The 125,482-nt window shown below is 37.2% G+C and overlaps 1 protein-coding gene across 1 annotated transcript; it reads left to right on the forward strand.

Moving 5' to 3' along the window:
* The first annotated feature begins 15,138 nt into the window (after window positions 1–15,138).
* On the forward strand, window positions 15,139–103,897 carry CPSF100 (cleavage and polyadenylation specificity factor 100). The gene is made up of 18 exons (XM_089991481.1): window positions 15,139–15,372; window positions 20,088–20,256; window positions 29,902–29,998; window positions 30,078–30,204; window positions 30,293–30,408; window positions 31,555–31,649; window positions 31,727–31,878; window positions 44,954–45,011; window positions 45,095–45,202; window positions 46,569–46,821; window positions 48,413–48,597; window positions 49,410–49,499; window positions 49,802–49,900; window positions 75,492–75,623; window positions 76,376–76,420; window positions 100,142–100,306; window positions 101,951–102,025; window positions 103,421–103,897. The coding sequence occupies exons 1-18, from the start codon at window positions 15,224–15,226 to the stop codon at window positions 103,511–103,513; spliced, it is 2,208 nt and encodes a 735-aa protein (XP_089847607.1). The 5' UTR covers window positions 15,139–15,223; the 3' UTR covers window positions 103,514–103,897.
* Window positions 103,898–125,482: the final 21,585 nt, after the last annotated feature.

The following is a 125,482-nucleotide window of genomic DNA, read 5'->3' on the forward strand; positions in this document are numbered from 1 at the left end:
TATCCTGATTCTGTATATCGATTTATAAGCTATCAACAGAAATTTTTATATCGATTTATGGCCGACAAAGATGTCATTGTGTAAACCACCTAAAACGTGAACCACTTAAAGGTATATGTTATTTTATTATAAAATCTTTGGCGGGTCCCATAAACATTAAACTCCTCTGCTATAAAAGGAGTCTCTCACAATATTACTCCATAAATGTTCCACAAAAAATCTAACGCTTCATCTTCTTTCGCCGGAGCACCCTTTGCCATCTCGGTGAGTTTTTTGTGTTGTGCAGGTTATTAATGGTTTACATTCGTAAGAGAAGAAACACTTCATCATTATAGGGAAAATCTCTTGACGAAATTGTCAAACAATATGCTTTGTATGAGCAATTAGAAGCGTACTACAAAATAATGATGATTGAGAATGATAAAGAAAGGGAGCAATTTCTGGTAAAGTATAGAGCAAAGCCTAATCCATCAGATATTGAAGATGATGATCCAACGAAGAATGATGAGAAAGAAGTACAGATGAAAAGGAAGAAGAATGATGACGAAGAGAAGCAAAAGGAAAGGAAGGAGAAGGATAATGAAAAAAATCAAAGGAAATCGAGGCAAAATAAGGAGGAGGTGGACGATAGGGAAAAGCAAAGGAAGAATAAGGAGAAGGAGGAAGAGAAGCGAAGGCAAAAGAAGGAGGAGGAGAAGTGGGAAAGACAAAGGAAGAATAAAGAGAAGGAGCAAGAGAAGCGAAGGCAAAAGAAGGAGGAGGAGGAGAGGGAAAAGCAAAGAAAGAATAAGGAGGAGGAAGAGAAACGAAGGTAAAAGAAGGAGGAGGAGGAGAAAAAGGAAAAGCAAAGGCAGAATAAGGAGAAGGAGGAAGAGAAGCGAAGGCAATTAAAAAAGAGGAAGGAGGAGGAAGAGAAGTAAAGACAGTTGAAAGAGGAGGAGGAAGAGAAGCGATGGCAATTGAAGAAGAGGAAGGAGGAGGAAGAGAAGCAAAGACAATTAAAGAAGAAGGAAGAGGAAAGGCAAAGGAAGCAGATTAAGGATGAGGAAGAGAAGGAAAGGCAAAAGAAGAAGAAGGAGGATGAGGAAGAGAAGGAAAGGCAAAAGAAGGAGAAGAAGGACGAGAAAGAGAAGGAAAGAGAAAGGAAGAAGAAAAGAAAAGACAAAGGAAGGAGAAGGAGGACGAGGAAGAGAAGAAAAGAGAAAGGAAGAAGCAGGAGGAGGAAGAAAAGGAAAAGGAAAGGAAAAAGCAGATAATAGACGTGAAAGAGCGAAGGAAGGAAGAAGTACAAAAGCAGAGGAAGGGAGGGGATGAAAAGAGAAAAGTGTGATCAAGGTACGTTAATCGCTACTGGATGTCGTGATGTACTGTTGTAGATATTATTATTTATAGCGATTACTCTGTATAGCGATTACTATGAATAACAATTACTTTGTATACTGATTATTGTTATAGTGATTACTATGTATAGTGAATACTATATATAGCGATTACTGCGATAGCGATTACTATGTATAGCGATTAATTATTATTTGATATTTTGTGTTACAGGCAGGTCAGAAAAGAAGCAGAGCAGTAGGTAAAAAACTGAAAGGGCGGTGTGAGTGTTCTGTAATTCTCTCATGGTACAGAAAACTGAGTGATTATCAGAAGGACCGATTATGAAAGATGCACTTTGGCGGCCTTTTGGATCAACATTATTTTGAAAATTGTTGGAACACCATGACCCACCTGGTCAATAAGTGGAACCATAAGATGAACACGTTTCAGTTTCGGGTTTTTTAGATGACCATGACCCTAGAATATGTGGCATAGATTATGGGTCTCAAGTGCCATGGAAGTGTTGTCCTAACAAGGGATTCAAACTACAACCCAAGGGACAATTGCATGACACTTCTAGGAATGTCGATAGAGGAATGGCGTGAGTGTATTTCTGGTGGAGGCAATTTCTCAACGATGAAAGTTCATTTTTTCCGTTATAAATGGGAAGGTCGGTTTGCTGCATATATATCTGAAGCAGCTAACTATGAGTTGTGTGGCTTACTTCTTTATTTTTTTGGACTTACTTTATTTTTCGATTGTTCTGGTTTGATAATAAGTTACTTGTGGTTGCAGTTTCTGGAAGACTTAGATGAAGTCGACAACTGGGCATGGGGTGCTTCTATGCTCGCACTTGTACAGTCAAATTTACCGTGCGAGTAATTGTACGAAAACCATCAAGGGATTTTGGTCATTTGTTCAGGTATTTGTTTATTAAATATTTAGTACTTGTAGACTAAGCTCGTTGAAGGTTGTAGTCTTACTAATATATTATTTTTGTAGGCCTAGACGTGGGAGCACATTGTCGCCTTGCGTCCTCAGTATAGCCTTGCGGTTTGTGGTTTTTTCAAGATCGGCCAGTGGGCTTCAATAAATGTCAAGGAGGAAAATGCTCAGTTCATTTTAGATGGACTGCAATTAAATGAGGCAAATTGTTTAAAATCGTTGTAATGTTTAGCATTCTTAAGTAATCATTGCTTTGAGATTTTTTCTTTCTTAGTACAAATTGTTATCTCCTTAGCATCTAACTTTCATTACCGTAAATCATTGTATTGTTTAGCATTCTTAAGTAATCATCGCTTTAGGATTTTGTCTTTCTTAGTACAAATCGTTATATCTTTAACATCTAACTTTCATTAGCATAAATCGTTATAATGTTTAGCATTCTTAAGTAATAATCGCTTTAGAATTTTGTCTTCTTTAGTACAAATCGTTATCTCCTTAGCATCTAACTTTTATTAGCGTAAATCGTTATAATGTTTAGCATTTTTAAGTAATTATCACTTTAGGATTTTGTCTTCCTTAGTACAAATCGTTATCGCATTCAACATTTTGCATGAATAATTATGTCTATATCTAAACAACAATCTCGATTGTACAGATTGTTTGGAGACCATATAAAGATGGGGAGGATGAGGACAAAGTGGTTGTTGTTGTGGCTACGAGACTGTCTGTCTGCGATATTTGGCTCTTTAGCAAATGTGAAGCCGAGTTGCAACATGGTAGTCGAGTACTCCTACAAGCTGGCTTGGGACAGTCGGTAGCAAAAGTGCTTGTGCTATTGAAAAGGAAGATGAATAGTGGGGGGGGGGGGAGGCAGAAATGTGAATTGACACGAACGCTTCAGGAAACAATTGGATAGCTGGAACAAATGAGGTGTTTGTGCCATACCATATGATTATAAAGAACGGCAATATGACCCCAACTATTTCAAACAATATTGGTAACCCATGCGTCCAAATCGACAGATTGAGGAGAAGCAACCTGAAAGTAAGGATACTCTTGTCCTTGATCTTGTCGTCTTCCAGCATAGACGTAACGTCCCTCGTGTCCCTTTGGCACTTCCTGCGATTCTCTCTATTGCAGTACACGATAAGGAGCAAACATTGCTCCTAAAGGATAATGTATTGTTCGACAAAAGGTTAGCGATGATGGAGAGGGAAAATAAGGAGTTATGGAAGGACGTGCAGAATTTGGGAAGACAAATTGGGTCACTGGTTGAGATGATTACTAGTGGGTTTAATAAGATCAAGGGAATGAAGAGGCCACCGAATAAAGAGACTCCACCAAGGCAAATAAAGAGACGATTTGTATGTCCATCTCAGTCGTCAAGTGCCACTGAATAAACATATGTGATTTGTGTATCTAGATAATTCTATTTTGTAATTCTATCATTCTTTATTATAATTATATAATTCTTTCCTTAATAAGTGTAACACAGAAGTGCCACTGAAAAATCGACAATAATACATAAACTTAGGTTTGTAATTATATAATTCTTTTATGATTTGTACTTACGTTTGTTTAATCGTATAGCAATCACTGACTTAGGGTTTATTATGTATCGTGATTACTGTGATAGCGATTACTCTATACAGCGATTACTATGTATAGCGATTATGAAATTACCATGATTTGTACTTACGTTTGCTAAATCGTATAGCGATTACTAGTTTTGAGTTTATTATTTATAGTGATTCTTGTAATAGCGCCTACTCAGTATAGCGATTATGAAGTTAGCATAATTTTTACTTACGTTTGCTAAATCGTATAGTGATTATTGGTTTTGGGTTTATTATTTATGGCAATTCTTGTAATAGCGATTACTTAATATAGCGATTATGAAGTAAGCATGATTTGTACTTACGTTTGCTAAATCGTATAGTGATGACTGGTTTACGGTTTATTATTTATAGTGTTTCCTGTGATATTGATTACTCAGTATAATGTGAAATGATTAATTAATATGAAATGTAATTTATTTAATTATTTATTATAAATTTTTAGCATGATTTCTTAAAATGGGCGGGATGTGAAACGATGTGAAATGATTAACTTCGGTAGTGTGTTCCACAAGGAACCCAAGACGTTTTCTTTAAGAGCAAATCGTATAGCAATTAGTGGTTTAGGGTTTATTATTTATAGTGTTTCCCGTGATAGCGATTACTTGGTATCACGATTACTCAGTATAGCGATTATGCAGTTACCATGATTTGTACTTATGTTTGTTAAATTGTATAGCGATTACTGGTTTACGATTTATTATTTATAGTGTTTCCTGTGATAGTGATTACTTAGTATAGCGATTAATAAGTATAGCGATTATGAAGTTACCATGAATTGTACTTACGTTTGCTAAATCATATAGCGATTACTAGTTTTGAGTTTATTATGTATAGCGATTCCAGTAATTACTAGGTATAGTGATTATGAAGTTACCATTATTTGTACAAAGGTTTGCTCAACCGTTAAGCGATTTTTGGTTTAGGGTTTATTATTTGTAGCATTTTCTTTAAGTGAAAGGAACGTCGCATAAGATTAGTTTAGGGTCTAGAGTTTAGGTGAACGTCATCTGACACACTACTGATGTTATGTGATGTGTCATTCATTTACACGTACTAACGTCGTTTCGATGATACTAGTAAATGAAATGATATCTTTTAATTAATATAATATGTAATTTATTTATTATAATATTTGGGCATGATTTTTGAAAACTGGCAGGATGTGAAACGACGTGAAATGAAACACCACTTAACTTCAGTAGTGTGTTCTGCAAGGAACATAAAACATTTCCCTTAAGAGCAAGGAACAGGCGACGTTTCATTTTCCTGCTTCGTTAGCAACAAACAGAAAAAATGATGTTTCAGTTAACCACCGTCGTCGCAAAAACTTTAGCAATATCGAAGAAGGACGATGTGATTCAGTCTACCGTCAACAAAAAAGGGTACCTTCAATTCCTTTAATCTGCTTCATCTTTTTTATGTCATTTGCAGTTCGCTTACTGAATAAAATGCAACAGTTCTTTTACTGAATATTCAGCTAATTTCAGTGCTTCAAAAAACAAGGTACCAGAAAACTCAGCAAAGTGCTCGAAGAGAACATTGACCGGATGCGAGATGATTTTGCAGAAGGACACACTATCAATAATTTTGTACGTATGAAACCACTATCAGTGATATATTTATGTATGTCGTGGTCATGTATATTAACAAGTGCATATTTGTTGTAAATAGACTATACAGGATTTCGTCATGTATATTTAAAGCAAGGGATTATCCATGTCGATCTGCGTTGTCACTCCTTACTTTATGGTATATCAGTTATCTTATATGTTTAGTTTTTTTTTTTTTTTTACTAATGTACGTGCGTGTTTTAAACTTACTATTATTACTGTTTCGTTCAACAGAGTATCGTCCGCCGAATGACATACGCGTCTGGATTTCTAGATGGACTACAATACTGGGGTGACGATGACCAAATGACAAACTTTTTGTTAAGTGAAAAGGTTTATGACCATATCGATTTGCAAGATATTAAATCAATTTAAGATATTTTTTTTATTCTTAATATCGATTTTTATGTTGATTCTTAATATCTTTTTTAACCTATCAATAGGAATTTACATATCGATTTAAGATATTGTTCTGATTCTTAATATCGATTTACATGTCGATTCCTAATATTGATTTAAGATATTATTTTGATTCTTAATATTGATTTCTATGTTGATTCTTAATATTGATTTTAAGCTATCAATAAGAATTTACATATCAATTTAAGATATTGTTTTGATTCTTAATATCGATTTATATGTTGATTCCTAATATCGATTAATGATATTATTTTGATTCTTAATATTGATTTATATGTTGATTCCTAATATCGATTTAAGATATTATTTTTATTCTTAATATCGATTTTTATGTTGATTCTTAATATCTATTTTAAGCTATCAATAGGAAATCACATATCGATTTAAGATATTTTTCTGATTCTTAATATCGATTTATATGTTGAATCCTAATATCGATTTAAGATATTATTTTGATTCTTAATATCAATTTATATGCTCATTCTTAGCATCGATTTTCTGATATTGATTCCTACATTGTGGCAATTGGAAAAGCATTGAGTCTTATACGTGTTGGATGTACGAAAATAAAAAAAAATATGGTTATACAACTCCTTGGACTATAACATTGGTGTTGATCGTGACATTATGCATTTGGTAATTTTCTATTTATAAGATTACTATATTTTCTACCATGGCCCGAAATTTACTTGCTTTTGCATAAACCACAAGTTTGATTTTTCAGAGACATGTTGGGTGTCGACATTGGCCCATGGAGACTTCACGTCATCGAGGGTACTCCTTTACAAAATAATGGCGTCGATTATGGCATCTTTGTAATAAAGTATATTGAAGCAATATGCTATGCACGAGTACCAGAATTCACCATTGTATGTTGTACACTTAAACATATTTTATTATCCTATATTATTGTTGACTACATTTCTATATTTGTCTGACTTTCGTTTTTTTTTTAGGATGATATTCCTCGATTTTGCACAGAACTATGCAAAAAAATTATGAATTTTCTAATTGTGAAAGATACAAAACCCCAGAGTGCAAGATTACCTAGAAAGCTACAAAGGACGCGAGGCCCCCAGGAGTAAGAGGAAGCCATTTTAAACGTCTACATATTCTCAAGGATAACGTGAAGAGGGTTACGTTCTACTGTTGAGAGAGAGAGCAATTTTTGGTTCAACATTCAATTTCCCGAATAAGACAATTTTTTGTGTACAGACATTTATAACCGATTTTGTAGACTATGTATACAAATTTTGTAAGACTGTGTACAAAATTGGCATTAATCCATAAACCAAAATTGCGCACTATCACACGTGTGTTGAATACGCAAATCGTCACCTCAAGCGCGCAAATCACAATAATGTCAATTCTGCAGACATGTTTCAAAATCATAATATAAATATCTTACAAGTTGAAACATCTTACAAAATTACGCATGTGGCACTTGTTAATATCGATTTGTAATATATTATGCTAAATTGTTGTATATCGATTTGTAAGATATTATGTGTTTTATAGTGTCGATTTGTAAGATATAGTTTAGTTTGTTAATAGGAATGGCAGTGGACCGGGGGAAAGCGGGGCCCCGCCTCGCTCCGTTTGGATCAAGGATGAAGGGTATGAAACGAGGATGGAGGCGGGGACGAAGGTTAAAATCCATCCCCGTCCGGGGGTGGAGGCGGGGATGGACGTGCACTTTTCCCCGCCCCACCCCGTCCCCGCCACGATCCCCGTCTCATCCTCGCCCCAACCCCACCCCAACCCCGTCCCGACCACTTTTCCCCGCAATATCCCCGCCCGGCCTCATCCTCGTTTAAACCGGGGATGGAGGACATGAAACGGGGATGAAGGCGGGGATGGAGGATAAAATCCATTCCCCGCCGGGGATGGAAGCGGGGGTGGAGGATAAAATCTTGAGGCGGGGCGGGGGTGGAGACCTTGTCCCCCACCCCGCCCCACTGCCATCCCTATTTGTTAATATTGATTTATAATATATTATGCTAAATTATCGTATATTGATTTGTAAGATAATGTGTGTTTTCTAGTGTCGATTTGTGAGATATGGTAAACGGTTGTTAATATTGATTTATAATATATTATGTTGAATTATCGTATATCAATTTGAAAGATATTATGTTGAATTGCCGTAAATCGATTTGTAAGTTATCACACCAAAGAGAAGTGAAAATTCTTACCAGCTTTTTTAGAAATGGAAATTTTTGGGTCATTAATTGATGAAATAGGGAAAGGTTCATCAGCGGCTTCTTAATGTCAGTCTGATTATTGTTTTTGTCAGCACACCCTCTTTTTCCTTAAGCAAATGAATAAGGTGAAACCTCTCCCGCAACCTGCCTTTTTGAGAATGAAGCTTCTCAATATAGTGTCGATTTGTGAGATATTGTTTTGTTTGTTAATATTGATTTGTAATATATTATGTTGAATTGTCGTATATCGATTTGTAAGATATTATGTGTTTTCTAGTGTCGATTTGTGAGATATTGTTCTGTTTGTTAATATCGATTTGTAAGATATTATGCTGAATTGTCGTAAATCGATCTGTAATATATTATATGTTTTTTAGTGTCGATTTGTGAGATATTATTTTGTTTGTTAATATCGATTTGTAATATATTATGTTGAATTGCTGTATATCGATTTGTAAGATATTATATGTTTTCTATTGTCGATTTGTGAGATATTATATTTTTTCTAGTGTCGATTTTGCAGACACACGTTTCAAAATCATAATACAAATATCTTACAAATCGACACAACTTACAAAATTATGCACATGACACTTGTTAATATCGATTTTTAATATATTATGCTGAATTGTCGTATATCGATTTGTAAGATATTATGTATTTTTGAGTATCGACTTGTGAGATATTATTTTGTTTGTTAATATTGATTTGTAATATATTATGCTGAATTACCGTATATCGATTTGTAAGATATTATGTGTTTTATAGTGTCGATTTGGTGATATTGTTTTGTTTGTTAATATCGATTTGTAATATATTATGTTGAATAGTCGTATATCAATTTGTAAGATATTATGCTGAATTGCCGTATATCGATTTGTAAGTTATCAAGCCAAAGAGAAGTGAAAATTCTTACTAGCTTTCTTAGAAATGGGAACTTCAGGGTCATTAATTGATGAAATAGGGAAAGGTTCATCAGCAGGTTCAATCTTTGGCTTCTTAATGTCAGTCTTATTATTGTTTTTGTCAACACACCTTCTCTTTTCTTGAGCAAATGAATGAGCCGAAATCGCCTCTGCAACCCGCCTTTTTTAGAATGAAGCTTCCTGATATAGTGTTGATTTAGTTATGTATTGTTTTGTTTGTTAATATCGATTTGTAATATATTATGCTGAATTGACGTATATCGATTTGTAAGATGTTATGTTGAATTGTCGTATATTAATTTGTAAGTTATCAAGCCGAAGAGATGTGAAAATTCTTACCAGCTTTCTTAGAAATGGGAACTTCAGGGTCATTAATTGATGAAATAGAGAATGATTCATCAATGGGTTCAATCTTTGGCTTCTTAATGTCAGTCTGATTACTATTTTTGTCAGCACACCCTCTCTTTTCTCGAGCAAATGAATGAGGCAAAATCGCCTCTGCAACCCACCTTTTTGAGAATGAAGCTTCCCGATATAGTGTCAATTTGGTGACATTGTTTTGTTTGTTAATATCGATTTGTAATATATTATGTTGAATTGTTATATGTCGATTTGTAAGATGTGATGTGTTTTCTAGTGTCGATTTGTGTGATATTGTTTTGTTTGTTAATATCAATTTGTAATATCTTATGCTAAATTGATGTATATCGATTTGTAAGATATTATGTGTTTTCTAATGTCGATTTGGTGATATTGTTTTATTTGTTAATATCGATTTATAATATATTATGCTGAATTGTCGTATATCGATTTATAAAATACTATGTGTTTCTTAGTATCAATTTGTGAGATATTGTAAATTCATAAATCATAAAAATACACGGTTACACAAAACTCACCCAGATGGCAAATCATATATTATGTGTTTTCTTGGAACAAGCAGGTTTGTGAGATATTGTTTTATGTTGAATTATTGTATATCAATTTGTAACATATTATATGTTTTCTAGTATCGATTTGCGAGATAATATTTTGTTTGTTAATATCGATTTATAATTTATTATGCTAAATTGTTGTATATAGATTTGTAAGATATTAAGTGTTTTCTAGTGTCGATTTTTGTGAAATATTGTTTTGTTTGTTAATATCAATTTGTAAGCTATTATATTGAATTGTCATATATCGATTTGAAATATATTATGCTCAATTGTTGTATAGCGATTTATAAGATATTATGTGTTTTATAGGGATGAGTTTTATGATATTTGTAGTATGATTTCTATTATAGAATTACAACAAAGAATTATAGAATTATAAGAAAGAATTATCGATTTACAATAAAGAATTATAGAATTACAACAAAGAATTACAGAATGCTAAACATTACAATGATTTACACTAATGAGAGTTAAATGCTACAACTATTTTATAGCTAAAGAATCCACACGTGATTCCTATGTTATGTTGCTCACTTTTGAATTGAACTGAGCCTGCCATTAAACAGAACAATATCATGCACTGCATTAAGTTCAACAAGAAATGCAAATATCCTCTCAAAATTGTTACATACCAAAAGACTTGTCAAACTCATGCCATCGTTTCACTCAAACTGGTCGAGGGGATTGCAGGTTCCAACATTGTAATGCACATCTATAGGGTATTGTTGCATGTTGAAAATTACACAAGTTAGATATTGATAAGTTGCACATAATAAATTTTAATGGGAAGCAATATACTGTATTATATACCTGTTCATGCGAAGGACTTGGTTGCTTAGGGGTTGGTTGTTTCTTACATATTTTCTTGCAAAGCAATTCCAGTGCACCCTTTGTCCTCCAACGACTCGATTAGAGGCAGGTTTCTTTTTTATACCCTTCGCTAGGTGAATATTTCCATCATAATCTACGAAGTTTACTCCTGGCTTATCGAAGATGATGTTGACGCTTCGGCGCAACTTATCATAAGGGTCAGGGGAAATATGAATTTTACCTACATTGTTCGATTCCGTTTTCTTATATTGGTCTTCGTGAGCTGCAACAGATTCATGGTGAATTAACTGCACTTTTTCAAGTAATTTCTTTGACACTTTTCTCATACATATATATGCTTCTTCGTTTTTCGATGCCAAATCTGCAACATGTATAAGTGATTTACATAGTTGTTGGTAACGGGAGGCTATGCGACACTTCTCATCAACACCAGATGGACTGACATTATTTCTATCCAGCAGTTCAATCTTTGCTTGTCTCGTCCATCTTCGCATTACATATGACTCAAGTATTTCTTGTATCTTCTCCTGATTAAGTGTCTTTAATGCATGATGACATAAAATATCTTTAAATTCAAATATTTTGCAGGTACATTCAATTGTTTCGTTGTCAACATTGTATGTAATATGTGCTTCTTTCCTTTTTTGTTGCTCTTCGCCCTCGCATACAACATGATATTTGTGCATATTCTCATATTGCATATGTCCTTCTATGTTGCAATTCATGACCTATATAACCTTCTTATTAGTTTATTTAAATGCAGTTAGTGTATACAGATCTACAGGTTGCATCAATATTTTCATGCACAAAGTTATAGAGCGGGTGTTGAAGCATTTCACATCTTGTTCAAACTCATTCTGTCTAAGACCGTCTACAAATAATTCATATTGTTCCTTGAAGCGAAACATTGTTAAACATGAATAAAAGTTTTTTTTCAGTGTGGCATGCATAGATTAAGCTCTTTGTGTGCTTATCATACCTGCATAAAAGTATTGTCTTCCATATGCCAATGCCAACTTCTCTTTGTCTGTATATAAATTTTGTAACCACACACAGTCTTTAAGGTCGTACATCTGAATCATTTGCTCTCAATCAGACAGAAAAGTGACCTCGTCCATGCTCTCAAGTACACACTTTCTAAACTTTTTATCAAACCATGTCTTCTGATTAAAAATGTGTCCTATGTTTTTTGTTGCATTTTGAAAAATATGTCATAAACATAGGCGATGATGAGCATATGGTCATACATGAGACACTGCTGCCGCAATTGCATGATCACCATCTGTAAGTACAACTCCAAGGTACTTCCCATTTATTGCCTGTGTAAATACTATAAACAACCACTCAAAGGTTTTCTTGGTCTGATCATAAAAAAAAGCACCGCCTAATATGCAACTCCGTGAGTGATGGTTTACTCCGAAAAACTGCGCAAATGACCACTATTCTGTATTAATTTTCACTGTCGTATAAAAAATAATCACATCATTGAAACATTCATAATATACTCTTGACTTTGAATCTGCCCAAAATATATTCACAGCATACCCATCTTCATCCAGTTGCATTGCACTAAATAAACTAGGGTTATTGCTTGAATTCTTTTGTAAGTAATCAACCAAAGAACATATTCCTCCATTCTTCATGTTGTCTGACATCTTTCTTCTCAAATGGTTTCTTAGATCCATAGGTGTGAATGGTATATTCTCACGACCATCATCTATGTGTGCACACAAATTATATATCTTTCTTGGTGTAATGCGGGAACTATCAGCTATTTTAGCATGCACTTCAGTTACTTTACGATGTGACATTAAAATAGGAGTCGTAAATGAAGGGGCTAATTCATGGTTATGATCACTGATTAATGTACGAACTATATATTTCTCATTCGGAAGTCTTCTTAACACCGTTCTCGCTGGACAACCACATCTTGAATTTGACTTGCTCCTTGTTGGATTTTCATTTCACTTATTCCAACCTTGCTTAGAACAACCATATGCCTTTCTCACCACGACACCCTATGGATTGTTTGCCCAAGAATACCTTCTAACACTGAAGTCAAGTTTTAAGGCATAATCATTACAAAATTTGTATGCGGCTTCCTCATTATTAAACTGCATTCTCTTTACGAAAACAATATCAAGTGTACTATCATGTAGACTTGAGGTGCCTGCACCTTTGTCAAGTGCACTGTCATGATCGTCTACCTTATTATCGAATTGCATTTCGTCTGTTGGAATATTCAAGTCTAGAGTGAATCCAATGCCTACACCCTTCTTTTCATGTGCATCATTAATGCACATATTCACTTCTTCGGGTGCGTCGATAATACGAATGTCCGTTGTTCCATGACTTTCCAGTGAGTGAGACACATCATCTTCACTGCAACTAGTTGATATGCTCAACACTATCATGAGCAAAATATCAATTTGCGTTAGCCAGCGCATATGTTTGCTACGATTTATTCAAGATGCATATAACAATGACTACCGATTAGTTAAGCAAGTCAAAGAAACAATTGAATGAATCACAATATCAAAACAATAACATAATAGCTTATAATTAGACAATAACAAACAAAACGATATCTCACAAATCGATACTATAAAACACATAATATCTTACAAATCGATATACGGCAATTCAACATAATATATTATAAATCAGTATACGACAATTCAACATAATATCTTGCAAATCGATATACGACAATTTAACATAATATATTACAAATCAATATTAACAACCATTTACCATATCTCACAAATCGATACTAGAAAACACATAATATCTTACAAATTGATATACTGCAATTCAACATAATATATTACAAATCGATATTAACAAACAAAACAATATCTCATAAATCGACACTAGAAAAAACATAATATCTTACAAATCGATATACGAGAATTCAATATAATATATTACAAATCAAGATTAACAACCAAAATAATATCTCATAAATCACACTAAAAAATACATAATATCTTACAAATCGATATACGATAATTCAACATAATATATTACAAATCGATATTAATAAATAAAATAATATCTCACAAATCGACACTAGAAAACACATAATATCTTACAAATCGATATACGACAATTCAGCATAATATATTACAAATCAATATTAACAAACAAAATAATATCTTATAAATTGACATTAGAAAACACATAATATCTTACAATCGATATACGACAATTCAGTATAATATATTACAAATCAATATTAATAAACAAAACAATATCTCACAAATCGACACTAGAAAACACACAATATCTTACAAATCAATATATAATAATTCAACATAATATATTACAAATCAATATTAACAAACAAAACAATATCTCACAAATGGACACTAGAAAACAAATAATATCTTACAGATCAATATATGACAATTCAGTACAATATATTACAAATTGATATTAACAAACAAAATAATATCTCAAAAATCAATATACGTGTTACTACAACTGCGATTTGCGTTACATTGCATATACTGAGTGAATGGACTATACCGAATGGGGTAGAGGTTCTTGCTCGTATTTGTAACTAAGTATTCTTGTCAATAGGTTCCAGCGTCTTACAAATATCTTCAAGTTTCAACCATCGAAACGATAAAATCTACCTGTAATAACAAAACAACACCTTAATGACACTCACAATGACATACGTACTTCAACAATGGCATGATGACATGGAAAGGTACTCACCATGTTTTAATAGTACTTGTTGGAATGTTTGTGCGTCATTGTTTTTTTACATAGTGCCTAACAAAAATGAAGAAGAAGAGATGATTGTAAAAAGAGATGGCCGACAAATATCTCTATGCCGCCCACCAGTGATAGAACCAGTCGTTCGATTTAAAATTATCTCAATGATGTATTAACGAACCCAGGAATGTTTTCTATCTAACACAAGGCAGGAATGAGAAGGCGGCCCCGTGTTGTAACACAAGCTAAAAACAAAGATGAAACGTTCAAATCTATATACGGGGAGCGGGAGCGGGAGAACATTTTTGTCCAACATATATCTATCTTAAGGAAGGATATTTCTGTCAAAAACATATCTACCTTTTTAATATATTATTTTATTATAAAATCATCGTGGGCAACATTGACATGTGAATAATCGGTTGTTCCAAGATATTCTTACGTATACACATGAACACGCGAATTTGTGTCCCGGTGAGAACACACAACACCCTCTCCTGCTTCTCAAGTTTACCGAAAACCTAGTTTTTAGGCAAGAATTTATTTTTAAGCTGAAAAAAATGTTCACTAATATTTCACGCTGCAAGAAGCCCGCGTCTTGCTGAACTTTTTTTCGTTTTTCGCTTCCCAAGTTCCCTTTTCAGTTTTAACGAAGAGAGAGAGAGAGAGAGAGAGAGAGAGAGAATGGGGACGTCGGTGCAGGTGACGCCTCTGAGTGGGGTTCACTCGGAGAGCCCGCTCTCTTACCTCATCTCCATCGACGGCTTCAACTTCCTCGTCGACTGCGGCTGGAACGATTTCTTCGACGCCGACCTCCTCCAACCCCTCTCCAGGCAACCGCTACCTTCCTCTCTCTTTTTCTATGCCTACACGTGTTTCTGTCGATTTGAGCGGGAAGTCATAACCCGAAACTTTGAAATCTTAGCGTAGGGATCGAAATTTATGCAGAGCAAACGAGTTCCTTTTACCCGTAGTCTTTTACTTTACCTAGCGATATATGCTTTTGTGTGGTATATATCACACAAAATTCTGTGCACTGTGATGTAAATGAACCTGGTTCGCGGGTGTTTGGTTGCATTGTTTTCCCTTAGTAAGGTTACTTGTCGAATCAGTGAAGTTGTCTGCAGTTTTATGATATCCTTAGTCGCCAACGTTGATGCTTTCTGTATCGATTGCCCTGAGGGAAAATTTTAGGGGAAATGCTGTCGGATTATAATGCTTCATGAAGTGCAGCGCTTGCCACCACCAACATTGTTCCTCCTATACTTTGGCTTCAAACAGGTTAATCCAAACATATGCGTGGCGTTGAATCCTAAAGGCTAGGTTAATCTAATGTTGGTTGTTAAAGGGGTGACTGGGTATTAGAGAAACCTTGACGGCATCACTTTGTTAAAGGTGTGTTAAATGAATTTTTGCTCCTCCTTTTACCCGTGGACGTAGTCCTGAGTGTCGAGCGGCCCAAATCATGTAAATCTCGTGTCTTCTCTCTATATTGTAGTTTGCATAACACATACAAACTTACACTTGTACTCACATTTTTATGATTTTTTCATTAGGGCAAGGGTACCCTATAACTGTTGCATTTCAATTGTTTTATTCTCTTGCCTCCAGGCCTTGAGTTTCTGTACTAGTTGGTACTTTCGTTCAACAATTTGCTTGTTGAAGAAATCTCCATGCATCCTTCATTGGAAGTTTGATTGCAATACCTTGCTCATCTGTATCAAGCAACCATGATTTGACATCCGTATTGTTCATCCTCCATTATTTGTTTTGATTCATAGTCTGCCGCCCGACTTATTTTTTGTCCAGCCAAGTAGTCTCCAAGATCCTTAGCCTTAAATTACTGCACACACTAGAATTTGTGCATGACACCAACATTACACAAATACTAGTAAGTCTAGTATATATATTTCAGTTGCAGGTTCTAAGAGCAAACAAATAGGCTGTTGTCAGTTAATATCTCACACAAATAACATTAAACCTTTGCCAAGACTACTTAGAAAGGTATGGCACTTGATTTTCTAGGTTTCTCATACAAGAATCACCCTAAAGGAATCGATATATGACAAACAAATCCCATAACATAGAAATCCTCACATTTCAAATTAGGCCAGAAACTTCCAATTAAAAGCAAAAGATCTTAGGAAAAATCATATCTCACTCAATACACCTCCAAGAACCACTTTAATTGTATGAAAAGTCATCTTAAATCACTTATTGGTGGAAGAAAATTACTTCCAGTGAGAATTGGATTGATTACCAAACTTTAGCTAGTTCCATTAAGGGGTGACATCACCTCTTCTTACTGCTTGGACTAAGCTTGGGTTGATTGAGGTGCAAGTTTGACCCTATTCTCTTCCTTTTTCCAGCCTCTAAGGTTGACTCCAATCCCTCCCTAGCCCTCCTCCTAGCTTTAAGAGCTAATACCACATTTGTTGCTTCAAAAGTCAATGGAGGATCTCAAACAATATTCATTAGTTAGGTCTTTTAACAATACATCCTTCTTAAGGGTCTGCTCTTAGTTGAAACATAGTGAAAAGCTTGATGGACAAAAATACCCTGTATAAGACTTTATTTTTTGACAAAAAACAAGAATCCTAAGAAAAGAATAATTGAAAAAGATGAAAGTGCCTCTCCTAGTGTATAAAGAAATGCAATACATAAAAGTCGCTTCCGCAACCATAACTAGACTTGACAATGAAAATACTTTCTACATCCCACTGTAATGTGTTGCCAATTTATATTCCCCCTGGGTTACTTTGGTCAAGGGAAGCTGCATGCACCAAATGTGCTCAAACTTCTAATTTCCCTCCACACCTTCCCAAGTTGCTAGATGTCAAGCAAGTAGGATTTCCTATCATTGGGTGATGTTCAAGCTCAGCATCTAACAAGTGCTTCATTATATTTCCAAGTCATGCCTTATCTACCATCACATTATCAACAACATGATTCCTATTGAAAGTGGCTCCAAAGATTTTCATCAGTGAACACTTTATGGTTCTGAAAGATTATGGACAATGTGCCATTGTAAAGGCAGATGAGAGTTGGTTCACTGCTTGTTCAGGATTGGCATCTACATACTGATCTTTCGAAGATATTGTCTTTGCACCATGGGTGTGGAAAAGAGGTAACAAACAACCGACTTTTGTTACTTGCATCAAACTAACTTGGTGCACAGTTGGATAATGAAAAATTGGATAATATTCTTGCCAATCCCTCCACAACCTTCACATGCATTTTGTTTTGAAGCAAGGCCTTGTGCATTGATCAGTTGTCTTGTGAGTGGCCTTGAGGTGTGTTTGCTATCCCCTTTAGATTTGTGGAAGGATTCTCTCCATTTGTTCACTTTTGTATTCCTAGCTTATCTTTATCATAGTCCCAGATATCAGCGATATTTTCAAAATATCATGATATTATCGTTGTACTTTCAGCAAATGATATTATAGATAAGATATCGCAATATTTTGAAAATATCAACAATTTGATAATATCATGATATTATCAATTATTGTTGTTGTTTTTATTTAGTTTCTACATCTTAAATGGGTTTCTTATTTATTTTGCATTTCTACTTATTTCTTTTATTATATATGTATTTTATTATCTAAACATGATATTTATTTTACTTATTTTCATTATTTATATATACATTTTTATTTTTTTAAGCCCTGAGATTTTTCTGAGATTTATCACCAAACCTATATTATCACAAGAAATAGCCTCACCGAGATATAGCTGATACCGATATTTGTAACTCTGATCTTTATTTGGTTGTAGCACTGTTTTGCTCAAGGTTTTAAAACCCGTGACTCAGAACTCAACTCGTTCTTTATTGACTCGTGACTCGGCGGGTCAACTTGGTGACTCGGACCGGGTTTTGTTAACTTTTGATTTTAAAATAAAAACAATATATAATTTGTCTCAAACCATGTTTTTCAGTAAACATATAGTCTAAAGAGTTGACAATAAAAAATTGCAAGTTCAGAGTAGAAAAAGTACAAACTTCTTCATAACAAGGTCACATGGAAAGATCAAGTTACATGAAGAAACTTCTTCATAACAAACATGTCTTTGGTATTCAATGAAGGCCCCATGTAACTGAGTCTAGAAACATACTTAAACTCAAGTTTCTAAATAGAATGGTTTAGGAATTTCAGCTAAACTTCTCCAGAAGACACCCTAGCTTTTGTTAGCTTTCCTTTCTAGTGATCTCACCTCATTGAGAACAGCAACACATCATCTTGCGTAAAAAGCCAGATTGAATTAGTTGCAACAAGGTAAAACAACAATAAGAGAATGAATCACCAGAAGAAATTCCAATTATGACCAAGGGAAATGCTGTCACATGGATACATGTACAAGCATACTGTACAAGATCAGCACAACTGGTATGATATGGGTGTTTCTGTCAAAAAATAAGGATGACAAGGTACAAATTGTTATGCACAGGTGTGATACAGACTTTGTACAAAAATGTATTTTTATATACAATGAAGGATATGATATGTGTTCATAAAACAACACTCAAAGGCACCCAACACCAGAACATGAAGTACAAGCACCGATACATGTATGCCTCACTTTTTTGTTAGATCTTTGAATCATTTTTTTTGCCAATATGTTTAATCAACACATAAAGATTGATAGATTATTGTATCTTTGAACTGGTTTGTCTTGTAATTTATTATTTATTATTAAACTGTTATTTTGAAATACCCAAAAAATCAAATTTCAAATATCCCAGAACTCAGCCGAGTCAGACCGAGTCAGGCCGAGTCAAGGCAAGCCGAGTTTACCCTGTTGGGTTGACTCGCTGGAGGGCCGAGCCGAGTCAACCGAGTCACCGAGTTGACTCGGCGAGTTTTAAAACCATGGTTTTGCTTGTCCTTCGTTCTGCCCTCTTTCTTTAATGAATATTTAATTTCCAGTAAAAAATAAAAATCTCATATCTATATGGCAGTCCAATTATTTTGTCTAGATCAGCACATGAATCCAGGATAGATGCTATGACCATTCATTTCCTTGTGTTTTTTCCCTGTACAATCATGTCATGTAGATGGAAGTTTTAGAGAAACAGGCTATGTTTTTTTTTTTAAATTTTAATAATTGAAGGTTTCCAGTAAGGTGTGCATGGAAACTCTTGACTAGGAGTTCCATAGAAGTTGGAACATCTAGGCTATTGAATTCCTGAACTTGGATTAAGTGGGAGATATGGTAGGATTCTCTGAATCTCTAACAAAGACCAGGACTTTGAATTCCAATATAGTTAGACCAGGGATTAAAACCTGGGAATTGGTCAATTTTGAAATCTTATGGCAAGAAAATTTCAGTTGTTGAGTTAATCCAAGAACTTGAATTTACAAGGACTTCCAATCCCAGAATCCAAAGTGTAGTTGATTCTCATTAAGAACAGGATATGAGGATGATTCACAGTTGCAGACTGGAGTTTCTATGTTAAATATATAATTTTTTATTCATTTATATTCTCGTCTTGTTCTCCCATGTGATGAAAACATGTCTATTTTTTTATGAGATCATAACCATGCAGGATATCTTCAACAATTGATGCTGTTTTGTTGTCACATCCTGATACACTTCACCTTGGTGCCTTGCCTTATGCCATGAAACATCTTGGGCTTGCTGCTCCAGTTTATGCAACAGAGCCTGTGTACAGATTGGGACTCTTAACTATGTATGACCATTACCTTTCTCGTAAAGTAAGTTCTCTAATTTTTCGTATTAATCTTTACTACTCATGAATACCATTCGCTAAATTATTATCCATCTTTCTGGACACATACGCATATGGTATTGGTTTTTATTCTTACGCACTTCAAAAATCTCAAGTTCTTGTTAGATTATACACACCATGCATGCACAAAAATATGTCAGCTGATTAAAAAGGTTGAGAGTAACAAATGAATTTTGAGGATTCCTGTCATCTACTTTTCTTGGTTGGTGAGAATGGATTAATTCTAGGATCTCGATTGCAAAATATTTGACAAAATTTTGTTCTTAGTTTAAGTTTGGAAATTCTATATTGATTGGTTTGTGCTCCATGCCAAATTGCCAAAATGTCTTCTGCTTTGGAGATATCGGGGTCAAGCATCATAACATCTCCATAATGTTTACTTGGATAAGGCCATGGGGCATGGAATATGGGTTTTTTTGCAGGTCTTTCAGGTTAGACTTATGAATCTGGAGATATGGTTCTGGAGTTAAGTCGGAGTTTTTGTGTGACATGGTTTCCTTGTGGTAATGTTAATTTAGCTAAAGGCTTGGTGTCTGTCAACATGGGCAAAAATTTGACATTGTCTGATACTTATTGGTTGTAGCACCATAGAGCAACACATAAACTTTATTTCTAATGCCAAGTGCATTGCATTGGACAATTTTGATATGCATTTCTTCCTAAAATACATGTCATGCATTATTTTAGTGTATAAAGTAAGCTTTGGTATAAAGTTTGGTTTAATAAGGAAGGAGAAGACTTCACATGACCTCTAAAGTTCTTTTGAGCTGGAAGGGTCAACTCCATTATATTTTACTGATATAAAACCCTAGTACAAGACAATACCACACTGCAATATATTACAACAATACCAAACAAAACAATAAATTACAACTGAACCACCTAGGTGATGCCAGAGAGTAAAATGACCAAACTGCTCTTGATCTTAGGCATTTAAAAGGATAACCCTAATACTGCTTTTCATCATGCCCTCTCAAGATGTACATCATTCTTAAGCATCAACATCTTGCCCTACAAAGTCCTTGATAAATATATCGGCCACTTGATACTTAGAAGTAATCTATGTCACATAGGTGCGGGTGCGGGTGCAGCACTTTAAAAAAACTTGGGTGCAGGGGTGCTGGAGGGTATACATATATATTTTTTAACAGTTAACAATAACACTAATGAAATAAAAAACAATTATCATAATATCATCAAATCAATTCATCATCATGCATCCACAGAAATTGCATGACAAAGATGAAGAAAGTTTACAAAATTGTCATCAATTAATGGGCTTCTGAATTGCACATATATGGACCAAGTACTGGTCAAGAAAATACCCAGCACTGGGTGGTTGGGAGGTAGAATACACACACACAAATTATATGGATACACATTATTTATAAATCATACAAAATGGATGAGTTCAACATCATCACCCCACGAAATAGAGGCCTTTGTAGCTTTTTATACAATGAAAAAAATTTATTATCCAAATTAGATCAACATGTAGTGGCCAAATTTAATAAAATGAGGGGGTAATTGTGGTATATAACATCATAAATTCGTAACACTTGAGAAATAACCATATGATAAAAAAAAGTGTGTGAGGGGAGTGAGATTGAGAGAGAGAGAGAGAGGTACACATACAGCGGGGGTTGTGGGTTTAGTCGAGAAGAGCGAGAGAGATGAGGTGAAAGAAATTGAGAGAGAGGTACACAGAGAGAAGGGGGTGGGGGTTTAGCCGAGAAGAGCGAGAGAGACAAGGGTAGAGAGATTGAGAGAGAGAGAGAATGGAGACATACCTCCTCGTCGTGCCGGAATCGCCACGCTGGACCGATCGCCTTGTCGTTGCTGGGTTGGAGATGGAGAAGAGGAGGCGTCGGGAGGAGGGGGCAAAATGTTTTTGCCCTAATCCACCTCCCAACCCATTCTATCGGGCATTTTTTTTTGTTTTTTTAAGTTAAAAAATTGGACACTTAAGACCCTAGGTGCGTTGACTGCACCTAGGGTCGATTTGATAGCATCGGGTGCCGCACCTGCACCTGCCTCACGTCGTGTTGCGTCGCGTTGACGCAGGTGCATCACCTGGCTGGCTGAATTCCTGTAACATAGGAAGTAATGAATTTCACCTATTTTTTCAACTTTAATCTTGTCTCTTAGAAAATCGTTGTCAAACTAAAAATGCTTAAGTTAATTATGAAATGCGAAATTCTGGGCCAGTGTCATTGTAATGAAATGGCGGTCTTCCACAAAGCACACAAATCTCTCAAAAAAAGTCTATTAGAGACACTTCAAACAAAACCCATAAAAAGGTATAAATGGAAGAATACAAATAAAATAAATGAATCTTTATTTATCACAAAAATGCTTAAGAAGCATTGGTATATTTGTTGAAGGGGATCACCCTTATTTATAATGAATGGAAGAGAAGAGGGAGAGCTCATTTTGAGCTCTCCCATAGAGGCGTTGGACCCTAGTCCACCGACTCTAATTATAGCTGTGGTCCAACTTCTATATCATAGTTAAGTTCCAACTAGGAACTTGACTACTTTATGAATCTAGTTCAAAATTAACTAGATACTGAAAAAATAAAAATAAAGAAAAAATATAATAATAATAATATATTATTATTATTATTATATATATGTTACACTTTATATTTTAACACTCTCCCTCAAACTTACGGTACAATGAGCGAAAATTTGTCTAAAAGGAAGTGAAATCTGGGAGCAATGAGAGGCTTGGTGAAGAAGTCTGCTAATTGATACTCTGATGTAACATATGACAAATCAATGATTCCATGTAAATATTCTTCTCTGACATAGTGACAATCCATCTTAATATGTTTGGTGTATTCATGAAATGTTCGGTTGCTTGCAATATAGATCACACTCTTGTTATCACAGCACATTCTTGAAGCTTGTGATGCTTCAGTTCCCATGTCAGCGAGTAGTCGCTTGAGCCAAACAACTTTCATTATAGTGGTTGCCATGGCTTTATATTCAGCTTCGGTGGAGGAAAGAGAGACCTTCTGCTGCTTTTTGCACCTCTACAAAATTAAGGATTCACCTAAGAAAAACACAAAAACCAGTGGTTGAGTGCTTATTATTGGGATCACCTTCCCAGTCAGAATCAGTATAAGCAATTAAATCTAATGACGATGAGCAGACAAGAAGAGTCCTTGTGAAAAAGAGGACTTTAATTATCTAATAATACGCAAAACCTCTCTCATATGTACAGAAGTGGGAGCATGCTGAAACTGACTAGCTGTGTGAACAACATGTGCTATATTTGGCCTAAAAATGAAAAGATGGGAAAGTGCTTCGATAAGCTGTCTGTATGGAGTATGATCATCAAGAAGTTCTCTATCATCAATTCTCATTTTAATGTTGACGACTTTTGGAGTGTTCACTTTTTTATCATCTGTAATTCCAGACCGGAAAACAATATCAAAAACAAATTTAGATTGAGATATCAAATACCCACAAGGGGAATAAACAACTTCAATTCGTAAAAAACATCTTAATAAACCTAAGTCAGTCATTTTAAAATGAGTTTTGATATTTGCAACTCCCTGTTTGTCGCCTCTGGTGATGATCATGTCATCCACGTAGAGAAGGAGGACAATGATGCTTGTATCAGATTTCTTAATAAACAAAGCAATGTCTATCAAACAAGATTTAAAAAACCAATATCAAGTATAACATGACTAAATCTGTCATACCAGGCTTTTGGTGCCTGCTTAAGACTATAAAGAGTTTTTTCTAGACGAAGAGCTTTACTCTTAGGGATACTAATACCAGGCGGAGGCTTCCATGTATATTTCTTCAATTAGATTCTCATTTAAAAAAATATTTTTGACATCCATTTGAAATATAAACCATTTTCTAATGGAGGCCAAAGCTATTAAAGTTCTGTCAGTGGTCATACGAGCCACAGGAGCAAGGGTCTCTTCATAATCAATGCCATACTCTTGGGCATACATTTTTGCCACTAGACGAGCCTTATGCCTTTACAAGAGTTCCATTACTTTTGGTTTTGACTTTGTAAGCCCGTCGACAACTTATAGGCTTCTTACTTGGAGGAATATCTTGGATAATCCAAGTGTTAGCCTTTTCCAATGCGTCCAGCTCTGTTTTCATGGTTGCTATCCATTCTACATGATTTTTGGCTTCAGAATAAGATGATGGTTCAATATATGATTGTATTAATGCAATGACTGCCCTATATGTGGGTGAAAAAGATTTGTAAGACACAAAATTTTCAGGTCGAGAAATTCTGGACGTCCTTCTGGGTGGAACTTCGAAATATTTTTCTAATGCACATGGGAGATTTTTCTCTCTACGTCTTGAATATTATAGACTAACATCCCTATGAGTTTGCTTTCCATTATCAACATCATGTTCAATATCAATTGGACTTTGATCATTGTCAAAGTCACATTCAAGATCCCATTCATTGGATTTTGAAGCTAGATCAATTAGAAAGGAATATTCGGTGACTTCCTTGGGTTTTTCAAATTCAAATAATCTTTCTTTTTCTAGAAAAGATACATTTCTTGACATACAATTTTCTATTTTGAAAATTAGAACACCTATAGTGTTTTTGATTATCGGTATATCCTAAAAAGGCACCTGAAATTGCACGAGGAGTGAGTTTGTCATTTTTGTTGGTGAAAACAAAACATTTGCATCCATAGATTCTTAGTCTAAAATAGTTAGGAAATAAGTTGACAAGTTTTTCAATTGGAGTTATATTTGTTAATAAAGAAGACGACATTCGATTAATGAGATAGGTAGCAGTTAGAGTAGCTTCAACCCAAAATCCTTTTGAAACTTGATTTGCAATTGGCAAAGTCCTTGTAGTTTCCATAATGTATTGATCTTTACGTACGACTTGACTATTTTGTTGTGGAGTGTGTGGACACGATCTTTGATGTGTAATGCCATGTAAATTGAGATAGTGTTTGAATTCTTTGGATATAAACTCTTCTCCTTAATCAGTGCGAAAAATGAAAATATCATTTTGAAATTTATTTTTAACCATTTTATGAAATATTTGAAAGTGAGTAAAGACTTCAGATTTATGTTTAAGAAAATAAATCCAAGTATGTCTAGAAAAGTTATTAACAAAAATAACATAATATGCATAACCACCTTTAGAAATGACTGGTGCAGGACCCCAAACATCCGAATGTATTAACTCAAGTGGTCTAGAAGAAACAAAAGTTTTACTATGAAACGGTAATATTTTCATTTTGCCAAGAGTGCAGTCTTTACAAGTAAAACTTTCAGAATTACAAAATTTTTCTAAACTTGGAAAATGTTGAATTTTAGACATGTGAGGATGTCCAAGTTTTTTGTGTCATAAATTTAATTCTAATTTCTGAACATTATAGCAAAATGCATTTTTGGGCAATTCTAAAAGGTCCATGTAATAGAGTTCTCATTTTTTATAGCCTTCCCCAATCATCTTCTTTGACTGACGATCCTGTATCCAACATCCATGAGAAGATAATGAGATATTATACCCATAGTCAGATATTTGAGAAACATATAAAAGATTCAGATTTAGTTTAGGGATACATCTAACTTCTGGGATAATTTTTTTTTGGATTTATGAAAATTTTCAAAACATCCTACTCATTTTATTTCAAGAGATCTACCATCAGCTGTAAAAACCTTTGATACACTTGATTTATTTTTAAGACATTCAGATAGGCTATTGACATTCAGGGTCATATGAAAAGAAGCACCAGAGTCTAGAAGCCAATGAAAGTTACCTGGATCGAAAAAAGATGCAACAACCGCTCCAGTTGAGGCGGATGCCCTTTTGTGAAGAGGTTGAAGAATCTCCATCAATTGAGCTATAGATACAAGTGCATCTTGTTATTTTGATTCTGTTTCAACAGATGCAACTCTCTTTTCTTTAACCCTGGACATTGAGGCCTATAGTGCCCCGGTTCATGACAATGGTGATAAATGACTTTTCTTTTGTCAAAGTCACCATTCTGTCTACCAAAATGAGGAGACTTGTAAGTGCAAACATAATTTCCTGGTCTAAACACTGTTAGAACGGAGTCATCATAAGTTTTTGGAGTATTTTTTCTTAGTCTATTTTCCTCCGTAGTCCGTTCTTCTATAATATCAACAATAAAAAGAAGCTTTCTACGATGTAAAAGGGCCGATTCGGTGGACTCAAATTCCGGCCTTAAACCATTTATAAATTAATAGAAATGTTTCATATCGAGTTGCTTTTGGCGAAGCTCGATATCTTTGGCACAATGTCATTTGGGCTCAAGAAAAGCCAATTCTTCCCAAAGTTAGGATAACTCATTGTAATAATCTCTAATAGTTTTTTCTTTTTGAGTCATTGTCCGAACTTTGTTTTGCAAATTACACACATGTGCAATATCTTTAAGGGAATACATATTTTAAAGGTATTTCCAAGCCTTATCGGCATGCTCAAACTTTGCAAGACTAGAGCATTTCTTAATGTCCATGCTATTAATTAGCCACAACATAATTTTTGCATGCCCTATCGTTCAATCTTTCCACTTTTTCTCATAAGTGGCCAAAGTCTTGCTTTTCTCTCCTTTCGTTAGAAAAACTTCTTTATCACTCTCAATTTTTGTGAGAGCTAGTTTAGGTTCCGAATCGAAACCATCCACTATACCCCATGACCCCTTTTCTCAAATGTGGTGCTTCATAATAGAAGCTTACATTACATAATTAGTATCATTTAATTTCATAGGCATGATGGTGATCTTATCATTGTCATCCATCTTTTATAAGGGTGAGAAAAGAAAAAATAGATGAGAGAAGAGAAGAGAGAGATAGAGAAAGAAGAGAGAGGGAATGAATGAAAAACACCATGAAAAATCCTTCAATTGCCTCTTTTCTTCAAAAGAATCTTCTCGAGTCACGAACAAGGTGATAAAACACCTTTTGCAAAAGAGGCACAAAAAACGAGGCAAAATTTCTTCAAAATCTAAGATCTCGATGGCTCTGATACCATGTAATGAAATGATGGTCTTCCACAAAGCACACAAATCTCTCAAAAGAATGTCTGTTAGAGACACTTCAAACAAAACCCATAAAAGGGTATAAATGGAAGAACACAAATAAAATAAGTGAATCTTTATTTATCACAAAAATGCTTAAGAATCATTGACACATTCTTGAAGGGGATCACCCCTATTTATAATGAATGGAAGAGAAAAGGGAGAGCTCATTTTGAGCTCTCCCATAGAGTCGTTGGACTAGGGTCCAACGACTATATCATAGTCAAGTTCCAACTTGACTACTTTATGAATCTAGTTCAAAATGAACTAGATACTGAAAAAATAAAAATAAAGAAAAAAATATAATATATATATGTTACACTTTACATTTTAACAGTCATTGCACTTCTATTATCACAAAATGTGGCAGACCTACAAATTTTCATTGCAAGAATTGTTATTAAGCTTCTAATCCTAATTATCTCAGAAATCATACCTGCTCAATCTTTAGACCTCAATATTAGAGTGCACTTCTTGCTTTTCCATAAGAGAAGATTTATTCTTAGGAATATACACCATCGTGATATTGAGCATGTAGTGTTTGAATCATCAGCCTAATCTGCATTCTAGTAACCACTGATGGATTGGTTCCTAAGGTATTCTTGTAGATGACGAAACCAAACGGAAACCTCTCTGTCATGTGCTATATTAACTAACCAGTTGTACAAAATTGCATTTTATGATAAATGTTGCACTTAAATTGTATATCTTATGTTCATACAAGCTTACACGAGCTGAACCAAGTTGAGCACCCTTTGTTCGTACTTGACTCTTTTTTTATTAATGAGCTGCTTTGTGAAGGCAAGATATTTGCTGCTTAACCTCATTGTCCCTTAGGTAATGTTGAAAAGCACCTGAAGAGTATTCTTCTCCACCACTGCTTTGAAAAAACTGAATGATTTTTATGAAGTGTTTTTCAATGAAGTTCTTAAAACTTTTGAAGGTCTCAAATAACTCAAATTTATTTTTAAGAAAATATATCCATGTGGATCTTGAGCAATCATCTACAAACAACAAATAATATCTAGTACGGGACCAAGAGAAAATTGGAGAAGGTCCCACTCATCAGTATGGATAATCTTCCTAATCTGTTCTATCTTTGGAAGTCTCTTTTACCTTATTGCTTACGAGTCTTGTTAATTGTTCAAGATTATTTTATCTTTATGCACTAAGGGACAATATAATCCATATTATGGCTTGAGACTCAATCCAAGAACTAGGGGTGGCAATTTCTGGCACGACCCGCCAACCCGCCTCTTAGGCGGGTTCGGGTTGGGCTTAAGCCAACCCGTTTAATAAACGGGTCGACCCGTGTAACCCGTTTATTAAACAGGTCGGGTTCGGGGTATGCCAACCCGCCAACCCGGCTGACCCGTTTAATAAACGGGTTAGGCGGGTGGGTCAACCCGCCAACCCGTCTGCCCGACCCGGCAACCCGTCTGCCCGACCCGCCAACCTGCCAACCCAACCGCCAACCCGACCCGTCAACCCGACCCGCCAACCTGCCTACCTGCCAACCCGATCCGTCAACCCGCCAAACCGACCCGCGAACCTGAAAACCCGTTTACCCGACCCAACCCATTTATTAAATGGGTTGGCGGGTCGTGTCGGGTTACCCGTTTATTAAACGGGTCGGGTTCGTGTTTGCCACAGCCGACCCGTTTAATAAACGGTTCGGGTTCGGGTTGAGGTATGCTGACACGCCAACCCGACCCGATTGCCACCCCTACCAAGAACCGTGGGTTCATTTTATTTCTTGAGAAAAGAGGATTCACTGGCCTTGCTTCAGTTTTATGCACATGGTTAGCGGGTTCTCCATTTTAGGTGACAGTTGGATGCATGACCTGATGTTCCAAACACACTATGACTATGCATGTCTTTGAATGGGAGAATGTTCTAAAAAAAGACAGAAAGATGATGTGCTCAGTACTTAATCCAAGTGAACTATGCTTTAAAAGATTTCCTTGACTTGGAAAATCTTTTTAAGACAGACCTCCTATTGATTTGACAAACTGCCAGAGTCCTGAGTAAAGTTTGCTTATTTGAAAGCTGCCTGTTTCTTTGTGTAGTTTAAAATCAAAAGGCATCCATTCATATCTTCTTGAGTTTTAGAGCGTTGTGTCTTCTCATGCTGGAATCTTTCTCTGTCCATGACAACATGCAGTTGCAAAGTTGGACTGATTGCATTCATTTTGGATATTATTCAATGACTGTTCATTTTATTAAAACTTGTAAAAAGAAATAATGTGAAAAAAATATAAAAAGAGAAAAATGATGAATTTCCCATTAGGTATGGACTAAATATCTGGATCCTCTGGGAACTCACACAGTTGTTGGTGCTATGGGTGTATGCCTTGTTGGCCCCCATACCTAGTCATGTGAATGATAGTTTTGTGAAGGACTTTAACTTTCAGTTCTGTAGTCACTATTCTTTTATCAGAATGCTCCCATAAATTGATTTCTTTACTAGTTTTTTTGACATTTTCTCTGCCAATGTTTATAGATGCATGCTATCTTTTTGTTCTTTACCATTTATGTAAGTCATTTTTTTCCCTACAGCAACTTTCAGATTTTGAACTGTTTACCCTGGATGATATTGATGCTGCATTTCAAAATGTGACCCGGTTAACATATTCCCAGAATTACCATCTTTCAGGTTGGTTTTACGATGTTGCATCTTCTTTCAAATGGTCCTGCTTGGTCAAACTAAATCTTACGTATCTATTCTTAAGTAGGTAAAGGAGAGGGGGTAGTTATTGCCCCTCATGTGGCAGGGCATCTCCTGGGAGGCACAATATGGAAGATCACTAAAGATGGGGAGGATGTTGTGTATGCCGTAGACTACAACCATCGAAAAGAGAGGTCATTATTTCTAGTGATTTCCATCCACGTTTACTTGCATGTTTTTGCTTTGTAATTGGTATCTGACTACAATGCTGATGATGATTAGGCATTTAAATGCAACCATTTTAGGATCTTTTGTGCGTCCAGCTGTATTGATTACAGATGCTTATAATGCATTAAATAATCAGCCATACAGACGTCAAAGGGATCAAGACTTGTTAGGTAGTTCTCTTTCTCTGGGTATTGCTTGTGTAGTAATTGTTTTATACCTGGCATGATGAAGATGCTTTAGATTGGGTTCATTTGTTGGACAACCTCTTTTTCTCAAAAGAAATCATGTGGAGCTTATTTTTTGCTTGTTTAGGCCAATCTTTTATTTATTTATTTATTTATTTTTAATTTTTTCTTCTTCATATCTGATTCTTTGGTTTCAGTGAATAAATTTAATAAAGTTTGATTTCTAACTAGCATTTAGATGGTCTGTGTTTTCATCTTGCTTTTAAGTATGTGAATGTTGCTGTTTGCTATCTTAACTGATCTTTTAGAATCTTTAGAACACAAAAGTAAACTGTAAGGCTGAAGCTATGGGACTTGAGAGTTTAAGTGAGTGGACCTCAAGTTGCATTTGCTGAAAGCAGTCATTCAGAATAAGTGTGCTTCCCTTCATCTTTGAGGGTCTTATGCAGTTCCACCCAATGCGAGATTAAGGTGTAGGCAAACATCAAATGGATTGCATCTAACAGCAATTGGATGTGCTCTTGTTTTGTGGGAAAGGGTTTCTGACTGCATTTATAGGAATTTGAAATTTTCCTTTCCTTTGTTCTGTTGGGAAAGGCTTTCTCTCCCACCTTGTTTCTTAATTCAATGACAAATTCTCTTCTGCTGCTTACAAGAGAAAAACCTCTAGCTCCACCAGGATATCTTCTTTGAATATCTCATCAGAGTATGCAAATATTCCTTAATTCTGAGGTATGAAGAGGCATGATGTGTCTACTGTTGCATACATTAAATTCATTAATGTTGTTTGTGTTCTCTTTTAGCCCATGTTTATAATGTTGGCTCGAATGTTTTAATCTCTGTACAGCACTATCATTCAGAACTGTAGCTATTATTGATCATGAACCTGCCCTCTATCTTGTTTTCAGTCCTTCCATTTCACTTGAGAAAGATATCAGTCAGTGAACTAGTTTTGTTTCTTGCTTTGGAAATTCTTTTCTGGAAAGTTTGTGCCAAGTCAAATATTCATCCTCTGCAATTTGTTCTGATTGGGAACATGACCAATGTGTGAGCTGATCAATTCAGTTGAGAAAAGTAGCATATAGGAATAGGAATGATGCTTCTGGCTTCGTATTTTCCTTGTTTTGCCAGAAACTATATTGAAGGCTCTGCGAGCAGGTGGAAATGTGCTGCTTCCAATTGATACTGCTGGACGAGTGTTGGAACTTATCTTAATATTGGAACAAGTTAGTGGGATTAATGTTGTCCATAGTTATACATAAGCTGTCTTTTGTAAACTCTTAAAGTCATTTTGGTTTTGCAGCACTGGGCACAGGATCATCTCAATTATCCTATTGTATTTCTTACCAATGTTGCTGCAAGTACAATTGATTACGTCAAAAGTTTTCTTGAATGGATGAGCGATTCTATTGCAAAGTCCTTTGAGCAATCACGTGACAATGCTTTTGTCTTGAAGTAAGGCCTCTAAACTGCTATAATACATCATGCACCTTGAAGCTCTTATTCAGTTGTATTTGTTAAAATGTATTGTGATTATCTTTTATATATATATATATATATAGGGTATTTGACCAGGGGTATTTTGGTCATTTTGTACATGTAATAGGTGCTGTCCATCAGGGACAGTTTTGTGTTTTCATTTTTATTTTTCTTTTTTGTATTTTAACTTTTAGATTAGGGGCTCTATGGTCGATATGACCATAGAGCTGTTGGGGCTCCCCAACGGTCATAAATATGACCATCGGGGAGCTCCCAATGTCTAATATTGGGAGCTCCCCAATGTTACCTCTTGTATATAAAGGGCTATTGGCCCCTTCTCATATGAATACTTGCTCTAAGCATTTATGAAATAAGACGTATATTTTTATGTTTGTGTTCTCTCTCTTTTGAGAGGTTTATGTGTTAGCCCTTAGTTGCTTTTGTGTATTTGGCCCATAAGTGACACTTGTATTTGTGTATGTGCACATTTGTAGCCCCTTTGTGGCCTTGTTGTAGTGCACTTGTTGTTTCATTACATGGTATCAGAGCTAGAAACTCTTGAGGGCATGAGGATTCATAAAAAGAAAGTGTTGAAAGGAGGTGTTGGGAGCTCGGATCGTGTAAAGAAGCCTATGGTGCATTTACATCAACTTTGGACAACTATTCTTCTTCTCTCTCTCTCTCTCTCTTTATTTTTCCATTCATTCTCCTCTTCTTTTCCACTATCGCTGATAAAGAGATTGTAATGGTTGTTCACATCAAATTTGATGTGAAAAACTACAATATGTGGGCCGCGGTGGTAAAAAGAATTCCTTTGGGAAATGATATGGCAATTTGTTAATGATTCCGCATTGGAACCACCACTAGTTCTCACAAAAATAGTTGTTAGAGATGATGGTGGGTCTAAGGAAGAGAGCCTTAAAGAAATTGATAGAGAAAAAACTATGTTTGAATATAAAAAAACATAGGGTGAGAAGTAGGGCATGCCAAAGTTCTTTCTATCTTCATGGGTAGTATATATAAGGAGCCTTGCTCCAACATACTTGAATTTGAAAGATCCGATGAAGCTTGGGTATATGTTAGACAAGCATATACTAGAAAAGATGTGGCTCACAAGTGGGATATGAAGGATAGAATAATAGTTGCAAGCAAGGCGATAAAACTATATGGGAATACTATAGTACCTTCAAAAGGCTTCGGGACCAATTGGCTAAACTTGAGCCTATATGGGAAACTTCGAATGATGCTCAATAATGAAAAAAATTGCATGAAGAACAATTGTTCCAATTCTTTATAGGTCTTAGAACCAAATTTGAGCAAGTTCGGGTCAATATTATTCATATGGAAAAACCTCTTCCCCTACATGAAGTCTTGGCTCAAGTATGTATGGAAGAGACAAGATTGAAATCTACGTTCGATTCTAAGGAGATTAAGGATAATGTTTTGGCTGTCTGAAGTTTGGGTGCCAATACAAATGTGAAGTCTAAATATGATGACAAGAAGAGAAGGAGCATAATAACGTGTCATAATTGTGGAGAACCAGGCCTTATCAAGCCCTATTGTCTTGAATTCAAAGAGAGAGAAGACAAAAATGTGGCATCCGTGAGAACGTCTCATGAAGAAAGAAGTGGGACCAATGAAGATTCAAGATTCATTGGAACCATGTTCTCTCAAATTATAGAGGCCCTTCATCCAGTAATCAAGAACTCCTCTTCCTCTCTATCTGGAGTCGCGGTCTCTATATCTTCACCTTCTAGAAACGTTTCTTGGCTTTTAGATTCTGGAGCCTCATTTCATATGACTCCACATATATCTTATTTTTTGAGAGTAACAGTAAGTCAACTTTAAATAATGTTTTTGCCGCTGATGTGTCTTCTTTTAACATAAAAAACATTGAAAATTTTAAAAGTTCTTCAAAAATTTCTATTACAAAAGTTACACTTTTCCAAAACTAAATTTAAATCTTCTTTCTGTTTCACAAATTACCGACCATGGTTATAGTGTCTCCTTCTCATCTAAACAATGTTTTGTACAAGATCTGCAGTCTGGGAAGCAGACTGGGGAAGGACATAGAGAAGGAGACCTCTACTACATGGATCATCTTCTTATTCTAAAAAGCAATTTTTGTTGTATTGTTCAAAATGTAGACTTAGTTTTGTGGCATCAAAGACTATTAATCCTAGTTTATCAAAATTATCTCATGTACCCCATTTGAACAAATTTTGTAATGAAAAATTCCATTGTGAAGATTGTGTTTTTGGCAAAATGAGAGTTCTTTCCTTTTCCAAAGGACCTTCTTTTCATTTAAACCGTTTGAATTAGTGCACTCGGATGTATGAGGACCTTCCCTTATCTTATCTAAAGGTGGTTTCTCTTATTATGTGTTATTTGTTCATGATTATACTGAATTTTCTTTGATATATTTTCTTAGGCACAAGTATGACGTTTTTGAAAACTTTAAAAATATCATGACCTTATTAAAATCAATTTAAAGTTGAAATTTCCAAGTTCTGCTCCAACTTTGGGGAGAGTTTATGTCAAATGATTTCAAAACATATTTTAAAAATAATGGAAGTGTTAATCAAAGATCATGTGCTTATACACCACAAAAAAATAGACTAGCTGAGAGAAAACCTAGGTACATAGTTGAGACTACTAGAACTCTTTTGATTTCAAAAAATGTTTCAAAACATTTTTGGATTGAAGCTTGATTGACGGTTGTATATCTTATCAACAAACTTCCATCATCTAAACTTCAAAACATTTCTCCTTATGAAAAACTCTTTAAATCTTTCATGATTATCTTAGATTATGACCTTTTGGATGTGTCTTGTTCTCACCAATAAAAATGATAAACTTTCTCCTAAAGCTATACCACTAAAGCTATACCATTTGCTTTATTTGGATGCGGGGAAACTTAAAGAGGGTTCAGATGTTTTGATTTTGAAAGTGACAAACTATATATATCAAGGAATGTTTATTTTCTAGAAAATGAAAGTTTCTTTCAAAATATGCCTATGAAGAATTCTAAGTATCATTTTTACTTCAATTATTACCTTAAAGTAGTGATACTTCATTTGAAAATGTTAGTAATGAAGAACCTCAATTAAATATTCAAGATGGTGAAAATATTGAATCTAAAAGACCTAGCATAATTAAATATAGCAGACGGGAAAATAATAGACAACCAAATGCTCTAGAAAGTTACTCCACATTAGAAACTCAACAATTAGAAGGTGTCAAGATCAGATCCGACCTCTAGACCCCCGAATAGGTTTGTCTTATATAAATCTTTTTTCCCACAATATAGAGCCTGTTTAGCTTAAATTTTGTCATATTTTGAACCTGTCACATATAAACAAGCAAAAGAATATCTCGAATGAATAAAAGCTATGAATAAAGAATTAGAAGCACTCAAAATTCTAAGACTTGGGAAATATTTGACCTGCCTAAAGTTTAGAAAACTATAGGTTGCAAATGAATTTATAAAGTTAAAACTAAGAGTGATGGGACTTCAGAGAGGAACAAGTCCAGGTTAGTTGCCAAGGGGTATGCACAAAAATACTGGATAGACTATGATTAGACATTTGCACCCGTAGCCAGGATGACTTCAGTTGGGACCCTTATAGCTGTTGCTGCTGTTAAATGTTGGCTTATCTACCAAATGGATCTCAAAAATGTATTTTTAAATGGAGATTTAAAAGAAGTTATATGGATTCACTTCTTGGATATGAAGTTCCTTTTGGTAAGCTGCTTCGATTAAGAAAGACTCTTTATGGTTTAAAACATGCACCCTGCTTAAACTTGGTTTTAAATTATGTTATACTGATACTGACATGTTTACTAAGAAATCTAATACAAGGATTGTAATTCTTTTTTATGTTGATGACATTATCATCACAGGTGAAGACAAACAGGGAATAAAGCATATTAATTGTGTTCTTAACAAATATTTTGAAATGGCTGATCTTGGATTTCTTAGATTTTTCTTAGGAATTATGGTTGCTTATTCTCGTAGGGGATATTTACTTTCTCAAAACAAGTTTGCTAATGATATCATTGATAGGTTAGACATTACTGATGAAAATATGGTGGATACCCCTAAAGTTATTAATACCATGATAAAGATTGATGATGAGACACCTATGGAGGATCCTACTCCGTATTGCCAAATGATTGACACTTTGACTTATTTAACTATTACTAGGTCTGATATTGCGCATACAGTCCATACTGCTAGCCAATTGCAACATTCTTCCACCGCAGTTCGCATGAGTGCTCTGATGAGAATTGTTAGATACTTACAGACCTCTACCTCTAGAGGTCTTTTGTTATCCTCCTAATCCTCTCTTGAGTTGATTGCTTATTCTGACTCAGATTGTGGACGAGATCCAAATGATTAACACTTAACTATTGGTTTTTGTGTATTTTTTGGTGATTCTATGGTGTAGTGGAAGTGCAAAAAGCAACAAAAGTATCATTATCATTTATTAAAGCAGAGTACTGTGCAATGACTACTACAACATCAGAAATCGTGTGGTTGCGAAGATTACTTGAAGATATGAGCGTTCATCTTCAGACACCTTCGAGACTATATTGTGATAATAAGAGTGCGATATACATAGCTGACAACCATACATTTCGTGGAAGGACCAAATGTATAGAAATGGATTGCCACTATGTGCGTGGAGAATTCCTGAGGCAGACCATTATCCTACCGTATGTCATTTTCGATTATCAATTAGTGGACTTCTTCACCAAGGTGCTTCCATCACCTCGTTTTCATTTTCTTCTTGACAAACTTTTGGTGATCACACCATAAGTTTGAGGGGGTGTTAACATGTATTGTGTTATCTTATATATATATAATTTAGGTATTTGACCAGAGGTATTTTGGTCATTTTGTACATGTAATAGGTGCTGTCCATTAGGGACAGTTTTGGGTTTTCATTTTTATTTTTATTTTTTGTATTTTAACTTTTAGATTAGGGGCTCTATGGTCAACATGACCATAGAGCTGTTGGGGCTCCCCAAAGGTCATAAGTATGTTGGGAGCTCCCCAATGTTACTACTTGTATATAAAGCAATCATACCTTCTATGAATGCACCAAGCATATTGAAATTGACTGTCTCTATGTTCGAGATGAATACCTAAGAGGGACAATTTCATTGCCTTATGTCACATTTGAATATCAGTTGGCCGACTTCTTCATCAAAGCACTTCCAAGTCTTCGCTTTCTGTTTCTCCTTAACAAACTTTCAGTTTTCTCCCCGTAAAGTTTGATGAGGGGTGTTAAAATATATATATATATATATATATTTATATACCAAAATACTCGATAGGGGTATTTTGGTCTTTTCATTGTACTCTTTATCTTTATGTAATTTTTAGTCTTTTTCTTTTTTAGTCTTTTTTACCTTTTTATTTTATTTGTCATTATTGGGACCATTGGCGGCCCCACCTAAATAGGCGTTGGGGTCCCCAACGTCTATTAGGGGGAGCCCCAATGACCTCCCTTTTCAACCCACTCTTTTTGTATATAAAGGGGACTTCCCCCTCTTGTATTGTAGTGAGTTCTCTCACATTTCCTCTTCAATAATATTCCTTTTCCCTTTTGGCATTCACCCCATAGTGGGTTTGTGTAACGCTCCGAAATTTAACCCAAATTTTTGAGGATTTTTTTTATAACAACAAAAATATTCAAATTAACCGGGTTAAGCGTTTCAGGCATATCACAAGAATCATCAAAGCAACTAACATTTATTTCATTTATTAAAGTTTAAAACATAATATTAGAGTTCAGAATAACCGAATGACAACAATAACTAAATTAAATTTTTAACATCCTGAGAACACAATAGATCATATATCCTGATCCGCATACCATCCCGCAACCTCTCTTTATCGCTTACTCTTTTCCTGAAAAATAATAAAATAATTTGTGTTAGACTACAACCAGTCTGCGTAGGAAAATACTATGATTGTGCAAATATACTATGTAACAAATATACAATGTAATTGAATAGTCATGAACAATAAAGTATGATACTAAGCATGACATAATTGAACAAGTAACGTGGAAATTAATCCATTACATATCATAAAGCTAACTCACTAAAAGCATATCATGAATCATCACCTACTCAAACAAATAATTATAGGTTTAAATAATTAATCACATTCTTGATTAACTATTTACAAGTTAACAAGTTCAAGTACAAAGCTCATAATCTTTTGTCTGAGTGATAAGAAGTTAAATTTAATGTTTCTATTGAATTATCACGCGGGTACTCGCAGGCCAAGGCAACCGTAACAGAAGAGAATATTCAGGGGTTTATTATGCATTTTTATTTTATTAACCCGAATGTCTAACTGAAATTGAAATCCTAAGGGAGCGGTTGAATGACAGAGAGAACCTCCCAAAGGCCCAAAACAATAGGATGCATCTCTAACTTTTGCATAACATGGAGCTACCGCCTAGGACAAGATTTGGTAGTCCGAGTCCCCTAACTCCGAGGACGGGGGACCAACGAGCCATTGTTGCTCGAAGCAAGAAGCACATGTCTTTGGAGTTGTGTACCACCTATCCTCTCCAAGGTAAGCCCGAATCTGAGTGGGTTGTTGGATTATTAATTTGTATTTCTCGATTTGTCAGGGTTTTCCCTGATTTGAAACCAGTACTCAAAGACACTGGAGTTCCCCAAAATTTTGAACCATACCTCAGGAGTAGTAGATCCCCAACCGTTCATACCTTAAATAGGTAGGTTAACCAACCTTTATCTATTTAATTGTGCAGACCCACTCAGAGTGCTTCCATACCTTTAAACCAGATAAGCACGAATGCCCTGGTACCTTTAAACCAGTCAAGCAAAAATTATTATATTTCAATTTGCTTGTGTATTCAATTTATAAACTCGAGTCATTGCAGAACCCTCAAAACCTTGGCTTGACAATTCATGTGCCAACAATAAACCAATCTCTATTTCATCGAGTATAATTCTATGATAACAAAATCTTGAACCCAACAATATATATGAGTAGGGCACATGCAATTATTCCATAGTATAAAAATGTTTCTGAGCACTTGAATAATTTCAGAAACATGCAGTGCATAGTTCAAGTATGCAGATCCAGAGATTTTCATATTGCCCCTATATTCAAAATATTTTTTTTCCAAAGCAAATTACACTATATAAGGAAACCATACATAAATCTACAATAGCATTTGTTTACATACGGACTTAATAGCCCAGAAATATGGCCAAGATAAACATGTTCACCTCAAATATCATAAATGAAATAGGCACAATTACATAACAAGGATGCTTGTAAAACCCACAAAAAAATTTATTTATTTTTATTTGGACCGGGCTGGATTCGAACCCGGACCCGACCCGGATCCGCCAGGTGTTAGTCGGCTGCGTGCTTATAAAAGCACGCAGCGACAAAGGGGGGAGGTTTCTCGAAACCTCCTTCCTCTCTGTTCTCCCATTCTCTCTCTCTCTCTCTCTCTCGTATCCCTCTTGGTACCCGACCCCCTCTCCCTCTCTCCTTGCGTTTGCCGAGCAGCGGCCTCCGGCGACGCTCGCATGCCTGCGACCTTCCCTCCGGCAACCCTCCAAGTACGCGTTGCCTCCTCTTCTCCTTCGTTCGTTTTTCTCTCCCTCACCTCTTTGTTGCGTAGGGAAGGGGGGCTGAGCCGCCTTCCTGCTGTCCTAAATCGCAGGGGAGGGGCAGAGCCCCCTCCCTGCGACACCTTTTAGCGAGGGAGGGGCCGAGCCCCCTCACGATGACCTCTGTTTGCAGGGGAGGGGTCGAGCCCCTCCCTGCACCCTTGTAGGCAAGGGAGGGGTCGAGCCCTCTCTGTGCTCCCTGCCCCCAAAGGAGGAGTCGAACCCCCTCCCTGCACCACCTTTAGCAAGGGAGGAGTCGAACCCCCTCCCTGCACCACCTTTAGTAGGGGAGGGGCCCAACCTCCTCCCTCCTCCCTGTACCCCCTGTATGCAAGGGAGGGGCTAAGCCCCTTCCCTGCGTACCTTTTGGCAGGGATGGGGCCAAGTCCCTCTCTGTGCACTCATTTTGCAGGGGAGGGGTCGATCCCCCCTTCCTGCACCCTTAGTTTGGCGGGGGAGGGGCCGAGCCCCCTCCCTGCGCCTTCTTCTTCTAGTAGGCAGGGGCGTTGCCTCTGCCTCTACTAACTTCGGCAGGCAGGGGGAAGCCCCCTGCCTCCCCCTTTGTGATCGACGGGCAGGGGCCTCGCCCCTACCTCCTTGCTCCTTCGGCAGGCAGGGGTGAAGCCCTCTGCCTCCCTTATTTTTGTTAGGGAGGGGCGTTACCCCTGCCGCTCTTCCACCTTGTCAGGAAGGGGCACAACCCTTGCCTACTCTCGCTTTCGGAAGGCAGGGGCGCAACTCCTGCCTCTGTTCTATTTTTTGGAAGGCAGGGGCTTAACCCCTGCCTCTGTATGAACCATCGTTAGGCAGGGGTGCATCCCCCATGCCTCCCTGTTTTTCACGTTCAATAGGTTTGCAGGGGCACGATGCTCCTGCCTCTGCTTCTTTCACGTCAGGACAGCGGCAACGCCCCTGTTCTCTCTACCTTTCTGTTTGAGATAGCATGTTGACGTCTCGCTTTTGCAGCTTGTACGACGGGTCCCGCTCGCGCCCGCGACCCAAGCTGTCCATCGCTTGCACCTGCAGACGCTAGTAATCTCGCAACTCCCCAAGGTAGGGGAAGATTGCACGGAGGACTTGGACAATTGAATTAAGTTCAATTAACTAAAAAGGACAATTAAATAAATATATATGCACATATATATTTATACGAGTACACATTTAACTCAAGGATGCCGTTTCACGATCCGTGTCTTTTACTTTCTGTCATGTGTTTCCTTTGCCGTCGCGCTTTGCGCCCCGGCTCTTGCTTTTGCAAATGTTTCGTTACTGCCTTGCCATTAGAGATGACGCTCGGGTTTTCGCTCATTACATGTGCTATAAAGGCATCCTCGTGGAGGATGGAAGAGGCATTTACCATTATCCTTCTTGCGATTAGAGTTGAGTCAGGGGCTTAACGATACATCATCGTCTAAGGAGAGGAATCCCTAGCAGGGATCCTAGCTTTTCGAGTGAGCAGTCCTGCAAAGTAGACTTGAGAATTTAGGGAGCTGCGCAAAAGCATCAAAGACGGCCCAAATCGAAGTATTTGGAAGGATGTGATTGACTGGTTCTGTTCGTCTATCCGACATATCTTGGGTAACCCCAAATTTGGGTTGAGCGAACTTCTTAGCGGGGGTTTTGTTGAGAAACCCGTATCTCGTTCATCGGGGCCGGTATCGAGTCATGCGAGGCATGTAGATACCACGATAGTGGATGGGATTCTAGAAAATCGCATGCCAAATGTTGGCACAAGCTGTTGCATGTTTCAAAAGATAAATAATGTCAAAAGTAAAGTTTGAGAAACATTACATCTTTGCGAAACACTTCTGTTGAGGCTCCTATTGAGGAGCTTTATCCCTTTCATTTTAGAGTACTTATAGTCGTGCACTGCACGTTAGTACTGCGATGATCGGATGAGACGGTCGTACGACCTCGAACAATGCTAAATGCACAATGCTGTAAACACATAAAAATGGGATCGCCTTTACAGGCAAGATGCTCGAGTGGTTAAAAGGTCACAACATGTAGAATAAGTCGTTAGTTATGCAACACCTAACACACCCATTCGTTCTTTGGTTTCTGTCAAGGGAGAGGATGGATCAGTATAAAAACTCCAATGGACAGGTTGTTAACAACCACCCCACGGGCAAAGATCCGGCCTCCCCAGTCATTCGGGTTAGGAAAATGGACTACTAGACATTATCCTAGGTGGTAGATCCTATGGACTTCTGCAGAAGTTGGATGCATTCGTTGCCAAGTAACTGCCTTTGGGGAATCCTCTCTCGGCTGAAAGCCGTCCCCTTAAGAGCAGACTCAATTAACTATTCAGGTTATTGAAAATACATAGAATAACAGACACCCGAACTAGTCTCAATGGTTTCTACGATTTGTCTGCGCGTACTCGCAGACCAGTATTTTCGAAACATAAGTCTGTTCACACCAGTTGATGGGTCATAAGACTTGTTAGTTGCGTAGTAGTTCACAACTTACGATCAAATGAATCATCATGTTGCCTTTGACAGTTGCACTGCTTACTTGCTTTGAACTGCTTACCTTCTTATCGGTTTAACTGCTGATCTGCCATAAACTGCTTAACATGTTGAATTAAATGCTCTTAATTCAGTTTCCTGTAGTCTCTCTTGTGCACCTACTAGTTTTTCGCGAAACTAATCCATTTTATGGGTACATGTGATTATTAGGTACACCATGGACGATGACAAGATGACTTCAAGATTTTCTTTTTTTGCTCTTAGCTCGCGTCCTGGACCTTTTTGGGTTTTGTCACGGATTTTCCTTTGGATATCCGAATTTTGTACTATTTGGAAACTTCTTTAAATGAAAGTGGCTTTTTCAAGTGTTTTGCAAGTAACATGTGTAGTGAGTTTTGGTTCCCAAAGTTGTCAGCTTGCCTTTCTAAATTCAACAAAAGAATTATCTTCCGCTGATTATATAAACAAACTCTGAAAGGAAAGAAATTTTCTTCTAGTCTCTTGCGTGTTTTCTGAAAGGTTCGCAAGTTTGAAATTTTGAGGCGTTATAATGCTTCTGCAAACCATATGATACAATCTATATTCGATCATAATTTCTGTTATAAAACTTGAAACAAAATTTAATTTCAGTTATGTACCAAACCGAAACATTTTTGTGTCTTTGGGTATATAGCACATAAATTGATTTTTGTTCAAAACATTTAAAACAAAAACTATAACGTAAATAATGAACTTAACTATATGACATCCTATCACAACCCATACCGCAGAGTGGCAGTTTTCACAATATTTATATATATATATATATTAGTTTTGATCAGTTTAATTTATGTGTATCAGTATTTGAAGTCCCATCACGGTTCCTGTTAACGTAATTTAGAAACATACAGGTACTTCGTATACAGGTTGTACAGAAATACAACAGGACAGCAAATCCATTTTTCTAAAATCCACACTTTTCAGAAATAGAAACTTACATACATACATGTGGTTCTCTATTCTATCCATATTAATCAACATCTTTATGTAACATGCTGCTCAAAACTCAGAATAAGTAATTTAGTGTCTGGATCATTCTAACTTGTGCATATTGGTCATTGAGTGTAATGTAGCGTATCAAATGACATCACTTTTCACCTCAAAATTTTCAGTTAGCAATTTCAAGAAATATAGTATGCACTACAGATTTTCCCCATGGCGAAGCTATGTAAAACAGATTATAATCTGCCAAAATTAAGCAGTCATATTCAGACATACAAACACGCAGACTCATTGATGCCAAAACACATGCAGTTGCAGTTTTAGGTTAAAGCACAAATATACAAATTCATCGGTGTAAACCTGCATACATTCATAACAGACACATTTTTTTTTCACAAATGATACAATGATAATTACATGTTCAAAACTACAAGCTAGGCTTTGATCCACAACCCTCATTCACAAGGGCACGCCACTCTAATCATTTAGGGAAAAACCCCTCTATATATATATTTGAATCATCAGAATGTCATGGATTTTTTTTTTACATTATATCACATATTTGAAACAAATACACTGCAAAAACATGGTTACCCTACCTTTGAACTGAAAATCCCCAAATTTGTTTGATTGCTTCCTTCCGGCTGCCGTGAAACCGAGCCCTCTTCACGCCGATTCCGCGAACACGAGCAAGAGAGAGATGGAAATCCGAGGTAACGAGAGAGAGGATTAAATGAGGGATCTTAAAGAGAGAGAGAGAGAGAAACGGAAGGGGTGGAGATCGTGGGAGAGGTGGGTCGGTTACCCCCTCTTCCACCTCCAGCTGCGTGAACACGATATTCACGCAGCCTTCTTTTTCATCTTTATGAGTAAACCCTTTTTAGGGTTTACATTTTTTTTTAAATTTGCATTTCGCCCCCTTCCTCACGCATGATAGCGTGAACCCAAAATGGGTTTGGGTCTTGTGACTCGCGACCCATTACGGTTTGGGTCCAAACGTCGACTATCCGGATCCAAGGGTTCGAAGTTTTCTTTATACCATGAGTTGGAACCATGGATCCAAATTAATATTCATGGATCCAAGCAAATTATTATGGATCCCCATAAAGTGTTATAGGTCTAATATAGAAATTTTCTCATTAACATCTGGTTTAAACTTCGCGGATCCGCTCAATTCATCCTGGATCCAATATCAAATCTGACAATGATATTGAGGATCCAATATCAGAGATCTGATCCGTTTGACCGAAATCTATTATTAGGTATTCAACTAAATGTTCGTTATCCGATATCTAGGATCCGAATGGAATATCGAAGATCCGAACATAATATTAGGGATCCGTTATTAAAGATCCAAACATGATATCTGAGATCCAAATACGAATAAACAAATAAAAAGTAGAATTATCCTGTTACTAGCTTAAGCACATGAATTTCAAGTTTATTTATCTGATAAAATTCACGGGTATTACAGTTTGTGTGATTTGCACATTAAGTGCTTGTATTGTTTGGTTCATTTTTGAACCTTTTGTATTTGCTTATATCTCATTACAGAAAATGTTCTACACCCCTTTTGAAAGAAGCATTGCTTGCAAAAATTGAAATACTCTGGTACTCAAACTTATTGCTTGTTGAACATGCCAATGAGCTTTCAATTTTTATGTTTTTATCAATTACTACCTGCCAGTGAACTGAAAAAAATGTGAAATGGTAATCTATAGGTTGTTGTTTTTTAAACTCTCAGTCTCTCAGTTTTTGCCTGAAAACTTAGATAAAATTTATGTATTTTCATTGGTTTTATGATGTAGAATCTGGAATTTTCAAATTACAAGGAAGTGGCTCTCATGACTTTTACCCAGAGCCAGAATAGATAAACACAAAGCAGATTTTAAGTTGTTGATAATGTTCTGGATTTTTAATTGTAGGCATGTGAATGTTATACTCAACAAGAATGAGTTGGAAAAATTACCAGAAGGCCCAAAGGCGAGCCCCACCCTGCACCCTCCCCCCTTCCTCTTTCTCTCTCACGCTCTTACTGTGATGAAATGTTCTGATATCTTATCTAGGTTGTTCTAGCATCTATGGCCAGTTTGGAAGAGGGATTTTCTCATGATGTATTTGTGGAATGGGCAAGTGAATCAAGGAACTTGGTGATTTTTACTGAAAGAGGCCAGGTAAGGCTGGGCGACTATGTAATTATTTTCATTTATTTTTGCTTTTCTTCCTAACGATTATTCTTTTATATTGATTTGCAAGCATCTTCATCTTGGAGTAGTCTTATTTTTCTTGTGCCTGTTTGAAGGGTTAGCATTGTTTGGGTCCTTTGTTACCAATTTCCAAAATATGTATACTGTGATAAGTGTATATACTTGTTAAATAACTGCATATACGGTAGTGAACACATGTACTTTTTGTATATTATATGCAGATTTCCTAGGCCTTTAATAATCCATGCTTGTTTTATATATTATGAATCATTTTCCCCTTACCAGTGCCTTTCTTTCCTTTATTCCTATGTTGCCTGGATACTGATACGAGTGTCGGTGTTAGATGCAGGTTCTAGATGTCAGACACATCGAATTTTGAAAGATTAGATATGTGGATATCACTATCTATCTATCTACATAGACCATCATTTTATAGTCAAGAGAAAAGGGAGTGGGAAAACTGTGGCGAGAGAAAAGGGAAAGAGGTGAGACGAGAAAAAAAGAGAAGGTCGTTAATTCTCAACTAGAGGAATGAGCAACCCCCTTGCAATGACTTGAGGGAGGGAGGGAAGAAGAAGAGAGAGAGAGAGTATTGGTCTATTGAAGTTTGAGAAAATGAAACTCAAAAGGATATTGGTGCTAGAGGTCATTAACTGTTAACTATATCAATTTAAACCAAAGGTAGCTTATAAAATATCATTCACTTTTGTATTTTGAAGTGTCTATACACTACATATGAGTGTCCAACACTTTGCACACCATGTCTAGCATGTCCAATAGTGTTGGACTCTTTGAAGTTAGAATATAGCTATATCCAGGCCATGTGAAAAAGTGTTTGTGCCAGTATTGGTGTTGGACATGGACACTTTGGACCTTTGGAGTGTCTTTCTAACATAGCTACGTTCATATTTCTTACAAACCTTCATTGTATAACTATCCAACAGGTAACCAGAGTGAAAACTTGGTATTCTCTCTGATAACTTGAGAGATTGAAAATATTGATGACTGTGACTGCTATGAACTTGGTGGAGCCTCACGTATGTGGCTTAATGCAAAAGCCTCGTTTTCATCCAGGAATGTGTTGCAATGCTTAACTATGTCCCATGGTTGTATGATGAGATTGCTAGGACATGGGATCTGTTCTAATGTGTTTGTTGTAGTTCATGCTGCCTTGTTTGCATGCTCAGCTCCTGTTGGAGTCTCTCTCTTCACTTTTACTTTCCTGTTCTATTTTGCTTCTTTCCATATGCTGTATAGGGTTCATCTTTAAGTTTAATGTCATTATGCTGCAAGCATGCCATGTGACTAGAATGTTCTATTTGTGCCATTTTAGTTTGGAACACTTGCTCGGATGCTTCAAGTTGATCCGCCTCCTAAAGCTGTGAAGGTTACCATGAGCAAAAGAGTTCCTTTAGTTGGGGAGGAACTGCGAGCATATGAAGAAGAGCAGAGACAAATTAAAAAAGAAGAGGTACTCAAGGCGAGTCTTTTAAAAGAAGAGGATTTAAAAGTCTCCCTTGGCTCTGATGTTGTTACATCTGATCCTATGGTTATTGATGCAGCCAAGGGTAGTGTCTTGTCAGAAGGTATGCATGTTTATGCTGCAGTATCTTTCAGCGTGAACACTTGTGTTGCTTCCGTGTTTTAAATTTGAGAATTATTTCTAGGTGCACTAAAAAAGGACGGGGATGCCAAATGTCTATTGATTTTTTGGTTGGTTCTTTCAGACTTTTCGTTTTTGTTTTGTTTCGTTTTGAAGCTGAATGGCTTGGCTACATGGTTGTGGAATGAAGACTCCATCTTCTTTTTCTGATTTAGGAGTACAGTGGTGGAATTAGAAAATAACCATACAGATTAGTTATGTGGTTTGTGGCTTTAGAATTTATAACCCAAGCTCTAGAAGCAAGATGAATGGAGGCTATAATACTTTTTTGAGCATAAAAAGATGATGATGACTTGGTGTAGGTACCGTGCCCACCAATCACATCCGCATAGCTCCAATTCTTCAGTCTCCTTCTTTAAGAAAGCAATAACATCTTTCTATAACCCATGTTCTTTTGCTTGGTTATCACTCTCTTAGTTGCATTGTAGGCCTTACCCAGTTATAATTTGTCTTGCCTGTAGGTTCCAATTGTTTCCCTATATGCCTATTCTTCTCACAAAGTGCATAAAAGTTTGTCTTTGTCTTTATAATTGCTTATAGCTCTTCTTCTACCTTGTATATTAGCTCCTTGTCGTTTTTTACTTTTGTCAAAATGGGTTTTTTCATAACTATTTTCACCAACAAATACCATCTTTCCATCATCCATTTTGCTTGGGTACATTATTAAAGTGGATATGTCGACTGATGGAGAAGGATATGATTAGGCATAGTTGTACTAGAGGACATTTAATAGTTCAAGTAAAAAAAAAAATTAAGGAGTCTCATCTCATATTTTGGCATGTTGCATGAAGTTCTATCACAAGATCAATATGCAGACAGATTGACAGAACGGGTAAGGATTAAGAGAAGAGGGAGACACGGGATTACTTGGATGGGGATGTGAAATATTGTTAGTTGTCACAGGTTTAGCTCTACATGGCAAGGAGCTGAGAATTTGTGTCGCAAAGCCTGCCCCATGTATGATTACTACTGGGTCGTAGAATTTAATGTTAGCAACATTGAATCAATATTTCTTTTATTTATAATTTTTTTTGTTGGGAAATATAATGCAGATCTGGTATTTGATTTTCCAGGTCTAACACTGGAAAACATGGAAATCATTTTTGCATTTCTTGTTAACCACTTATGTTGTTTTGGTTCATCTCGTTTTCTTGTTTCAAGCTGCAGATCCTAAATTATTCATTGTTGATGCACTGTCACATGCAGAAAAATATATTCTTTACTATTTTAGCAATTTTTTAGCCTCATTCTTTTATTGTTTTCTTTTTCAAATATTGAACTTCATCGTTTAATTAACACATTCATACTAGGGTCTAATCCAAATCATGATGTTGCCTAATAGAAATTTGGCATTTATTGTGCTTTAGCCTTTGGCTGTTTTTTGTGCATGTTTAAATTTTCTGTTGTTGGAATGTGGATGCAATTTAAAATTATTGGTGTTTTGCAAAGAATTATGTTGGGAGATCTATTGCAATCATTTCTATTGATAATGAATGCTCTTTTTTCCCTCTTAGTGACCAGCCATAATGCCAGTGGACTGCGTGACATACTAATTGATGGATTTACTCCTCCATCCTCCAGTGTTGCTCCCATGTTTCCTTTTTTTGAGAACTCGAGTGAATGGGATGATTTTGGTGAAGTTATCAATCCTGATGATTATATGATAAAGGAAGAAGATGTTGATCAGAATCTTCTTGCTGTAAGTTATTGTATTCTTGAATTTTCTTTTGCTTGCTGTTACTGCTATATAAATGCTGTGTTTTGTGCAAATTCAGTTTATTTTAGTTATTGCTTCTGCTCTCTATTCTTTTTCAGTGTTTTGGTGTACCCATTCTGGGTTGCTTTCCGTCAATTTACCTCTACCATTGAGAAATTAAAGATGGTGGATTGGATGATTTTTCATCTTGCAAACTCACTCTGTTCTTACTTAAAACTGAACACCCGAAATCAGATCGGTTTTTTCATCTTTACAAAATGAAAAGAAAAGGGAGTAATCACTTTCAGGGCATTGCAAAACTTCTAATCCTAGCACACACAAAGGAACTGTTGACAGTCAAGTGAAATCCAAGCTCATTTCATTCATGACTGGTCATCACAAATGATCAGGTTGTTAATTAACGTCTTGTTTGTTTGTCCTTATAAATTATGTAATAAATGTATTCCATTCATATGCTAGAATCTGGAGTTAAACTGGATACATGTTATAGATATATTCCAATTAAGAAGATCTATCAACTTGACACGAATTACAGAAAGTCTATTCCTAGCATATGCAAAGGAGCCATAGACAGTCTAGTGAGACCCAATGCATGAACAAATTTGATCTATGGGCAGCATTGTTGTGAATCAAAACTGCATCTTCTCCTTGGCAAAGAGAAGAAGGAATTTTTTGCTCTTTCCTGCATTCATGATTCTTGCTATTGATTTGTCTTCACCAGTAAACAGTTGAACATGCAATATTATTTTATTCTCAAAAGTGAATATTGTTCCTGGTAATTTTTGTTCTTTTAGGGGGTTGGAATTAGCAATAAGATTGATGAGATCTCTGCCGAGATGCTTCTTGATTCAAAGCCTTCAAAAGTGGTTTCAAATGAAATAACTGTAAGTTTTTGTTCAGATATTTTATATGTCAGACATATATGCTATAGGATACACGATGAGCCTCATTTTTGTGTTCTCCATTAAGCATAATCTTTATAGGAATCTGATACAGTAGTAAAATGGAGTATTGGTATAACTGAGGATATTTTGGTTGTCAGAAATGGTTCATTACCAAAATTATTTTTCTTCAAGTTGGTTCTTTGCAGTACTAAAAAGGTTCATATTAATTTTACTATATGGTGTATAGCTTTGGTTACAGTCTCCTTCCGTAATTGGCATTTTTGTGGAGTTTTTTTTGTTAGGTTCAAGTGAAGTGTTCGTTGATCTACATGGACTTTGAAGGTCGTTCTGATGGTCACTCAATGAAATCAATCATAAAAAATGCGGCACCACTAAAGCTTGTAAGTCTTCTACTTTGTGCTTCATGTTTTTTAAACTTTTGGCAGTTTTCTTTATTGATGAGTAGTTGCAAGTCAAAGCAAGAGGCTTTTCGTGATCTGCTACTTGTTTAAGCATGCAAGCTTTCCACCTTAACCACATCTGATGATATCATAAACACCATACGGTCTGTTTACACGTTCAATAAACATTGAAATTGAACATGTTAGGAGTAGCAGTTTGCTATAATTGTTGATGGCTAGGTTGTTGCTCGTTCTAACTGAACTACAGCAAACCAAAGTTTTCAAAAGTTGACGACCCTATGGCATGGATTCTGATAAGGAGGCATGTGAGTAGGACTGGGAAACAAGATGAGCCACTCATGGCGTGGTTTATGTTCGGCTCTTAAAGAGCTCGTTCAAACTCGTAAAATAGGCTCGACAAGCTCAATCATGAACAACCAATGTTTGTCTCGTCTCGGCTCGTACAGGGTCATCTATATTAATATTAAATACATTTTACATATATTTTATATTATAGAATGAAGATGGTTGAACTATGTCACAGGGACTCGGCCAACTGGGTGCCGCACCCGCGTCAACGCGATGCAACACGGGTGCGTGTGTGGGTGCGGCACCCGGTGCGGTCAACTGGAGGTCATTTATGTCCAACATTTGGACTTTATATATATATATATATATATATATATATATATATATATATATATATATATATTTTGCCGCACCCCCACACCCAAGTTTTTTGAAAGTGCCGCACCCCCACACCCACACCCGCACCAGCACCCACACCCATGTGACATAGTGGTTGAAGTGTTTGGCCTGCAAACAATAAGTTTGGAGTTCAAATCCTATTGCTTACAAGTTTAAAACAATTATTTGTTTTGTAAATGTGCTAGTTTTAGCTTGGCTTAGTAGGTTTAGGGTCTAAATTCTATTGTTTTCAACTTTTAAAAAAATATATTTTTGTAAATGAGCTTGCTTTCCTCGGCTGGTTTAGCTTGGGCTTTTCATGAGCTCAAGCTCGGCTCGGCTCGACACAAGTAACGAGCCAAGCTTGAACACCCTTTGTGCGGTTCGTTAAGCTTGTTTACGAGCTCCACATGTGAGTGGTTCATGAACTTTTTGTTTGCATTGTTCCACGATTCTTATAAACGAGAAGTACCAGGGCTGCTTTTCATATGTGAGAACAAGCAAGGGAGAGAAGGAACACACCTTGTCAGCCCAAAGAGAGGGAACTACCAACAAGGTGTGCCATGATCTTGTTTATAGAGTAACATTACATCGCTTGTAAGTTACTTCTTTACTTTGCTAGCAAGAAACGTTAACCCATCCTTACCAACTTTTACATGTTTCTAAGTTACATTGACTTACCCTCACCTACTCATTGCAAAACAATTGTCAGATGATGCATGAATTACAATCATGCCACCATAGAGACGTCCAAGGTTAAAACTGCTGAAATTTCCATCAAATCCTGGTTTTAGATCCATGATCCACAGCCCATTCTGGATCTGATCCTGATTCTGTTTTCCATTAGCCCCTCTCAAGTTAGACATATGTGATAAGCTATGTCACATAGGTGCAGGTGCGGTGATGCGGAACTTTAAAAAAACTTGGGTGCGGGGGTGTGGGAGGGTATATATATATATAAAGAGAGTTTGGGCCTACATCAAATATGGATCTAGATTCATACCCAAACCCCTCTTTTCTCTCTCTCTCTCTTATTAACTCCACCTAGGGGTGTCAACGGGTCGGGTTTGGTTTGGACCTATGTCGCATGGGTGCGGGCGCGGGTGCGAGGATTCGGCACTTCCAAAAAAACCGTGTGCGGGGGTGCGGCAGGGGCAAAAATGTAAATAAATATATATATATATATATCATGTATAGTATATATGTATGAATGTATGGTACCTGTTAAGGTCCATGACATTTATGCCCAACTTACTTTTTACCATTTTTTTATCTTATATGGTTGTCCCCAAAGATGAAAGTGATGAGTTGTGGAGCTTGATTCATTGTTTTTGCCCTTGCAGGAAGGGGGGTCAGGGGGCTCCCCCCTGGCGGGGGGTTATAGGGGGGCAGCGCCCCCCCCCGCCAAAGATTTTTTTTAAAATTCCACAACCCATTTCATAGGGCAATTTTTTTTTCAAAAAAAAAATCCAAAAAAAAGGACAAAAATGACCCTGGGTGCTGTCAACGCACCCAGGGTCGGGTTGATCGCACCCGCGTCGACGCGGGTGCGGCACCCTGCTAGCCGAATCCCTGTGACATAGGTTTGGGCCCAAGTAGAACTAGAATTGGACTAGATTTTTGGACATGGTATCATATCTGGATCCATGTCTAATCAGGTCTACTATAAGAGGAACAATACTTAAACCCGATAAGAACTACATGAACCAAACCCGGTAAAATAATATTTTTTTTATCATTTTTACATTGAAAATTTGTGGGTCTTAATTGGATCTAGGGTCGGCTCCGGGTTTGATATAAAATTTCAAAAACTATACCTGGGTCCATGTATTAATCGGACCTTCGGGTCCAGACCCGGGTCTTCTTATTTGTCACCATACCCGTATGAGATATTGTGAGAGATCTTCACCACGGTTCAACCTACATAGAAAATAGAGAAAAAGAGAGAGATGCACAATGGTTGGGGCGGCAAAAAACAGATTCCACCTCCAAACCCTAAGCTGTTATATTAAAAACACTTTTACAATGGGGACTAAAATATCATATCACAAAAGCCATATTATAAAAATGCCATTAATAAAAAAGGACGTCAACAACATAGTTAAAAGGATTGATGTGTATGGATCTGGATCCAGATCCATACACATGCTCTATTTTAACACCCTCCCTCCAGTTGTACATGGTTTTGGAGCATGTACAACTTGCTCTTCAATAGCCAAAATTGACGTCCTGTTAACCCTTTGGTAAACAAGTTTGCCACTTGATCTTCTGTTCGAACATGATGTGTTTCTATCTCTTTCATCTCGACTTTCTGCCATATAAAATGTTGATCAATCTCAATATGCTTCGTCCTGCTATGCTGAATAGGGTTAAATGCAATACTGATTGCGCTTTGATTATCGCATAGAAGTAATGATCGAATAATTGTCTCCCCAAGATCACTTAACAAGTGTCTAATCCATGCAATTTCTGCCGTGCTTGCAACCATCAACCTGTATTCTGCCTCTGTACTCGATCGCGCCACTGCCTTTTGTTTTCTACTGCTCCAAGACACTAAATTGTGTCCAATGTATATACAATATCCAGAGACAGATCGTCTCTCATTTGGATCCCCTACCCAATCTGTGTCTGCATAAGTGATGAGTTCATGTCCTTTATGTAGGTTATTGTTCTTGCGATAAACAAGTCCATCTCCTATAGTTCCTTTTAAATAGCGTAGAATATGCTTCACAACTTCTATATGACCTTCTTTTGGAGCATGCATAAACTGGGATACCTGATTGACAACATAAACTATATCAGGTCTGGTAAAAGTCAAATACTGCAACATCTCTACAAGACTTCTATATATTGTAGGATTGACACAAAGATGGCCATCTTCAGAACTCAGCCTTTGATGTAATACACTCAGAATGTTGACTGGTTTGCAATTTGTCATCCCGGCTCTTTCCAGAAGATCAAGAGTGTACTTCTGTTGCATGAGTTTTTCTGTCTGTCAACCTCCACACCAAGGAAGTATCTCAACTCCCCTAAATCTTTCATCTTGAAAGTTTTCATCAAAAAATGATTCACTTCGTGCAATGATTATCTGAACTCCCAGTGATCACAATATCATCAACATATATAAGAAGTGTAACAATGTCCGTCTTCTGGTAAATAAAGAGCGAGTGGTCCAGTGAACATCTTCTAAAACCATAGCCTTGAATTTGCATGGAGAAACTTTCAAACCAAGAGCGAGATGCTAGTTTCAATCCATATAGAGATTTCCTTAGCTTGTACACCCAGACAGTAGGATCCTTCTCGGCATACCCAGGAGGTTGCTCCATATATACTTCCTCCTTTAAACCCCCATGAAAGAATGCATTTTTAACATCCATCTGACTAAGCTTCCATCCTCGGTCGACTGCTAAGGATATGATAACACGAATTGTGCCCATTTTGACTATCAGACTAAATGTTTCATCATAATCTTCACCATATTGCTGCGTGAATCCCCGAGTCACGCCTTATATCTATCAATACTTTCTTCGGGCTTATATTTTATTTTATAAACCCATTTTGAGCCAACTATATTCTTTCTTTATGGCCGAGGCACTATTTCCCAAGTCTGGCACTCGTGAAGAGCCTCCATTTCTTTATTCATAGCCTCAATCCAATGACGGGATTGAATAACTTGATTAAAACAAGTGGGTTCATTATGCTTTGTGAACCGAGATCTAATCAATTGAAAATCAAGAGAAAAGGTCTCATAACTCACCCATCGCTGAATAAGATGCCTGATGTGTGACAACCTTCGAGCCGGATCACTAGAGACGATTTTCACATCCCTCGGCCCTGTATTTTTGTCCCTTCTAGTGTATATCTGTCCAGAAAAGCATTCAACTGGAAGTGGCTCAACATGTATCTGTGAGTCACCCAACTCCCTACTCGAATTGAAGGAAGGACAAGTGGTCTGACATGTCTCTTCTGTATTGGCAAAAAGATTTGCGCTCATCCATGAATCATATACCTCTACTTTTCGAGATGACAACTGTTTAGAGTCATCGATCTGAAAATTCTGCTCATCAAAAACAACATTCCTGGAGGTCCTAATACGTTTTGTAGTAGAGTCATAACATCGATAGCCTTTGTATTCATCTGCATACCCAACAAATCTGCACTTAGCGACCTTGTCCTGAAACTTATTTCGCAAAGATGAATCAATATGCACATAACATATACAACAAAAAACACGCAGCTCATCATAAGAAGGATGGTGCCCAAACAAAGTATAATAAGGGGATTTCTGATCTAGAAGTGCCATAGGAAGACAATTTATAACATGAACAAATGTGTGAAAAGCTTCTGCCCAAAGACTAATGGGCACATTGCTGTGATAAAACATGCTCATCACACTTTCAATAATATGCCTGTGTTTCCTCTCCTCAACCCCATTTTGTTGAGAGGTATATGGGCAAGAAACTTGTCGACTTATTCTTTTATCCTGAAGAAAGGCAATAAACTCGTTCGACAAATACTCTCCTCCACCATCACATTATAAATGCACAATATCACAAGAAAACTTTGTTTTGACCATTGAATGAAATTCTCGAAATATTTGAAAAACTTCATGCTTATGCTTTAAGAAATATATCCAAGCATAGCGGGAATAAAAATCAATAAATATAACATAGTAACGACTGCCAGAGAGAGAAGGAATAGGGGAATGTCCTTAAACATCGGAACAAACAATCTCAAATGGCTTTGAAACTCTTTTATTAATAATATGAAAAGGAAGAACATGACTTTCGCAGAGTTCACAAGATGAACATTTTTTATTCTCTAAAAGGGAACATAAACTAGACTCTGGAAGGAGACCATCAGATACAAGATTTTAAATAAAACCTCGACTACAATGTCCCAAGCAACTGTGCCAGATATCTGACTTATTATAATGAGATGAATCAAAAACCTCCATTGGACTGAAAGACAAAGACTCTGAAGACGAAGACGCTGAAGAATGCTTGGACGACTCCAGCTGAAGAACTGGAACTAAGGGAATCTCCTTGAAGACATACATGTTTCCTCGTCGCTCCCCCTCAACGAACGTTTCCTTCGTTTGTAGATCCTTAACATAAACATAGGAGGGAGTAAATTCGACTGAAGAATTCATATCTTCAACAAGTTTTAACACAAAGACAATGTTCTTTTTAATATTAAGAACAAGAACATTGGATAAGTGAAGTGAAAACTTTGACATAGTAATATGTGGTCTACCAATATGACTAATGGAGTGATAAGTTCCATCTCTCGTAACTATACTACCTTTTTCAAGATAAGGCAATAAGTGAGATAACTTACCCGCATTACCCGTGACATGTGTGGCAACATCGAAATCAACATACCATTACCCTTGTTCATTTTGCTTGATCGTCATCTATGACAAGGTTGATAACAAAAGTTGTTGCACATATGCAGATGACGCTTTCGTGTCTATAGTAGTAGCTGACTTATTCTCAGTTTTGTTTATTTTTCCTTTGTTCTGCGGGTTAAACCAACAATCAGCTTTCACATGTCCTCTTTTATTACATAAGAAACAAGTGGGCACTCTCCTATGATTCCCTGCATTAAAGGCACCCGAAATATTAGATATAGGCAAGATACCACGTCTTTCCTGCCCAAAACGTTCTCGGTCTCTGCTTCCTTAATTCTATCAATTCCCTCGTCCCAAACCTACAAAAGTGTCCATGGCCAAAACTGAATGAGAACAAGCTGATTCATTTATGTTCGCCCTTTGTTTCATATTCATCTCATGCTAGAGAAGTTTTGCCTGAAGATCGTCAAAATTGGGCAAGTGGGGAAGGCATGACAAAGTTGTGGTAAACATGTCAAAATCAGGGCCCAATCCATTAAGAAGTTGTTGTACTTTATCTTTATCTGAAATAACACTTACAATAACAACCAGTTGGTTAGTAATACTCTTCATGCGGCCTATGTATTCCATAACTGTCATTGAGCCTTTCTTCAAACTTTGAAACACATTTTTGAAGTACATAACTCAAGCTTCTGATTAGAGTTGCCAGTCGAGGAAGCGAGAGCGGGAAGCTAGGCACTTCTAAAATTTTAGGAAGTGGGAAGCGCGGGGCGACTTAGGAGCCAATCGGGAAGCGTCTCAGAAGCGACCCAGGAAGCGTCTCAGAAGCAACCTAAGAAGCGAAGAAGGAAGCGACATAGGATTCGAATGAGAAGCGAAAGGAAAGCGAATAAGAATTGAAAGCAGTGTTTTAAAACTCGCCGAGTCAACTCGGTGACTCGGCTCGGCTCGACCTCCAGCGAGTCAACTCGGCAAGCTTAACTCGGGCTGCGAAAACTCGGCTGCTGACTCGGCCAGACTCAGCTTGACTCGGCCAAACTCGGCTTGACTCGGCCTGACTCGGGCGAGTTCTGGGATGTTTGAAATTTGATTTTTTGGATATTTCACACACATATTCACTTTTGTACTGAATAATACATCTTTCCCATGGACTGTCAAGAAAGATCTTTTTGAACAAATAACTGTTATAGTATATAAATCAAACAACAAAGCATTCTAGTGTATAAACCCAATTAACAAAGAATTCTATGCATCTAAAAGCAGGGATTTCTTTCAAGACACATGAAGATTGGAGAGTTAGGATCTAAGGATTCCTTATCTGAATATCACATATTAGTTTACATACATGATGATACAACTTCATAAAAAAACTCTGCTTCTATAACTAACATTGCCCCATCACCACCCTTTCGTGGACCACTAGAGGTCCAAGGCAACTTCTAGTTTTCCACTTTATGTTCTTGTAAATGATAGTTTATCTTATACAGTGATACTTTTCCCCAGTCTGTAGCATTTGGTGCAGCTTCTGAGCCATTTTACCAACATCATCTGTCTCTGTTTCTGCCCTTTGTCTAATTGAAATCTTTTTTATTTAAGAGCTGGGCATCATGAATCTAAGGTCTGCAACAATTTCACTTTTCCTAACCTCTAATCTTAGGCATTGAAAATTTTATTCTATCTTCTTTCGAGTTGCTAATAGCTGTTTGAATTCTTTCAAGGTGATGCATGGTGTAGAAAATCTGTCCAACTCCATTATGTGTTCTTTGTTTGTCCAAAATAATGAATCTCTTAACTCGACCTGCCATTCTCTGTATATTGCATGATCCAAGTGACTGCAATCCATAATCACACAGGATACCAGTGCCATTGGGATCATGTAGTTCCCAAGGGCTATGAAGGTGTTGGCGTGATGAATCACTCTTGTAATGAATAATACATCTTTTCCATGGACTGACAATTTATATATTGTTTTTCTTTTAAAATCAAAAGTTAACAAAACTCGGTCCGAGTCATCGAGTTGACCCGCCGAGTCATGAGTCAATAAAGAACGAGTCGAGTTCCGAGTCACGAGTTTTAAAATCTTGATTGAAAGGGAAGCAAAAATATAATTATATATATTTTTTATCAAAAAATTAGATTTATGTCATCATTGATAAAATAAAACATGTATCTAAAACAATAAATAATATAAGTTGCAATTATGTAATAAATGCATCATTTGCAATTTTTAAGCATTTAAAAAATAATACATCAAGAGAAGATCATAATTCCCATTCTTGTTGCAACCATTTAATAAATGCATGCAAGCATTAAATAATGCATTAAGAAAACTAATAAATTTGATTAAAAAACATGTTTTTTTCAATGAAAGAATCAAATGACTTGATTGTTGTAAATCTTGTGATCTCTGCAACATAAAAAATGAGAAATCAATAAACTCAAAGATTACATAGAGATATGGTTAAACTTTTAAGCTAGTAAATTATAAGTTATAAAGTTCTAAACTATAAACTTAAAATTAACATAATCCACTACTTCACTTTATCACTCAAGGTTCAAAATAAAAGTACATATCAAACCAACAAAATATTACAAGACCATGACAAAAAAAGTAACATAAAAGTTTCTAAGTTAGACTACTCCAACTACATCATCAAAAGAATAATTAAGAATTCAAGAGTTCATTAATCTGTCATCTTTTTTTTCTACTTCAAGTCAGCAATAGATCAAAAACTTTCTGTATCATCACGTGCTTCTTGTCTTCCACGACCATGCCTTCTGCTTCTTCCTTCATTTCCTATAATGAATATGTTAAAAAATGAAAATGTTCAAAAACCTTAATTTAAAATATAAAAAATACATATATAGAAAAAATAAAAATAAAAAATACAAGATCAACATACCTTGCCTAGGTCTCTTGCTAAAAAAACGATCAATCCGGCCTTGAGGAACTGATGGTTGTTCTTGTATATCTGCAGTTCTACTAGCTCTGTTGGATTGATTTGTATCCTCTTCAAGTTCATTTGTACGTATGATTATTGAAGGTAATGAAGCTCTTGGTTGTGCATCTTTGGGTTTAGATTTGAAAAAAGTGCTTGACTGTTGTGCACTATCATCCAAATCTCTCCAACGCATGTCCTCTAATCTCAACATATTTTCTTCTACAATAGAAAGTTCTGGATTGATATCCTATTTTCGACTAGGTCCTTTTTTGTAGCGATTGTTGCAACTTTTTATAACAAGAATATAAAATATGAATGCTAATAAACAATCAATGATAGAAAAAGAGAAAAAAAATACCAAAACAAAAGTACAACACAGTTTAATTATACGAGTCAATCAATCGAAGATTGAAATGAATATACACCAAGGTATCAACATGATCTTCATTGAGCCTATTTCTTTTAACATTGTGAATATAACTATAAGTGCTCCACACTCTTTTCTGCAGAAGATGTGCTAATAGGTTGAGATAAAACCTTAATGGTTAATGCTCTCAACTCAGGTGTATCACCACCATAAAAACACCACCAATTAAGCACCGACATTGTAGGATTCAATGCATCTATTCTTGCTACATTTCGGCTAAATCTTTCACTTCTTGATGCAAAGCCATAAGTTATGACCTATAAAGTATAGAGCTCTTTATTTCCAGCAGATATGACTTCAAGCGAGAGCATTGCACCGTCTAAAATATCATTATCCTTTTCTGCAAAAAAAAATTTAATAACTATAACAAGAAAATGCAAATGAAATAATAAAATAATAAAATAATTAAACTTTAAACTTTATTAAATAGATAGAATAAAATTTTTACCAGGAGAAACTTGTTTGACCCCTCCTACTGCTGGGATCTTTAGATACTCTAACTCGTAATATTTTGGAGTAAGCATGTGTGCTAAACTATGGAGAGACACATTCATTCTATCCCATCTATTTGAGACAATCTTATGAATCTTTTCATACAAATCTAGTTGTCCTTTTAGATTGTCTTTGATTTTCTCCAACATGTTGTCGATGCCTTCATACACTTCACCAATTATAGGGCCTTTCTGATCACAAAATTTAATCATCTTATATATGAGTTTTGTAATCAATAATGCTAAACGTACAAAATCTCAATATTCTTCATCAAGAACAGTTGTTTCTGTTGTAACAACACTTTTTTTTATCGTTTCATCCCTGCATGATTGCTTCTACTCGCTCCATCTATTTGAAATTACTGTGAGCCTCAAGCTCTCCCTCATATCAAACAAGCACTTCAAAGTAGTATAATGTGAAACAAACCTTGTTTTTGCAATCTTTGTTAGCTCTAATTTTTCATTGCTTCTAAAGATTGCTAGTGCTTTTGAATGATTTGTGATATACTTCACAATTTCTTTACTCTGCAATTATGTTTCTCCCAACCAATGAAACTCATGTGCCAAATCCTTAAAGATCAAATTAAGTGTATGCACAACACAAAGTGACCAAAAAATATACTTATACGTTTGTTTTAATTCTTCACCTGCTAGCTTGCAATTTGCTGCATTGTCTGTAATCACTTGCACTACATTAGAAGGCCCCACAAATTTAAATCCCTTCTTAAAAAACTCAACAATGTTGCAGCTGATTGTTGCACATTAGAAAAATCGCTTGCATATAAGAACATCGAGTCAAAACAGTTTGATGCAAGTATATTTATCAAGTATTTATTCTTGATATTTGTCCAACCGTCTGAGACAATGGAAACTCCAAACTCCTCAAACTTTTCTCAAAATTCATTTAACTCCATGTGAACACACTCTTTCTCACTGTCAAGCAACGTTGTTCGCGCTTTTTCATATGATGATCGAAGAACATTGAAAGGTATGTCATTTGCACACAAAAATCTGATAATTTTATGATCTGCATCATCTTTCTACCTTTTAAAGGTATCACGAATATCAATTGTGTTTCGGCTTTCACTAAATGATGAAGTCATACTAATAGGCTTTTTCGGTTTATCAATTCTTGATTTCCTCAACTCAAATGCACTTGATGAAACCTCGACTTGTCGAACTTGCCTTTTAATTTTTCTTGCAAATTCTGCATTTTTTGCAACTACAGGACAAAAGGCAATCCCAACACTTTGTCCCTTTAGAGATCCCATGAGATGTGCAAAAACTCAAGTATATGACCCATGATAAACATTTTTGCAGTGCCTGCACATAAAAATCTGGGTTCCACCTTGCTTTCTTTGCTCACTCTTCTTTTGTTTCAATACATGGTGCCATAAGACAATTGTTTTATGCATGCTAGGTGGTTCATCATTTTGGTCATCTTTAAAATAGTAGTAATCCAAGTCATATTCTTCTCCATCTTTCTCATCAAAACAATTTTCTTTTCTGTCCTCAAACTGATATGGACAATTAGAAGACCCTTGCCCTTTATCATTCATGATTCATGCTCCAAATTATACAAAGAATCATCATCGTCATCATAATTATCGTGATCATAGCTTGTGATGGTCATTAATGAAGCAAATAAGAGGCAAATATACTTGCATCATAAAAGTATAGGAATCAACCTAAAAAAAACTATTATTAACAGCAAAGGATGGAGAGTGAAGAACACAAATCAATGAAATCATTACTCTCATAATTTACCAATTACTAAAACAATAAACATCATTTAAGGAGGTGAAGGTCTATGATTCTATAATATATTATGATAAAGCAGACAAAATTAAAAAAAGAAAGAAAAAAATCCATTGAAGAATACTGGAGTATCAAGCCACAATATAAAGTGTCAACCTATCAAAATGCCTTCTAATATTATGTAATTGAACGTGTATTTGTTTAGGTAAATTTCAGTCTTGAGTAATCAGATTACATTGGGTATTTACATGCAACATCTGATTTTATGATAGAACTAAATGATCTTTTTATGGATTCTTTATATCACAGAGTTGAACGAGATATTCTAATATTCTAAAACTTGTTGGTGGTGATAACTGTTCAAAAAGATACTGGGGATGCAGATGGGTAAGTTCTGGATCAGGTTGAAACAACAAAAATCATAAAATGTCCATACTAGATCCAGACTGTTTGCATCCCTATCCCTAGGAGACACTAACCAAAATCCCCAACATTCGCTAGCGGCCCTTAGCAATGTTTTGGAAATCAGTTTCTTGAAAAAACAAGAAGACAAAAAAATCGAATCGATTCGATCAACTTTTTATAAGAAAAAAGAACTCAAATCGTGTTTCGAATCAGACCATATCTGTGTCACTAGCCGTTCAATAAATTGTGTTTTTGCCGTTTCTCAAATTCCAAAGAATCCAAATCGACGCTTTCTTAGTTGTTAGGAATAAAAAGCAGGTGCTGAAGAGGCCGCGTCACATCACTTGAAAACCCAGGAAAGTTTTTGTTTTCCAGTCACTTCTCCAAACACGGAATCGCGAGGCTAAGAAGAAAAGAAGGGTCGGAATAGCGAAGGATTTTCAAAATTCTTCCAAAATTCGAGATAGAGAGAGTGAGACAACGTGAGAGAGAGAGAGGGTGAGAGAAGAGATATAGAGCTAGCGTACCTGAACATATTCATCGCCAAAAGTCGGTGGAGGAGGTCACCGGAATTTTTTGAGGTCATCGAAACTCGGAAGTCGCCGAAAACTCGAGAGAGAGAGAGAGAGAGAGAGAGAGAGAGAGAGAGAGAGAGAGAGAGAGAGAGAGAGAGAGAGAGAGAGAGGAATCAGATGATACGTGAAAAAAAACCTAAGCCCCTTTCGGTTTTGTTTTTCCACGGGTTTTATAAAATACCCATTTTACCCTTAGTAAAAAAAGATTCATGTGTAAAATTTTTTTAAAGGGCAAAATCGTCCTTTCCACATTAGCGTCCCCCTTTAAAGGGGTACGCGTACCCCTTTAATAGGAAGCACGTCTCCCTTTAAAGGGAAGTGCGTCCCCGTTTAAAGGGGTACACGCTTCCCTTTAAAGGGGGACGTGCTTCCTCAATTGAACATGCGCCTCCCCTCGCGTCCCGGGGAAGCGTAATTCTCCTATTCTATAGGCGTTTCCGGTAACTCTGCTTTTGATATCTGAGAGTATGTCTGAGAGAGCTTACTCCATAGATCTGCCGCAGTGCAATCATCTGAAAGAGTACCCAACACTTCTTGAGCGAGAAAGACTGGTCTTGCTTTCTCCAAGCCTACTCTGGATTTTTAACAGATTTGGTAATTGTATCACCCTTCTCATTCTTGGTTTCCTGCAAAATAAACCATGGTGGTACGAGAACAGAACCATCCAGATGTTCATCGAGATCCTGACTCTGTATAAACAGAAGTATTTGTCTCTTCCATGTCAAGAAATTAGAATGAGTAAGTTTTTCTATTAAGAGTTGATTTAAGAAATTTGCAGAGGGATCGGAAGACGAGAAGGAATCCATAACAATGAAACAAGAAATAAGCAAACAAGGCAGAAACAAACTGATTTGAGATCACTTAATCAATCAGCAGAGCTTCAAGAAAACATATACTTGCTCAACCAATACCTTGTAAAAATGAAACACGTTTTTTTTTTGAGTTTCATAATTGAGAATGTAAATTGTTTACAGTCTGCCTATAGACGTTGCGCAGAGGAGTACAAAACTGATTTTACTGCTGATTGGAAAAGATAAAAGGGTTGCAAGAAATCGGTATTGCCCAGAGAATGCTACTGTTCAGGTCTTTGTAGATGGGGTTCAAATCGGTATTGCCCAAACCCCCCCAAAAAATGGCACAGAAATTAGCTGCAAGAAATGCACTTGTTATTCTGAAAGGGAAAGAGAGTGAATGCATGGAAAAGAGTGACGATGGGAATAAGAAAAATGGTGTCGAGACATTCACAAGACATACTCTCAATGACATATGCCTAAGGAGACACTGGCCTATGCCTCAATACAGGTGTATAAATGAAGGTGGTCCGGCCCATGCATAGATGAGAGATGTATAACAATAAAACTTTAGAAACACACGAAGCTAACAAGGTCAGAATAGAAACTTTAGAAATGTATGACAGAAAGAAAAATAATCAAAGGGGATTCAACAATAAAACTTTTTCAACACATATTTAAGAAAAGGCATAGCAAAAATTTTACCTACAGAGATTTAAGGGAAAGAATGGCAGAAATCGAAGGTTTTGATTTCTTAAATAGAAGGACCTTCTTCTTCAGATCTCGTTGAACATTCCTTTGGTAGAGTCCCGCAACCAAGCTCTGATACCATATGAGATATTGTAAGAGATCTTCACCACGGTTCAACCTGCACAGAAAATAGAGAAAAAGAGAGAGATGCACTTTGGTTGGGGCAGCAAAAAACAGATTCCACCTCCAAACCCTAAGCTTTTATATTAAAAACACTTTTACAATGGGGACTAAAATATCATATCACAACAACCATATTACAAAAAATGCCATTAATAAAAAAGGACGTCAACAACATAGTTAAAAGGATTGATGCATATGGATCTGGATCCAGATCCATACACATGCTCTATTTTAACAATCCGGACCGTATAGGATTTGGTTCGGGTCATGTTTGGGTAAACCCGACCCATTGACACCCCTAGCTCTCTCTCTCCCTCTCTTTGTAACCCCCACCCCCACATCTCTCTCTCTCTCTCTCTCTCTTGCGGTAACCCACCCCACCGTCTCTCTCTCCCACTTGGTAAACCCACCCCACTGCCTCTCGCTCCCTCTCTTCGTAACCCCCACACCTCTCTCTCTCTCTCTAGGTAACCTTACCCCACCGCCTCTCTCTCCTCTCCCTCTCTTCGTAACCTGCTAGGAAAAACCACGAGCAAAAGACAGTCAAAAGGAAACAAAGAGCAAGAACGATCAAACAAAACACAAGAAGAACACATATTTACGTGGAAAAACCTCTCCTCAAATCCGAGAGACAGTAAAAAACCACGGCCGCCCAGAGAGAAATATTATTGCTCTTAACAGACAGTTACAAGCTGGGGAAAGAAAAGCGAGAATATAAACAAGGCAAGGGCGACAACCCTAACCCTAACCAAATCGGGTCGGATCCACTGAAAACTGGGTCCCAAACATAAGTCCCAAAAAAAATTCTTCTGGGGGGGAGCCCCCGAACCACCCTTCCTGCAAGGGCAAAAACAGTGAATCAGGCTCCACAACTCATCATAACCCTCATCCACCACCCCTCTTTCCCTCTCTTCTTCTCTCTCTCTTCGTAACCCTCACCCATTGCCCTCTTTCCCTCTCTTCGTAAACCTCACCCCACCTCTCTCTCTCTCTCTGCGAGTAAGTGAAGAAGAAGAAGAAGGTACCTCTCTCTTTTTCTTCTCTTTCTCTCTGTCTCTCTCTTCTTCTTCTCCCCCTCCTCGCCTTTCACTGACATAAAAAAAGAAAAATTTTTTGAACAAAAATGACCCTCACCCAGGGGTTTTTTACTGCACCCGCTCCGGCACCCGCACCTGCATCAAGTTGCATTGATGCGGGTGTGGTGGCCTATTAGCAGAGTCCCTGTGACATAGGTGATAAGCATGGACAACTTGTTATTCAACTTCCAATGTCTTGATCTTGCCAATACCTTTGTGAGTAAATCTGTAAGATTTATTTTTTATGTGACATGGTGAAACCATTGTTTTGGTTTGGACATCCTGTACGGGCTGAGAGGTGTCACGTTGCCCATGGAGTAGATACGGTGTTTGCAGTGTGCAACTCCACGATCACTCCCACCTTGACCATTGGGGATAGTTTCCCATTTGGATTAAGCCTTGCAGCAAAGGATGGACACTCCGAGTATTGAACTCTTAATCTCCAACTTGAAAGCTTTAAGTTGACCCACCTAGCCAGGAATTCAGAACCCTTGTCGGCATCTTTTTCTTGATGTTGCCAATACCTTTGCGAATAAACTCACCACTTGATCATTGGTACTCACTGTTGGAATGTACTCTTCTTTTTTGTGTGTGTACATTGCTATGTCACGAGCTATGTACACTATAGGTTGGTGTAATATTTCTATTTCATGATCTATGTACACTCTAGGCTGGTGTACATTGCTATGTCATGACTCATGAGCTATGTACACTCTAGGCTATAGGTTGGTGTGTACATTGCTGTGTCATAGGCTATGTACAGTTTAGGATAAAGGTTGGTATGTAAATTACTATGTCTGTATGTCATAGCCAGTCTATTGCTGTAGGTTGGTGTGTACATTGCTGTCATAAGCATTGTATACTCTAGGTTGGTAGATTGTACACAGGTACTCAATGTAGTTTTTCTTTCTTTTTTGTATTTTCTATTTTTATAAGGCATTAAAGTAATCTGGCTAGCCTCCACTCTAGGTTGGTAGCTATGTAGTCAAAAGCACCGATTAGTTGGGTACCTTAAAAGGTTTCAATTTTGTTGACTAGTCAGCGTCTAAGCTGCCCTCACCTAGGCACAAGGGCAGTTTAGTCATTTATTATTATTATATATATTTAAAAACTATACAAAGGGAGGAGGGTTAATTCTAAATGATTATGGTTTTTTATGTGTGTTCGTTTGTTTTTTATGATGTTAAGGGCTGAAAGTGATATATATATATATATATATATATATATGTGTGTGTGTGTGTGTGTGTGTGTGTGTGTGTGTGTGTGTGTGTGTGTGATTTCTTTTTGTATATATGTGTGATTTTTTGTAAATTTTTCTATAAAAGCTTGAAAGCATGTTTTTAGTATTACTAATTACGTAATATGTTATTTATACATGTGTTACTGTGATTTTTTTCTGTAAAAGGCAGAAAGTATGTTTTTTGTGTGTGTATATATATATATATATTTTGATTATGCTATGAATAAAATATGTTTGTGTGTGTTACAATCATTTTTTTTTGAAAGGTTGAAAGCATATTTTGTTGATTATACTGAATATTTTATGAATAATTGAAAATATATATATTTATATTCTGGTTATATATTTTGTAAAAGCATGTGTAATTGTGTACTTTTTTTTATGAAAACATCTTATTACCAAAAGAATTAAACATATTTTTATGTATATATATATATATATATAATTTTTTAATTAGGGTACTAACTAGTCTCGCCTAGTCCTCATCTAATCTTTTTAGGCAACTACTGTAACACCCCAAAATTTCAAAGTTGCGAACCTTTCAGAAAACAGACTAGAAAAAATCTCTTTCCTTTCAGAGCTTGTTTATGAAATCAACGGAAGACTATTCTTTTATTGAATTTAGAAAGGCAAGCTGATAACTTTGGGCACATTAGTTAAAAGAACCAAAAAGTACAAAATTCGGATATCCAAAGGAAAACTCGTGACAAAACCCAAAAATGTCTAGGACGTGAGCTAAGAGCAGGAAAAAGGAAATCTTGAAGCCATCGCGCCATCGCCCGTAGTGTACCTAATCATCACCTGTACTCATAGAATGTGTTAGTTTCACGAAAAACTAGTAGGTGCACAAGAGAGACTACAGAAAACTGAATTAAGTACATTTAATTCAGCATGCTACGCAGTTTAAAGCAGATCTACAATTAAACATGTAAGCCATATCAAAGCAAGAAAGCCGTTCAAAACAGGTAAGCAGTTCAAAGCAAGTAAGCAGTGCAACTGTCAAACGCAGCATGACGATTCATTTGATCGTAAGTTGTGAACTACCACGCAACAAGGTTGTTTTCGTTCATTGAACGGGGTCTCTACATTTAATCATTATGAGGTCATCGTTTGTCACTCTCACTATTTCTAACAAGCTCTTTGTCCTGAACAACCTTAATTTATTCCCATCTCCGAAGGCCTTATGCGGCCAACTGTCACCTGTTATGACTCACTTAAGGCGTCATACTTTCTCAGAAAAGCCTATCCTTCCATAGAAGGTCCAAAATATGATCATGATCTAAAATCAATAAAGATCTGATTCTCACATCTGAGTCCTGCATAAAATCATGCTAAAACAGAAAACCAAATTTATAGATTCATAATTGGCTATCAATATCAATCTCAGAAGATTATCACAGCTCACCATAACTTTTTATGGTAATCAAAGTCACAAGTTTCACGTCGGATCGCTTGGTCTGAGAAATGTACGACCTCATAAGGAATTACCGCCCTAGATAGTATACCTGGTCTTGGACAATACACTTCCTCATAGGAGTTCACCGTCTTTGTGGCTACCCGCTCTTGGATAGTGTACATCCTTACAGAGAATCTACCACTCTAGTCGATTACCAGATCTTCATCATACGTAACCTTGCAGAGAATCCTTTGGGAAACCCGATCCTCAACAAATGCCATATCTAATAAAAATTATTGTGATACACACATCAACACAAATGACCGCTCTGAGGGTCGATAGCCACTATTATAATTAACAAGATCAACGTTGGATTACCTGGTCTGGGAAATGTACAACCTCACAAGGAATTACCGCCCTAGATGGTATACCTGGTCTTGGACCATACACCTCCTCATAGGAGTTCACCGCCTTTGCGGCTACCAGCTCGTGGATAATGTACATCATCACAGAGAATCTACCACTCTAGCCGGTTATCAGATCTTGATCATACATACACTCGCAGATAATCCTTTGGAGATCAGGTCCTCAACAGATATCATAGACAATGATACATGCATCAGTACAATCGATTGCTCCGAACAATTGACAACTCTTGGGGTCAGTAGCCACCAATATGGGTACAAACATGTATATTAGCAATATGCATCGTATCACTTCACATGGTAAAACAAATCACAAGATCACATATTTCGCCAATAAGGTTCCATGAACATTTATCGCATGCTTTCAACATTTCTTATCACGTGGCATTTCAATCACATCATACCGAAGCATATAATACTATACATCATATCATTGCCACAAGGAATATTGCATTCCTCAAATAAGACCTCAAAGCATGCATAAACAAAGCATGAGTTTTATACACATCAGAACACACAAATTACATAATATGAATCAACTAAACATCAACATATATAACTCCTACGTAGTTCAATAAATTTACGTAGGATTCAAGTTATATGTGCAAATATTCAGATAATTGCATCATTCATATGCATTCACGATTCTTATCTCAAGGCACATCGCATTCGACCTTTCTAGCGTGAAGCTCACGCACATATCTTCAAGACATTTTAGTCCAATATTCATTATACTTATCAATCATGTTATACAGGTGTGATATATTCACACAAACAATCATAATGCAATCTTCTGTAATACAACTATGTAGGCGTGACGTGTCATTTACCTGCATAAGCATCATAATCATACAAATCTCGGAGGCACCAAAGTCATACGTAATTTCATCGATAAGCTTTTACTTGACAAAAAATACGTATTCAAAACACATGAAAGTCTTATGAGCAATCAACCAGTGTGAACAAACTTTATGTTTTGATATTACTGGCCTGCGGTTACGTGAAGACAAAACGTAAAAACAACTGAGACTAGTTTGAGCGTCTGTTATTTTATGTATTTTCAATAACCCAAATAGCTAGTTGAGTCTGCTCCTAAGGGGACGACTTTAGCTGAGAGATGATTCCCCAAAGGCAGGTACTTGGCAACGGATGCATCCAACTTCTGCAGAAGTCCATGGGATCTACCTCCTAGGATAATGTCTGGTAGTCCCTTCCCCTAACTCCAATGACTGGGGAGGCCGGATCTTTGCCCGTGGGGTGGTTATTAATAACCTGTCCATTGGAGTGTGTACCAATCCATCATCTCCCTTGACAGAAACAAGAAGCGAATGAGTGCGTTAGGTGTTGCTTAACTAACAACCCATTCTATGCTGTGGTCTTTCAACTACTCGAGCATCTAGCCTGCGAAGGCGATCAATCACCATTTTATGTGATTACAGCATTTTGCATTTAGCACTATTCGAGGTCGCACGACCGTCTCATCCGATCATCGCAGTACTAACGTGTAGTGCACGACTACAAGTACTCTAGGATGAAAGGGGTATAGTTCCTTAATAGGAACCTCAACAAAAGTGTTTCACAAAGATGTAATGTTTCTCAAACTTTACTTTTGACATTCTTTATCTTTAGAAACAGCCAACAGCTTGTGCCAACATTTGGCATGCGATTTCTAGAATCTCATCCGCTATCGTGGTATCTATATGTCTCGCATGACTCAATACGGATCTCGATAGACGAGATACGGGTTTCTCAACAGAATCCCCGCTAAGAAGTTCGCTCAAGTTAACTTTACAGGATTGCTTGCTCGAAAAGCCAGGATCCCTGCTAAGGATCCCTCTCCTTAGATGAGGATTTATCATTAAGCTCTCGACTCAACTCTTGTCGCAAGAGGGAGAGCGGTAAATGCCTCTTGCATCCTCTACGAGGATGCCTTTATAGCACATGCAATGAGCGAAAAGCCTGAGTGTCATCTGCAATGGCAAGACAGTAACGAAACATTTGCAAAAGCAAGAGCCTGGGCGCAAAGCGCGACGACAAAGTAAAAACATGACAGAAATTAAAGGACAAGGATCGCGAAACCACGTCCTTGAGTTAAATGCGTACTCGTATAAATATATATATATATATGTTGATTTAATTGCCCTTTTTAGTTAATTGAACTCAATTCAATTGTCCAAGTCCTCCGTGCAATCTTCCCCTACCTTGGGGAATTACAAGCTTGTTGTCGCCTGCGAGTGTAAACGATTTACGGCTTGGGTCGCGGAGCGCGAGAGTGATCCGTCGTACAAGCTGCAAAAGCGGCAGTCTTAGTAAGCTAACACTAAAAACAAAAGGTCGGGGGCACTGCCGCTGACCTAACGTGAAGGAAACAGAGGCAAGGGCATCGTGCCCTTGCGCACCTGCTATAAGCGCAAGAAGCAGGGGCAACGTGCCTCCGATGAACCTACTTTACAAGCAAGAAACAGGGACAGGGGCTGCGAGCCCCTGCTGACCTGCTGTCAGCGAGAAACAGGGAGGCAGGGGGCTACACCCCTGCCTAAAGAAGACAACGAGGGAGTCTTCGCCCTGCCTGCCGAAAGAGCAAAGAGGCAGGAGCGAGGCCCTTGCCCGCAAGCCACTAAGGTGGAGGTAGGGGGCTTCGTCCCTGCCTGTCGAATATGCAAAGAGGCAGGGGCTCGGCCTCTGCCTGACGAACACGTAAACAGGCAGGGGCGAAGCCTCTGCCTGACGCCATAAAAGATGGAGCAGGGAGGGGGCTCGACCCCTCCCTTGACCAAAAGAGGGAGGAAGGGGGGTCTCGGCCCCTTCCCAATGAAACACGAAAGCAGGTTGGGGGTCGACTCCTTCCCTGCGCAATAGACAAGCAGGGAGACGACAGGGGTTGGCCCCTGCCGACCCATCCAAACATAGGGAGGTGGCAGGGGCTCCACCCCCTACCCACCCAACGAGAAAAAGAGAGGGAGACGACGATAGGGCTCGGCCCCTGCCGTCGTTTTCGAACTCAGGGAGGTGACAGGGGCTCAACCCTTGCCAACCTATCGAGAACCAAAAGAAAGGAGGTGGCAGGGGTTCGGCCCCTGCCAACCTGCCTGAACAAGAGGCAGGCAGGGGGCCTTGCCACCCTGCCGACCAAGGCACAAGGGCCACCCGGGAGCCTTCTGCCAGAAAGGAGGCGACGCAGGTGGCAACCCTGCCGCCTGCTGGAGCTAGCTGACGACATGTCATCACCCTTGTCGTCCCTCCGAAGAGAAGACACATGTGACTGGGGTTTGGCCCCTGCCGGCATGCCGACCCGACGTAGGCGGCAACCCTGCCGCCTGTCGGAAAAAGAAGGGCGAAGAAGATGAAGACAGACGAGGAGGGGGAAAAGGGAGGCAGGAGGTCGGCGACCTCCTGCCGGCTTCTCCAACAAGAAAACAGCGAGAGAGGGAGTTACCTCGGAAGGCGACAACAATGGGAGAGTCTAGGGATGGCTCAGGAGATGGCGACGGCAGCAGGACCTCATTCAATGGGAGAAAGGGGGCGGGGACCCCTGCCTTGCTGTCTTTAGAAGGCATGAGGGAGGAGGTGGTGCCTTCATTGGGTCTTGGTCGGGTCCGGATCCGACCCGAATCCAAGTTTTTTTTACCAGGTTTTACAACTACCGACTAGGCACCACCTAGTGCTTTTGACTACATAGGTTGGTAGATAGTACATGGTACTCAATGTAATTTTTCTTTCTTTTTTGTATTTTCATTTTTGTTTTCTATTTTTCATGAGGACATTAAGGTCATTTGGCTAGCCTCTAGTTAGCTGTTAGAGAGCATCTAACAGCTAGTTCAACTAGCTGTTACAACTGGCCATTAGATGCTCCCTGACAGCTTGTTCTCAGATGTATATATAGGAGGCTAAATGCCTCATTGTAATATGCTTTCTAATCATTTTGCGAAATAACAAATAAAATTTTTTTATTTCTATTTGTGTTTGTCAGTGCTCTTTGTGGACTTTTGGGGTTTCTTGATTACTTGATATTCATTCTTACATGGTATTAGAGTCAAGGTTCACTTGGCGTTGCTTTGGTGATCCTTATTTGTAATTCTCTTGCTTGTGGTTCATTGTTTGGCATGAAATTTTGTTAGTGGCACCCTCTTTGTTGCAGACTTAGATATTGAGCTGATTTTAAGAGTTGGAGACTCATATTGGTGGTTTTTTTTCATGGCTATCTCTTTGGCGTGGAACTTGAAAGATTTGATCTCTTCAAGTATTCATCAAAGCTCTCCATCATGGGTGATAGGTGTTAAAAATATAAAACTGTAATATATATATAATATAATAATATATTATTTATTTTTCTTTTTCTTCATTTGTTTTATTTTTATTTTTGTCTAGTTCATTTTGAACTAGACTATTTATCTAGTCAAGATCACATTAGATCTTGACTAGAGAAATAAATAATGTCGACTCTTTTGAGAAGAGCTCCTTAAGAGCTCTTCTCCCCTCTCTCTATTCTTGTATAAATAGGGGTGATTCCCTCTCCTTTGTAATTCAATGCTTCTTAAGCATTTTTCATGAGAACTAAAAGTTTATTATTTTATCTTGTGTTCTTCCATTTATACCCTTTTTTGGGTTGTGCTTGTAGTGTCTCCAATAGACGCTTATTGTGAACTTTTGTGCTTTTGTGGAAGACCACCATTTCATTACAATAAGGTCGTGGCCTTTCAAGCTAAACTCCTCTAGCTTTGTGGTGTGGGCTTCCACTATGGAACATCACATAAATGGAAGAGGCCTTTGGGAGTAAATTGATGGGACTAAACGTCAACCACAACTCAAGCTTACCAAAGTTGAAGGTGGTGAGACTAAAGATTTGGAAGGAAAATATAGATCCAAGGCCATTCTTGAATATGAGAAAAATCTGAAATGAAACATGGGGCATTCTAAAATTGTGACTTAGATCATGAATAGTGTGGAGGTGGCTATTTTTTCAAAGTTTGGTAAATTTAGAAATGCAAATAAAGCTTGGGACTTCTTCAAGGGTATATTTACCCATAAAACCTTGCCGATATATTCCATCTCCAAACCACCAAGCAGGGATAAATGAATGAGTATTCAGGAGTATTATGGTGTTTTGTCTTAAATATAGGATGAATTGGCTCTATTATAGCCAAAGTGGGAGACTCTTAGAAATGTTGAACCCCATTAGGTAGTGGCCTTAAATAAAGGGAACCGTATTGTTTTTTCCATATGAAGATATTAGTTGAATCCAATTTGCTGGGAACAAGTTCAGTCAAGAACAATGAATTAAAAGAAGTGGAGAAGTGTTATTGTTGGAAGCAATGGATAACTCGACAATGGTGAAATGGCCTGGCAATAAAATGTATTGAGAGAGGAAAAGAACTGAAATAGGACTAGCAATAGGTTACATGGCCTGACGCTAGTGATGGCGTCACCTATATGGCCAGTGGTGTCATTATCCCCTTTTCTGAAATGAGAATAGAAAGAGAATGTAGAAGAAGAAGGGATTAGTGGGATGATTGGAAAATGATTTAGATAAAGAGATGAAAGAGAGACTAAAAGATTAAAAAAAGGATAAACTGAAAAGAGGAAAGAAGAGGCTTTCTTTAAGAACCAATAATTTAATTGTCACAATCTCGCAAGAGTTTAATCCTCTGATACCATATTAGTTTTGAGAACAAGGGAGGGTGAGAAGGAACACACTATGCGACCCAAAAAGAAGAAGCTACCGACAAGGTGCTCCATGATCTTATTTGTAGAGTAACATTACTTAGCTAGTAAGTTACCGTTTTACTTGGCTAGCAAGAAACATCAATTCATCCTTAACTACTTGTACAAGTTCCTAAGCTGTATTAACTTAAGAGGAGATGTCTCCCATATATTGTTGTAACTCTCTCATTTTAGAATGAAGTTTCTCTTGGAGTGCCTTCTCTCTTCTCTCTTGTTCTTCTTCTGTTTTCTTTGATACATACAAATTTATAGGTAGATATCGGCGTGAAGTATGCATGTAATTGCATCCTTTTCCTTTCACATGTTTCCTAAAATCCTAAAAATATGGATTTTGTACTGTGAAATATGCTGATATATGTGATGAATACATATACATTTGGAGGCCTCAAAATCAAAAGGGCGTGGAAAAACATTCCACCTGCCCCATGCTACTGGGGTCAGAGCATAAGCCAGTTGATGAATTGCTTTAATAGATCAAATATTGTTATTCATGATACTTTAATCTGATTCAATATCATCGGTATTCAATTAATCCAATCCCGTCATCCCTTGCCATTCTTCTTGCATATCTTTCTGAGATATTGTGTTTCATGTAGCCATCTTTTATACCTTGTTCATGCCTCCTTATGATGGCTGTCCTAGCAGGGCTTGACCTTTCCTTTTTTCACTAATTTTGGATATTGACATGGTCATGTGGTTGGAATAATAGTTGGTCTTAAGGGCTACCCTTGAGGCAAAATCCCGTAGGGCTTTTATACCAGTGCCATGAGATGCATCTTCTCAGATGCCTAGCCTGTTGAGTTCATGTGATTTTCTGTGTTACTTCACCTGTTTAAGGCTAATCCTTAATGGTCCTCCATGTCTGGATTTGGGTTCTCAAGTATTCTGCAAGCCTCTGTAAAATGAGGAAAATTTGATCAAACATAACCTAGATTCCAAACTCTAGTCAAATGTAAATTTATTAATCCTCTCTTGATCCATGGTCTCAGGTTAAAGATGAGTCAGTAGTCAAATTTTCCCCTTTTGAAGGTTATCACAAACAGGAAGCATTTCTAATTTTTTTGTTTTTACTAATTTCTAATTTAAATTTCTTTTATGTCTGATCCTACTTCACTACACCACCAAAGATATTACGATAACCTTAGTACACATCTTTCAACCTGGATCATGCAATTTGCATGTTTTCTATTGACGCTTGATATTTTATTCAAAATTGACCACTAACTTGCATCTAAACGCGCATGGATTACTCTGAATATGAAGCATACTTAATCTTAGACTATAAATGTTTTCTTTTTTTTTCTCCTGATGACACTGATCATCTGCTGTAATGCCAAGTTGGACTTTTATTCATTATCATGCTTTCATTGTTCCTGCAGTTTTTAGTGCTTAAGTTTTGCTATTAATTCAGATTGTGATTTTTATTTGAAGGTCTTAGTGCATGGTTCTGCAGAAGCTACAGAGCATTTGAAACAGCATTGCTTGAAAAATGTGTGCTCTCATGTGTATGCTCCACAGATTGATGAAACCATTGATGTCACCTCTGACTTGTCCGCTTACAAGGTAATCCTCAGGAGTTTCCATGAACATGCATCTAAGCTTTTATACAGTTGCTGTGTTTTCTTTATGTCCACAGAAAGAAAGAGTATGGTGTGGATATACAAAAAAAAGTGGGCAAGAGAAACTCAATTGAGAAAATGGAATTTCTTCATTGAATTTATAAAAAGAAAGACCAACTCAAAAAGATTCTTGATGTTTGGGCATGTCAAAATCCTCATTAATTTGATTATCTTATTGTACCTTGTTATCTCATCACTCACATCAAAGTTACACTTCAAAATTTCTTTATTCTTTATGGATTCTTAGTTTCCAGTTAATTTAGTATTGGAGTTATTTGTAGACTATGTCACCTGGGTACGGGTGTGGGTAAGGATGGTACGACATGGCAATTCCAAAAAATGTGGGTACGGGGACATGGTTATATATATATATCACATAAATACAAAATAAATTCAAAATAAACTGAATATAATCTAAATATGTATGCTATATCTAAAATATATATTATATACTGAAAATATAAAGTTATAATCTGAAAATATAATTATAAATTAGAAATTAAATACAAACTTGTATCTACGGAGGGTAAAATGGCGTGTCCGGTCGTCGACACAGTACAGAGGGCAAAATGGAGTGTCCAGGTACCATAGTTTGTGGAGTGTTTTGTCTGTAGAAATTCATAGCTTTTGTCTTCTATCTCAATAATTTTATATTCTGTTCAGCTTTTAATGTTTGTCTTTGCTATATTGCTGCAGATCCAGCTTTCTGAAAGGGTCATGAGTAATGTTCTGTTCAAGAAGGTATATATATATATATATATTTGTCGCGCTTGAATACCTCATTTGAAAGCAATAGTTCAGCTCACTACGTTTAGAAGCAACTCTCTCATATCCGATTGTTTGTCTTTGAATTTATGCTACTTGTCTTTGGGAATTGAATTGCCATGTAGAATGATTTATTAAATCGATTTGTTCAAAAACTTCTACTTGCTCTTCAATGTGGATTTGGCCCGACATGGAGAACCTTGCTGACTGTGCTATAACATTTCCTGGACCTTTCTTCAGTTCATATGCCATGATTGTTTTCTTGAGTGATTGATGCACAATCTTATGGGAATGATAAGCAGCACTAAGGTTTGTGGTGTATTATTGGGAAACTAACTATTGTTAATCTGGCTAGGCCCTAGAGTCAAAGCTCCTCTTGTGAGTACTAACTGCTGCTGAAATTGCATGAAATCAGCACTACCTTCCTAGATTTGGGGATAGAGAATTTAATGAAACAAACTTTTAAACACCTAACTTTTTTTTTTACTACATCTGCAAATTACTTAAAGAGTTTTTGATGTTTTTTTCTCTTTCCTTTTTTTGAGTTGGTGATAAGAAATTGGTCTACAGGATCTTATATTTCTTTAAGTTAGACCTCACCATGGTATTTGTCAATGTTGTTGATATAGTATCAGGCCTTGAATCAATTTGAAAACGATTCAGGTGAATCGGCCGATTCGGATTTGAAGCTGAATCAAACTGAATCGGCCAACTTTCAACCAGAAAATGTCACGTGTTACAAAAATAATATTTAAAAATATTAAAATAATATTTTAAAACATTTTTAACCATTTTTAAAATTTTTTAGAGAAGAAGCTGAATCAGCCTTGTACCATATCGATTTCTGGCCAATATGATACAAATCGGCCAATTCAGGCTAATTTGCACCGATATTGACAACATTGGTATTTGTGACCATAGTTCAGGTACAATTGTGGGTGTCCATAGGTTGGTTTGCCAAACTTGGCTGTATTTGTTGGGTTGGGTCCAATAGTGCACCTGGTTCTCAATGAATACATGCTGGCATACACTATAATCAGATGATAACTCATTTGGGTCTGCATTGCCTGGTTCTAACTGTGCTTTGTTACTCCTTCGATGTGGTCTAAACTCTAAAGTTTAAACCTTGACCTGATCGGTGCAAATTCATCATTTTCCTTTGGAACCTTTTCTTAATAATGGATTCCCATATATTTAGCTTCATTTATTTCCTCATGTTACTGCATTATATATATTTACATATATACACATAGTATTTAGTTATATGTATATAGGTGTGTATATCTAGCTTCATTTGTTTCCATATAATCGTACTAGACATCAGCATGTGTGTGTGTATTTCTTTCTATCATTAGTTTAGTTCCATTTGTTTCTTATTATTGTATTATATGTCTGCATGTGTGTGTTGACTTGTGTGTTTCCTTCTATAATTAGTTTGAGTGATGTCTTTCTCACTCTTTCATGATGGCTCATTAATCCTTGGCCTTCTCTTCATTGAAAGTGACTACATCCTTTTATTTTGGTGATGTCCAAGTCTTCCATTCATGCTCCAGCATCTCAATAATGTGATTTATTGTAACGACCCTAACTCATACCCATGAGAAAGTGACAACATTTTTTTTGTTTCTCAAGTGCGGAAACATTCCCAGAAACCCGGGGCCTTTACAGTTTAAACACAACCACCACGCAGGGATCTTATACTCATCTTCCAAACTAAACCAACTTTATTAATTAAAGTGCATAGAGTCTAAGACATAAGCAAATAAAATATAAATAAAACAAAAAGAAGAGCCATGCTGTCCCCAAAAAAGTCTCTCAAGAAGTTGCATAACCCTCGTAGCTCCTCGCAAAGCAAATCCTTTCACTGAGTCTCAGAAACTATAAAAACACAAAAGTAAGGGTGTCAGAATACAAAGAATTCTGTGTACAAATCCATCTAGTAAAACAAATAAGTAAAAAGAACACAAATGATATATTTATAATTCAAATAATCACTTAAGCAATAAGGAACATCAATTAAGCATTAAAGACAATTATCATGCAATAGAAAACACATATCATGCAATCACCTATATATCACAAGAGAACAAGTAAATATGCATGATCTAATGTATAATAGGAATATGCATGATTTCAATGTACAAGCATGAATAAATTATTATTTTTTTGCAGATTTTTTTTATATGCATGCCTTTATTAAATACACACCAACTTTAGTTTCTCTTTTTATTACTGCTGCCCACAGATACTCAAAATATGTGAAATTTCTTGAGGTCAAGTGAGTCCCCAATGAAAAGATGTCATTCACGACTGGGTCTGGATCTCAGGATCCAGACCCAATTCGTTTTATTTATTTAAACACATGCTCATTAATGGCATGTTGTAATTTTAGTATATTATGTAATGGTTATTTTCGTACCCCAATTATTGTACGTGTATACTTAATGTAAAGCAAAAACCGCAGACCTTATTGGGGTTTTCTTCTGCAGCCATCAGAGCCTCTCTCTCCTCTCTCGTCGTTTTCTAACATGGTATCAGAGCAGTGATCCTCTCCAACGTCTTCTTCCAAGGTATTTCTCTTTTTCTTACTCTTTCTGAATCTCTTGAATCTCTAAGCCAACGTATTCTGCAGAATATCCCTTTCCAGTCAACATATTCTCTTTCTTTTCTGCATATTTTTCCTATTTCTAAAATCTGCATCTCTACTAAAATCTGCATCTAATCTATTTCTATTTCTAAAATCTGAATCTGCATCTATTTCTTACTCGTTATCCTCCTTATTCTTTTCATATCTAATCTCATATTGTTTGACGTGATTTCATTTTCTTTTCACATCACATCCATATTGTTCCTCATTTTCTTCAGAAAAATAAGGTCAGATTTAGATCTGAGTAAAATATCAGATCCCTTTTCTTTTCGGGTTTCCTTTCTTTTTATTCCTCTTTGCATTTTTCAAAAAGAAAAACACGTTACATTCAAATAACGTGTTTTTGTTTTGCATTTCATTGACTTATCTTTATTTAGATCAGTTTACTGCATAACCTCGGTTTCTGTCTCGGGTTGGTCTGCTAAAAAAAAGTAGCTGAATTCTCTGGTTCTGACTTTTATTTCTGAATTTTATTTGTTGCTCTTTTACTTCCTTTGTTCTACTCTTTTATTTCTGAATTTTATTTGTTGCTCTTTTACTTCCTTTGCTCTACTCCGGTCTTGTTTCTCATTCTGTCTTGCTTTCGCCTTCAATCGCCTATGGATTCTTTTTCTGCTTCTCAATCATGCCTTTCTTAGCCAACTTGTATCTGAAAAACTGAACAACTCCAATTTTCTCACCTGGAAGAGAGAAATCATTCCATTTATAAGAAGTTAGGACTTTTTTGGACATCTAGATTGCTCAGTTTTTGTTCCTCCAGAGTTCATATCACGAGATGCCAATACTGGGGAGGGTGACACTTCCATTACTTTTGTCAGAAATCCAGAATATATATCCTGGATGAAGCGAGATCAGGCTTTGGTTACCTGTGACAATTCCAGATGACTGCACAACTATGCAGTTATGGCATCGCCTTGTTCAGACGTATTCTCAAGTTTCTCAGGTTAGATTTTTATTTTTAAAGAAAGTTTCAAATGTTGAGAAATGACTCCATGACTGTCATGGAGTATTTAAACAAAATGAAAACTATCATAGATCAGTTGGCTATTGTGGGTTGCGCGGTCAGTGACAAAGATATGGTGCAACAAACTTTGAGGGGGTTAGGACCCGATTATCATATGATGGTTACTTCCTTGTTGTGTTTACTAGACTTGCCTACATTTGAAGATCTTCGTGTTAAGTTCTTACAGTATGAGATGACTTTGAAAGGATTCTCTGAAGGTAATCACAACCCCATTGGAGCACACGATGTTCTTGCCACAAGAGTTAACTATGGTCGAGGATGTGGCAGGTATGAATCTCGAGAAAGGGGAGGTCAAGAGCGGAATGGACAAGGAGCTCGTGGAATATTACCTACTCCCAATATGCCTCCTAATCTGCAAAGGCAAAGAACAATACCTACCTGCTTTCTCTACAACAAAAGGGGGCACATAAAGGCAAATTGCTGGTTTAACCCGCAAAATAGAAGAAAGCAATTGAAGACAAGAAATGAAACAGATACATTGAAGAATAGTGGAGAAGTCGAAGAACTGTTATTATCTGCCTTTGTTGAATTGAATATCAAACAGAATGATTAAGGCACTTGGTATGTTGATTCTGGTGCAGCCACTCATGTCACTAGTGATGCTGGTAAGCTCCTAAATCTTGTTCTTTATATTGGTAGAAATAGTACAGTCACTGGAATGGGTCTTACCATCATATTTCGCAAATTGAAAATTCTGTAATTCCTATGTCCACCTCTTCTCTTGCTCTTTCAAATGTCATTCATGCTCCTAATATCAAGAAAAATATTGTTTCTGTCTCTAAGCTTGTAGATAACATTAATGCTTCAATTGAGTTTATTCCTTTTTCTGTTTGTGTTAAGGACCTTCACACGAGGGAAATGTTCGCTGAAAGAAAACGTCAAGGGAATATGTATGTGTTCCAAGAGAATCCTTCCTCTCGTGTTCAGCCTGTTGACTCCATCTTGAAGCTCACATCATCATCTTCAGTTCCTCCTGACAGTGTTTTTAATCTTTCTGAATGTATTCAGCCAAATCTTTGTCATGGTCATCTGGGTCATTGTAGTAGTCGCTTTATTGATAAGCTTGTTTCAAGTAGTCTTATTCCCAAGTCAAGTATGAATTTAAGTGTCGATAATAAAAATTGTTTTAGTTGTCTTCAGTGTAAGAGTCATGTTCTTCCATTTCATTCCATTAATAAAAGAGCTTCAAGACCATTTGAAATTATATGTTTTGATGTTTGGGGTTTGACTCCAGTTCCTTCCATGTCTGGCACTAGATATTATCTCATCTTTGTTGACTGCTATTCTCGATATACATGGATCTTCTTTACAACAACAACAACAACAACAACTACGCCTTCATCCCAAAACAATTGGAGTCGGCGATATGAACCAAAAAAGAAAATCATTCTGGGTCTTCCACATGAATCCTTCTCCTCCAATCATTTCTATCCAATGCCATGTCCTCGGTGAGGTTCAAAGCATTCATATCCTTTCCTGTCATCTCCATCCATATCTTCCTAGGCCTACCTCGACCTCTTTTAACTAATATATTTTCCCATTTCTCCATCCTTCTAACTGGAGCATCATTAGGCCTTCGCCAAATATGTCCATACCACCGTAAACGATTCTCTCTCATCTTATTTTCAATGGGTGCAATGCCTACCTTCTTACGTATCTCCTTGTTTCGAATCTTATCTTTTATTGTATTTCCACACATCCATCTAAGCATACACATCTCAACTACACTCATTTTTTTAATATGATGTCTCTTGGCAGCCCAACATTCCGTACCATATAGTAAAGTGGGCCTAATAGTCGTCCTATAAAACTTTCCCTTCAACCACAATGACATTCTACGATCGCACAACACTCCAGTTGTACTTTTCCATTTCATCCACCCAACCTTTATCCTTTGATTTACATCTCCATCAATTTCTCCATACTTTTGAATGATAGATCCCAAATATTTGAAACAATCGTCCACCGGTATTTCTTGCTCACCAAGCTTCACTACACTCCCATCACTATTTCGTTGCTTACTAAACGGACATTCCATATATTCTGTTTTACTCTTACTCAACTTAAAACTTCTTGCTTCTAATGTCTGTCTCCATAATTCTAACTTAGCATTAACCCCAACTCTAGATTCATCAATCAAAACAATATCATCAGCAAACAACATACACCACGACCTAAGTCACACGGACTCGGCTAAGGAGGCGCTGCACCCGAGTCGACACGCCCCGACACGGTTGCAGACACGGTTGCGGCTTCGGACTCTGCCTGGACTCGGTCAATGAGTCGAGGCCGAGTCCGTCAACATTTTGGACTCGGTCAACTTTGACCGAGTCCAAAAATGTCCGTTTTGATTTTTAAAATACGTTTTGGATCCGGGTCGGGTCGGGTCTGGACCCGATCCAGATCCAAATTTCATCTGCAGCCAAACCCTAAAAGGGGTTTATCGACAGGGGGAGGGGCTTACCCTCTCGATTTTGCCTCTCCCCCTCAGCCCCTGCAACTTTCTCCTACACCCACGTCGGTGATCCAGACTCCGACGACGGTATGCACAGGTGCCAGCCACTGTCTCCCCCTCCGTCAACACTCAACATGTATGTCGACCCTCCTGCACCCTCTGCTCGCAGCCTCCCTCTTGCACCCTCTGCTCGCAAAAGAGGGGCTTGGCCCCTCCTCGTTTCGCCTATGTCTGCTAGGCCCCTCCCCCCCCCCCCCCCTCGCAGAAGAGGGGCTCACCCCCCTCCCTATTAGAATTCCTGTAGAAATCAAAGACGAGAGAGAGAGAGAGCTCTAATATTGTTGAGAATCGGCAACCTGTTTCCTTCACTCAGTCTGCGCTAATACATCATTAGCCTTAATAGGGTTACAATAATTCACACGTGGACAAAAATGTCCCTGTATTAGTAACTCATTACATTAAAATACAAAGCCTGGGAATGGATATGGATCCTTTATTGAATGGATCCATATCCAGCCCATATTCTAATACCCTCCCTCAAGTTGTGCATGAGAGTGAACCATGTGCAACTTGTTCTTCAGATACCAGAAACGTTGACTTGTAAGACCTTTTGTAAACATATCAGCAATTTGGTCTTCTTAAGGCACATAAACTGGTCCAATCTCTTTGTCTGCTATCTTTTGTCTGATGAAATGTTGATCGATCTCAATATGCTTAGTTCGACTGTGATGAATGGGATTGAATGCAATTTGTATAGAACTTTTATTATCACACATAAGTGTCGAATTTGAGATATCCTCCCCCATTTCTGTAAGTAGATGCCTAATCCAGGTCACATCTGCAGTGGTGGCTGCCATAGATCTATATTCTGCCTCTGTGCTAGACCTTGCCACAACCTTCTGTTTTCTGCTACTCCATGAGACAAGATTTCTTCCAATAAAAACACAGTATCCTGAAACAGACCTCCTCTCATCTGGATCCCCTGCCCAGTCTGCATCTGTATAGGACAATATGTTATGTTTTGGTGACTTCCATGAAGATTGAATATATATAAGTCCATCGCCTACTGTTCCTTTTAGATAGCGAAGGATGCGTTTGAGACCAGTCTTTGGTTCATGCATAAACTGAGATACTTGATTAACAGAATATATAATGTCTGGTCTAGTAAAAGTAAGATATTGCAGCATACCCACTAAACTGCGATACTTGACTGCATCAGGATATAACTCACCATCACAAATACTGAGCTTTTGGTTGACAACACTGGGTGTAGGTAGAGGTTTACAATCTGTCATTCCTGCTTTAGCCAGAAGATCAAAAGTGTATTTGTGTTGAGTCAATGACATTTTGTTATCTTGTCTGTCCACCTCTACACCAAGAAAATATCTTAGTTCCCCAAGGTCTTTCATTTTGAACTGCATACTCAGTAAAACTTTAATTCATTGAATGTGGTCTGGAGCATTACCAGTGATCACAATGTCATCAACATATATGAGTAAGAACACAAGGGTGGTATCATTCCTGTATATAAACAGAGAATGATCTAGTTGGGAACGAAAGAAACCATGTTTCTGAATCTCTAAGGAGAAGCTTTCGAACCATGACCTGGAAGCTTGCTTCAAACCAAAGAAGGCTCTGGTTAACTTGCATACATACTCTTTTGGGTCTCCCTTTGTATAACCTTGAGGCTGCTCCATGTAGACCTCTTCCTTTAAATTTCCATGAAGAAATGCATTTTTAACATCAAGTTGACTAAGGGTCCAGCCATGTTCAATTGCTAAGCCAAGTATAATGCGAATAGTTCCCATTTTCACCACTGGGCTGAATGTCTCATCGTAATCCTGACCATATTCTTGAGTGAAACCCTTGGCAACGAGACGTGCCTTGTACCGTTCAATGCTACCATCCGGTTTATATTTAATTTTATATACCCATTTGAAACCAACAACATTCTTATCTGGAGGACGACCAACTATCTCCCATGTTTGACACTCATGAAGTGCCTCGATCTCCTGATTCATCGCTTCAATCCATTTGTTGCATTGGACAGCTTGATGAAAACCAAGTGGTTCATTATGTTTCTCAATCTTGGATAAAAAAATTTGAAAGTCCATAGAAAAGTTGTCATAACTAACCCATTTTTCAATAGGATGTCTTATCCTGCCTGATCTTCTTGGTGCTTCTTTGTTATCAGGCAATGCAACGTGTTCTTCAGCAGGTACATTTGTTTGTTTTCTGGGTCTCCTGGTATACACATTACCTTTGTATCTCAGACATGCTGTTTGTGATGCATCATCTGAATCTGTCTCACCATGTATGCCTTCAAGGATCAAAATAGTATCTCCGACAGTATGTGAAATAAGTTCAGCACTAAGCCATGGATCATACCAATTGCCAACTGCGTCACCATGTTCTCGATTGTGATTTGCTTTACTTTTCAGAAAACTATTTTCATCAAAAACAACATTTCTGGAAATTCTAATCTTCTTATTAGCAGGGTCATAACACCTGTAGCCCTTATGTTCATCTGCATAACCAACAAATTGGCATATGGAGGCTTTGTCCTGAAATTTAGTTCTCATGGATATATCAATGTGTACATAGCATGTGCATCCAAAAACTCGTAACTCATCATAATCAGGATGTGCACCAAAGAGAACGTAATAAGGAGACTGATTTTCAAGGATAGGCATAGGAAGACGATTTATCACATGAGTGACAGTGTGAAAAGCTTCTGTCCAAAGACTAATGGGCAAGTTACAATCATGCATCATACTCATTGCACTTTCCACAATATGTCTATGTTTACGTTCAGCAATTTCATTTTGTTGTGGAGTGTACGGGCAAGAAACTCTACGATGTATCCCATTATCTTGGAGAAAATCTAATTTTTTTTGGAGGAATACTGACCACTTCCATCACATTGGAGAATTTGAATGTTTTGGGAGAATTGAGCTTTAACATAGGCATGAAAATGACGGAAGATGGAAAAAACCTCTGATTTGTGTTTCATAAAGAATATCCAGGTAAAACGAGAGAAACTGTCAATAAATGATACATAATATTTGCTTCCAGAAGAGGAAGGATTGGGGGTTGGGCCCCAAACATCAGAACATATTATTTCAAAGGGCATGGAGGCTCTTTTATTTATTTGATGAAAAGGAAGTACATGACTTTTGCAGACCTGACAACTGGGACACATTTTATCCTTCAATGAAGATGAAACATACTCTGAAAGAAAACCATTGGATACTAACTTTTCAATAAAGACTTGACTACAATGACCAAGACAAGAATGCCAGAGATCTGACTTATTACATTTGGATATACTTAAGACGCTTTTGGAGACATGATCAGACTTGGGCTTCAGGACACTGGAGGTTGAATCTTCATTGAAGACATACATGTTTCCACGTCGCTCTCCTTTAGCGAACATCTCCTTCGTTTGGAAATCCTTGACAAAGACAGAAGTAAGAGTAAATTCCACAGATGAATTGGTAGAGTCAACAAGCTTAGAAACAAAGATAATATTTTTCTTTATATTTGGCGCATGAACAACATCAGATAAAGGAATAGATGACTCAGACAAAGGAATGAGGACATTGCTAATGTTTGAAATAGGGTGGTGAGTCCCATCTCCAGTTACAATATTAGATTTACCAATATAAGGAGTCAAGGTAGAAAACTTACCTGCATTGCCAGTGACATGAGCTGCTGCCCCAGAGTCAACATACCATATTCCATCATCACTTTGTTTTAGATTCAAGTTGGCCATCAGAGATAAGAGAAGATCCTTAGCATCGTCACTGACTCGAAATGTACCTGCAGTTTCTGATGTAGCAGCATTTCTATTATTTTGTGTTATGTTCCGATTTTGTGGATTGAACCAGCAGTTGGCTTTGATGTGACCACGTTTGTTACATTGGTAGCATGTGGGAACATTCTTTGAAATACTGACATTGGAATTTGGTGTAGGTAGTAACCCACGTCCACCCTGGATTGGAGTTCCCTGCTTCTGCCACGTCCTCCTCGTGAACGATCCACTATTATCCCTGTGGCAAGAACCTCATGCGTAGATGATTGTCCTGTTGAAGCATCAGACATGCTTTTCAGAGTCATCTCGTACTGAAAGAGTTTAACACGTAATTCTTCAAAACTGAGTAGTGTAGGTAGACACAATAAAGACATCACAAGAACATGATATTCTGGTCCCAGAGCATTCAGTGTCTGCTGCACCTTTTCTTTATTTGACACTGGATATCCAACCATGGCTAACTTATCTGTGATGCTTTTGACTTGATTTAAGAATTCAATGATGCTCATTGCCCCTTTTTTTAACATCTGAAATTCGCGTTTGAGAAACAACACTTTGGCCTTCGATATCTGAGAGTAGGTTTGAGCTAAAACCTCCCACAAAACTTTGGATGTGCAATCATCATGAATGAAAATCAGTACTTGTGATAACGTGGAAGTGATTTATGCGACAAGAGCCTGATCGCGGTTCATCCAAGAAACAAAGGCAGGATTGCGAACAATATTCGGCAATCCTCCATCCTCTTTGGCTTCGGTTATGATGGATTCTGGGGGCATTGGAATGGAGCCATCCAATTGACCTGAAAGGTCTTGACTTCGAATAAAAGGAGCAATTTGCCTTTTCCATGTCAGATAGTTGTTTGTAGTTAGCTTTTCCGAAACTAGCTGCCCCAAGAAATTGGAAGAAAGACCCGAATTGGCTGAAGTATCCATTTGTAGGCTTGTTGACAACCTTTTCCCTTTTTTTTTTGAGAAATAATACTAGTGACTGAAACTGAGTTGTTTTATCACAGTTGGCAGAAATCGGCAAAATGTCACGACAAGGGAAATGGGAGCTCTATATATATACCCCCTTTTTTTTTTAGGGTATGGAAAGTTTGACAGAAAATGAATGAGGATATCAAAGGCAGATTCCTGGTTGGAAAACCAGGGAACTCGATATCAAAGGCAGATTCCTGGTTGGAAAACCAGGGAACTCGATTTTACTGTTAAGACTGGGCTGCTGAAGAGAATGATCCACTGAAGAGGATGATCTGCTGAAGAGGAAGATTGGGTTGGATTGGAAAACAGGAAACAGGAAACTCGACCTGAAGAAGATGATCCGTTGAAGAGGATGAAGGGGACTCGGCTGAAGGATCGTGCTGTTGAGTTCGGCTGAATAAGATGAAGGGGACTCGTTGCTCGCTGAAGGATCTACTGTTGGGTGCGGCTGAAGAAGATGAAGGGGACTCGGCTGAAGGATCTCAGCCTCTGAATGGGAAAGACTCGGCTGACTGAAGAAGAGATGGAGCCGATGCTGAATGGGAAAGACTCGACTGACTGAAGAAGATGAAGGCGTGCTTTTCACGTTTCGGCTAAAGAGATTTTTTTTATGCCCAGACCTGCCGCTACTCTAATACCATATTAGAATTCCTGCAGAAATCAAAGACGAGAGAGAGAGAGAGAGAGAGAGAGAGAGAGAGAGAGAGAGAGAGAGAGAGAGAGAGAGAGAGTTCTGATATTGTTGAGAATCAGCAGCCTGTTTCCTTCACTCAGTCTGCGCTAATACATCATTAGCCTTAATAGGGTTACAATAATTCACACGTAGACAAAAATGCCCCTGTATTAGTAACTCATTACATTAAATTACAAAGCCTAGGAATGGATATGGATCCTTTATTGAATGGATCCATATCCAGCCCATATTCTAATACTCCCTGCACCCTCTGCTCGCAGAAGAGGGGCTCGGTCCCTCCTTGTGCCTCCGATTCACAGAGGAGGGGCTCAGCCCCTCCTCGTTTCCCTTTTATCGCAGGGGTAAGAAGTAGGAGTTGGGGAAGGAGGGGGCTCGACTGACAGGCCGACCCTTGCCCCGTCGGACAGAAGGGAAACGAGGAGGGGCTCGGCCCCTCCTCGTTTCCCCTGCTGCCTTTGGCTTTTTGGCAGGGGCTTCGCCCCTGCCACTGATAAGGTTCAGCAGGGGCTTGCCCTACCCCTCCTTTTTGCGTCAGATAGGGGTAGGCCCCCTATCTTGAACCTGGTTTGCAGAGGAGGGCTTGGTTTGAACCTGATTTGCACAAGGGGAACGAACCTGAAGCTCCTATTACTATTATTTTGAACTGTTTATTAACTTTATTTTATTTACTTATTTTTTTTTCTGTTTTCACTTTTCAGATATAATGGCGAGTTCTAGCAGTAGTGTTAATACATTTGGTTCAAGTTCTAACCCTAAATTAGAAGTTTCTCAACCACTTTGGAGGCTTGTGACAAAAAGGGTAAAAGCTAGTAGTGGTGGGAATGTGCAGTTTCATTGTAATCTATGTAAGACTGTTTTCACAGGTTCTCATACGCGTGTGAAAGCACATCTTTTGCATATTCGTGGTCAAGGAATTAGGGCATGTTCTGGGGTTGACAAAGACATGTTAAAGCAATTAAAAAAAGAACAAGAGGAAGCTGAAAAGAAGAAAATTGCAGAGATGAGAAGCGATTCGATTAATTTGTCTTTTCCTATTGCTAGTGATATACAAGAAGAACTTTTAAAGAAAAGAAAAATGAAAAGCAATAAAACGCAATTAAAAAAAGAACAAGAGGAAGCTGAAAAGAAGAAAATTGCAGAGATGAGAAGCGATTCGATTAATTTGTCTTTTCCTATTGCTAGTGATATACAAGAAGAACTTTTAAAGAAAAGAAAAATGAAAAGCAATAAAACAATACAAGCTTCATTCAAAAACATGGCAAGAGCAAAAATTGATAAAAAAATTGGTCGATTCTTTTACTCAAGCTCAATTCCTTTTAATGTAGCTAGAAGTTCATACCAGTGTTTTAAAACTCGCCGAGTCAACTCGTTGACTCGGCCTGACTCGGCTCGGCCCTCCAGCGAGTCAACCCGGCAAGGCAAACTCGGTTTGCCAAAACTCGGGCTTGACTCGGCCTGACTCGGCCTGACTCGGGCGAGTTTTGGGATGTTTGAAATTTGTTTTTTGAGTTTCAAATTACAGTTTCGAAATATATAAGTACATATATTTTAACAAGGGTTACCCCCAGATTTTGTATAAAAAAGAAAATAAAAATCATTTAAAGATAAAAAAGCATTTAAATCCATAGAATAAAATCGCCATGTTGTTCGAACTACTGTTCACCCTGTGTTATCAACTTATTCTAGCAAAATATTTTAAAGAAATGATTCTCACTATATATGGAGGGTCAACTGTGCCTATGGGAAGTCACATCTAGGTTTCATCATCCATTTGTTATGTGAACAAGCATTGTACATATTCAAATATTAGTAGTCTTTTTATAGTTGTGCCATTAATATATTTCCTGCATAGTTTTATACATGAGAAAATTGCTTATTTATGTTGATATTGAGCATTTTGTAAACTTTCAATATGCACATATATCCCTATTTTACATTTATGGATTTGGCAGAGAGGGAATTAAAACTTTTAAAACAAGCTAGCATATATGATTGGCCATTTTAGGAACCTTAGGTAGTAGGAGACTGAACTCATGGTGACCAAATCCTCTAATTCAAGTCATGAATTAGTCAAAGTGCTTGTATAGATATCAAATTCAATTATTCAAGCAAACCTCTATAGCTCTTTTCAGTTGTTTTTATATTCTTACAGACATTTGGAGACTGTTTACTCAAAAACATGGTTTCAGACAAATTATATATTGTTTTTCTTTTAAAATCAAAAGTTAACAAAACCCGGTCCGAGTCACCGAGTTGACCCGCCGAGTCACGAGTCAATAAAGAACGAGTCGAGTTCCGAGTCACGGGTTTTAAAACCTTGGTTCATACTGGAAAGATATGATTACATCTTTGGCTAATTGTAATTTGAGTGGTTATGTGCCTCCTAGTTCAGAAAAACTAAGAACAATCATTCTTGCAGAGGAAAAAAATAAAATTGAAGACTTGTTAGAGACCCAAAAATTTGTATAGAAACGACATGGAGTGTCTATTGTTTCTGATGGGTGGACTGATATACAAAGGCGACCACTGATAAACTTCGTTGCTTACTCACTTAATGGGTCAATCTTTTTTAAGATTGTTGATGCATCTGGAGAGTATAAAGATGCTGAATATTTAAAGAGATTATTTGTCGAAATGATAAAAGAAGTGTGTGAAGAAAGTGTTGTGCAAATCATTACTGACAATGCTCCAGTTTGCAGTCGTGTAAGAATGAATTTGGCAAGTGAAGATACATATTCACATATTTTTTGGACTCTTTGTGCAACACACAATTTAAATTTGACACTTAAGTATATATGCAATCCATCAAAAGATGATACACATGCACGTGAAATGTGTTTATGGATTGAGAAAATAGAGCATGATGTTCGAAATATTAGAAATTTTGTTGTAAGCCATCATCATGCTCTTTCTATATTTAATAGACATTCTGATCTCAAGTTACTGAAAGTTGTTGAAACTCGTTTTGCTTCTCTCATTGTTATGATGAAAAGAATTAAGCAACTCAAGAATGCATTAATGATGATGGTGGCTGATCAAGATTGAGATTTTTATCGTACTGAAGATGATGTCAAGGCTCAAGCTATCAAAAAACGCATCTGTGATGATTTTTGGTGGGATAAAATTACATATTTTGTTGAATTTACAGAGCCTATTTGAGAAATGTTGAGAGAAGTTGACAGAGATGTACCTATGCTTCATAGAATTTATGAAATGTAGGACAATATGATTGAAAAAGTTCAAAGTATCATTTTTACACATAAGAAGAAAGATATTGCACTTGATGATTTAGAATTTTACAATCATGTACATTCAATTTTAGTGAGAAGATGGGATAAAAGCAATACACCTTTGCATTGCATGACACACTCTCTCAATCCAAAATACTATGCAAAAAAATAGTTGACAACAGGTGTTTGTCGTGTTTCTCTAAATGAAGATCCTGAGATATTAAGAAATAGAATGATATGTTTGGGAAGACTTTTTAATGATCCTCACATGTTTAAGGTTGTAAATAGTGAGTTTGACAAGTTTTCTATTGGGAGATTTGATTCTTTAGTAGCACTCATGGTAAGAGACGAGAAAAATCTCCTTAATTGGTGGGCAACATATGGATCAGAGACACCAAATCTGCAATGTCTTGCAATGAAGTTGTTATCCCAACCTGCTACATCATCTTGTTGTGAAAGAAATTGAAGTACATATGCTCAAATTCACAACATTAAAAGAAACAAACTCACTAGTAAAAGAGCAGATGATTTGGTTTATGTTCACTCAAATCTACGATTAATTTCTCGCCGCACCAAAGAAGAGTATAGGTACTTTTTTTTCTTTGTATTCAAAGTTTGTATTTAAATATTTGAATTCAAAGTTTTAAGTTAGATACTAATATACTCATTTTTTGATGCAGTTGTGGACCATCCAAGAATTGGGATGTAAATCCAGAAGATTTTGACTTGGAGGGAGAACATAATTTGCATACTCTCAACATGGACCACCTCGATCATGTTCTTTCCTCTAATTCAGACGATGAGGCAGATTGATGATAAGTTTTGTTGTTTATCACACTCACAAGCTTCTTTATGTGTTATATTTTGGTAAGTTTGTGTTAAGAATTGCTTTTTTTATTTTTGCTTTAAAATTTACAATCTTTATGTGTTAATTTACCGCAGTGACGTATGAGAAATTTTTGAAGCTTGACCCCTCGACCTTCGCTAGTAAGCTCGACCCATACATGTCCGAGAACTGGGTAAAGGAGGTGGAACGAGTGTTTGAGGTCTTGTCAGTCCCCGACGACAAGAAGACGTTATATGGGTCCTTCAGGCTGAAGGACAATGCCCGCAGCTGGTGGGACATGGCCCGAGGTGTGCAGTTTCAAGAAATTTCACTAACTCCGTGTGAAGCATTCAGAAATGCTTTCTTGGAGAACTACTTCCCTCTTCATGCGAGGGAGAAGAAGAATGTGGAGTTCTTAGAGCTCAGCAAAGGCAATTCGAGTTTAACGGATTACATCGCCAAATTCTAGAGTTTAGAACCCTACTACCACAACCTGTTCGCGGATGATCGCGAGCGGGCAAGAAAGTTTATTTGGGGGCTGAAGGAGGAGCCCAAGTATTGGGTCCTAACTAGTATGCCCTCGACCTTCTCTACGACAGTTGTTGCCGCCACCCTCCTGAGTGAAGCCTGGGAGCACTCTACGAGCACTCAGAGTAGGAAGCTACCCGCTGCGGGTGGTGAGCTGAAGACACCATCCGTCGTATAAATATATATATATATATATTTATTTAATTATCCTTTTTAGTTAATTGAACTCAATTCAATTGTCCAAGTCCTCCGTGCAATCTTCTCATACCTTGGGGGATTGCGAGCTTGTTGGCGTCTGCGGGTATAAGCGATTAACAGGTCGGGTCGTGGGACGCGAACGGAATCTGTCGTACGAGCTGCAAAAACAAGGCGTCAACATGCTATCTCGATCAGAAAGGTAGAGACGACAGGGGTATTGCCGTTGTCATGACGTGAAAGAAACAGAGGCACCGTGCCCCTACGAACCTGTTGAACGTGAAAGAAGCAAGGGTGGGGGCCGCGAGCCCCTGCTGACCTGTTGTCAACAAACAACGGGGAGGCAGGGGGTTGCACCCCTGTCTGTCGACGGTTCAGGCAGAGGCAGGGGTTGCGCCCTTGCCTTTCGAAAAATCGGACAGAGGCAGGAGCTGCGCCCTTGCCTTTCGAAAATGAGAATAGGCAGGGGTTGTGCCCCTGCCTGCCGAAACAGCAAGGAGGTAGGGGTGAGGCCCTTGCCCGTCGATCAAAAAAGGGGGAGGCAGGGGGCTTCACCCCTGCCTGCCGAAATTAGCGGAGGCAGGGGAGACACCCCTGCCTACTAGAAGGAGAAGGCGCAGGGAGGGGGCTCGGCCCCTCCCCTGCCAAACTGAGGGTGCAGGGAGGGGCTCGGCCCCTTCCCTGCAAAACGAGTGCACAGGGAGGGGCTTGGCCCCATCCCTGCCAAAGGGTACACAAGGAAGGGGCTCAGCCACTCCCTTGCATACAGGGGGTACAGGGAGGGGGCTCCATCCCTCCCCTGAACAACGAGGGTGCAGGGAGGGGTTCAACCCCTCACTTTCAAAACACGACGCAGGGAGGGGCTCAACCCCTCCCTCGCTTAAAAGGAGTCGCAGGGGGGAGGGCTCTGCCCCTCCCCTACGATTTAGGGCAGCATGGAGACGGTGCGTACTTGGAGGGGGGGGGGGGGGCTACGCCGATTCCGTCAACAGGAGAAGACGACAGAGTTGAGGGGTGGTGACCTGAGGGCTGCCGGGCGGGAGGTCGCCGGTGGGTTGTCGGGGGGTCTCTAGCGAGCAAAAACGAGAGAGACAGAGTTGGGGACGAGAGGGTGAGAGTGCGAGAGGGGGTCGGGGGGAGAGAGAGAACGATAGAGCACAGGGGAAGGAGGTTTCGAGAAACCTCCCCCTTTTGCCTCGCTGCCTTTAATAGGCAGAAAGAGGCGGTGACCTCGGGCTGCGTCTGGTTCGGGTCCAGATTCGACCCGAATCCAAGTTTTTTTTTTCGGGTTTTACAATACCAATAACTACAGCTGAGTCAACACCACCACTCCAGGCAAAATGGTTGAATCTTTTCAACACCGTGGCCGGGAGGTGAACCACCATATCAGGTTGAGAGACACAATCGCACACAGAGTTTTAGTATCCTCACGGTTTTTCCAAAACCGTCATTCAAGATTCCCACACTGTGAAAATGACATCAAGGAAGAAATTAATTATATTGTTTGGTCTCTTTTACCTTTTTAAATAAATTCAGGTTCTTTATACAAGAACCGTTTTGCAAATCAACATGTAAAACCAAATTTTGAGCCCTTGCCTACATAATATAACACTGCAATCGTTTTTGGAAAACCAATAATTCCAGAAACAAATTTTGCAATGCATAAATTTAAATCAACAACATTGGAGCAACACATGCTCATGGCCCACAAGACCTGCAATGGTTCATATCCGACCACAAACGCATCTCAAAGAGATTTATGCATTTTTTTGCAAAATCTCAGTGAACATGCAAGACACTTGTTTTAAAACATGTCCATAATGCACATTCAATCACACCAATTTGCATACGCATGCGAGCAAATGTTTGCAACATACATTATCATTATCCAATTCATGCATAAACTCTCAAACATGCACATGATCATATTTATGCACACATCAAATAAATTTCAGATTTTTCATGCGTATAATATACACATTTACAACATAATATTTGAATGCATAAACATGCACAATAAAATCCAACACATCTAAAGCACCCTATTGTCCACATGAATGCAGGCTTGAGCATAACATCACTGTTCAGACTGCCAATCTGATCAAAATCCACGTGCCACAAACCATGAAAATCTGAGCAGATTGCACAAGAGCTGAGAAGGGGCAAATCTGGTCTAGATTTAACTAGACTGAGCACTAACCAGCAGGCCAAACTTAGGCTGCATTGCATGCGCAACATGCTGTTGCTGGGCAGTGGCATTCTATTGGCAGCATGTTGCTGCTGCAGAAATGTACAGCAACATACTGCTCACAACAAAACAGAGTTATACAAAAATAACAGAGTTATATGAAAATCTGCAGCACTATAATGCCCAACAACAGTCCACAAAAACATGTATGTACAACATATTTTTCAGCATTTATGACAGTCCTTAAGGCAGCATCGAGAACAATTTAACATTCAGTGAACATAACAACATTAAAAAAAAACAGATTTGATAAGAATCGACATCCTCAACACAGTTTTGATATCATAACCGCATTTTGACAGTATCAAAACAATTTTGACAGTATCAAAACAGCTTTGGCATCAAACATAGCAGCCTCAAAACAGATTCGACAACATCAAAACATTATTGACATGCTCAACATCAAAAACAGGTTTTGATGTGCATAACAACATTAAAAACATGTTTTGATATGCATAACAACATCAAAAACAGGTTTTGATATCAAACCACATAACCACCTCAAAACAACCTCGATGTCAAATCATAATAACACAGGGCGTTGAATCTAATATTCGTCATAACAGAAATCAAATTTTTACAATAGCCAACGATTTCAGCATATATGTATGTCTTGAAAATGAAATTTAATCAAGTCTTATGGCAAGTCTTAAACAGCATACTAAGGCTCCTACCGCAGACAAGACCGATCTGCGTACTTTGGAAAAAAACTTGGCAGATCTAGGCCAGATCTGCACGCACACACACACACACACACACACACACACACACACACACACACACACACACACACACATATATATATATATATGTATGTTGCAGGTCAGGTAACAACAGAACATGAAAAAAAAATATCCATTAGCTGCATGCGTGAACCATTAAACCCTTGGACAAAAACATGCTACGAACAATAAACCTAATTAAATTTCCCTCTTTTCTTAATAAAGACAACAACCATGTATATGCCTAAAAAAATCGCAAAGCTTGCTTTTGATGCATAAACACTAACTCGGCAACTACATGATTTACATGCATATTCTCATGAGCATGAACAAAAATATCAAAAATCTATCTACATGCTTTCTTTTCTTTTTCTCATGTGAAAATAAAATTATAAGTATCGACAAATCTGAAAATATGTTTACGTGTTTCCAGATTTGTACACAGAGGGAAATCAATTATCACTAAGAAATCAACCTATATATATGTATATAATCGATAATATATATATATATATATATTTGTATTTAATTTTAGATTTTTCCTTTTTTTCTCTAACGTGTATACATCAAATCAGATTTACACCCATTTATTCTCCTAGGATTTAGAGAGAAACCCATGCCTTAGTTTGGAACAGAGTTACCAGAAGCACCCTTGGGAGTGAGGAAGCGTGCTTCCCCGAAGCGCATTTCGGAAGCACGAAATGTCGTGCTTCCAAAACGTGATGGAAAGCACACCAAAAAAATAGAAAGCGTGCTTCCCAATTTAGGGAAAGCGCGCTTTCCATTTTGGGGAAGCTCGCTTCCCCTTTTTTCTTTTTATTTTTCTTTTTATTTATTTATTTATTTATTTTTTCTCTTTTTTTGCTTTCCCCTCACTTCTGGTTTGCTTCTTAGGTCGGTTCCGAGACGATTCTTGGTTTGCTTCTAAGTCGTCCCACGCTTCTCGCTTCCTAAAATTTTGAAAGTGCCTCGCTTCTCGCTTTCGCTTCCCGCTCCCGCTTTCTCGACTGGCAACTCTTGTTTGGAAGTGAAAAGAGACCGAAAAAACGACGGATGATCAACATGGGAGATGAATTTTTCCTCCTCTCCTTCTTCCTTCCTCTCTTTCTTTTCTTTTTTTTTTCTCTCTCTCTCTCCCATGAGTTGGTCTCTCTCTCTCTCTAGAATCACGATTTTAGAGAGGAGGAATCCAGCCCCTTTTATATAGTTTCTAAAAATTTTATTTTTCTTTTTTTTGTTTTATCTCTATAAGACTCCTCTAGAGGGTGACGTCCCCTCTAGAGGACTCCTCTAAAGGGTAGAACTCTACCTCTGTAAACCTCTCCTTTATTATCCTCTTATTATTATTGTTTTATTTTATTTATCTTTTCATTAAAGGGTTATCTAGAGGGTGACGTCCCCTCTAGAGGACCCATTTCGGTAGAGTTCTACCTTATCTATTGAATAAATTCAAAATTTATTTAATTATTTTATTTTATTAATTATTTAATATTTAATTATTAAATGATTTATTTTAAGAATATTCAAGAGGGTGTCGCCCCCCTTTGAAAGTCCTCCCATATCAGAGTTCTGCCCAATTTAACCTTTAAATTGATTTTAAAGTTTTAAATTGGTCATATTTGGATTTTGGATCTAGATCCAAATCTATATCCAAAATTCATATAGATCCTACCTGGACCAGATCCTAGTTAATATGGGTCTTGGATTGGGTCCAGATCCATATCAACCTGAATCAAATGATCGGATCCAGTCCGATCCAATACATAAAAGGTAAAAATAGACGCAGGTCATTTTTGAAAAATAAAGCACCAACATTCTCAGAATTATGAGACGCATTTATCAGTATACTTACCGTTTTTTTTGCCTAAGAATTTTGCTTGAATTTAACCCGAATTTTGCTTGATTTTCGCTTGATTTTAAAGGTTAAAACAAATTTTTTTACAAATATTAATCGTCTCGACTAGGTCTTGTCAGTGGGCCCTGGGCCACGCCCAGACCCAGCTGATGTCACCTATTTTTAAAGTTATTTTCCATAATTTTTATCGATCTCATAAAATACTTAGCCAAAATTTCATAGTTTTTAAATTTAAAAATCATGGAAAAACACGATATTGCACCATTTCTGTCCACAGGTAGATTCAATTAACCCTAACCAAGTCCAGTTTTATATATATATATATATATATATATATATATATATATATATATATATATATATATATATAAATGTTCAGACATACACAATGTTAACTTAAAACTGTTAAAAATTATATATATACCCTCCCCGCACCCCCTCAGCCAAGTTTTTTAAAGTGCCGCATCACCGCATCCGCACCCGCACCCGCATCCTCACCTATGTGACATAGCCTTTACTCAGCAACAAAAAATATATGTCAGCATGCTAAACACATCCAATGAGCTGAGCTTCCCATATTTAGGCTGGCTTTTTAGGCTCAGAGCTAGCTCTGGCTTTCCTTAAGCTGGAACTTGGTAGCTTGGACTGATCTTGCTATGATCTGAAGCTTAACCGGAGCTGGATCTTTTTACAAAGGTGGAAAGATCTTGATGCTGAGAATGTGATGCGTGAACCCCTTTGTGAGGCCCAACCACCTCTACAACTTGCAATACATTGTTGTATATATCTTGGCTTTTGCTAGCTACTTGTATAAAAGGAGAACACTTTTAATGTTGACAATGGGACACCTGGTCTCCTCTATGAGGACATACCACCTCATCCACTTAATCTTCTTTGGGATAAGTTCTTCCATTATGAGCCTTGTTTTATACCATGTGATTTTGAGAAGAGAAGAAACAATGGAAGAATAGGGATGTCAACCTTAGGTTTCCAACAGGAAATGATCTTATCTTTGAACTTATTTCTAGAAATAACCCTAACATAGATCAATGTTGCAAAAATGTCACTGCTACACATATGACTGCACTGCTCACACACACAATCCATAACGTCGACACTCATATCCATGTGTATAACATCTAACAAGATACATTTGCAGCTTTTGCATGTGCTCTCCTAAAATAATCCTTGAGTGAAGATTGTGTGTTTTTCGATCTAAGTGAGATATTTGAGCCAGACCTTTTCTGTTTCTAAAAGTTGATGACTGTCATCCTCCTTTGCTTGGTTATGTTATCAATAGTCACCTATATCATTCAAGCTATTTTCTCGGTGAGGGTATTTCTCGGAGAGATTTTTAAAAGTTGGAAAATCTTGGGAGTTTAAAAATACAAAAAATATGGAAAATAATAATAAGTATAAGAAAATAATAGGTATTCTTGAAAAAATATAAGGAAATAACTTGGATCCAGTTATTTCCTTATATTCGGATCAAGTTATTTCCTTATATTTTGGATCCAGTTAAGATGGAACCACGTTGAGAGGTTGGTTGGAGGGGTGATTTTGATTTTTTCCTCCTCTTACCAACCCTCTTTAATGAGTTTTTTTAAATGGAAGGAAAATTTTGCACTTTTCCTTTTTTTTCTTAAAAGAAGAAAATAGAAAAGAAAGTAAGGACCCCTTCCCCATTTTAGGAAAGACCCCCTCCTTTTATTTAAAGAGAAGAGTAAAGGAAGTACAACCCCTTTTCCTTTATTTTATTAAAAGAAAAGAAGAAACAGAGTACGACCTCCTTTCATTTTTTCTTTTATTAAAAGAAGAGAAGAGGAAATGGAGTACAACCCCCTTTTTCTCTCTTTCTTAAAAGAAGAGAAAAAAAGGAATTTTGTACCCCTTTCTCTCTCTTAGAATTAGCTCCAAGAAGAAGAAGAAAAGGAAAGAGGAGGAGGAGGAGAAGAAGAATAAGAATAAGAAGAAAGAAGAGGAAGAACAAATGTACTCTCTCAAAAAAGAATTTTGAAAATGTATGCTTAAAATATAAAAAATGAGTTTTCCCCAAAAATATTGTGTTATTATCACGATATATTTCCGATAATATCAGCTGACCTGATATTACCCATATTATTGCAATATTTTCAACATATCGGTGACACTGAATCTCAAATTACCTCTTCTGCCTTTCAGGTAGGAAATATTTATTGCTGTTATCTTTTTGCATGTGTTAATTATCTTCTTGCATATGTCTGCATTTGTAAACTTGCTGATACTTTTTATATTTGTTTATGAACCTTAACTATTCATAGTACGAAATATTTCTCGTTTAATGTTAATATGACTAAAACTAGATGTCATTTCCTGTTTTTTATCTTATAAAAGTTATTTTGAATTAATTCCCATTTCTCGTCTTTCCTCTTTGAATAACTATTTTGCTGTTAGCTGTGCTACTTGATGCTTTAACTCATTGATCTTGGTGTTCTTGCAGTTAGGTGAGTATGAGATAGCTTGGATTGATGGGGAAGTGGGTAAGGTGGATGACATGCTTTCTTTGCTTCCGTTATCAACTGCGGCACCTCCACACAAGTCTGTTCTGGTTGGTGATTTGAAATTGGCAGATTTTAAGCATTTTCTTGCAAGTAAAGGTGTTCCGGTATGCCTCTCTCTCTCTCTGATAACATTTTTGATCTGTCCTCTTTCCCATATTCTCAGCTCATTATGAACTTCATACGTTCACTGCTTCCATGTCTAATGAATAGCCATGGGAAGTAATGGGAATCTTTGATGTAAGAAAGAGTGCTGCTTGTGTGTGTGTGTGCTTCGATCTTAAGTAATTATTTCTTTCATGGTTCTAAACAACATGGTAAAAGCTATCTTTTCATTTATTAGTATGAACAACCTGAAGATCATGTTTTTTCACCATTTAAGTTCCTTTTGTTATGTGTGTGTGTTCTTGCATTTAGTTTGTAATTTTAAATATTTTCTCATGGGCATTTAGAAACAACTTGAAATTAATGTGAGACTTCTAATACGTCTAGTAACACAGCTGGGTGTTTGAACTTTGGTTGCACCCTGCCTGCTTGTTTTTAGTCTTATGCTCCCATCCTCTTGATTCCCTGCTGCTCTTGCTGCCACTCTTGATAACTGTAACATAAAAATGCACTAGTGTCAAGTTTCTATATGTGGGCTATATCATCTGTTAAAATCGTGCGAGGATGGAATCATTCGTAAAGTTGGTGTTAGATAGGCGAAGTGGCGACTAACTACTAGTCTGATATATTCAGCCTAATTCCTAACTTTTTAACTGTTAGCAATAGGTTTTTATATGATGCTCATCTTTTATTTTATCCCTCTTAGATAATATATAAAATCTAACTTTTCACTTCAACCAGTCTATCTTGTCATCTCTTGTCTAATATTTCATAAAGTACAGCATGCATACCTTACAAATATTTGGAAAAGCACCAGTTAATTTCTTCTTATTCATCTTGTATCAATCTTACTAGCAATTTCCTCCTGTGCCTTGTTCATGAAGAAAATCTCAAGCACTTCATTATAATGGACTGTGACATATTTTAGTCAAATCTATCCTACATTTTACCTACAACTCAACTCCATACCCTACTATTCAATTCCTCTTTGTTCATGGGGCCAGTTCCTGGAATTTGGCTCCCATATTTCCAACTTATTTCCATCCTTTTTGTCTAACTAAATCATATATGAGCAGGGTAACCCATAGAATTAAATTCTGATGTTGTTGCAGTCATCACTTCATATGAGGTGCAAATAAGTGATTGCATACAGTCCATTGTTCCACTTCTCATTTACTTAAGGTTTGTTTTTTGTTATTGTTGTGTTTCCAAAGGAAGTGATGAATGTAATCCACAAATCATGGTTTCTGGTAAGTTAAACAAACCAGGTACTGTGAAGAGAAATATGCTCTTTTTTCTTTAAGCGTATAGCATACTCAAATTGACATAATGGTTCATTATTGAAAAGGTGTATTGCCTTCTTTGTAAATCATATGCCCTTTGTAGTGACAAATAGCATAAGCCACTGTCATGGTTTTACATCTGCTCGGTTTTCTGAAAAATGTTATGCTTTTTCTAAATCTATCATATGCCACATTGAATTTTGAGAATCGCTGGGGGCAACAAGACCTCACTATGCGTACTCCACAGTCCACAGATGTGTGATCTCATGCACATGTACATGCTTGTGTCCTTGCATGATCACATGCACATCTTTGCTTTTGGGCATTAATTGTTCACCCATTCACTTAATGCAATTTCTTTAGGTGGAACTCTCTGGTGGTGTATTACGTTGTGGGGAGTATGTGACACTGCGCAAGGTCAGGGATCCGAACCTGAAGGTAAGAATTGTGATTCATGGCATCTTGTTTGTCTGAAAATGATCCGTCTTTAACCACCCGAAAGTATCAATATATCCCAGATTATCAGGATGCTTTTTGAAGATGCAAAATTAATAGATAAGTCACCCTTGCTGTCATTTTGCACCATTGTACATGAGATTTTCACCTCATATGTCTCATTGAATTCGATGAAATTGGATCCTATTCCTCATTTGAGAATCCCCTCCCTTCTTCCACTCTGTTACATCTGTCATGTCAGGGCAGGTTGCCAAGCTTGAACGACCCTGCTTTGTTAAAGCTTTCCTCTCAAATTTGGTTGATAAAGGAGAGTTAAAAGTGGCCTTTGATATCACAGAAGATTTCTTACTATGCTAACCATCATTTTGTGATAAACATTTGGATAAACATGTCATATATGTGAACAGAAATTTTCCACATACAGAATCATCTTTTGCTTTTATTCCAAAATTAGATTGACTTTTGGATGCTTTAGGGCCTATTATTTTTGAAAAATACGCAAAGGACCTATTACTATGTCCATCCCATACCTCTGGTTATTGTAGTTACCCATATTACTAATTGCCTTTCCTGATTCGTTTTGTGCCAAACCTTCCTCCACAGGAATGTGTCATGACTTTGTTTTCTAAATGCTCTTTATAGGAGCAAGTCAAGTAGAATGTCCACCCGATTGAAATGCTTCGTGACTTTGTTTTCTAAATGCTCTTTATAGGAGCAAGTCAAGTAGAATGTCCACCCGATTGAAATGCTTCCTCACCATTCTCTTTGGAATGATCCTCCAATTGGTTTTTACATGGAATGCTTCCCCAACTAAGCTGGAACATCCCATCTCAAGGAAAATCACAATAACCAACTAGTTCAGCAGAAAAATAAATAGGAATTTGGAAAACGTGATCATACCTGACCCCATTCTGAAGTACCTTATTTTTCCTTGATATATCACCCATGGGGATTCCCTCCAGCAATACCTGAAACTATGCTTCAATATGCTGCTGTAGATATACTGTGAACTCCATGCCAGATCAGTAAATTGGGGTTTCCATGGGAAAAAAGCATGATTGATTCTCCTCTTTCAAGTTTTTCCAAGGAGAATAGCCTCTTCTTTAAATGCTAAGGGGAGGCCTATGGCTATATGGGAGTTATCCTATTATTTGAAGAAAATAAATGATTGTTCTGTGGAAGAAAATAAGTGAGGGTTAAAAGGGGAGAAGAAAATGAATGATTGAGAAGGGTAAGACAAAGAGTGCCAACAAATGGGGAGCTTTTAATTTGGAAAAAAGCTCACTCTAGATCCTGCTTTTTTCCTACATGTACGAGAGATAAAAATTTATTTTATTTTTTTCAAAATATTTTCTTAACAGCTTCCTATCTTTGCAGACTGGCACTCAACATGTAGTTATTGAGGGTCCGCTGTGTGAAGAATTTTACAAGATCAGGGAGTACTTGTATTCTCAATTTTATTTGCTCTAAGAATGTATCCAAGTTGAAATTTTGAGAAGAGCTTGTGCAAGATCTGAGCTTTAAGTACTACTATCTTAAAATTGGTTCAGTTGCCATTACTGTACCATCAGTCACCGTTTTAGTGTGGCAATTCTGAGGGTCAAGATCTGCCTGTTTCAGTGCTCCTGACATGGCCATGTGCACATTGCTGGTTCACTTTGATTAGATTATGATGCTGGCTTATCAGTTTGTTGACATGGATAAAATGTTATAATTCTGAACCTATGGACCAATATACCTCACCTCCCAGTGTATTTTAGAGAACAATTGTAAATTAAGCAACTATTCAGTCATGCATTAGCATATGATATCTTTTGAGCAATTAATATTGATGAGTAGACAGCTTTTAGCCTATGATATATTCTGTTCTTTGTTGGACTTATTTAAAGTTGAACTGTGAGTTATGCTCGGCCTTTTTTGGTAAGCTTTTTAGTTATTGATGATGTTCGCCAAATCTGAAAAAAACCCAAAGGTTATATGTATTCCTTGGGAAAGCCTGCTTACGGCCCTCCTAACAAATTTTAGTGGTGAATATAGGATATTAGAGACTAACGGCTATGGACGGAATGTACTCCCTGTTGTCTTTCACATTTTGGAATTCATTGTGGTTAACTGCATTTATATCCTTTGTATCTCTGAATCAGTTCTCTTTTGAGGGAACTGCATTTATATCCTTTGTATCTCCTAATCAGTTCTCTTTTGAGAGAGACAACAAATTGGAACAGATTCCCTCGGCCTACCCATATGAAAAAAGGAAAAAGGAAAAAAAAGACCCAAAGAGCAAGGGGATCCCCCCCATATCTGCTGCCTTGAGCTCGTCTGGAGTATATCACTCCTTTTGCTCGTGGCCAACAATTATGACAGCCACCCTAACCAATGAAGTAAATCAATAGGGTGTTTCTTTCCTTAAATTTGGAAGGGATGCAAATGGTGGTCATTGGATGATGTATGTGAAAAGTTCAAAAAGTGTAATAACAAGCCCACTGAGTCTTAAGTCTGGCAGTCAGAGCCGAGGCTAGGTCTCTATGCTTGGGGTGGTTTCTCCGTGTAAATATAAAAAAAAGAAGTCAGTCAATGTAGGTAGATGTAGATGTGTAAATTTTTGTGTTTTTGCTATAATCGACCCTGTCTTGTAGGGCTCGAGATAAATCCACCATAACTTTTTTCATTTTTCATAAAATTCCCTAACTTTTCATTAGCCATTCCAAAAAGCACCCTTTAGGATGGGCATGACCCACCTAACTTCGAAAAAGTTAGGGTTCTTTTTTAGAAATGTAAAAAGTCGGATGAATTTGTCTATAGGCCCATGAGATACGGAGGAATATGAAAAAAACGTAAATTCTTTTACTGCTAAAGTTTTTCTTTCATCATTGGTTCATGAGTGAGCATGTAAATTGAGTGGTTGATTTATGCTAAAAACCAGTGTTGTGAGAGGCGTACGCCTCAGTACCTGAAGTGTACGCCTCAGAGGCGAGGCGCACGCTCAAGGTACTGAGGCGTGCTGTGATGTGCAAATTGCCCCTCATCAACCTCCAGAACCCCCTCCTTCATCCCCAAGTCTTCCTCCTCCGCCCGATTCGTCGGCTGTGCTAACCCCAAGTGCCGGTGGATCCACCGCCACGTGCCGGCCAACTGCTCCTCTGTCGCTCCCTGCCTCCCCTCCCACCGCTTCACTTCCATACCAGTTGTGAGAGGCGTACGCAGCGAAGCGCAGGCTCAACGCCTCGCTTCGCCTCATCGCATTTAACAACCTTGCTAAAAACTCCTGTTTTTTTAATGCCCCCCCAGTGAAAATGAAGTGTGAAAAGCAACTTTGGATAGAGTCCCACTTCGATCAGGACTCTGGAGTAGAGTCCTGATTTGATCAGGACTCTGGGATAAAACCTCAGAATTTTGGAATTCTTTGATAAAAGTGCAACAGTTTTGATAGATGAAAAGATTTTTGAAAGATTCACTCAAAATTGAAATAAGGATCAGAGTCCTGATCCAACTAGGACTCTCTGAACAGAGTCCTGTTTTCACTAAAACTCTAAGTTTTGACTCATTTTGAAAGATTTGGTTAAAAACATATAGAAATAGTGACAAAAGACAGAGTTCTAATCCGATTGAAACTCTAAAGAAGAGTCCTAATCCGACTGAGATTCTTGAAGAAGAGTCCTAATCCAACTAGGACTCTGGGATTTTAGCCAAAACGAAAGATTTTGAAAGGTTTTCTTCAAAACAGGTAGTAAAAAGTAGAGTTCTGATCCGACTGAGACTCTGGAAAAAGAGTTCTGATCCAACTAGGACTCTAAGATTTTGGCTAGAACAGAGAAAATGGACAAGGGATATGACCATAACTGGTTTAAAATCAAAATGGAGTTTTGAAAATATTTTAAAAAGATAGAGTCCTGATCTAACTAGGACTCTGAAATTTTTTAGAAATTTGACAAATGAAGGAATCCAGAAGCGACACCACCTAAATGGGTCTCATCTGAGAATTGAAATCAGTTGAAAATTGAGTTTAAAACGAATCCAGATTGTTTTCTGAGAAAACATTTCAAAATATAAGGTCCTGGGGGTTGGCAAATGGCAGAATGTTGATTAAAAACCCATGTTTTAAAATTGATTCTGAAAGAAAAGTTTTAACCCAAATCTAGATTAAATAAGGGCCCCTCTTTTTACAACAATTACATAACGACCTATGGGCTTCCAACATGCAACGTCTTATCACACGGTGACGTGCAGTAAATGCTCTTACCAAACAAGCGGAGCCCCCTAAGGGTGTAACTGGATCGAGTATACCTGACCTGATGCCTTGAAACTGATATTTGTGGACCCGTGGGTTTGGGTCAGATCCAAAACGTAGACTCGTAGTTAAAACAAGACGGATCTTGGATATTGTAAATGAAGACCCGAACCTGATTATATACCCAGACTCAAATGGTTCTCCATTTTTTTAAAACGGAACCGAATGGATTATGTAACTGAACCCCCTTTGTACCCAAACCAATTATACACCTGAAACCTGAACCAACTATATACCTGAAATGACCCGTACCTGAACCCGATTCATACCTGATCCATACGAAAGTTCTAATTGGTGAATATTATATATTCAATTAAACATTTAAAGCAGTAGATAAACTTAGAATTAATATACATAGCATTTTATTAATGTAAACTATAATTTATTTTTGCATATACTTCCTATTGCCCTTTTGTCGTGAAAATTGTCAGATTGAAATATATCATTAGTTGTACCCCAAATAAGATTGGGTTGGGTTTGGGTCTTACTTTTAGACCTGATTCAGAATCGGTTCTGATAAAACCCCTCTCTATTACACCCCTTGGTCCAAAACCCTTATTTGCCTCTCCCGTTTCCCGCTGGGAATGGGTTAGTGAAGAGAATGTCACCTTCCTAACTCCCTTTGTATAAGGGAGAGAAGAACTCAGACCAACTTTTTTCCCTAGCAGAGCTGGGGGAATTAAGGGCCCCTCCACCTAAATGCCAGTGGTCTTCTAACTTGCAACCTCCCAACACATGATGACATGCACTAACTGTTCCTACCAGACAAGCGGAGCTTCCGTCAGTAATAACACAGACATTGTTTAAAAACGGCAAAATCTCGTCCGACAAAAAACTTGGGAGATTTTGAAAATTTTCATAAATCTCATGTTTTTCGGCAAAATCTCGGGAATAAAAAGTAAAAAAAAATATATAAGAAAATATAAATAAAATACATTTAAAAAAAAATCTCAGGGGTTTTCACGATAAATATCCTTTAAAAATATAAATATCGTGATATTTGTCACAATTTGAAAATCTTGCGAGAAATTGCTGTTTTAAAATTTCAAGCAATTTCTCACGATATATCGCCAATATTTTTATAAATATCACGATATTTGTCACAGAGGTTAGGAAGGATTTGACTTTAAAGTTTCATTTTTTCATTTCCTGGATTTCCTCCCATTCTATAGATCCCAAAGGGGCTTATATGATTTATTTCATTGCTAAAAGTAATTTGGATCTGGGCTCATGGTCTATGCCCTCTTGCACCGGGTACCCAATCTGACCCGAGCCTTCATACTCGGGTATGGGCATAAAAAGTGTCGACCCGAATAATATTCAGGTCGGCCAAACTTGGGTAATATACCAGCATGTTTGGTTATGATTTTTGCTGGGTACCTGACCCAACCTGGCTTTTTTGCTGGATACCCGATGCGACTCGAGTGTTTTATGTGTATTTTAAGAGTAAATTGGCAACCTGATTTTTATACTGTAATTGTATAAGTGTTTTTGTAATAGTGATTTTCTACAAGCAATAAAACTGGTGGTGTGTGTTCTCCCCCGAAGATGGCCGTTAGCTACATCACGTGTTCGGGGGCGGGTCTCAATGAGTGCCACATATGTAAGCACATGGGGCTCGTATCCTCATGTTTGTCAGCATCAGTTAGCGTCGGAGTCTGGTGCGGTTGCAAAGACTTAAGTACCCTTTCTTGCTATTCTCGCCATAAAACGACGGTTCGAGAAAGTGACAAAAATGTCTTTCATTCAAAAAAAAGGAAAACGACGGTTCAAAAAAAGCACAAAAATATCCTCCATCCAGAAAGTCGAGGATGATGTTAACTCTTCAAAGTCCAAATAGCGAAACAAACTTGAAACGCTCTCTCTTTCTTTTCCGTTTGAACTTTCCGTCATCATCTTCTTCCTTCTTCTTGAAACATTGTATTAAGGGAAGCAAAGAGCCGGCAATCCGATGGTGATCGTCGTCCTCTTTCTGCTAGCAGTGGCCGGAATGCTGCCCTCATTCAGCGGGCAACTGACTGCGGTGGCCCCTCCGCCGCCTTCGAGGGACACCTACAACAGAATCTTTCTCCAGTACACCTACAACGGAGTCTTTCAAAGTATAATCCGTCTACCCCTACGTCGACAATACTTCCGATCAGGGCTATGCCTTCCAGGCCACCCTGACACTGCTCAACACGGGCGTTCGCACCCTCAAGTCTTGGTGGGCATTCGTCGGGTTCTGGCACCACAAGGTCCTCATCTCGACCTCCGGCGCCGTGCTCTCCGACATGACCCACCTCCTTGCCAAATCAATGGCAAATCGCTATGTGATTTTCGTAAATTGCTATATCGAGTAGCGATTTACGAAAATCGCGTAGCGAAAATAAATGACAAATCGCTATGTGATTTTCATAAATCGCTAAATCGAGTAGCGATTTACGAAAATAGCGTAGCAAAAAAAAATAGAAAATCGCTAAATCGAGTAGCGATTTACGAAAATCGCATAGAAAAAAAAATAGAAAATCACTAAATCGAGTAGGGATTTACGAAAATCACGTAGCGAAAAAAAAAATAGAAAATCGCGGGAAAGGGTGTTACAAAAACCTCGAGAAAGAAACAACCGAAGGAAACATATGAGCGTCATGATAAAGCAAAATACTTTATTGCTCTTTTTCGACAATTACAAGAGGGAAAGAAAAGAAAGAATTTATACAAGGCCCCAAAAAAAAATTTGTTTTGGGGGGCGCTACCCCCCCTGGACCCCCGCCCGCTGACCGCGCAGCGGGATTCACGCTGGGGGGAGCCCCCGGACCCCCCTCCTGTAAGGGCAAAAACTCTGAATAAGGCTCCACAACTTATCAAGTTGAACCATGCTACAATATAGGATCGTCTGCTGGATGCGCACAGAGGCATAAAGAGAAGGGAGAGAGTGAGAGAGGGTTGATGTTCATGGCCTTCTTCAGGGGGGATTCCTTTCTCGGATAATTTTGCAGTGCAGAGACTGGGTCTTAAATAACCATCTTTGGGGTACTTAAGTCTTTGCAACCGCTCCTTTTCTAGAATCATCGTTTTATGGCACCAATGGGGGAAAGGGTACTTAAGTCTTTGCAACCACATGCTAACTGATGCTGCCAAACATGGGGATATGAGCTGCGCGTGCTTACATACATGGCACTCATTGGGACCCTCGAACATGCGATGTAGCTAACAACCATCTTTGGGGGGGGGGGGGAGGGGGGACATATAACCTGCTTCGCCAGCTTACCTTTCAAAAAAAATTTGATGGACCTAGCAAAACCCGAATCTGGCACTTTGTTATTTGAGCAAATTCAGGTACACCCTGATGGATCAGGTACTTGGCCTGTAGAAAGAGAAAGAGAGAGATTGAGAGGGAGAGAGAGAGAGAGAGAGAGAGAGAGAGAGAGAGAGAGAGAGAGAGAGAGAGAGAGAGATTGGCATAGGTACCAAATACAACCTGATTCATCCATGTCAAAATTGGGTTCAAGAATTGGATTCAGATTTGTATTAATCAGTTGGATTTAGATTTGTATGAAAAACAAAATTCATTGTGGGGATCAAATCTGAATTCTACTTTGGATTTTGTACCATGGCTAGCTTGTTCTTTCATGGTATGTATGATGGTTTGTCAAGGATGGGACGAAATAAACAAAAAATACAGGACAAAACACTAGTTCTGTTCATTCCATAACAATTGTATTAAGTCCAACACTTGTTTGAACCGTACTCAGATGTTGTTTCTCAAATGTTCGTTGTTTGATGACGATGTGCGGATAACTTGGACAATCATGGATAATGGGTCATATTACTTTATTTTGGACTGTATGACCTAATCTGCTCACAATTTTACATGTTTTAACAAGTTTATTATTGATTATTGGCCCAAATATAGACCCATTTACGAAACAACTAGATTGAACAAACAAAGAGAGAGAGATACGTTCACACTCGCAGAGGATCGAAGAGGGTAGAGAGAGGGTCATCGGTATTAGTGTAAATGGGTCGGGTTTTGTTCAGACCTAGGTGGAACCAGACTTGGACCAGATTTTCGGGTATGGTATCGGGCCCAGATCCGGGTCTAATTGAGTCTACTATAAGAGAAACCATACCCAAAGCTGATAAGAACTACAAGAACCAGGCCTGAACCATACCTGGTAAAATAATAATTGTTATCATTTTTACATTGAAAATTTATGGGTCTTAATTGGAACTCGTGTCGGATCTAAGTCTGGTATAAAATTTCAAAAGCTATACTTGGGTTCATGTATTAATTAGATCTTAGGGTCTGGACCCAAGTCTTCTTATTTATCACCATACCTGGACCCTATAGGGTTTGGTCCAGGTTGGGTTCCTGTAAATCAAACTCGTTGACACCCCTAGTCAACGGAGGTTCATCGCCCGTCAGGGGGCATCGATCACAATAGACAATCATAACAGGGGAGCTTTAGGGTCGAAGGTGAAAGAGGGAACGAGAAACAATGGTCAGGCAATGAGAGAGGGGTGTCGCTCGTCGAAGGCCAAAGGATGGCAAGGGGAGCACTGGGGTCGAGGTGAGAGAGGCAACAAGAGAGAGTGGAGGTGCTCGAGGGTGAGGAAGTGAGAGAATGGGAGTGTCGAGGTGAGGCAATGAGAGATGATGGTTGCTCGCGGGAAGGGCGCTACGGTAGTCGCTCACCGGAGGAGCGACGATAGTCGCTCGCTGGGGTCGAGAGAGAGGCAGTGATAGCAATAGGGTTCAGGGGAGAGAGGTAGTGAGAACGAGAAAGGGAAAATCATCGGGGTGGGGGGAAATATTTTACAAATATATTTTTTATATTTTGTTCCCCACATCCCCGTTCTCACTGTAACAGGGGGTGGAGCAAAAATTATATTGAAATATGGATGCGGAGGATGATGTTCCATGTGTTCGCCGCATTCACCGTAACATGAAGTTCACACATAATTTTAAGCGTCCTTTTTGAGGTTTGAAAAAAAAAACTTGGGAACTCCTTTTAAGTGGGAGTTTGCATTACCCGAGTAGAGTGATATATCACATGAACTTTGCCAATTTCGTACAAGGGTTAAAACAGTCATAATAAAGTTGGGTATTTGTGATTTTGGACATGGAAAGAATAGCTGAAATTTCAAAACATTTTGAGAAATGCATCATATTTGTTATATCATATTTGTTGTATAGTATGATCATTTTTTGTAAATAAAATATTATTTATTTATTTTATGATGAGTAACCTTCTTCAAAGTGAAGAAAACCTTGGGTGGGGCCCCACGACCACCCTGTTCGCCATGCGGGTGATCCTTGTAGTGGTAAAATATCATTTATTTTGAATATTATGATTTCATTGCAAATTTTATTTTTATAAGTTTGCACTTTAAAAGCCCATTTTTTCTTGATAGTTTCTTAAATGTCAATTTTTTATTTACATCTAAACATGCATTTTGAGTTCTAATCATAGCATTTTCTCTCATGTGCAAGTCGAAGCTTTGTGTGCCGCTTGAAGTTAGGGAGGACCTTGAGGATTTTAACACTGTTCTTATATAGGTTTTTTCTTAATGAAAAATAATCATACTCTATAACAAATATGATGCATTTTCCCAAATGCCCAAAAATATCTAAAATTTGTCGTTGACCAAAACTATAAATAGAAACTTTTTAGGATCTTTTTACCCTTTGCACAAGCAAACCTCATGAAGATCACAAAATATATTATTCCTTCCGTCGACTAAGGCAAAACCTCACTTCGCAAAAACAAGTTTTATGACCTCGTCATGATTGTAACTTCACAAGTACCTTAGTAAAATTATATATTTTATACTAAAGTCATTGAATACCGTGTGAATCTCCTTTCTCCTTTCTATAACCCTCACTTAAATGTATGTTTACACCTATTTTTTATGATCTTTATGAATCAAACAAATATAACTTGTGTGAACCTTCTTTAATTGTAACTTTGCATATTTTATAAAATCACATATCTAACTTTGCACATTTGATTCATTCAAAAATGAACCTAGTCATACATATATATTCATTTCAGTCATTAAAAAATATATTTTCTCATACATATATTCATTCCATTCATTCAAAAAATGAACATGTTACAAACATTCATAGTACATAGCTCAACATTAAAGGGTTTGATCTTTGGTTTCTTAATGCAATTGGAAGTTGTGCATCCTGAATTCTGAAGTGCTTGACTTGGGTTCGACAGACCACGTTATATTGGGACATTAATTAATGAAATAGGAAAATGCTCAACATCAAGGGGTTCGATCTTTGGCTTCTTAATGCCAGTCAAGCTACTGTTGTTGTCTGCCTACCTTCTCTTCTCTCAAGCAAATGATTGATGTGAAGCACACAACCTCCTCATGATCGTAACTTGGCCAATACCTTAGTAAAATCACATATTTTATACATAAGATATGTGATTTTAACATAAATGATGTGCAACAAAGTGCTGCGAGGATGCAAAACATTGTATTTATGTTTTGCAAACATAAAGAATTTTGAAACTTTGACAACAAATATATGATTTTTTTCTTAAATGATGTCAACAAACACAAAATTTGCAAAACATTAAACCTGAAATATTTGATGAACAATGACAAAACTCATAATTTATATCCTTGAAATTTAACAATTCATAAAGCTTGACAAATTTAAACTCATTAAACATGAAAAATTTAATCAATTATAAGTTTTGACAACTCATCAACATGAAATATTTAAAGAACAAATTTAAACTCATAATTTACCAAAAAACCCAATGATTGTTTCTCTAGTTGTTAGGAAATAAGATATATAAATCAAGTTTAAAGTCACTTTGAAAATAAGAAATCTTATGTTTACTACGTACACAACATTGTTCAACACATACTTTGTCATCTTCAAATCAAACATATGACATATCATCATCATTCAAGCATCTAGTAGCCCCCTCCTACTACCCTTTAGTTGTGAGCATTTATCGTCACCAGTCAATAATTACAAGTTAGTTTTTGTTAGTAGGTACTAAATCAACAGAAACATTGGTTTTCATACTCAAAGAAATAATGGGTAAGGTAAACAGTCCTTGGCAGATTATGTCATTTTTCTATGTCTCGATTGTGGGCTTTTTCAATACTTTATATGAATCTTGCTAAATAATATATATATATATATATATATATATATATATATATATATATATATATAGTACAATCAAGTTAGATTCATTTGAGTATACATAAAAACATAACAAAAGTACAAACAAATGAACATGCAAACCTAACACTTATGTCACTTTGCATCAAAGTATCTTTCTAAGATTCATATTCTTTCAGCTTATTTTTTCCTTCTTGCACAATTTGAATTTCTTGACCAACCTATTTTTATCAATAATTAAAATTGAATATAAACACATATATGTAAGAATCACTACTTGAAATTGAATACAAATACATAAACATGACTCGAGATATTTATAAGTGCCTTAGGCTCTACACTTGCTTTCTTACTTGGGGCTAGAGATGGGGATTTGAACTGCTTTTTGTTGTAACATTTCTCTTTTGGTTTATAAGTATTCATCGCGAATTACCTAAGATATACATCGAAGACATAAGAAATTAAAATAATTCATTAAAAGTGATTCCTAACGAATACAAATTACATTTAAGTGAGGGCTACAAAAAGGAGAAATAAGGTTCACACGATATCCATTGATTTTGGTATAAAATATGTGATTTTACTAAGGTATTTTTGAAATTATGATCATGAGGGGGTTATGAAGACCACAAAAAAATACATGTGAACATACATTTAAGTTATAGTTAAAGAAAGAAGAAAAGAGGTTTACATAGTTTCTCGTGATTTTGATATAAAATATGCAATTTTACTAATGTGTTTGTGATTTTACGATTAACAGAGAAGATCACATAAATAACATGTTTTTGTGTGCACTTCTTAAAGACCACTAAAAATTATGTGTGAATATACTTTTAAGTGAGATTTTTCCTTAGCTGACAGAAGGAACAATATATCATGCGAACTTCTTGAGGTTTACTTGTGTAAATGGTAAAAAGATCCTAAAAAGTTTTCAATTTGTCATTTTGGATAATGGGCAAATTTCAGAAATTTTAGGGCATTTGGGAAAACATGCCATATTTGTCATACAATACGATCATTTTTGTTTTATTAACTTGGTAAAAATTGACAATGACTTAGATGGTACTCACTTTAAGCACCTTTCCTTGTTTTGGTTGATATTAGAGAAATATGTCAAACATGGTCAATTCACTATTCAAAATATGTCAAACATGATCACTTGATCTTTTTGACAATTTGACCATTTTGTCTCCTAAAAATTAGACGCCTTGGTTGAACTACTTGTCTAAGTTGTTGCTTGAAAAAAATCAGGCGCCATCTGAAAAATCATACGCCAAGTTTTCCTAAAAATCAGATGCTTGAATTTTTAGGAGATAAAAGGCAAAAGTGTCAAAATAAATAGTAAATTGGCCATGTTTATTATATTTTCTAGGTTGTCATTAATAATGTTATTCTAAATATTATAAAAGCAGGTGTGAGGGTAAGAGGTGTGAAAAATTAGATGCTTTATAATTTTTTTCTTAATTGACATTCTTATCACGACTTCAATACGTAATTAAAATTTTGCATGGGCATTTACATATAGTTTTTTTTAAAAAAATGCTAGCAATTAAAATACAAAATAATCAGGTTGAACATGCATTCACTCAATAAATTATAAATTATGAATTATAATGTAAAACCCATAAAATCTAAAGCATATAAGATAAAAAATTCAGATTTAGCATGCATTCACTCAATAAATTATAAAAAAATAGATTATAATATAAAACTCTTAAAGTCTAAAGCGACATAAAAAATAGATTTAGCATACTTTGAATGAGGACGCCAAAGAGGATGCCACCGATAGTGAAATACATTAGAAATGATACCACTGAGAGCAATGGAGGCAAGCGGTCAGACACAGTGGTGGGCGGCGATGATGGCAGAGAGACTTAAATGCTTATGCTTTTTATTGACGCACGTTTTATGTGCACCAGAAAAAATTACTTTTACTGGCGCACTTTTGTGTGCGCGCCAGTAAAAAATATTTTTCTTGTAGTGGTTACTTACATGGCACATGGTTATTTTTTATTTTTTCAACAGGTAAAAATTGTAACGGTTTAAGTGGACGAGCTTCTCATACGACGAAAACTTTCCATCTCCCTCTCTACATGGGGTCGACACCGTGCAAAGGCAAAAATTCCTTTTTTTTAAATGGCATGCTTGAGTCATAACTGCAGAATGTTGAATTTAATTTGCTTTTTTTTTATTCAGAAAAACATGTTACATGGTATTATTTTATATTTTAACAAATTAGATAAATTTACATGTAATTTTCCCCCTCTCTCTAAATCATCTTTCTCTCTCTACATAAAAGCCTCTTTCTCCGCGAAATTGAAGCAGGTTATATGTCCCCCCCCCTCCAAAGACGGTCGTTAGCTACATCTCGTGTTCGGGGTCCCAATCAGTGCCATGTATGTAAGCATGTGCTGCTCGTATCCCCATGTTTGTCAGCATCAGATAGCATCATAGTTGTAAAGACTTAAATACCCTTTACCGCCATTCTCATCATAGAACAAACAAAAATGCCCTTCATCTAGAAAAGTGAAACGCCGGTTTGAGAAAATGACAAAACTGCCTTCCATCTAGATAAGTGAAACGACGGTTTGAGAAAAGGACAAAATTTGCAGCGATTTGAATAGGGAGGTTAATCTTAAGGATTTAAAAAGTCCAAACATTTCATTTTCTCCCTACGCAGCAAAGTCAACCGGAGCACTGTTTGCCATCGTCTGCTGCCGCTAGAGCATCCTTTGCTTTCTTCTGCTGTCGTCGAAGCATCCTTTTCCTTCTTTTGCTGCCGCCAGAGCATCCTTTGTCGTCGTCTGTGCAGTGGCAGCATCGTTGCCACCATCGGCTGCGTCTACCTTCTGGGTGTTTCTCCTCCACTGTCAGATTACCAAAACTCTTATCGTTTCAGTGAGTTTCGTGTAAGGTTTCATTATGCAAAAGAATCGATTTGTAAATCTGAATACTAAATCTTACAACTGGGTGGTCGTCTTCATGCTAAATAACACCTATTATCATACGAAAACAAATCAATTTGTACCTATCCACCTTGTGGGCATCGAAAAACTGTTAGCACGATTGGTTCTTACAAAGGCCGAACATTTCAATGATATGTACTTATGAAGGTTGCGATTTATACAACGATTTGTAAGTTTGAAGCAACAACGATTTATACATTTAAAGCAATAGCGATGTGTATTTATGAAGTTACCTCGATTTGTACTTAAGTTTGCTGAATCTTACAACAATGTTTACTTATGAAGCTAAATATTGCGACGATTTGTAATGTTGGTGATTGTTTAACGAATGAGATAATTTATATTATTATATACTTGGGGAGGTAGTTGTAACGTATAATAATGCGGTTAAATTTATGTGTTGTGCAGGTTAGCAATGTCTGCAGCTCATCAGACAAGAAATACTGTGGTGTTCTATGAGATGACTATTAGAGAAGTTATCCGCCAGTCCCATCTATATGAGCGTTATGAAAGATACCAAAATATAATGAAGAATGAAAATGATAAAGACAGTGACAAAGCGTTGAAATTGTATTATGTGGAGGATTATCCATCAGATATTGAGGCTGAAGATCAAAGAAAGAATGAGGAAGAACTAAAGATAAAGAAGAAGGATGATGAAGAGAAGGAAAAGCAAAGGCAAATGAAAAAGGTGGAGGAGAGGGAAAGGCAAAGAAAGGAGGAGGAGAATGAAAAGCAAATGAAGGAGGAGGAGAGGGAAAGGAAAAAAAAGAATGAGGAGGAGGAGAGGGAAAGGCAATTGAAGAATAAGGATGAGGAGTTTGAGAAGGAAAGACAAAAGATGATCAAGGAGTATTTAGCACAGTGAAAGAGGATAAGGCAAATGAAGAAGGCGGAGGAGGAGAGGGAAAGGCAAAAAAAGAATAAGGAGGAGAAAGATGAGAGAGAAAGGCAATTGAAGAAGGAGGAGGAAGAGAAAGAAAGGCAAATGATGAAGATGAAAGAGGAAAGGCAAAGGAAGAAGCATCAGGATGAGGAAGAGAAGGAAAGGCGAAGGAAGGAGAAGGAGAAGGAGGATGAGGAAGAGAAGGAAAGGCAAAGGAAGGAGAAGGAGGATGATGAAGAGAAGGAAATGCAAAGGAAGGAGAAGGAGGACGAGGAAGAGAAGGAAAGAGAAAGAAAGAAGTAGGAGGCAGAAGAGAAGGAAAGGAAAATGAAAAAGCAGAGGAAAGAGAAGGAAAGGAAAAGGAAGGAAGAAATTGAAAAGCAGAGGACGGAGGCAATGGAGCGAAGGACAATAGTAGTAGAAAAGCAGTGGGAGGCGGCAGAGCAACAAGAAAAGCAGAGGTTGGAGGGATGGGTTAAAGAGGAAAAAAGTGCGATAAGGTATGTAAATCGATCATGTCTGTCATGATTTACTGTGTTAGCGATTACTATGTATAGCGATTTTTGTGATAGCGATTAATGTATGGTGATTATTGTGATATGTATTACTATATACAACAAATACTATGATAACGATTACTATGTATAGTGATTACTATATACAGTGATTACTGTGTTAGTGATTATTGTGATAGCGTGTGTGCAACGATTATTATTTTTAGCGATTACTGTGTACAACGAGGTGTAGAAGTACAAATGTGACTAATTTATAATTGATACGAATAATATGTTATTTTGTGTTACAGGGAGGTCAGAAGAGAAGTAGAGTACCAGGTGAAAAGCTCAGAGGGCGGTGTCAATGGCCTATAGTTCTGTCATGGTATGGAAAGCTGAGTGAATATTAGAAGGATTGATTATGAAATATGGACTTTGGCGGCCTTCTAGACCAACATTATTTTGAAACGTGCTGGAACACCATGACCCACCTGGTAAATAAGTAGAATCATCAGACGAACACATTCCAGTTTGATTCTTTTGAGATCACCATGACCCTAGAAGATGTGGCGCGGATTACTGGCCTTAAGTGCCATGAAAGTGTTGTCCTATTACGGGATTCAAACTATAACGCAAAGAAAAAGTGTACATCCCTTCTAGGAATGTCGATAGACGACTAGAGTCAATGTATTTCTGGTAGAAGAAATTCCACATCGATGAAAGTTTCTTCTTTTCGTAATAAATGGGAAGGTCGGTCTGCTACATGTGTATCTGAAAGAGTTGACCAAGAGTTGCGTGACTTCTTTCTTTATTTTTTTGGTCTTACTTTATTTTCCGATTGTTCTGGTTCGAGAATAAGTTATTTGTGGTTACAGTACCTGAAAGACTTAGACGAAGTCAACAACTATGCATGGGGTGCTGCTATGCTCGCATACTTGTACAATCAACTTTACCGTGTGAGTAAGGGTACAAAAATCGTCAGGGGGTTTTGGCCATTTGTTCAGGTATTTGTTTATTATATATTTAGTACTTGTAGACTAAGCTCGTTAAAGGTTGTAGTGTTACTAATATATTATTTTTGTAGGCCTGGGCGTTGGAGCATATTGTCGCATTGCGTCCTCAGTGTGGCCCTACGATTTGTGGTTTTCCAAAGATCGGTCGATGGGCTAGAATAAATGTCAAGGAGGATAATGCTAAGTTTATTTTAGATGGTCTGCAACTAAATGAGGTAAATGGTTTAAAATTGTTTACAATCGGTTCAGCATTTATCATTCAGTAGTATAAATCGTTGAAATATTTAACATTTTTAAGTAATCATCGCTGCAGGATTTTGTCTTCGTTAGTACAAATCGTTATCGCTTTAGCATTTATCTTTTAGTACTGTAAATCATAATAATCGTTTGCATTCTTAGTAATAGTTGTTGTAATATATTTAGCACTCATTATTAAAAAGGATTTTAATATTTAGCATTTATTAGCATGAATAATTGTCTATACCTAAACCATAATCTCCAATGTACAGGTTGTATGGAGACCGTATGGAGATAAGGAGGATGAGGACCAAGAGCTTATTGTCGAGGGTGCGAGACTGTCAGACCACGATGTTTGGCTGTTTAGCAATTATGAAGCCGAGTTGCAGCATGGTAGTCGAGTTCTCCTACAATTTGGCTTGGGACGGTCTATCCCAAAGAAGCCTGTGGAAGTGAGAAGGAAGATGGATAGTGGTAGGGCCAGGAACGTGAATTGACATGAACGCTACAGAGAACAATTGGATAGCTGGAACAAAGGAGGTGTCTGTGCCATAGCGTATGATTATAAAGAATGACAATATGATCCCGTCTATTTTCAAAAATATTGAGAACCCATGCATCGAAATCTGGAGATTAAGAATATTGAGAACCCATGCTTCCCTTCTGTCCCCCATCATGTTGCATCCCAGCATATAAAACTCATCCATTGTCTCCCTCCGGCTACAACAACGATTACCTCAATAACAGTACACGATAAAGAGCGAACACAACTCACAAAAGTGAACGTAGTCTTCGACACAAGATTTGAGTTGTTGGAGAGAGAGAATAAGGACTTACTGAAGGAGGTGAGCAATTTAGGAAGACAAATGCAGTCATTGGTAGAGATGATGACCAGTGTTTATAATAAGATTGAGGGAACCAAGAGGCCATCGAGGATAGAGAGTCCACTAAGAAAAAGAAATAGATGATTTGTATGTCATAGTCCATATGAGTCGTCAAGTGCCATTGAATAAATGATAGCAATTCTTTTTATCTCGATAATTATTTATTGTAATTCTATAATCATTTTTTATAACGTGACATTCTTTAATTGTTTAATTCTTTTTTAATACTTGTAACACATGTTTCGCTGAACAAATCATTGTAATGTTCGGTTTTCATAAATAAAAGTGATTGCATTTGTTTTTTTATAAGAGATCACGATTTCATTGCAATCAGTTTTATATAAGAGATCACAATTTGTTTTTCACAGAAGGTGTTCTACCATGATCTGTACAGCTTATATGAATATCCTATTGCGATTTTCCTTCACGAGCTTTGTCCTAGGGAACAATATGTTCCATCGCGATTTGTTATCGCTTTAGCATTTATCTTTCAGTACTGTAAATCGTTGTAATCATTTTCATTCTTAAGTAATGATCATTGCAGGATTTTGTATTCCTCAGTAGAAATCGTTATCGTTTACGCATTTAACTTTCAGTATTGTAAATCGTAGTAATCGTTTGCATTCTTAATTATATTTGCAGGATTTTGTATGCCTTAGTACATATCGTTATGCCTTAAGCATTTAACTTTCAGTACTGTAAATCGTTGTAATCGTTTGCATTCATAAGTAATGATCGTTGCAGGATTTTGTATTTCTTAGTACAAGTTGTTATCGCTTTAGCATTTAACTTTCTTTAGTGTAAGTCATTGTAATCGTTTTCATTCTTAAGTAATGATCTTTACCGAATTTTGTATTCCTTAATACATATCGTTATGACTTTAGCATTTAACTTTTAGTACTGCAAATCGTTGTAATTGTTTGCATTCATAACTCATGATCGTTGAAGGATTTTGTATTCCTTAGTACAAATCGTTATTATAAATAATTTGAACAATACATTACAACGACATTCATTTACATGAGTATTTAGTTACAATACATCATGACCAATGGTTTGGCTTAGATACAATATATTACCATCATCATCATCGAAGAAAACAAACATCATCATCAGCATCAACCCATGTCCAAATAGTGATGTGCTTCAAAACAGACATCATCAACATCATTATCAACATCAGCGCTTTCAGTTTACTCAGTAGCCTTCGCTAGTCACTGGGAACGTTTGAAGGCAAATCTATGTACCAATGATCGTCCTTATCTGTTTGTAATGTTTTTTTCATGATGTATATTGACAACAGATAAAGGTATGGATCCCAACAGGCATAGAAGATGCAGCCCGCACGACTAGCATATTTATCATGAAGTATATCGAAGATTAGGCAGATATAATTCCAACTGAAAAGTATGATTTGTGAACGATTGAGAGTCCGACAGTAGGAATAGATCAAATAGATGGTCATCAGCACCCACCTGGCTATCATGCAGAATATTTGTGCTTGCTTTGATATGGTGGCAAATATTGAGGATGATTATGGTCGTTATATACTGCATAAGCTTCGATATACTTTACGATAAATATGCCACAGTTGTATGTGTCATGAATATATTGATGTATCCACAAAAGAGGACCACTATAATCATCATCAAAGATTATACAGATCTTTCAGCACGACATGAAACAACTACAAAATCAGCATCAAACACCATCCATCAAGCAAAGGTAGAAGGAACACAGAAGAATAAAGAAGAAAGAAAAATATAAGGAAGAAGAAGAAGACGAAGTCGTAAGAGAAAAAAAAAAGAAGTTGCTCTACCACATAAAAGAAAGAGCAAGAGAGGTTAAATAGATTAGGGATTTAGACCTGGACAACGGGTCGGGTCGGGTCACTCCCCCACCTAAACCCATCAGATAAATCGAGACATTGTTCAGACTACAAATCTAGGTAACTTAATAAATACAAATATAGGTTACTTAATAAATACAAACTGACTTACAACCACAATACTTTAATTTTCAAAATTTAACAATATTTGTCTAATTGCGATTTGTTGTTACAAGCTTTTTCAATGTGAACGATATATCTTATCGTGATTTATAAATTGACTGATTCATAAATGGCGGAAAAGAAAACAATAAACCAATTGACACGATGTTTAGACTGATACATCATATCACGTTGACTAGTTTTATAATAGGCAGTTAAAATGACATTTTTTTATTTAATTAAAGCGCAATGCAATTAATTTGCATGCGGTTTTTGAAAATGGGCGGTAGGTGAAATGATGTTTCCTTTATATATGACACGTTGAACATGTTTGGCAGGCTGTCAATTAGCTTTCCTTTAGAATGACGTGTCCGTGAAACGAACATATAACTTGCTTCGTTGCAAAGGGCGTATCAATATCGACGAAGGAGACGACGACAACTACATGTCCAGCGATGACACCAAGACGACGACAGCTAGACGGCTAGCGATGGCAATGAAGGAGACGACCACAGCTACACGACCAACGATGAAGATTCAGCCGTATATTTTCTAAACCTCGTGACTAGTTTCAACAATGTTTACCTCTTTTATGACATATATTTGATTTATGTTGTGTACTGTAGAAAGCAATTTTAATGTCGAATACTGAATATTATGCTCATGTCAGTGGAACATCCACAAAAAAAGGTGGGCGACAACGCTATAAAGAGCTCCAAGAGAACATCAATCGGATGCAAGATGAATTTGTAGAAGGGAATACTATTAGTAATTTTGTACATATGAAACCACTATCATTTATATATTTACGTATGCCATGGGTATGTATGTTAAGAAGTTCATATTTGTTGCAAACGGACTATATCCGATTTCGTCAATTATATTCAAAGCAACGCAACAAGCAATACTAGACTCATTGTCACGCCTTATTTCATGGTATATCTGTACTCTTATTGGTTTATTTTCTTTTATGATTTACTCTTGTTGCTTCATGGTTTAACCTTACTATTATCACTCTTTCGTTCAACAGACTTATGTCCGCCAAAAGCCATACACCATTGGATTTCAAGATGCACTACCATGTTGGGGTAACGATGATCACTGCAAAGACTTTTTGGACAAGTGAAAAGGTAGGTGAACAAACCTCTTGTCCAAGGTTTAGGCCTAACATTCCTAACACGATTTGTCTATCGATTTCTAATATATTATATCGATTCACAAATATTGATTCCTACACTCTGGCAAACTGCTGAGCATTGGGTCATATACGTGATGGATTTACGGGAAAAACAACTATGGTGCTATAACTCATTGGACTTTCACACTGGTGTACAACGTGACATTATGCATTTGGTAAGTTTTTGTCTACAGGTGTATCGTATCTTTTACGGTGGCCCAGATTTTACTATATTTTGCATTAACCACATGCGAGATTCCTAAAAGATGTTTTGGGTGTCGACATTGGCGAGTGGATCTTGCTCTGTGTTGACCATGCTCCTTTACAAAGTAATGGGGTCGATTATGGCGTATTCGTAATGAAGTATATTGAAGCAATATACAATGGACGAGAACCTGGTTTCGACATGGTATGTTGTTTTTATCCTTTGTTAATGGGGACTCAATTTATATATTGGTTTCACATTACATTTTTATTGCAGGATGATATACCAGGATTTCACACCAAACTATGCAAAAAATTGATTGAGTTTCTAAATGCGAAAGAGAAAAATAATCAACCAGCAAGAGTACTTACAAGAAAATGAACGACGCGATTCCCCCAGAATTAATATGATGTACAAAGATTTCTAACAGATTTTGTAGACTGTGTATACCAAATTTTGTTTACAAATTATGTAAATCTCTCTGGGTTGAAATAAAATTTCAATTTTACTAAACACGCGATTAAAGATGTGTATTGTTCATAAATCGTTGTAATGCTTACCCTACGTAAATGAAAATCTCAAAAGGGATTAGCGATGTATGCAGTGAACAAATGCATGTAATGTTCGGTCGTCGTTAATAAAAATCCTATAAGCAATTACAGATGTGTGTTGTTCATAAATCGTTGTAATACTGTGATCATTACAAAAAATTTCCTCTTATTCCTTTTTTCCTTCTCTTTCCCTTTCTAGCCTCTATTCCCTTTTTGAAGGGGAAATAAAAGATAGAAAAGAAGAGAGAATGAGAAAAGAAAAGAGAGAAACTCTTTTGCAAAGGTCTCACTTGACCTTAATTTTGAAAATATTTTGAAATTACTCACCTCCGTTTTTCAAAATTTATGGGAAAATGGAGAGACGGGATTCGCTTGTCGGTACGAGGTTCGACCGTTCCTGGTGCCTTTACCAGGGGTAATTGAACTTATGCCTTTTGCTTTGCCTAAATATTATCTAAGAATTTATTCTAAGTCTAAAAAAATGCACAAGGAATCAAGCTTGTGCAATGCAAATGCAGAGATGTATTCTTTTAAGAAGAATAACTTTAGAACTTTGATTTTTCCAAGTGATGTTGAAATACATTTGAAGATACTTGAAGAAATGATTTAAAGGGTTGAAATTGGTTTGAAGAAGTTAGATTTTGAATCTAACTTAGAACTTTGAAAAATGGATTTGGAAGAAAAGACTTTGAAGTTCTAAGTCTTGAAATAAACAGAGTTTGGAAAATAAATCTTGGATGGAGAGAAAAGGAGAATTAGAATTTAGAATTTTGAAGTAAGAATGAAATTTTAAAGTCAAGATGAACTTTGAATTTAGATCAATTTTCAAGAATCGATTTTGAAAGGGGTCTTTGGTCTTGAGTTTTGAATTCAGAATAGGAATTTTTTACTTGGAAATTGAATTTAGACTTGGGGAAATAGATTTGAAAGTGGTTTTGAAAAATAGAAATTTGAAATTGGAATCTTGAAATCCAGATGAGATTTGAAAATGGAATTGAGTTTGAAACTTGGAAAGCAAATTGGAAAATGGAATTGGATTTGAAAATCTGGATCCAAGATGAAATTGGTTTTGAAATCTGGAATTTAAGATAGAATTAGATTTGAGAAATCAAAATGGAATTTAGAAATAGAATTTAGAAATAGAATTGAATCTGGGTTTGGATTTGAAAAATCTGGAATTCAAGATGGAGTTTGGATTTGAAATATGGAATACTAGATGGAATTGGATTTGAAATCTGGAATTCAAGATGGAATTGGATTTGAGAAATCCAAATGGAGTTTAAAAATGGAATTGAATCTTGGATTGAATTTGGAATTGAAGATGGAATTGAAATCTGGAATCCTAGATGGAATTGGATTTGAAATCTGGAATTTAAGATGAAATTGGATTAGAAAAATCCGAATGGAACTTGAAAACTATAGCTAGATTTCAGAAATCCAGATGGGTTTTGAAGATGGATTTTGGATTTTAAGAAATCCAAATAGAATTCGAAAAATAGGAATGGATTTAAGAAATCCATATGAAAATCGAAAATGAAATTGAATTTAGAATTGAATCTTGACCTGGGAAATGAATTTGGAATTTCAAAGTTGAATTGAACTTTGAA

This window comes from Nuphar pumila, chromosome 16, assembly GCF_984573655.1.
Source record: "Nuphar pumila chromosome 16, dmNupPumi1.hap1.1, whole genome shotgun sequence".
NCBI classification, from domain to species: domain Eukaryota; kingdom Viridiplantae; phylum Streptophyta; class Magnoliopsida; order Nymphaeales; family Nymphaeaceae; genus Nuphar; species Nuphar pumila.

Coding starts and splice junctions, on each gene's coding strand:
- CPSF100 (XM_089991481.1), top strand. CDS start 15,224: ATGGGGACGTCGGTGCAGGTGACGCCTCTGAGTGGGGTTCACTCGGAG. Junction 31,650..31,726: donor TTATCTTAATATTGGAACAA/GTTAGTGGGATT, acceptor TTGGTTTTGCAG/CACTGGGCACAGGATCATCT. Junction 76,421..100,141: donor GTAATGTTCTGTTCAAGAAG/GTATATATATAT, acceptor GTGTTCTTGCAG/TTAGGTGAGTATGAGATAGC.